At 40.8% G+C, this 103,161-nt stretch overlaps 1 protein-coding gene and 1 long non-coding RNA gene across 5 annotated transcripts; both read right to left on the bottom strand.

Annotated features, from left to right (window-relative positions):
• Positions 1-6,312: 6,312 nt before the first annotated feature.
• Positions 6,313-33,915, bottom strand: LOC114014894 (uncharacterized). The gene is made up of 3 exons (XR_003558587.2): positions 33,734-33,915; positions 25,002-25,209; positions 6,313-6,762 (listed from the first exon to the last, which is right to left on the bottom strand). It is a non-coding gene; the product is annotated as an uncharacterized LOC114014894 (long non-coding RNA).
• Positions 33,916-46,440: 12,525 nt separating this feature from the next.
• MAPKAPK3 (MAPK activated protein kinase 3) lies at positions 46,441-97,047 on the bottom strand. 4 transcript variants are annotated; one of them, XM_055708149.1, is made up of 12 exons: positions 96,795-97,040; positions 95,421-95,771; positions 61,473-61,612; positions 60,564-60,628; positions 58,346-58,425; positions 56,395-56,521; positions 54,856-54,931; positions 54,553-54,677; positions 52,439-52,524; positions 49,738-49,818; positions 48,182-48,229; positions 46,441-47,227 (listed from the first exon to the last, which is right to left on the bottom strand). In XM_055708149.1, the coding sequence occupies exons 2-12, from the start codon at positions 95,643-95,645 to the stop codon at positions 47,075-47,077; spliced, it is 1,206 nt and encodes a 401-aa protein (XP_055564124.1). In that variant the 5' UTR covers positions 95,646-95,771; positions 96,795-97,040; the 3' UTR covers positions 46,441-47,074. The 4 variants fall into 4 exon arrangements, 3 of the variants coding, with proteins under 3 accessions (XP_055564124.1, XP_055564126.1, XP_055564127.1); XR_008731912.1 differs by having other exon boundaries at positions 47,175-47,227; positions 49,738-49,837; positions 96,795-97,047; XM_055708151.1 differs by lacking the exon at positions 46,441-47,227 and having other exon boundaries at positions 47,442-48,229; positions 96,795-97,035.
• Between the last annotated feature and the right edge of the window lie 6,114 nt (positions 97,048-103,161).

Below are 103,161 nucleotides of genomic sequence, written 5' to 3'. Positions count from 1 at the left end.
AGCAGTTTATCCCTCTGAGGCATTGCAGTGTTTGTGTCCCACAACTTCATTCACCTAATTATTCTTTCATCAGGATGGTTTCTGATTAGCGCTCTGGATTGGGGTAGGGTTATAAAGGCCATCATCTTTAAAGTCCTTTTTAAAAGTCAGAATGAGCTTCTTATAAGCAGCTCTGCTCCCAGCCCTCAACATTTCTCAGAGTGGCAGGAAAGGAAAGCAGACCCCTATACACCACGCAGCATTTCTAGCTTGCAGTTGTCACCCCGTCATCTTTTCCTTACTGAGTGCATGAAGTGGGAGCTCATGAAGGACAGCAACCAACACATCTAACTTCATATGTGAGATGCAGCAAACATAACTTTCTGGTAATCCTCGGAGCATCATCTCAATTACAGTAGTTCATCCTCAGAGCATCATCTCAATTACAGTAGTTCTATTGTTCCATTCCTTTTGTACCACAATTTTTCTTCCATGCAAAATGGAAGTCAGCATGAAATATTCCAGTAATCTTCTTAGAAGCAAAGGTTACCTAAAGTCATCGGGGGCAGAGAAAGAGGTACTTTCAAATCCCTCCAGAACATTAGACATCTGGAGTTCAGTCTCATCTAAACAAACCCCCACAAAAACATCAACTAAGAACAAATAACACAATTTGTCGTTGCAAACATAATGTTAATAGTTACTTTTATTCTATTTTTAATATTGCTTGAAAGCAAATTATAAAACCAGAAAAGACCAGGACTTGCATAAGGACAAGTATGGATCAATCTTGTTATGCCAACATATTTCAGTTTGTCAGTTGCTTGCCTAGAAAATATCTGGATTAAGTCAGGACAATAATTTTTAATTATTTTTTTTAGCACTAAAGCAGAGAATGAACTGACTAATGCTTTAATACCAATACCTCAAGTACAATTACCAAAAATCCACAGTGCAGACAGCAATTATTTAGTCAGCTGGACCTTTATTTGAAATAGATCACAAATTATGCTGAACAAATATTTTCCTGATACTAAAGAAATAGAGTATTTTGTTCTTCAATTAGTAAAAAAAGCAAAAGATTCATTTGAATTTTCACGTTTCATAAATAATTAAGAAATTGGAGAAAAATACTATTGCAACCTCATTCTCACTTATCCCTAATGTTCTCTACAGCAAATTACCTATTAAGAGAGTGAAAAATCATAGAATGTTAATTAGCACTGTTGTGACAAATTGATACCTTTGCCTATTAATTCTCTTTTAATGTTCAGGATATAAGAAACCCTACCAAAGTAATAATTAGCTCCTGTCTTATTTTTTGAAATGAGAGTTCAGAAACATTTGTGAACTCTTCTTGGGAGCATGCTTTTCTTTGGTCTTTTTTCATTTCTGACCTTACGTATTTCTTATCATATATTTATTTATTGCCTTAAAAGAGATCTCTTTCATGCTAATAGATTTATACTATTGAGAGAAAACATCATCACTCTTGGGAATGCAGGTGGCTGCCCAGGGGCTGCCCTAACCCACCTCAGCTGTCGCATCGCCAGCCCCGGGCCGAGTCTCCGCGAGCGCAGAGGTTTGGTGGGGTTTTGGGGCGCTCGCGCTGACGTTACCGCTATTCAGGGGCACCCGGGCCCGGTTAGCGAGGGACGGCCCGGCACGCCTCCGGGGAGCGGCAGTTGAGGGCTCAGAGCTCGGTACCCTGGTTTGCAGACACGGTGCGGCTCGGTGGAAGGAGCCGGTGCCGGTGCGTTTCGGTCCGCAGGGTGGGGGCGGGGACACGCTGGGGGCGCCCCCGCCGTAGCCCGGCTGGCGGAGCTCGTCTCACGAGCGTCTCATGTCTCCAGAACCTCCCCGTGCAGCGCCCGGTGCTGTACTGGGTCATCCACGTGGTGACGGACCGGCACCGAGCCGTGCCCCGCCCCCCGCCCCGCCGGGCGCTGTCCGTGGTGCTGCCCGCCGCTCCGCGCCGCGCCCCGCACGCCCCGCTCTCCCCGCCCGCCGCGCCCCGCCCCGCCCCGCCTGCCGCGCCCCGCCCCGCCCCGCCCCGCCCTCCCCGGCTGCTACAGCGAGCGAGCGCACCGAGCGCCCGAGTACCCATTCCGTGATGGAGCCCGGCTGCCCTGGGGATGGCCCAACACCCGCCTGCCCGTGGGAGTGGGGAATGTTCCCGGCTTTGCTTTGCTTGTGTGTGCGGCTTTTGCTTTACCTATTAAATTGTTCTTATCTCAACCCCCGAGTTTTACATTCCTTTCCGATCCTCCTCCCCATCCCTCTGGGTGAGGGGCAGCGAGCGAGCGGCTGCGTGAGGCTGGGTTGTCGGCCGGGGTCAAAACACGACAGCTACTCTGGCAAAGGACGTGAAACCTCCCGCTTCCAAACCTCTGCGTTTTTATGAAGGGAGCGCTAGCTGGTCATGTTGGTCAACCCATAAACTCAAGGACCAGCTTTATATCTGGCCATTACCTTTTGACTTGTACAGAGAATATATTGTTACCAGAAAATAAAACTAGCACTAACATAAACAATTGGAAAAAAATGGAATTTAGAAGTACTGAGATGGATAATTCAAAGTCATGCTGGACCTAGACCATGATCACTATTCATCCTCTTTTTTCTTATAGGAATGCTAGGGCACACGGTTCAGCTGTGGGCATACTGTTCCACTTCAGCTGCTCAGAAGAATTATTATGGAAATATAAAGTCATGACAAGATGCTCAATACCCAAGAAACGCTGTTTAAAAATTCCTACTATTGTATCATCTGCATTATTTAGATATTTATATTTTAAAAATATAAACTTCCTATATGTTTAACTGTAAAATGATTATGATTATTTTTATCTAGATAAATTCAGTATTGTATATATGAATATTCAAAATGAATAAAGAATGTATTTTGATAGTATGTAAATATTAGAAGCTTAAAAAATGTAATATTGTTAAGATTGGGTCAATTCAAATGCAATTAGTTCAATAGATGGCCAAATTAAATTTCTAACTGCTATTATCATGTGCCCAAAGTTAGATTCTCCACTTAAAAAGCAGACACTACTTAAGTCTTCACATGATCTTCAGATTCCAAAATGAATTTGAGATATAATCCCTGTGAAAGACACTGTAACAGTCTTATGTTCAAGAGAAAGAGATGTCTTCTACTTGTGTTCTCAGCATGCCAAGACTATTCCAGTTTTCTATAGAGCAAAATTCTGAGACTGTCCCATGCATGCCCAAATCACAACCACATCCGAATACACTCACGTGTGTCAGGGTAACTGGGGGCAGGCAAGGGGGGTGGGGGAAGTAGAATATTTTGTTACCTCACACAGCAGAACAATTAGTCAAGTGCAAAATTACGCAGACTGGCATGTCTCTGAGTAAAAAGGATGAAGCTACCGTAAATCCATCCAAATACTTTTATCCAGCTCTGAGAGTGAATCAGCACAAAGTGACCAGCAGCTGATTCATCTAAATAACAAAAGCATGAACACCTCATCAGCTGTCACCACAAGGAAGGAATCAATAATTACACAAATACGCTCTCCTGCCGTACTGGCAAAGAGCTCTTAGTATATCCATCCATCCACCTTCCACTCGGAAGGTAAGAAAGGCTTAGATGACATCCAGACATCTTGTCAAGGGTGGTGAATACTCACTTTTCCTTAGTGGTGTTCTTGACACTTTAGCAACAAAGTACATTTCTGATAGTTGTTCACCAAATGCAAAAGACATGGATTTAACTCATCCCCCTCCCCCCCAGCTCAGCGAACAACCCTTGGGTAAACTCAAGCAGCAAAGACTAAGCCTAGAGCTCCTCAAGATGCTGTCTAGCTATTACAGACATGCAGACAGCTCAGTCTGTATCAGAGGCACTTTCCTGAAAACCAGAAAGAAACGTCCTCGTATCATGAAGTGACTGAATCAGGTGATTGAATCGATCAGCAGAAGAAAGAGCCTGGACTGAGCAGGCTGCCTTCCACAAGGAGAAAAATTGCCACCTGAGATTGTGCAGGTGTTATGTCAAGGCAAACAACATGTTCTTTATCTCCTGTAAAGCTATGCAAGAAAATGCTAATTCTTTATGTTACCATTAACATACTAAATAATCAGTAACATAAATCAACATAATTGTCTGTCGGAAGTAGAGGTGCAGAGTTCCCCGCCAAAGTTCTGACGGAAACATCCCACCCAAAGGCAGGCCACAGAAAGAGGGAAGTGGACCCATAGTATAAAGTGGTCAATGGCAGGCAGGAAATCTCACGCACAGGAAAAATAACAAGGAAAGAAGTTTCAAATGATCACTCGGAAACCAGCTGTGACCCCAGCAGCGTTTCAGCCACAAAAGTGTAAGTCTGAAGACTCTATAAACCCCTTTCATTCCTTCAAAGGGAAGGGAAGACCTGGAGAAGGGCTTGCAAAAGCTATTTTTTTTATAGGCATACTTTTACCTACAACACATGACAGAGTAAAGGACAGATTCAGTCAGAATATTTATTCTTCATTTATGATTCATAAAATATACACCCTCAGGTGGACTACCACCAGTTTTGGCTTGGCTTGGCCACTGCAACCTTCCTACACAGGATAAACCAACCTACATATCTGTTCAGCAGTCCTAAACCCATATAACTGATATAAAAATATAACATGCCTGCCAAGCAAAGCGCAAATGCACACTGCAAACAGATTGCTTGACTAATTGAACCTGTTAGGATTATGAAGATAAAATTCAGATTATTTTAATCACTCCTTTTCTCTTCCTATTGGTAGCAGAGAAGGATCTCCAGGAACTTAGACTCAACATACACCACTACAAATATTTTACTGTTTAGAATTAGAAGAGTGCAAATGTTGATGCAATTATTACATTTTCCTATTAATACGAAATCTTTTCTTTTGGTGTCTGTTACATCTCTCATTCATATTATTTAGTTCTCAAAATACTTGACTGTGTTAGCTTGAGCTAACCACACCAGCTGCTCCCTGTCACCCCCCAGACAGGATGCCTTCAGCAGAGATTTGAGATGTCACGCCACTGTCTGGAGGAGCTCACGGCAGGATTTCTAGGGGACAGGTGATCTTGCACTAATACTAATTCTACTGCAACCTGGTAAAATCTGTTGTTCACCCACTAAAATAAATTTACTCTTCCTTACTCATTAGTCTGGAATTCATATTAATCGTTGGTGTTTGCAAACTGCTCGTTCTATTACAAATAATGAAGTCAGCGTAAGTATCTTTTATTAGACCAACTCAAGTAACTTCAAGGGGAGAAACAGACACATTTTTGGGTGCACAAGCCACTGAAGGAATAATGTTATTAAAAATCACTACCAGTGGGTGTAGAGACAAGGACTGGAATTTATTACACGAACATAATATTTTACAGTTGGAATTATGAAATACATCTTATCCCTAAAGGAATAAAATATAAAAAATATAACTAAGAAAAAGAAAGGAATATATAGCAATATGATGTAAGTGAAATACTTTACCATTGTGTATGAGATTGCTGTCTGAATACCTAATAATTAACCCACATGTCTAATGCATCGTTTAAAAGAAACTGATAAAAACATCTAAGGAGAATGATAATGAAAATTGATAAAAATAAATTACAGGAATAAAATGCAGAAATGCAGATATACTTGTGTTATGAAACAGGGAGACAACAGGTTAAAGAAATGTAAGTAGCATGGACAAAACAAATTTGTTTGAACTGAAATAACTTTGAGGAAATATGAACAAATGAGTTTGCTCAAGATTTTCAAGAACATTCTAGGACTGGATTTGATTGGAAAACTTCTTAATATTATTGCTCCTAGAAAGTGTATCAATATAGGAACTAACTTTCCTGACAGAGATGGGAAAATAAACGTTCCTGTTTGTGGTAGCATTCATATACTCATTAGTGTGAGGGCTGACAGATTTCTTTCCCAAATGTTTAGCCAATTCACATGAAGTGATGCTATTGTGAATGTGATTTTGATTTGCAACAAGGACATTACAAAAGAGTTGATCAAACAACATTGGAGTGAATGCATATAAGATGATTAAATGTAAATTAAATGGAATGATAAACAAACATTGGGCTTAATCTTGATTTTAGAGAATCTTTGAGCAACAGTAAAAACAGGCTCCAAAGGAATAACCACCCCTAAAAAAGTTAATAGTGTAAATGAAAAACCTAAAAGGGCATTAAAAAGGTATGAAGCTGGAAAAGATAGGTACAACTTACAGGTGTAAAATGTGAAGAGATAAAAGTCAGAACTTCCAGAAATCAATTTGAACTAAGTCATGGAAAGGATGATAAAATAAAAGATTTTTCAGACCTGATTTTTTAAAAAAGGCAAAAAGTGGGACTACATTGCAGTGAAAATGAGACAGATATTAAAGGTAATGTAGAAAACCCCCACCCTTTCTTTTCCAGTTTTCAGTGAGGGTGTGTGGCAGGTTCACGTGCTAACTGGCAAACCCACGGCAGCCACTGGTGCACGGGTGTGCAGAGAACCGTGTGCAGGAGGCAGAAGGTAAAGAGTTTCACAACCTGCTGGGAACCCCACAGTGTACGGCTCCAAATTCCAAAGTATCTCAATACCTTAGTGTCCTGTTCTGAAAACAGAAATTTGTAATATGTGTCATCTTTTGCTTCTAGTCTTAAAATGAGGCAGGTTGGTCATTTGCATTTAGAAGGCAGAACTGGTCATCCAAGCAACTATTTCCCTGTTAGTCAAACATCTGCAGCATGCAAAGTTCTCAAATGTTTTGAATGAAATGCTAAAAGGAAAACAGAAAACGTGACAAAATGTAAGTTTTATTTAAATAAATATTTAAAATTAAACAAATAAAAAAACTTTTCTAGATATAAAAATAATTATATATATGATAATCTACAGGAAATCTACCTAGGATACAATAAGACTGAGCAGTACACAAGGCAGAGAAGAAAGACCTTGGTAAGGGAGCTGACTACTTTAGACATGCCGGTAGGTATGGGGTCCTCCAAGGGTTCTTTCTGAGAACATATTTTCACATAGAATTTATGTTAACAGCATTTCCACAAAACCTAGAAAGTATATTAATATAAACTGACTGCAGTACAATGTGGAAGATCAGTAGAAGATCTGAGTATTTTGGGCAGAAATGGATAATTTTAGTGCCAGAGCAATCTGTATGGGATAAATATTAATAGCACAAAATGGAAAATCATGAGCTCAGAAATTACGTCTGCTATAAACTTAAGATTCACTGGTTGAAGGTGACCAAGGAGGGAAAAAGTTTGTGCGTGGCCAATCACGGGGTGGCTACCAGCCCGATCTGTGGTGCAACCAAGGGGGAAAAAAGCAAGTATGATACTAGGATGAAACAGGACAAATCTCTTCATTGAAAACAGACCACTCGACTAAGCCTTGGTAAAAACTGTAAGTAAAAACCTGGGAGTACTTTATGTATTAATATCACCCATCTTCCAGCAAGATGAATGTGAATACACAGAAAGGCTATTAGAACAATTAAGGAAATGGAAGATATATCACATGATAAGAGATGAAGAGAAAAGACTTTGTTTGCCTAGCCAAGAAAAACAATGAGAAGACACAGTTGCTGTTAGGAGATCATTGCCAGTCCAATGTTCATTAGAAAGACCTTGTTACACATTAAAAAGCTTTATCTTGTATTAGATTGCTATTGTAATAAAACAACTATTTTATTCAGAGCATTCCCCCCCATTTGTTGATTAAATACACATCACCATTTTCTTTTGGAGGTAGGAAAAGTTACATATCATGTAACCACGATAAAACCAGACAAGAAGCATCAACCTGCCTGGCTTTTTGCTGCTGTAACCAGATAGAGATTAGGTTCAGGAGCCAAAACATGTACCCAAGATATAACTAAGCAGTCTGTATGGAAACCAGCTTGTCCTTCCCAAACACAGAACAATGACTGATGCGAAGAATAACTTCTTACAGACACTTCAGGAGAAATTTAGCACAATATTACAAAATAATTGTGAAGCCAATATACCATTTACTGATCACAGCCAAGCGCAGTTGTGAACTTTTCATATTACAAATATTCCACTAGAAGTGATCCTATAAAAATAGTGAACTGCAAGAAGTACATAGTAAGTTAGCTGCTTACAACAGACAGGTTGAACTATTTGAAGTTACGAAGTCACATTTTTACATTTTACTCTAAATACATGTTTATGGGGATTGCAGCCTAGGAAATATTTGATTCAGAGGCCAACCAAGGCCATATAATTTACTCAAGCAACCTATAAAACAGTGATGAGTCCTACACATGGAACTTTGCATTTTGAAGCTGATACTCTTCTGATATACTTCCAGAAATTACTTTCACTAATTCAGATCTTCACAATCCACAGATGCCTAATTTCTCTAGGATTACTTGCTGAAAGATTAATTTATTTTTTTTTATTTACAATGAACATGAATCATATGAGGCTTCCCACTTCGTGCCATATAAATGTGTTATCTAAAATGCTTTTGGGACAGAAGTATTACAATATTGAAAAATATAATGGTAATTGTCATTCCTAAAATACCATTGCTGTACACCCTAGGCATTGCAGATCTATTAAAGATTAATAAAACACACTGAAGATTTTACTACTGTTACTAGCAGTAGCTCAGGCCAAACAACTGGAATGAAGCAATCAGACCCTAATCAGCTATATAACTAATCATAATCATAACAAACCGCATACTGTTTCAAGTCTCAGTGAGAGCAACAGGGAGCTTGGATGGATTTAGATGAAAAGGGAAACAATTATTTCTAACTAATTTGCATGAATCTAATCTTACCACAAAATTTTACCTTCCTTTCATACTGTAACATACTGTGCCAACTTCTGATATCCACCCGTCCCCAAAAAGAAAACAGAAAAGGTTCAGGAAAAAACAGCCAAGAGAATAATTTGAGGTCTTTTAAAAAAACTATCTTCCTAATACAGAAATTTAAAGAGATTAATCTCTTTATCTCTATCAAAGAGAAGTGTAAGATATGATATGATCAGTGTCTATAAGTATATACACAAGGGGATTTCTCACAGCTCTTTAAATCTAGGAGACAAAGGCATTGCCAGATGAAAAGGCTCGATGCTGATGGCCTGTGCAGACTGGAATAGGTGCATATTTTTAATCATGGGAGGAAATTGGTACAACTTATGAGAAGAAGTAAAAGATTCTTTGTTGCTTCAACTTTTTACTCTAGGTTGGCTGTCACTGGAAGAAACATTCATTAGCAGAACCAAAAAGGATGCTCTTGAGGAAATTCTTAGGGGAAATTCTTGAACTCATGTATTTCAAGGTAGGTTATTGCTACCATTTTCTATAGAATGACTTATTAAGTAGGTGATCCTAACTCAAATTAATTTTCATTATTCAAAATTAGAATATATTTATATGAATCTAGTAGCACATACAGGTCTTATTTTAAAATTACAGCACTAGACGCTACCTGTGGGGGTTTATGATGTCTATTTTATGGAAACAAACCTTTCTAAAGATTAAATAAATTTTTGTATTCCTTTCCATAGAGAATTTCATATGTGCATGAGGCAAAGGATAGAAGCCTGATTATATATTGACTGAAACAATCTAAAGATAAAAAAGATCACCACAAAACATGGCTTCTTTGGAATTTTCACAGCCAGGAAAAAAATGTTTTCATTGTTAGGATCTTGTGAATTTTCTTATTTTTGTAGTTCAAAATTTCCTTTGAGACTTAATAAACAAGAAGATGCCCCAAACATGACAGCTCCTACTGGCATGTTGACAGACTATGCTTGGTCTCAGTGGGCAGCACCATCTACATGGGTATGAAAGACAGAACTACAGGTTTATCTGTCCGTTTAAGAAATGCAGCTGACTGAATCTGCTCAGAGATTTGGAATGACTGAATAAATCCTGGGAATGATGGCTTAATGAGCAAGGTGTCAGTAAAATGGTCAATACTGACTAGTGAAATTCACAGATATTAGCAGTTTTTAAAAAAATGCAACTCTAATGATATCTACTTAACTGTTACTTTCATTTGCTTTGGTATCTGGCTGCCCATACATTTGCTCTTTTCTCTCTATCATCAGCCCTCAGTTTTAATTCCCATGCCGAGGGGTGTGAGGCTGAGGGGGCCCTCACACCCCTGATACACTGTTTGTAGCCACATTGCTGTATCCCTGTCACAGCAGAGTGCTGGGCAGGGGTAGCACCCAAGGACTCGCAGCCCAAGACGCACTTCCAAGCAAATTAAATTGCAAAACAACCCACTAGCTTCTGCTCCGGCCTTCACACTCACCTGCTCTTTGCTAAGCTGACCAGCCTTCCGTAGTGTCCTCAAGCTTCTCTTTGCTCAGAGAAAAGGAAAAGAACTTCTTAATACTGTATAATCTCTAACAGCTTTCCTAACCATGCACTGCTTTTGAATCACACAATCCTCAAATCACTTGTCAAGTGGCTAAAACGCACATGTTCAGAAGGTATAGAATGAATTTCCAATAAAACCATGATTTTGTGCACAGTTCCCAATAAAAACACTTTCTTTGTGATGCTAAAAGCAGTCACAGTATTTTCACACCTGCAGACTGGTTCCTGTTGCCAAAGGGATACTCACAAGCAGGCTGGGGGGGTCTACATGTGGCAGCTCGCATGGGACAGCATGGAAAACACCCCACTCAAGCAGCCTTTTTTGCTGATGCCCTTCTGAAACAATCCAGGCATATTTCCACTTGCTGCAGCCAACATTCAGATTATGCTTTGCTTTTTTGATGATTCATTGGGTCAGCTAATGCAGGAAATGTTTTAAGGGACTTTTTTCAGATTAGGCTGAACTACCACAGTGTTAGCAGGTCAGCAGTCTTTACCAATTACTTACAGTGCAAAACATTTACTGTAGCAAAGGCCTTGATTAAAGCGCTAATGGAAACAGCATCATCTCAGTGGTTTGGAGCACAAAGTTCACTTTTATGTAAGACTTTCCAGTACGTGAATCCATGAACTCAACTGCCTGTGGAAGAGGATTGCTTGCTTGAACGACCGCGCTGGAGTTACATGAAAACCTCAGATGCAGATGATTAAATCTGGATAGCTGAACCTTGCATTTTGTTTCAGCAGTTATATGGAGCAAGGTAGCTAAGATTTGTAGGGAAGCAGCAGACTTGGGAAATACTTCTGATTGCCCACGCATTCCATCCTTCCTCAGAGGTCTTTCCAGCTAAGCGTGAGTCTAATGGTTCCTGCCAGCTGTAGCTAGACAGATGCTGTTACTTAGGCACATGCTAAAAAGTCAGACTGCAAACTGTTCTTCTGCTTCTCCTGTCGGTGGCCTGTACAACACACTCTTGGGATCCAGGTAATTTATTTAAGACAGTAAGAGGAGCATGCCTGCTTAGGAGATGTAACCAAAACAGTTGGCAAGATCTTCAGTTCCCTGAGCGTGGAGCAGGAACAGAAATGGAGAGGAGGACAGACAGTAACGAGCAGAGCTATTTAGCTATTTACTTCTCTGATCCTACTTCTCTGTCTCCAATGAACTTCCCAAAACTGGGGCAAACAAGAGCCTTCTCAGACCACAGCACTACTTTCTGTTCCAGATTCACATGCACACTGTCACCCCAGCGCTCCCAGCCTGGGAAGCGAGACAGAACACCTGCGTGCTCGGTGCTGAGAACCCAGCATCTATAACACACGTCACTTTGGGTAACCTCTGGTGTGGACCCAGGAACGAGTGTTCTCCAGCTGCCTAAGGGGCATTCAGGGGTGTTCCCAGAGCGCGTCTTCTAGTCTAGCTTTAACCAGAAGGAACCCAGCTTGGGTGCTCTGACACCACTCAGTGATGTGAGACAAAGTGCAGTAAATGGGAACGATGGAGAGATTTACTTCAAAACCACACCAGAGGTAGATGTACTCCGTGGTAAAAAACGCACCCAGGCTTCAAAATAAATGTTATCTCATGGTAGACCCTAAGATCAAAAAAAATAATAAAATCAAATAAAAAGCAGAGAACACTGAGTTGGAGTAAAACATGAACCAGCTCCAACATTCTTAATTTAGTGCAGAGAATTAGGCTTTGCTTTGAAGGCAACTTGACAGATATTAAATGACTGACGTGAACCTTCGTACAGAAAAGTACTGTCCCCACAGTGAAGGGTGTGCTAGAAAATCCTGCGCTGCCTCGAAGAGTGAGTGCACGCCCCTTCTCTGGGCTAGGATGAAGAATCAGTGAAGTAGGGTGAGAGGTTCCTTCTGCATCCTCCTTAGATTGCGGAGCCACAAAGGCAGGGCATAGATAAAACATTCAGCTGTCCTAGGAGCAGATCTAATAATAATTGAGTAGGGCATTTACCATGGAAAACAGAATGCTAAAACAGTAATTTACCATTAATTCCAAATCAAGTTAGAGATAAAAATATCAAGCTAATTGGCTTGCCAGGCAATATTGAGTGGGAGGACCCTACAGGATTTCTGGAGCCTTAGTTTCCTGTGACTCTGCTGCTTGACAAAGCAAAGCTGATTTATATGAAAAATGGCCTTCAAGAACCTCATAGGAAGGAACAGATAGAAAGGAATTCCTCAAGTAAAAAAACCGCAGCTCTGCTATTACAGGGACGATCATTCACACGGCTAAAAGGAAGCGCAGTCTATTGAAGGATGACTCTGTGTTTCCAGACTAGCTAGTAACAGGAGGCATTTCAGCCAGAAGTTCCTATGAGAAGGTGATTTTCAGACACTCTAGTTCTGCTTTCTCAATTTTACTCCTGCTGTGAAAACTGATGTTAAATATATATATATATATATAAGAATAATACTGAACTTGTATAACTGCATTTCAAAATACATGCACAAGTATGTAGCTGACTAGCAAAACAACCTGATATTTAACCTTAACAGCTTAAAATAAGCCTAATTTTTGTAATTTAACCTCAGAATTTGCTTAAAAATTGATTTCTATTTTTCTCATTGTTCCAATTCTAGCTTTGCCACTGCTTGCAATCCACATTGGCAAGACACCCCCCAACAGAGATTTTCAGAAAGATTCGCTTCACTTCTGAGCTATCTAGAGTCTAGCTACATATTTCAAAGGGATTCCTCATTCCTCAACTTTGGGAGAAATTGAGAAAATAAAACCCTAGAATTTTCTGAGACAGACTGTATGGCTCAGCACCAGCAACTATGGCCAAGTTTTCCAAAACGCTTAGCTACTCTGCTGAATATCCACTGTGCTGAATGCTTAGAGAAATAAGCATTTATAGTGCTTGCATAGCAAACAAGCTTTTCAGAAAACCTGGTCTGTGACTACACAAAACTAATCAAATCAGTGAAGACTGTGTCAGAATCGAGGCATATCTGTTCTGTTACCAGAGGCTGTTGTAGGAATTAATTTACTTAAATGGCAATAGTAGTATATAAATGAGATGTGAATCACATTTTGGGGAGTATCTAAATGGGAACCTAAATAATTGCGGTTTGTATGTAGATGGGTAGAAGAAAATGTAAATTACACTGATTTAGATACAATACTGAGTTCAGCCTGATTAAAAAAGTTTTAGAGATAAAAAGACTTTTAAGGTGCAACTTTAATTAATGCCTAAATCTCATTTAAAGTCAAGGGAATTGTATGAACGTGTAGCTGTTTAAATATTTTGTCATTAATTCAAGTCAGCCTATCTGAAATACTTAAAAAATATACTAAGTAGATGGTGTATACTTGGGCTCCCTTTGGCTCTCAACAGACAGGAGAGGAGTTGCTGTTCCAGGCACAATACAAGCACACACACACGTGCAGCAACAGTTCCTACCCCAAGGCACTTACAATCTAAAAAAATATTCAGACATAAGCTCGAGGTAGTGCTGTCTTATATAAACAACCACATATAGTGGTGGAAAATACCACATCGATTCCATTGTGTATAAGGGTTCATTGAAGTATGAATAGAAAGAAAAGTGAAAAGGGCTTGGGATACTGACAGAAGTGGATGAAGGGTACTGTAAGGAAGAAATGCATTTGAGCCACAGTAGTTGCTACGGCCATCCAGAAGAAAAAGATCCCAATCCAGAGCTACAATTAGAAGCAGAGTGGTGACAGAGGGACAGCAGGAAAGGACAGGACGCAAGATATGGAGAGTTGCTCCGAGGTGTCAAAAAAGCCTCACCATAGCTCAGGAAACAGAGAGGGTGAGAAGGGAACAAAAGGACCTATTATGATATAAGCCTCAGCTGAAGAGAATTTAAGGGATAAAAAAAGATGAGATCCCTCTGAAAGCTTGTGACAGTAGTCCCCATACTGTCCCAGTGAGACAGAGCAATCCATCTCCTGTGCGCATCTGTATGTGTATATGGGGGAATAAAAAAAATAATAACCTATGGTTTCATCAGTGGGTATTCACACTTCAGTTTGCACAAACCCAGAGTCTGATGACACACATGCAGCATGGTTTTGAAACTTTCAGAAGTAAACAGAGGAATTTTTTGGAAGAGATGTTTCAGCACTATACCTAGAGAACATAATTAAAATTCCACATAACTATAAAAAATGACTGAAACAGAGCAGTCTTACTCCATCAGTATAAATGTGTGTATAGGCAGGGTTGTAGGACTTCCCTGCTTTTGTTTTCTCTTTTAATAGCTGTGGTCAGAAGCTTCCCTGTATTGTGTATGTCTAGACCCTGACCGATTGCTTCTTTGAGCAGCCAGCTACCATGTGATTCAAATTCCAAATGTAGGATGAACATGCTGCTGCAATAAAAAGAAAACTAAAACATGTCATTAGTGGCCTTTCACCGATCTAATTTAATCAATTTGCGGCTTTGGAAGAAATTAATATAATCCCAGGGACATTGCCAGAAAGCCTGAGCTATGTGCAGCCTTTGGAAACAAAAGGTCCATCATCTTCCCCTGGCGATGTACTAATGCATTGATTTCCATGCTGAGGATTAAAACTCCTTAAATTTCCCCAGGTAACCATGTTCTGCACACATCATGTTTATTTGTTAAATATAATATAATATATAAAAATCAGCTTAGGAAAAATTGCTGATAGCTGTTTCTCTACATCTAGAAACTCCTCTAAAACCATAATCACTTCATGCCCTTTGCACTAGAGCTGCACTGTGCCCTGAGCGATCAGAGCCCCAAGAGACGGGTCCTTCCCACTTGCTGGAGCTCCCGCGTACGTGCAAGTACGATGTGCGCCAGCGCAGGAGCACCAACACAGCTCAGATCTGTTTCTGAGAGGGTTCCTCCGTGGGCCCTGGAGTAGTAGCTGTACTGTGAGAAGGTGCAGAAAAAGGAGGTGAATGTCTTGGTGCATGAAGTTAGAGAGATTTAAGAGAGTTAGAGATCCCAAAGTCAATCTTTGAAGACCGGCCCAAACACTGTTAACTGGCAGATGGCCCAGTTTACAGCAGGGCTATGCAAACTTCAAAAGAACACCATTCCCAAGAGGCACCACAGCTGAATGTGACGTGCATATGACAAGGGTTTTGATCCAAGAAATTTCACGAAACTCCAGGTTTGAAAACAGTATGTAAACAAGGATGCAAGGTCTTCAGCCCTGGAAAGTTTCAAAGTATAAGCATGTTGGTTCTTTCTATTCCTTCCTCATCCCATGGTTTTGTTGAGAAAGAACCAAACATTTCACAATCACCATCCTTTTGCATGCATTTCCCTGTTGTGTTTTTTTTTTCTTGATGAATATACTTTTTTAAAGTCATAGTCCATGCATATTTGCCATGAAACAAGAAAACATTCAGTAAGGCATAAAGGAATGGAAAAAACCCAACTATAGTTGTCCTTCTTTTTGAAAAAAAAAAAAAAAAAAGAAAAAGAAAATAAAGGCCACTTTGCTATTAATTGCAATTATTCCCAATGGAGGTTTTTTTTTAACTGTATATACAGCATGACAGGGCCATTTTGTGGGACACTTTCCTTTAATCACTTAAGTTGTTATTCACACATCTTGATTCTCCTGCCCTGAAAGATCCTTTCCATATGGAAATATGTAAAAACAACATCATCGCATTTCTGAACAAGGCTTCTCCAGCATATCCAATTCTTGTTCTATCAAGGTCTCAGTCAGCACATTTCCAGCTCATCAGTTTCCTTCAGACAGCAGCAACACATACATTTTTGGTGTAAATTAGTTTAACTCCACCCAAATAATTACCAGCAGAGGATCTGGCCTAATACATTCAGTAGATAAATTTTCTTCTATCAGACAACAGTATCTTCAAAGCTATAATTTATCTGCATATTCCACAGTACAAGATAAGTCTCGTTACATTGAGCCTGAAATTACATTAAGCTCACCTAGGTCCAAGACACTTATCAAAGAATCACATCCCCAACCAAAAAAAGAAAAAAAAACCAACAAAAAAAGACATAAACATCCAAATTTCCTTTGCTGTGCAGAATATTAAAGACTTACTGAAGACTTCATGTGGCATGTGTGGGATAACAGTCTGTTTCATTGCAGAACTGCAGCAATTGAGAGAATAAAAATGGAAGACTGGAATTGCAGAACTGTTAGAAAACTACATAATTTATTTACTCGAGACTACTGGAGAAAACTTCTGGAAATCACACATGGAAAATAATTAATCCATATTGAAGAAACAGATGAAACTTACGTATTTCACCAGACATTACTGAATTTTTCTCAAAGTAATATTTCTCCTCCTGCCATTTTTGTGTAATGTGAAAACAGTTTTGAATACAAACCAGTCTGTTCATAAAGGGAATTTAAATATAGACAAAAATCTTATAGCTGGCACTATCATCTGCTAAGTACAGCCACTTGCCTGTACTTGAAACCTTCCTGTACGCCATACCTACTATCATCCCCAGCAATTTGTCCAGCTTCTGGGACAAAAATAAAAATAGAACAAAAATACAACCAGTATCAGCCCCCAGCACTCCTGGCCCCAGATCCAAGCGCCGTCTTTCCCATACCCTTAGAAGTGGCCCACTTGGAATCAGGCAGCCAGTGGGTTTCTGTGGCTGCAGACGTTCTCAAAAACCATGATGAAACACAGATCATGCTCAACTGTATTCACACCAGAGTCTTGTTATGTTACCTTATCGTGATGGATTGGAAAGTAAAAAAAATGATTATTCAACTAAAATGAGAAATTGCAATGACAGAAACATAACATGCGCTTTCCTGTTAAGGAAAAATCTGGGACTTAGATCAGCAGAAGAACAGAAGGAGAAGAGGCAGACTCCTAGCAGAGATAAAACAAAATGGTGCCAGCAGCATGTCCTCAGACACACACACGACTGAAGTAGATGACGACAGTTTGGTAGCCGGAACTGTGAAAGATATTACACACAATCTTACCCTAGTAATGGGGGGGGGGGGCGGGGGGAGGGTGAGTTTCAGGGTTTCTAATCCTAACAGAAAACTCTTACATGCAAAATTCAAGCAGAAACATGAAAATGATAATCAAGGAAATGCTATGCAGTTTAGAGTATTACACAACCATAGCAGGTATGTGAAGATAAATTTCTGCCACTGCTAAAAGAGCTACAAGAGCTTAGAGATTCACCAGAATATGGCAAAAGGGCTACAGAGAAAATATTTGCATTTGTGCATTCCTTTCAGCACTGAACTGCCGTTATAGATTCTGTGTTGTCCTAGCTTCCAATTTCATATTAAGTGGCAGAAGAAGCAGGTTCAAAACTGCAAAGGCACAACATCCAACCAGCCATAAAGCTATCATGATCTGGATTCATAACCAGAGAGGCTGACAAAGCTACTCTGGCTGCTGAAATAAATAAATGAGACTCCCACTGCAAACAATTGCAAGAAACACTGATACCTCTGCCTAACAAACCTAACAAACCTAGCCTCTGCCCTAGGAAAGACCTCCCAGAGCACGGCACACAGACACAGCTCCAGTGCTGCAGCTGCCTTCGGAGTGTTTTAGCAGAGAACATAAGATCTTTATGACGCTAGTCAAAGGCTTACTCTGAAACTGCTTAAAGCACTGGCACAGATAGACATTTTCTAAACATATATTACTGGAGAGAAATGCTTGCATATCACCATATGGATTTGTAGGATATATATACAAATTTTGCTGTTGGCTTGTAAACTGTAATGAATTAGAGCATGCTTAATCACCTTCAGTTACAGCTTCTGTCCTGAAAGTAAATTTTAGGTTTGTCTTTAGCTGAGGAGGATTAATTCTTCTTGTAAAATTCTGCCCAAAGCTTGTAAATGAAATCTGAAAATAACATTTAGGGATGTGTTTGGTTTATAATTATATATTTTCCTCTAGTAGACAAGAATCTTCATATACAGCTACCTTTAAGGTTTCATCACTTTTTGATACAGTCAACGTGGTTGCACTGAGTCTAACCTTCACTCTTGCCAGGTAAGAATGAAAGTGCTCTTGTTCCTAAAGAGAAAAAGAGAAAGCAAGAATTCTGGGGAGAGAGAGGGACAGGGTCCTACATACCTTTCAAAAGATTTATGTTTGTAAAGAAGAATTGCCCACTATAAGTAGCAAGCTCTTTCACTGTCAAACCTCTTTTATGCCCTAGCCTCAAGGAACAGCTTTTTATTCAAAACAAACAAATCCAAAACTTCTCTTAGCAAAGCAAACAGCCAGAAACTCAGAAGCCTCTCCTTTTGCACCTTTTTCTAACCAGAAAGAGGGAGAGGAACTGGTTGGAGAAACACAAAGCAATACCCCTGCCTCTAAAAGGCTGCCAAATCATGCAGTAGGCAGACAGCTCTTCATTTTTATCTTTTGTGCAGCCAGATCTGAATTCAGCAAGAACGTCATAAGGTACTAAGATCAATATTGCTGGTATATTTTCACCTCCAGAAAAGCAATGTATTTTCCACAGTTTTTATTTCAAATTTGACTTAATTATAGTTATTCCTGTAAGTTACCATCTTCTCATAGCAGCAGAGCTGGCAATGGTGCTTCCGGAGCTGTGGGATATTACACACTGTTTTACTTTGTTAGCTGAGGAAATCCGTTCAGACTTTTATGCTGAGCAGTGCAACACTAACACAAGGAGACATTTAAACAGTACAAGAACTAAACTTCAGGTTTCACTTTCACAGACATTAAACAGACTCTATTTCCTTCTAGGACTCACTGAGGATTCTGCTATCAATGTGCAAAAGCAGAACTAATATTATTCACTAAAGCTGTTCTGACACTTGACATCAGGAGACTCAGTTTTCAATTAGTTAATAATTTTGCCAAACTCTATGCATTTAGCCTGAACATTTTGGTGCTGAACATCACCTGCAGGGTAATTTGTTTTCTTCCCTTATAGACAGATGGTTTAGCTGGTTTGAAACAACAAAGCTAGAGCAGGGAAAATCCATTATTTTTGCTAACATAAAAAATAAGTTCTGGCAACTTTTGAAAAGCAACTGACGTAATTTTCATCAAAGTTTCAGTGCTAGGCAATGACCGTGCTGCTACTGAAATTCCCATTCTAAGTCCATCCACTTTCTAACTTCATCTTATCTTTCAGAAGACAGACCCCACAGGCTTCTCTCTGCTTAAAAGAAAACAATGCCCGCCTTGGCACACATTTAGTGAGCAGTCTTAAGAGAACTGGAGAAAAAAGGACCAAGAAAACTGGCCTTCAGTGAGCTCCAAGGGAATAAGCTAAAAACCCCTCCTGTTAGTTTTGGAAGAATATAAAGGCTCCAGAGCAAACGTAAAGGAATGGTCTCATAGCCAAAGCAGCCTTAAGCTGGAGTTGCAGTAATTTTTGATGCATAAAAAACCTGCATAAAACAGAACTCAAGAAACTGGTCACTCAAGCTATTCCAGTAACCTTAACCATAAAAATTTGCCTCTTTATTGCACTTTTCTGCAGGAATATTTTTATGGATTTTTTACAGAATAAATTAATTTCTCATTGAAAGATGCCTTTTCTGTTTTCTCCATGCCTTAAGCAAAACCAAACAAAAAAACCCTGCAGGTTCTTTACTCTTTCTTTACATTATTAGTGTACTTCCTTCACACTGAGATTAAAATCTAATCAAGTTCAAGCTGGGAAAGAGCATGAAGGAAGAGTTCCTCTGGAGTCCTGTGAGAGGAGGGAAGTCCCAGCCGCCCATCATGAGAAGGGGTGGGAAGGTGCCAGCAGAGCCAGGTGAAGGTGGCACCTCACTGGGACATCACCCCATGGACAAGAAAGTTCGGTCTGCCTGGTCAGTGATGGCACAGAGCCGGTGCTGGTGGGGTGGAGAAAGCCCCAGTCGGGAACAACTACTCAGGGGGCAGGGCTCGGGTGGACGGGGGCGAGTGGGGTGGAGCTGGGGTGACACCCCCCAGGAAGTCAGAACTTTCAAGTAAAGTGGCCTGTCCCTTAACACACCAAGAGGGCTGTTCTCCCGGGCTAGCAGGGTCCTCAGACACGTGTACACAACAGGAAGAACTTACTACAAAGGCCTTCAGGTATCTGCATTTTAGACTCCTGGAGTCAGAATTTAAGGGGAGATCAATCGTGCAGCTAGAAGCCAATGTTTCGTTAATACTCAAAAGGAACTTTGATGTCATATCACACCCACGTAATGGCCATCACTCGTGGCAGAAGGGTTAGATATGCCTCTGTGAAATAAAGCAGGGAATGTCACTACTGTCGCCTCTTGCCTGGTGCTGGATACGCTTTATTCTGAAAATAGCATGCAGCTACCTGGCAGCACTTGCCAGCACAGCTGAATTAGTCAGAAAAGCTGCCAGGGAAGTGGGAAATCTCCAGGTCTCTTTGCTTGCTCCAGGGCTTGTTCCACTGTGGCACAAATACAAATACACGACTGTAGAACCTGATGTGCTGCTGTTTGGGAAAACAGTAATAGTTCAGGGCCTATTTTCTTTATGAATTTCACTCAGTGCTCCAATTAATGCTGACAGGCACTGCATACATACTGAGAGCAGCACAGACTCGTTTTTCTCCCAGGTAAAAAGATTTTGTTCAGACAGCCCGTGCTTAAAGATAGAATAAGTTCTTCAAGCATGCAAGTTTCAGACTTACTCCAGCTGCCTGATTCTTTGAAGTCACTGCTCTTCTTTATTGTTTAGTGATAGTAATCAATTTATTATTGCATTATAGATTAATAGATAGACAAAATGTAAATCATCAGAATATTCACAGAAAGGATGGGTAATTATAGCTGAGAAGCCTATTATCTTGTCCGCGGTCCTGTCATAAAGGTGGCAACGTTAGGGCAATCAGTAATTCATAGCAAGAAATTCAAAGATCAGGAATCGAGCAATGGAAAAAAGGATTTAGCTGATGGGAGCCATGAAGTTTGATTTAAGCTGGCCCTCTGAAACCTTTAATCACATATGCATAGTTTCTTCTTACATAAATTATTCTGCATATTCTTTACACAGTTTCTGCATAAAATATAAGAAGAGTTTGTGCATTAAGATGTGGTAGCTCCCAGATTTTTATTTAGCAAGGGGTCCTGGGGAACTGCTTAACAGAGAGAAAGGGAGAGCACACGGAAATAGCTACATGCACACAGAAAGAATATGCTGATTAGATTATTAGAAATTAGAAACCGTAAGAAATTATGGTTACTGATTGTAGCGGAATGAAGCTGGGTTAATTAGCATTGATAATATACCACTGTGGGTCGGCTTCAGGGTTGGTCGATGTAGGTAAGGTGCAGCTGTGGCTGGTTAAGTGGTTGAGAGCCAAGGAAGAGGGAGCAGCTGAGGAAGAAGGAGAGAGAAGAAGAAGAAGCAAGAGGAGAGAGAGCACATGCCCTGGATGACACGAGGAGAAGGCAGCAGAGGGACTGTATGAAGAGTATGCTGGTATGAGCTGGTAAAAGACCTTGTTGCAGCTTCATAGTTTGAAGAGTGCTATGACAACTGACCACGGGTATTCTTCTCCCTACCTCTGTCAAAAGTCTGATGTTGTAACGTTACCAGCAGAAACAACTGCTTTCTTCACAGTTCTGGAATTACATCTTTTCTGATTCACCCTTAGGATTTGGCTCTCTGAGAAGCAGACCAGGAGGGCTCTGGTAGATCTTTCAGTCGTGAGCATAGTTCCTGAAGCAAATGCCACTTATGAAATGCAGAGGTAGTATGAAGGTAAAATGCATCTAGAATGACCCAACAATTTTGGATGCTACATATATTCCTTTCTTCTCTTCATAAGCCATCCAGAAGAGGAAGGTGAAATACCCGAGTCATGGCCAGGCTGACTAGTCTATTTGGACATGAGATCACACATGCTTTACTATACTTAACTAAGCTTCCAGCACCTGATTCCAGATAACAAAAGCAATCCTACAAAAATTGAAACCCCAAGTTGCCATAAGGCAATCCAAATCAACCTTTACAGTGGGGGTTAACGCTTTCTCTTTGAGAGGGTCTAACACCAGAACAAATACGTATGTTGAGGGACTCACAATTTATGCCTACCAACAGCTGAAACATTAGACTTAATTGACTAGAGCAGTGGATGGGGTACCTGACTAAAATCTGGCTTCTTACATTCCCTCCATGTTAGACCATGTCTTATTAAATGAGACTAGAAAATTCTAATATTGTTTACACTTTGCCTTCATTACTAGTGTATTAATTTGTAGATACATTCACCGGAATTATTTCATTGTTTCAGTCTCAGTTGAGTAAATTCAGTTACTGCATTTTTCTCTTTTGAGTAACTTACTCTGTTTTCACTAAAACTATTAAAAGCATGGAAAACATCATATTTCCTAGTTTTTATGATGGCCTATGAACATGTTGGCATAGGCAACCTCAGGTAAGAAATCTCTAAGGCACTTGGCTTTGCTTGCAGTTTGAAAGTTATTTATGTCTACGGAATGTTATGACCTGACAGCCACACAGTCTGTGCCTTTGTAAAACAGACAACCTAGAATCATTTGAGAAACAATGAAATTATGAAAATGGAGAGGAGACCAGTATAAAAAAACATGAGCCAGTTTAAAAAAAAATGGCTAAAAAACTGACAGTAATCTGTTCTGAATGGGAAAACGCTGTGCATGAAGATGGCCACTACTGGTGTTCCTCAGCTTTGCACTTGGGACCATTTTTATTTAGTATTTTAATTAATAGTGTTGGTACAAAAAGTAGGAGAGCACTTGCAGGAGTTCCTGACTGCATAAGGGAGGCGTAGTCAGCATATGCAGAGGCTAGGTTTTACACAGGAATTTTATTTGTGGATGATCTTGTTTAAGAAAATAATCAAAGCATGAAATTTTAATAATGCATAGCTACTAGTAGTAAAATAAGATTACTCTAAGCCTTAGCCTTACCTGTTGCCAGTGACAGAGGAAAAAAACCACCTTTGTTAGTAGATCTAAAGCTGGTGCCAAGTCACCTGTGTAACATAGTCATGACCACGGCAGTGCAATGCCAGGATTTAAAAAGAAAGGCCAAGAGGATGCAGAGAACTACCAGTGCCATGGGGTCAGTTACCTCCTTCAGCACTCTGGCTTTGCAGCAGCTTCCTGCACCGGTACTGGTTCGAGGGACTGTTACAGATCTGCTAATAAGTTAGAATTAATTGACTTTACTAGATTTTATAAAATCATTTGGAATAAGAAATATATTTTAATGAAACTTGTAGTTGCACAGCAAAAGCTGCTATGAAATCCTTTGTACAGCCCTATACCGAGGCCAGAAGAATGGGCTAGAATCATTGTTTAAAACTTAGGTAACAAATCTGGGATTTTACAGATTTCTTTGTATTTGGCAAGTCTTCTGTACGTAGAAAGTGTATTGAAATGTCAGAATATAGAATTAATGGGAAATGGGGAGAGTCGACTGGAACAACTTGTAGTTACCTGCCAAGAAACTGTGAACTTTAGTAAAAGGTAATTCCGGCAGGGGGAGATTGCGACCACCGAGCCATATACCACCTACCCAAATCGTACCCCAGACCCATTTCTGGACCTTTCTAACTTTTACTGCGCAAAATCAGATATGGGAGGAAAGTATGTTAATGATTTTTGGGAAGCACTATATTTATGCGTGAATACTTAATGAATATGCATGAATAAGTTCTATATATGGTGTATGATTTTGAAATTTGGTGTGCGTTGATCGTGAGAGGACTCACTCACGCACCCAGCCGTTAATAAAGAAGTGTCTGCTTATCTACATCACATTGGTGATGTGGTGAGGTGATGAAAAAGTTCTTCATTCGGAGATTTCAGTAACAGGACCACTATGGACACATGAGGAACCGAACATTTGCCTTTTGTAAGGGCAGTAGAAAGGTTGGCTTGCCTACACAAAGGCTAAGAAAGGAATTACTAAGTAATTTAGGAGAACAAATACTCAGAGAAATGAGGAGGAAAGAAGAAAACAATCATCTAACATCCAAGCTGGAATAAGATTCTGTTACAGTCTTCCAAGAGGAGTTTCAGGGACAGCTTACTTTTTGGAGAATAAGCCTAATCCATTTGTCAAGGGGATTTATACTGATATGATTGCTTATAATAGAAATGGCTTGGACTCTTGACCCAGGCAGTCCCTTTTCTCTTTATTTCCTTGGAGATCTAACAGATAGTGGATTTCCTCAGGGCTAGCACGGTATCAGTGCATGTTATCAGACAGAAGACAACGTGCCACTTCAAATCTGATGGCACATGGCTGGAATTCTAATTGTAGACTGCTATTTTAGAAGGCTCTTAAACTCCTAAAATTCAGGCTGCAGTTTTTAAAATGGATTTGAAAAAGATTTGTCTGACGTGGAACATTTCAAAATAACTGTCTACTCAGAATTCTTTAATTTTTACCATAAGATCACCCTAATGCCAGTTAGTTGGTAAATCCAGTGAAGATTTTTCTGGCATTTTGGTTCTCCTTTAAGCAATGGTAGGCAAGGTTACATTCTGTCTCATTAAATTCACTTATGGTTTTATCCAAATACAGTATTGGTCATGGTGTCCTCCTAATATAAGACCCTGAGCTGATAAATGCCAATTCACCTTACAGGTGTTTGCATTTGAGGTAGTAATGAAAATCTCACCCGGCAAACCCTCTGGGGTTCTTCAGATAAAAGCTATATAAAATGTGATCTGTCGCATGATTTCTGTATCTTGATATGGGGTGCAAAAAGTGAGTTATGTGCCACTTGCATTTTCTCTGGTGTACCAAGCCATCTTTCTGCATTTTCATATCAAGGGACTTGCAAGGTTACAGGTCCTCAATGGTTTGAGGTTGATTTTTCATGGTAACTGTAAGAAAAATAAATAATAAATAAAAATAATAAAATATGCATCTTCTGAAATAAGAAATTTATGAAAGAATATTACAATTGTTAAGCTCTAATCATCATACATGTCTGTACTCTGAGAAACTGCACAAACCATTTTGCTGTACAGCTCTCAGCAGGCTACATTAATGAACAAAAAAAACCCAAAGACCCTTTCTGTATCTGTACCTTAGGAACTTGGCTGGTGTTGTATATTCACATTCATTCAGATAATAAAACAATTTCCAGAGGAGATAAACAAGTCAGATGATTACCAATGTCATTACAAAGATAAAACCACATTTTAAGCTTGAAAAACATAATTTCAAATGGAGGTTTTGCAAAGGAAAAAAAACGTAGTTTCCTACTAGGCATGGTTTACTTGTCCTAAGTTCAGAGCTTCCTAAGCATTAAAACCAATAAAATTGCCTTTCTGTGTTTTCACTGAAACAGAGCAACAAACACACAAAAAAAACCCCAAACACAAACACCGTTGAAATCTCAAGTTACGGAAACATAAATGAACAGGCATTTTTAGCCTGTTTCCCCATTGAAACAATGAACCATGAAAACAGATTTTGCTTGAAACAGTACCCTATCTCTTGTCTTTTCATTTTGTTTCTCCCACAACCTGTTGGTTGATTTAAGAACTCATCTACATCCTATGAATTCACAAAATAGGCAGTTAGAGGGGAAAACACTGGTGTACACAGCTTCTCAGCAACAGCGGAGCAACTCCTGATAAAGAGATAAACACCACATGGAAAAGAAAAATTGTATTTTGAACCTGCAACATATTAGATACTGTGGTCACTCAAGTGAGATGTGAATGCATAGGAAGATTATATTTTTATTAATACCAGTGCTTACAGAACTACTCTGATGTCTCAGTATCAATTAGATTTTCAGTAAAATATTTTTTTTTATATATATATATATATATTCTTTTTTTCTTAGGCAACTGCAAAACCCCATACCCCACTGTGTAATATACAATGCTGCCACAATTTAATTCCTGCAGAAATAATTTACTGATTTTAATCTACAAAAAGGAGAGATGCTAATAAGAGTACCCAGTGGACTGGTGGATCTAGTGCTGGAACTGGGAACAGTTAGTTATGTAAGTCAAGGGCTGAACGAACACTAATTAGCTCTGATGGTGGAAAAGTGGTTATATATTTTATCCAATAAAGGCAGCACCAAATATCAACAGCCCAGGGAAGCGAAATGGAAACCCTACATGAATGGAATCCTTGCTACTTCAAAACTTTTTCCTCCTCTTATTCATTCTCTCCAGCTACTCTAGATCTTGATTTATTTATTTCTAGCCACTGGTAAATTTCTAATCTCATGGCGAGAGCACTTCCCCGGCAACTGAGTGACAAAGGTTCGAAGTCCGTGGAGCCCGTAAGAGATGAAGAACCTAGATCTGCCTCTGCCACCCGGGGCACTCATCGCCGCTGCTCTCCCCTTTCTGCTTTGGTACTTCTTCGTGCTGATCTTAACGGTGTCTCTGTGTGCACCCCACTAAGGTCAGAGAGCTCAGAGGGCACAAAGACACCTGGGTTTAATAATCCCAAAGGGGGACAAGTATGTACCAGGGCAATAGGCAATTAATTCTCTCCAGAAGTGAGAGGTCAGCCCGTAATTACAATACCGTTCCCCTACTCCTATCCTTCTTTTGTAAGCAGTGGTGTCTCAGGAACATGGGTAAGTGACATTTTTATATGCATTTACATTCTGAATGTGCCATGCAGGAAACCAGGAAATCAGTAAAAAATACATTCTAGAAGTTATCAACTTTTTTCTGGAATGTCCAAAAAGGAAACAGTAGCTTATAGCAGAAGCTTGTGTTGGTATTAACTTTCTGAAGTTGTACTATATAATATTCTTCGATAAGAGCTCAAAGAATACTCAATGTCATCTTCTAAACAATGATGGAATTTGGGCAGATTTCTTTATCCAGATAACGCATGTAAGATTCACGTTTTCTTTAAAAAAAGACACAGAAGATTTACACGTACAGAGTGCAACAACACATAACATGCCACAAGAAGTGCCCAAAGAATCCTATTTAACAATCAAATGGTAGTTCTGGAGGAAGGAACAAAAGCTTTCTTTCCTTCCACAGGCCCCAGGACACCCCTGAAGCCGGTTCTGCCCCGGGGTGTGCCGCCTCACCCGCCTGGTGCCAGGCAGAGGCCCAGGTCGGTGGGATGAGCTCAGACGGAGGAAAGGGAAACTGGTTTGTTCTCCTGGTCAGGAACCGAGTGCCCTTTGAGTACATCTCCGGCACTTAACTGATGGGGCTCCCATTTCTCACTGAGCATGCACAGTCTCAACACTCTCCTACATGCTGTTTGCAAAAAAATTTTGCAGTGGAAATACAAATAGCCTTGGATTTAGGCCTACAAGAGCCAACGTTTTTTTTAGTAGGGCCCTTAAAAGCAGTCCTTAAGTCTTCCTGGAAGCTGATAACTGCTCTGAGTCAGAAAATGTGGTGTCTTCTCTATCTCTAGAAATTGCAGGCTAGAGACATGAAACTGAGGCCAAATTATTTCCTTCCTCCTCACAGAGCCCTTCCACCTACTCATTAATTTTAACAGTGAGTAGTTGCTTTGTTGCTGGACTAACTTCCACAAAACACTTAGACTGGCCACTGTATTAATCCTTCACAGCGCACTTTGAACAGAAGGTTAAGGGCAAATAATATCTATAATTTTACTATCAAATAAGGGATTTTCTTACTTAAAACCTTCTGTTAAAAAAATAATAAACACAAACAAGATGGGTTCTTGTTCTGCTCAGCCATTCTTCTGATGTCTGGTTTTATGCAGCTCTTCCAGCGTTTTTTGCCTTATGTCAGGTCAGGCTGCACCTCAGAAGAGCTGGATTTGGTTCCAGCGCTCTTTCGGGTTCGGGGCCCCCAGACTGCCACCTCCACACTTCTTGTCTCAGTTGCATTTCCATTTTTAAATCACCCCCTGTCCCTGCTGACCAGGAGTTGAGACCTAGCAGTTCTAGCCATAAAGCTGTAGCGAGCTCTACATTCCTACACCATTTGGCATATTTTTTGCCTTACAGTAGGAGAGACAGAATATGTGGTACTTAATAGGCTTTTTCCCTTGCCATATAGACTTTAGTTAATAACACAGAACTTGGAACATAAAATGCATTTAAAAGTTCTCCCTCCCCGCTCTGATTTACAAGAATGGAACTGTCTGCCTATATGTAGAAGAAACACAGATAAACAAAGTTCAACGATATTTGATTTTTTTTTTTCTCTTTTTACGCTACTTAACTGGAAGATAGCTTATACTGTTTTCCAGGAACTACTTGGGGGAAGCTACTTTTCATCAGGAGCCTCTATTTTAGATTTGTGAAACTGCAATGAAATCAACATGAATAAAGGAATTCTGAATACCCCAAAAGCTTACTTTCCCTGACATAAGTAAAAAAAATCTTAAGGTTTCAAGAGGAAATTAAACCAGAGGGGACCTCTTTAACCATAATCTTAATTTCTTATTGGAAAGAAAGGAAAAGCAGATACATCACCAGCCGATTTCAATAGGTAATAGAATCATAAACTTTGAAGTAACAATGTTATCTGCTGAAGTTAAAAAAAAAAAAATAGCCAAAACCTGATTGTAAAAACTCCATGTAGTGCACAGTGGGCAGAATATGGGCTGAAGATCTGTCACTGGACACATGACTGAACTCCAAGGTTAAGTACAGGCTGATCAGGTTTTTAGTCCTTAGCATCCTGTTTCTGAGAGCCCTTTGCAGCAGGGATGGGCGAAGTGGCAGTTCTGCGGGGTCTGAGTTCATCATAAACATGCAACGGCAGCTGCAGGAAACATCCCCATCTAAGGGTAATGCCCTCATTAAGCAGAGCTTCTGGAAAGGCTCATCAGCTAGTTAAGAGCTGCGGCTGTGTCCAGCTCCAGCATATTTTCCAAGAGTTTTCACTGAACATTGTCGCTGCCACAAAGCTATCTTTTCCTGTGCTGAGTCAGCGCTTCCAGAACAGACTTGTGTTTGGCATATAAAGCCATCTGGCAAAGGTCCTGGTCAGAGGTGCTGCTTTTTGAATGAATGCAAAAGCAATTTCTGCAGGAAGGAAAGAAAAAAAAATACAGGTCAGAAAAATGAAGACAAGAAGACAGGAAAGAAAGATGAAAGTGCCACCCGAATCACAGAATAGAAGGTTAGGAACAGATTTCTAATCCTGATCTGCACCCTAAATCTCCCCCAAGGCAAATAATTTAATTCTTCTAGTTTCATTTTCCTTATTGGTGTACAACTTGCCTAATAGGAGCTCTATAAACAACTTACTGTTCCTCAAAGTACTTTGAAGCTACAAAATGCTTATTAATAAAGATGAGACTGAGACACTGAAAGAGGACAGAAAAGAGCAAGAGAACAGAAACTTAGAAGAATAATTAGAATAATGTGGAAAAGATTTTCAGATTATCGGACCTATGGTGTAGCAAGAAGAGAAAAGCCCAATAAAATAGATTTAAAAAAATGTAACAGCAGAATCTTTCCAGCTAAAACTGTCTACAAGAAATAACCACAAAGTAGTTTGTAGGTAACATACTTGTGACATTTTGGTCTTTTTTATTTATGATAAAGAGCTGCTTTCCTAATCCTAATTCATTTTCAAGAACAGCAGATTAACAAGAAGGGATCATTATCAAGCTGAATCTTCCCGATAATAATCTCCCAGCTCTAAATAATCACTGAAAGAGGAGCAGAAAAGGAACCATAGTAATTTCCTTTTAGCGCTTCGTGAATGGGGATGGGGAATATGCAGAAAGCTAACACAAAAAGGTGTCAGAATGCTGTATTTTCATAACAATTGGGGTTTTATCCTAAAATAAAACAAGTCAAAAAAGTAATCTTATTTAGTTTACCCTACAGTGTTATCCACATACAGAATTATTCAAGATAAGGGGAAAATTATTGGTTGTCTATCTAACAAGTTAAAACAGATTAAAACACTGTATTAATTTTAAGCAGAACTGTTCCTACACACACTTATTTCAGGGAAATTTAATTCAGTCAGAGAGAATTATGCTAAAAGAACAAGGCTTACTGAATTCTCGGTAATGGGGTCCCCAAATTTAGCTATGCTGTGGTTTAGGACTGCTTCTCAAAGTTGCTTAGGCCCTAGACATCACCTTCTTTCACCAAACACTGAACACACCACGTTTACTTGCTGTGGCTGCTTCTGTGGCTGTTAACTCAGCTCCCGCCAGGGCTCATACAGGCACAGCAAGTATTCCAGTCCCCAAATTTAAATATGTGTAAATATATATGCAAACATGCAAACACACAGTTTCCTGTATTTTACTGAGAAAAATACAAGACAATCTAAAACCTACACTCCCAAATTCTTAGAGAATTAAGATTTAAACCACAAAACAAAAAGGAAAACTGAGCAAATATTTTACCTCATAATATCAGAGCAATTTATAAAGTAAGAGATGTTAAGAGGAACAACACTGCTCATGTTACACAAAGAAACACCTGAAAGCTGTGAAAAACAACACAAAAATATACTGGTCGTTATCTAAATCTATGCACGTGTTGGCAACAGACATCATTATCTCTCAGTCCAACATCAAGATCTCCTGTATCATGTTTGTACAAATTTCATTAGCTACCTCTCATGCCTGTCTGGTTATATAGATATATATAAATAATTTTTTAAGGAATAGTGCTGGTTCTAGAGAATTTAGAGGACTTGGGATGTTATCTTTCTATTGCTCACAACATAAGTCTCATTCATCAGCGCAAGTTTTCTTCCCTGCAAGTAGGAACACAGTCTACCAGACTGCAATGCAACTCTCCGTTTGATTCACTGGTTAAACAAGCTTGAGGAGGAGGAACTGGCAATATCTTCCATTTCTAGGTGATGCTGTAAGATCACTGCTTGGTGTTTGTTAGGTATGCAGATAAATCTCTCTCTGACACAGAGGGAAAAGAGTGAACTAAGCAGTGACGATCCTTCCAACTTCACATGTCTGCAAGACAAACTCCGCACATCTTGCTTGCTCTCTTAGATTTATTTGATATTATTTACTTTTGTGAGCTACCCCTGCCTGTCCTATGATGTTTTATCCTTGGCTGGTCATCACTGCCTTGCCTGTAACACAGAACTCTAGTCTATTAGCAGGCCAGGGAAGAAAAGCCATTCTAATCAGATAAAACAACAGAGGCATGACAGACTTGTGTATTTTCAAGTGTGGCATAAGAACTAACTTTAAAATATTATTTCCATGAGAAATTTTACTGCCAAATCAAATGAAACCTAAAAGCAAACTAAAATGAAAAGCACAATAAATAAAATGACAAAAAAGTAATTTTGAGCTTGAATACAATGATACTGTAAAAATAGCAGTGCATTATGCATGAATCAAAAGCAAGTGACTGACATAGGAGTTGGCCCTTGCAAATGAATTGCTATCAGAGTCACCAGCACAGACAATGTGCCTGGTGCTTCCCCTCAATGCTTACTGTCAGTGTCATCACATCCCCGCCTCCCTCCCCCTCTTACAAGCATGTTTCTAATCCATTAGTGAGGAATACGTATATATACTTTCTTCCTGGTAATGACAGTCTGCTGCTACACACGCCACTCATGACGACAGGATTTGCGACGTTAGAAGTGGTGCATGCCTCTCTGCCAGAAACTGCTCTGCACAACTTCCCATAGATGATCCCTGAAATGTTTGCTGTGTTGTCATGCTCCCAAGGTCAATGTTCATAACTGAACACAGACCTTTTGGGTTTTTTTTCCCCGATGCACACCATGAAATCACTTTACATATAAATATTATTCCCTGAACAAAAGTCAGTGTGGTACTTTATCCAAACAACCAGCTAGCCAGTCAGTTTAGGATTAAATCAAATCCCCCCTCTTTTTTTTTTCCCCTTTTCCTTCTAACATCTAAAGATGGTACCTTGTCCTACTTTTGCAATCTCTTCCTTTTAAGATTGATTTATGGTAGCAATTTTCTTCCATCTGCATATCCATGAAACTTTGGGACCCCGCAGCAGAGCATAAGCTTATTCTAAAAATAAGAAGGCTTCACGAAAAATGAAGCCATATAAGAATACCCATGGTGAGCTATGAGTACATTACACAAAGCACAATGGGGACCCTATGGAACACAGCAGCTCTAAAATGTTCGAGGCACATTTTTACCCTTAGCAAGCAGATAAAAGATGACTCTTAGTTTTTAAATCTCTAAAGGATAAAAAGAAATTCACCTTGGATTAGGGTAAATACCATGTATGAAAAGAGATAGACAACAGCTTTCCCTATGGGAATATTTTTTCTTGTGAACTTATTCTGATTTTTCTGTGGGTTCCAGTTAACCCAAATTAACAATTCATGTTTGCTTTAAACATTTGCACTATTGACTTACTGGATCAGTAACAAGGAATTTGTAACTTCTTTTTGGAAAAGCAGAAAAAAAGATCACCCATCACCATCTACATGGAGGCTTTATGGGTTTTATATTTTGGTTTGGTTTTTTGGGCACGTCCTATGGGTAAAGCACAAATAATTATCCAGACAAATTTTTAAACAACATACCAAATAACAAGGTACTGATGATAAAGTGAACATAAAAATGCTAATCTAAAAGCTATTAATACCACTTTTTTAATGGAACTGGACTGCAAACTCCCTGTATATTATTGCCTATGAATAAGGGAAAAAGTTACTTAGAATATGCGCATTCCCTGCACTGCAAAATGAAAGTGACCCAAACCTACTATTCCTACAGCTGCCACCCCACTATGAGGTAGTTTTACACGCCACTGTAGAGAGCTCATGGTACAGGTCCTGTATCACTGATGCCATGACTACAGCTGCCAACGTTGGATGTGGGGTTCAGACACATTTTACACCAGAAGTGAGTTTTTAAGGGTATTATGAAAATCTCATGTAGGGCTGATCCAGACAGAAGGAAGCTTTTACAATAGCTGTTTTACAGCTAAGCAAAGGACTCGCCACTGAAACTATCAAGTTTGCCTCTTTCACAAGTACTAAATTCACATGGATTAAGGTATTTTAAAAATTATTTGTAACACAGGAAAAATGTTCCTGAACTCACATTACAGGGTACTGCTAAAACCCTTCAGAGGGATGTGTATCTGATAGCACTGCATGCACAGGCCAATAGTCAAAAAAACCTCCAGCAATAACCACCGTTAAAAAGTTTCCTCATCTCAGAAAGTTCACCGGTGTCATTTTAAGTTCATGATTAGACATGGCAGAGGTTAAGTAAGCATCTACCATGAAAGGAATGCAAAGCCTGGAAGGAGGGTTTTCTGTTTGTTTTTAATGTATTGTGTTAGATTACTAGCTAATGAAAAGTACAAAATTCAACTATCTGCAGAGAAGCTGCAGTACAAAGAATTTGAGAACAGTGATGACCTTGGAAAAATTGTGTTGGCCAGTCTATTTTAATGCTAAGAAATTATGATTTTACCTTTTGCCATCTCCATGAGTAACTCTTGGCGAACTTCTGAGGAAGGACAAACTGCTGCAAATACCACAGCTGTGATCCCACTGTACCTCTTCCCTTTTTTTTTTTTAACCTGGACCTAAACATGCATCTTGATCAAATCCACAGGGACAGAGGGAACAGTGAAGACAGTCTGCCTTGCTCAGCTTGCATGCAGAGTAACTTCTTCAGCTCTCAGTCCTGACCAGTCTCTGCTAGCATTTCCTCTAATTAAAACAAACAAAAAAGCAACCCCCAAAAAAGTTTTTTTTAAAAAAAAAACTTCCAAAAAAGGAAAGAAAAAAAAAAAAGGCTGAGAATTGCTGCAACAACTCTGGTAGTTTCCTTCCTCTGCAGCTAAAACAGAAAAGTTCTGTTAACTTTCTTTCCTACATACATAGAACAAAGTCTTTGATTCCTCATGCAAAAAGCTAGCTTATGATTATTGGAACACTCTGAGAAACTAGTAAGCCAAATACTTTTACAAATAAAAATTTTGTGCAAGGAGAGGGACACCAAGAGGGCCACCTTAGGCCTCTGCCTTCATCTTTGTGGGAACAGCAAATCAAACTATTAAACTGCAATTACAAACCACTTGACATTTACTTGGCTCAAAAGACATCGTTTTGTAATTTAGTGTCAGCTCAAACTTCATAGTGAAGGCATAACTTCAATCAAATGAAAAGGAGAAATGATCTGAATGAGTGCTCTGAATCCACTTCTCTGTAGCCCACCCTCCCAAGAGGGCCCGATCCACACATCTCTGTTTCTACTCTAATGCTCTGGGTATACTCAGGTGGTATTTCAGACAGTTATTACTAACGAACCTTATTCCTCTGTCCACACTTCTTCAGCTGTGCTGTTGTTACACCATTACAGTTAGCATTTCCTAGTCAATTTGGTCAGAAGAAAGACCAGCTGCAAGAAAAGAAGTGGGCATTCACATTAGTCTTGGCAGACTAACCACAGATAATCAGCTCAGGTGTGCCATCACCTGAGATGATCCCATTTGCAAATCTGTAGGATCATGGTGTTTGGATCCCTCAGGTTTCCTTTCTTCCTGCTGCTTCCTATTCATTCCAAATTACTCCTCCAATTTTTTTCCTTTCGGTCATCTAAGAAAGCCAACCCTTTTGATCTGCTCTGCAAACCCTCTGTAGGTGCTCATCCCTTCCCAGTCTTCTATAGCCTCCAGGGAACAACAAAACGGTGTGGTGAGGAGAACACATCAGTACTGCCCTGAGAAGGGAAAAGGTGCAGACAGGACCTGGAAAGTCTGAATGTAGCAACGGGCTCCTCAGCATTCCTGTGTAGGAACTGCAGAGAAAACGGAATCAGAGAGCGTTTCCCTTCTATCTCAAAACTGTACATGGTACCAACTGCTTCTTTTTGCAAAAGCAGTGAATGAATTTCCATTTCTCATGGTCTTTGGGGTTGTCAGCCACACACTTGCTCCCTGGAGAAGTAGGTGGCACTACTTTGCTGCACAGAGAAATGGGAGGACTGACCTTAGCCTGTCTGCTTTGATATAAACCTTAACTACTCAGTTTGACTTCAGTTTATATATCATATTTTTTGCCTCCTGTACTGACCTAAATACTGCAATATTTGGTTTCCAAACATGCCAAGGGAAAACTGGTTTTGCCCTTGCCCTACACGTCCTTTTCTCTTCCCAGTTTAGCATCTCTAATGTACTTCTTTTACTCATATTATAGAAAATATTTTTTCATATAAAATATTTTAGTCATTTACTAGAATTCATAATCTCATGAGTGAGCTTCATATCCCACTGTCTAAATGGTCAACATCGAATCAATTTATTTATATTACATTAAAAAACTGCAATTAAAAACCATATAAAATGCTGGTGCCTTGATTACTGTTTGTAAGGCTATTTTTTCAAAAAATAAGAATCCAGGCTGACAAGAAAAACTTGTTCCTACAGATTATAATTTATAAAATAGAGAAAAACCCACCTCTTCTGACATTCTTTCCATTCTACTGCCTTTTGCTCCAGCAGGCTATTTCCTCTGCACACCTGCTCTCTATCTCCATTTGTCTGATTAATTATCCTCACCTCTTCTCTACAGGCTTTGACAAGTTCCTCTGCCTTCTCCAGCTTAATCTTTTGCTTTGTGTGGTTTAAATCTCCACCACAGATATACTGGCTCCTCTCAAACTGAAATAACATAGAAACTACCAATAAACAGTTTTAAATAAAGTAAAATAAATAGCAGAACATGTTGGCTATATTCCAATTTCTGGAGAATTTATAAATTAAGTATTTTTCAGAGTAGAAGCTAGCTGAGGTGTTTAGGTTTCCGTGTGATACGTACTCCCATGGAGAAAAAGGCCATATTCAAAGAGATCTTTATGACAGCATTATACATATTACTTCCCTTAGACAACACAGAAACTATTACAAATTCAGAATCTAATATAAATGCTGAGCAGTACTTTCTATATGTGAAACTATCACATAGGTGCATCTCAGTTTATATTTTTCAACATCAGAGTTGCCTGGTAGTACATGCTATAATTAATTCTTCTCAGGATTTCCCCAGTTGTTATTCCTCTCTTGTCCTGCTTTCAGTTTGTTGACCCTTGGTGAAAAATCCCACTTTTAAGCTAAAACATACCTATGCTTCATCACTCCTGTAGTTTGTAATATGAAAACTTTGTAGAATTTTATTAGTAAACAGTTCAAAAGCAGATATATAATCTTCACAAAGATGGGTCTGAGTGTTCCTTGGGATGTTACAGTAGGAGGACCAAGAGGGGCTGGCACTGGAAGTGCACTTGTGCTCTGTGTTCAGCTTCCTTCTCTGCCCAAAACTCATGTAACCTTTCCGAGTCTTTCAGTTCCAGATTCTCAAAGGCCACTAAGTCCTTCACTGCCTTTGAAATCAGAGTAGTCTCACTATTCTACTTCCACTATTTCCTAAGACTGGTAAGGATTTGCACATGATTATGAGATGGGCATTTTAGAAAAAACACAGAGAGTATGTTTGGCAGCACAGAGGCAGAAATAGAACAGGTATTACACACCTGTGTGAAGCACACCATTCATCCTCCGTGTCTCAGAGGCAGAGAAGGTATGAATACTTAAAAGTAGTTTTGCACAGAAACATTTACAAGCAATGCATAGTCTTACCAGCAACCCTTTTCTTTCACACGTATCTAAACCAGCCTGCACTTGTTAGATGCCCGTTTGATTTATTTGCCCATCTTTAAAACTGATCCATTATTTACATTTAACAAAGAGAATCAAATCACATATGTAGGTATGGCGAGATGTGGGTGTCCTGACAGGAAGATTTGGCCTCAGATGTCCCACCTCCAGGTTTTTTGTTGGGTTTTTTTTTCCCCTCCAATCATATTATTACTGTCTATGAGTCATTTCATTAATCCAGAGAGAAGGCTAGAAAACAAGTGAATAAACACCCTGCTCCACAACCTTCTGTCTGCATTGTTTACTTCTCTGCTAATGAATGAACAGCTAAAAACCAGAATTATCCTAATTGGGGACATTCAAAGGGCCATTATGTCCTCTTTGTCAATAACTGCTGCCTGGGTCTGCCAGTGATTACAGTACATGATCAGAGGATGATCTCTGAATGTTCACTCCAGGGCAGTGTAAATCATGGAATCACAGGATTGTTTGGGTCAGAAGAGACCTTAGTCCAGGAAAACAGTGGAAAGGAACACACATGCAAATCAAAAAGTGCACAGGAGTCTCTTATGTGGCCACACTTTTCCCATTAAAAAATGATTAAAAAAAGGTGTGAGAAACACAACAGTTGTGATGCTAGACACAGGACCCTGCCTCCAGCAGCACACGGTCAGGTCTCTGGAAGTCAGCACATGCTCCAAGCTCTGCAGTTCGCCCTGTGTGCATGGATAGGGCTCTTCATTTATCACGAATGTGGCAGGCAACTGTCAGAGTGATCCTATCTCTAGTGACTTGAATAAAGATAGAAGATGAAGGACTAAATGAGAAACAAATTACTGTAGACTCAGTTTAGCCCTCCAACACAGGAATTACAGGAATTCAAAGTCTAACTTCTGCTATCCTGGAGGCCTGGGTTTCACTCTCCCTTGCAGTCCCACAGCTGCAGAGGCAGATACAGGTGAACTGATGCTCAGTGCAGCCCACACTTCATCCCAGCTCCTTTTGGATGCACAGAATCAACTTTTTCTTGCCTCGCTCGAAAGCACAGACAGAGTTAAACCCTGGGACTATTAGTTCAGACACTGTAAGGTGTTTGACAAATCCCTTTCAACTTTCAAGGATAGGAATATCGCAGAGTTTCTTCATAAAACAAGTATTTAATGCCCACAGATAGCATTCTAAATAATGTTTGGATTACTATGAATTATTTCCAAAATAAGGCATGATGCTAGGTCTGCTTGTGCACTTTATATACTCTTTCTCCTTTGTTGCCACATACGCTCAATTTTGGAATTTAGCCTAGCATTTATATTTCTGCATTTTGGTGCATAGTCAAACATGCTCTGATCTGCTTTCAAAGAGAATCTATTAATTTCTATATCAAGGGCTGATGTTCAAGCCCTGAGCTAAACATACAGCCCAACAGAACACGAAATTCAGCATTTGGCCATCCCCTGATGATTTCTTTTCCTGTTCCTATTGTATAATGTCTCCATCACGTGAGCGGTATTTTTCCATTTTTGTGACAACTGGTTGCATACGAGGGTTTGTCCCTGCCAATCGCCACACAAGCAGAGGTGCCTGCTTAAAATATGTTCAAACACTTGCAGAAATTACCATCTACTGCCCTGCATCCTTCTAGATGAGAATGCGCAGCTGTCTGGGGCAGACACAAATATCGGACATCACTGGTCTCTGACATTGCCACAACACATCAGCTTGTGTCACCTGGGCTTCTCAGGACTTAGATGGGCAGACCACCTCCAAACCTGGTCTGAGCCCTGTCAACAAATATGCTGACATCTTTGTGCCTGGCAGCATTTCAGATCAAAAGTTAATATTTTACCAGGCTCCTTGATAGCTTGTGACACACAAATCAACACAAAGCTAGCGTTCAGCAAATAAAATAGCCCTTCCCTAACTCTCTGTGAGACTGTTTCAACAGAACATCGTTTTCTTCTTATAATCCAATTATTTCAGGAGAAACAGAACAAAAACCTGAGTATGATTTAAAAGCGGTCAGCCAAGGGCTAACCACCACTCCATCACAGGGTATTTTCCCCCACATCTGCCACACAGTGCAGCAGACCAGAAGTGGGGAGGGCTGCTGGTATCCCCGGCTGGGGGACTATGTTCCTGCATCCAGATGCCCCAGGTACGAGAGGTCCAGCCCTCAGAGCAAACGTGCTGCTCACTCCTGCTCACCGTTCATATTACAGGACAGGTTCTCATTCCGTGCCAATCTCCTCTGACATACACCTACTATGAGTGGGCCTGCCGTCAGGGACAGGGTGACAGGGTGACAGGCCATGATCTGCCAGGCAGCTTCCCACAAAACTGAAATTTCCTATAGAGCTGAGGTACAGCTACTGAGCAGTATGTACAGACAACTAACTCAACGTCCTTTTACCTGACCTGCCAGGCCCCATCTGCGCATGTAGAATAAAGGCAATTCCAGCCAGAGCTCCTCCTCACCACCCCTCTCCTCCTCCTCTTTGGACTAAGCAATGTCCAGTGGCAGACAGAAAAGAGATGACAAAAGACATGAATCCAGACATTTACTGGCAGTGAGAACCTTACTTTAATGATGCTGTGGGAAGAAAAAAAAGTGAACGTGACAACAAAAGCTCAGACTGAACTTTTTGAGGTTTTGTGCCAGCATATATATCTCTCCATATGTAAATATATATTTGATTTGTACTTCTGAATTGAAAGCATTTGGGCCACAACATTTGCAATACTTTCACATATACTAAACTTTACGATATATGACTTCAGAGATGTAAGCACACAGAATCACTTTTGACATGGAAATCATCATCATACAAAGAGAAAGCTACCAGGTCTGTCTTTAAATAAATAATTTTTGTTATGATGGTATTTCTGATTAACAGAAATTCGAATTAAATTTCTGCTTTCACATATACAGGAGTTAATTCTAATTAAGCAAGCTCAAGGTTTTCAGTTGCCTGGATAGTCCTAATTAGATTCTTCCACATTATTACTTCAACATATGCGATCATACATGCATACAAATATCAATGTTCTTTTTATCAAATATGAACTTCCTTTTCATATTTTCACTGGAAATAAATACCTGAGGTTGGGAACTAAATCTGCTCCAAAGGGAAATACACAACCTCAGGAATCCTACCCAGAAAAGTTTCAGGCTTAAACGAAATGCTTTAAAATTTATTTGCTTTAGTACAGAATAGCACCACCATTTAGGTTTCATATAGAAATAAAACTTTTTATATTAGACTGTAGTTGTGGGAAGAAAGTTTGACGTGTATGTGTGTGCACACAAATGACTGTAGATAAGCTATGAAAGTAAACAATATTAACAAAGTAATCACTTATTATTACTGAGTTCCTGTTAGCCAGCCATATAATTGTTGTAACTTGAGATGACGGAAGCTTCAAGTGACAAGCACCAGATGCCTTATGACACAGTTGTGTACTTCTCAATCTAATGATTTCTTACTAGACAGTTGTTCCAGGATCCTCGAGGAACAGCTTAAAACCTGACTTTGTGCAGGCATGACAAATTAATCAAGAAAACATCTGATAGCTCTCCTGAGTGCCAGCCAAGGTCTGAGCTGGATGCAGAGAATCCGTTATGAAACAAGGAGGCAGACCTAGCTGAGTCACTTTAAACCAGGAAATTCAACTCCTTCCTACTCCTTAGATTTAAAATATCCTATAGCAAAAAGCTTCAATAGGATTTTTTTTTTTTTTTAATGTTTTGGGAAGAAACTGAAATTGCAGTCAAATCTCTTTAAAGCAAATACTCATAACTTCCAAGCAGTATAAAATACATCAAACTAACAAAATTAAGAAGAAAAAAATAAAAGGATTTGAAGGGAAGAGAACTAGACCACTTCATTTCACTCTTTGTAGTTAAGTAAGTATTCCACATAAAGACGTAAAAGTCAGGAGGAGGAAATAGAAGTATTTCTGCTCTAATTGGCTACTTGTCAGTGAGATAATGTACAACCACCACCAAGAAATTCTGGAATAACAGTTCTATGATGCAGGACACGAGCACCGTGCTTTACACAGCTGATTGAAAAAAAGCTTAAATCCCATGGGAAATAGGACTTTAAAGCAAGATAATTTCCTAAGAAATTTAAAAATGTTTTGTTCTGTATAAAACTGAGAAAAAGCAAAGGTTAAAACACCCATGCAGGAGCTGAAAGAGCTGATGACTCCACTTACACCCCTCCATTTACTGCAGCACGTTGGGTAGGAGAGATGATGATGGAAGAAGTGCATCAGCCTCTGGGAGGAGTCTCAGTGAGGCAAGCATGGCAGAGCAGCTCATCACACCATCAAGCAGGGGACTTCTGTGATGCTGAAGGGAGACCAGCATCCTTTTGGGTTATCTCTAAAGGAGGCACCCATAAATATTGGACAGTAAACCCACAGCCCATTCTCAAACAGGAAGAAAAAGTATTAAGTTCCAGCTGGGTTAATTTCTTTGTGGAGGTCTTCTATTACCCTCAGAGGGATATTGTTCCTGCTATTACTCATTGCTCGGAACTTTCCTCCTTATCATTTTACATACAACGTAGTTTCTTGTTTCTTGCCACGTAGTGGGATTCCTTGAAAATCTTCCAATACTGTACACCACAAGAAGTTCAGAAATAAAAGAAGAGGTGGTACAACTGTAACTGAGCCAAAAGAACCCAAACACAAACATTGCACCATGGAACATGGGCCTTGAGACAAATAATTAGATTTTTACTCAAGACAAGGGTCAAACACACAGTGATAAAGTGCAAGATAGAAATGCAAAATGTCTGAAAGCAAAAAAGAAAGTTAACCTCATCTTGACAAGGTTTCTGCAAGCAGAAAGGGAGTTCACTCAAGCAGCTTTGGGGGAGCAGAATTTAATCTGCAAAGCATATTTGTTCAGTTATTAGTTGCTCTAAAAACTGGGCCACTTATTTGGTATACTAAGAGCATTTACTCAAAAGTCTCATTTATAAACATCAAGCTGAGCCTTGCTTTAGACTACCTCAGGAAAAAAAAAAAAATGGAGCCTGTAATGTATATCCATCTTTAGGGAAACATAATTATTTCTGAATTCAGGAACTGCTCTGGGCTGGAGCAGCAGCTAATATCCCAACCAGAATTTCCTTGATCATTACTCAAGCAGCAGCATTTTTGTTTTAAAAAACCTTCCTCCTCCTCCCCCACCAGTATTCCTCTTCTAACACATTCCATTCTAATTTTAGTCTTTTGAGAAGTTTCTTTTCCAGATCAACCCACTCTTTTCCACATTTAAATAATTTTCATTTTTTTTAAAGAGCTCAGCTTTAGCAGATGTTTCAGTAGCTAAGCAATAAGAAATCTCTTGAGAACATCTTCCAAGTTTCCCAAATGGATTAGCCTGGAAGTTTTGGGAGAACAGTATTAGGCAAAATAGACAGGCCATTTAATTTCAAAACTGGAATAAAACTCTCAAGATAAAAAAAGACAAAAAGAAGCTCTGAAAAAGAAGCACTTAGCTCACTGTTAACAGATAAAGTAGGTGCAGCAAGAGACACTTGTTACACCAGCAATACTGGTAATTAACCTGAATGCACTAAAATTCAACAGAAATAAATCTGGAAGCTTAACATGGAAGAAAATGATGCAACACCTCCATATTTTTTTTTTTTTTTTAATTTTCAGCTTCATTGCAGCCCCATGACCAAGAATACTAAGTGGTTTGCAACCACGGACTAAATAAGTACATTGCAGTGGCTAACGGTGGACAAACCCCAGCATGCTGTCAAAGCGGCAGAGACTTCACTAGTAACTTGGGCCAGCAGTCCCACACAGCTAAAACATATTTATTATCAGATCTGGAAGCTGAACTGAAGCAAGGTCAAGATATCTGTACACTACAAGTACCACCCCTCCCCAGACAGAAGATAGCCTGGCCCTTCCATGTCACCTCCAGCTATTTGAAAGCTGCACTTTTTCTCTTTTGGCTTCTGGAAGCTAAAACCACCGCAGTACCTTTTTGCAGTCTCAAGTATTATGAGTAAACTTGTATGACGATGCCTCTGTGCCTTTATGCAGTTAGAGCAGACCTGTGACAGCTTGGCACCTGGTAGATTCATGAGGCAGGAAATTTTGAAGTGAATTTAATGCCAGGCATCATTTACAGATTTACCAATATAGATGTTCATCTACAGCCACAGGGTTATCTTCCACATTTCCCTAGAGTGCAGCAAGATCCTCCTTCTCTAGCAGTGAAAAAGTCTAATAATAAGTTGAATCTATCCTGCTACATCTGCACAGAGGTAGCACTTGCAGTAAAAAATAAGTTGGAGCAGAATACAGCAGCAAACTTTCTTATCTTATTCTTCAACATGACATATCATCCCCCATTTCTACTCACTTTGCCTCATCAAATACATCTAACCACACAAGACTAAAAAAAAAAATATTACCCCCCCCTATTTTAAAGTTGTATCTAATACTCAAAAAGCATTTTCTTACCCAGTGCAAAGATTTCAGGGAAACATTTCTTCAGCAAATGTTATTACCTAGGAGTGCTCTAACTTCAGTTTTCTAGATGTGAGATGCATTAAGGATGTACCTGTAGTAAACTTACTTCTTGTTAGCTTGCAAGAATTTTTGACTATTTTTGTTTTCTTTGAGGTTTCAAGTATGTGTTCTCTGCCTTCCAAATTTGCTCCCTTGTCTTCATCCTGTTTAGGCTCTCTAAAAGAGAATTAACTATGTTCACTCTCAGCCATGCCAGCTCCACTACTGAGAACAGCCAGGTGAAGAGGGGAAATACTGAAACAGGAAAAAGAGAATCCGGTATTTCCACAAAAAACTCTCTAAAACATGTACTCTTGGAAGAAAGGAGTTCTCCCACATATAAATTAATTCTCTGCTTGCCTTCACTCCCTTTGTCCCTGTGGTTTGTTAGTGAGTGTGAAAGGGCACTGGTGAATGAGCTGGGGTGCATCCTCAAGGGCAAGTTTTCCTCCCATTAAGTACAGCGGAGCTGCCTCCCAGGGCTGACTTCATGCTTGGGCTAAGCGTGCAAATAGACCAGAGCAGCTGGACAAAGGTAGAGCAGAGGTGTTAATCTGTAACACAGGTTTCAAACAGTACATGTAGTCATGATTACATGCAAGTAATTAAAAGCTTTGGCTCTCTCCTCCTCACTAAATCTTCCTTTTCTCAAAAGCGCCTTTGCCAAATAAAGACTGAATTGAAAAGAGGACGGGAAATTAGATCAAACTGAGTACGTAGCATTCCCATTATCCCTCACGTCAGCCAAGTCAGAAGCGGTTACATAATTGGGCCTCTAGACTCTAGGCAGTGAAGTGTTAAGAGAGAAAAAGCAATCCCAGGACTGCATGCTGGGTTTGACAAATAGAAAAACACAGAAGTAGGACAAGAGCTTACCATTAATGTTAGTTTTTAATTGTACCATGTCAAAAAAAGGGTCATCATATGGCACACGTGGTCAAAGAGGTAAGAAAGTGTGCAGTGCAAGAAATGGAAAAGTGAGGGAGGGAATTTTATCTGCACTCGTGTACGCGATTGTGTGTGAATCAGAGAAAGTGCACTTGAGTGAGCAAGAACGCATGTGTATGAGAGGAGTACAGTGCAGGGAAATACAAGGGGAGGCAGCGGCCCATAAGCAATTGCTATGAAAAGGAATGGGGGCGGGGAATTGTGCACAGTCCTTTTATAGCTTCTGCTGTAAAAAATAAATAGACCTTTTAATCTGTGTTCTCCTTGAAGCCTTCTCTATTGACCATTCATTTCTTCTTTCCCTTCCCAGCTCTTTAACTCTTCTATATATGGTTGAAGAATATGCAAATGCATAATCAGTTCTGTAATAGCCTATCCTTTCTAAAAACAGGCTATAAATTTGGATTCTAAGCAGCAGATTCTAAAAAGACTATTATACTGTATGGCTGGGGGGAAAAGGCAAGGCTCAAACACCACCACTAGCACACCTGGGTTCTTTGTACCGCAGCGGGGCCGCAGCCCGGCAGGAAACACCCTCGGCACAACGCGCGCACCTACCGCGCCGCGGGGCCCGAAGGGCGCAGCGCCCGTGCTGGCACCGGGCAGTGCTCCCTGCGGGCGCTGGCGACAGCACCGACGTGCCACAGGCCCCAAGACCCCGCAGCTTTCAGCTGACGCCAGCTACCAGGGCTGGGGAGCTCTCGGGGAGGCCGGGGACCTCGGGGCTGGTGGCGATGCTCAGGCCGGTCCCCCGCGGCCCCCAGCACTGCAGGGGGGCGCTGCGGCCAGCAGGGGGCGCCGCGGGGCCGGGGGACGCCGGGCGGCGCAGGGGCCGGTACGCACCGCCGGGGGGGCCGGTACGCACTGTCGAGGGGGGGCGACGAGCAGAGCTCCCTGCGCAGGTCCCCGCAGTTCGCACAGCTCCGGCTGAGCCGGCCACGCTTAGCACAGGCCCAGAGCCCGCCCCTGCCCCGCCGCGCTGCGGGAGGCTGCGGGGTCCGAGCGGGCGCGGGTCAGCAGCTGCGCAGCTCCCGCGGCGCCGCCTCCCTCGGCTGCAGCGGGCACGAGGGCTGCCGGGCAACACCCGCGTACACCCCCACGTCTGCCGTTCTGAGGCCCTCAGTCTCCCGCCGGGCTTTACAGAATTCCTGGACGCTGTCTGTGCAGGGCGGGCCGCCAGCACTCTTAAGTCCGAACCCGAGGAGATGGTGCTGTCCTGCCTGAAGGGACCGAAAGCTGAAGGTGCTGTGCCCGCATGCATCACCCATCACTCCAGCTTCTGAACTGCTGCCCGGTTAAGACTGGAAACCCACAGGAAGGAATCGGGCCCAGATGGGCTTTACAGTTCCCCATGGAAAACTACTCAGGAAGAGATACCATGTCTCAGAGCTCCAGACCAAACTGACAAGCAAGGCAGCACCAGCTGGAAACCAAAAGCTCCTGCTCAAACTTTGGGCAAGACAGAAGCAAACACATGGGTTGTGACAGTTTCAATACCATGCTACCCCCAAGGCAGCCAGGACATAACCACATCATACACAGGTTGCTGTGTTAACTGGGTTAGTGGGAGCATGTATCACCCCGATGGGCACAGAGATGGGAAGGTAGCAGTGATGTACATAGCACCCTCAAAAATTTGGATAGCATGGGACAGAAACTTGGATCTGGCTCTAATCCCAGCTGCTGCACCCTGAACACATCACAACTATTCATTTGTTGTATTATCATTTACAGGTAGTGAATAACACTTGCATAATTTCTAGGAGTAACACGATAAAATATACTGGATGTGCTATAATCATAGAGATGCTAGATAAACATGAAATAATTTTAAAACACATCTTTGCAGAGACTGATACTTAAAACAAAACCCTTAAAAAAAATCTTGAAGTTGGGTAGCCTTTGAATGTGGACATCACTGAACACTCACTCCCCTTCTCCCCTTTTCCATCACCTTCGACACAGATGTACTTGCAAGGCAGTACAAACTCTGCAACATCTCAACAAAACCAGGGGTGACAGGAGGAAGGAATGTTGTAACATGATTTATTAAAATCAGTTTATAAAACCCTAGGACCATTTCACAAAGGAGAATGGAGGTCTCATCCAACACTGTGAAGATGGGAACAGAGCTCCCCAGACACGGTCCAAAGCCTCATATTGATCCTTGTTGGAGGTAACAAGATCTAGGTGGCAGTCAGATTTGACGATTCAGATCCTGTCTGGAGCCTTGTTTTCCTTTTTGTCTTTTAACATTCTTCCGAGCCTATTAACACACCAGTACTCTGTGCGCCTACCTCAAAGCAGTTTTTGTCTGCATCACTGGAAGCACATAATTTTCAGCCTAGACTAATAATACTTTCACAAATATTTGTGTCACCTCAACTTAAAAAAAAAATAATCAAAACACAGCGAGAGGAAATATTTTGATCACAAAGTAAAATAAACTAGCAAACCAAGGCTAGAATCTCATAAACCAAGAATTAGAATAGGAAAAAACCAATGGGTGGATATCCTTGTAGGTAATGTCCCTTAGGTGGTGAAAATCTTTGGATCCAGAAACACTGACAAAAACACCGCAAATGAAGTAGCATCCTCCCCCTCTCTGACCCCAGGAAACAAATCAACCCCAGCACCCCAAAATTTGCTACGATCAGCACATCTTAGGCACAGAATCTGGAGATAATTACCAGAAGGAATGCTGGCAGACACCAGGGTCCATTCAGAGAACATGCATTTGCCACTTCTTCCTGAATTTCAGAAGTGCCTCTTCCAGAGCAGTCTCTTGTATACAATTGCATGTCCAGTTGCACGCCCTAGAGGTTGTGGATCCAAAAGGAACAGTAATATTCTCTGCAGGATACTTTCAACTAATTAAATCCTTATTAAAAATCTTCACATAAAGTACCATTTAAATGAAAAACATTACAAGAGAGGGCCCGACAGTGGCATTGACGTGACACAATGGTTACAGTTTAGAAAACGTACATGTTTTCAAATGAGATTACATGACAAACTCAAACCTTCAAATGAGACCACATGAAGACTTTATGAAAATGGAAATGTATGGATGCCTTTTCCTGTAACAGGAATACAGGTGACATTCTGTAACTATAGGAGCTAAGTTTGGAAATATTGACTATTACCAATTCTAACACGAAATACTGTCCAGATGCATACATAATAGAACTGCACCTGTGCTACTCATATAAAGAGCAGTGACATTTTTCTTCTTTCTCAGTACTCATGTTTGAACTACCAAAACACTCCTAGCAGAACACTTGGCATTTTCTCTATTCCCAAGTTTTAAACACTAGCAGAAGTTACTTTTGTAGATGGCTGTTAAAGCTTCAGTGCATTAGTATGCTGAGACTGACTCCTGCTCTCTCCTCTTGTCTGACACATTTAAAGCCAAAACAAAACCCCATAACCTTTCTGGTATTACTGCACCTGCAACAGAGTCATGTCATATACATTAGCCTTTAAAAGCAAAGCCCTGATTCAAGTTATAAAAATGTAATCTTTCACACTGCTCACTCTTTGCAGGATAGCTTCTTCATGGTCTCATTGCCTTGTGGTACAGACTGAGTTGATCGCACTTATTTTAAATTGTTCCTTTTAACGTTTACCCTCCACCTACAGGTCCCTGGCTTCTCTTCTCATTGGTTATTGCACCCTGGGGCTGCAGAAGAGGCACCTGACTGCTTCTGCTTCTTACGGCGTTTGTTCAGGAGACGGTTGTTGGATGTTTTCAAGTCTTTGATTTTCACCTGATCATAGTCCACCCTCATGGTAGCCAAAGCACTGGTCATCTCCTCCTGAAACCAAGGAAGAAATTTATTGAAAACCCTGAAGCAAAAAGCACACTACTACTCCAACACTACTGCAGGAGATGAACGTACAGAAAGGAACCCTCTGTTACACTACAGCCAGAAATAGCTGAGCCCTTTCTGCTGCATTGGACTATGACTAAAGGCTTCATTCTAGTGATGGGCTCATTCAGGAGGAACTATTCAGACAGTGTTTCATATGTGAGCATGCAAGACCACACTCCACTGGCCTAAATTCCACCATGTCCCTATGCCCAGCATTTCTTACTGGCTGGCTCTGGGCCTTCACCAGCTACTGAGCCTGGGCTTCTTATACTAGACTCAAACCACTGCTTTCCTTGCTCTGTCACCAAACTAGGCTAGCAGGAACTAGAATAAAGAGTCCATACAAAGTTGCTTAAAATTAGGAGCTTCGAATTCACACGCTTCCTTAGCTGGGATTAATGTTTAAATGCAGGCAAATTTAAAACTTTTAAAGAAGGTTGTGAACAAAAATCTGCTTAAGTAAATGTCTAGGCATTTAGTTCAGGAACAGAAAACCGATTAAATGTTACGGGAATGTTGGTGGCCCAAGGGAATACCTCTGCGACCTATACATAAACATAGCACAAACATAAGAAGTTCTCAGAAACATGGAGATGAAGAAGGCTAAGTGAAAATTTGACCTCTTTTGACTTGGGAGGAAAATGTTGCCTAGGTCCTATGAAATTTTACTATTACATAGCTCAACATCTGAGACTATACATCAGTAATTTAAACAGAATCAGTAATCTGTAAAATACACTATAGAAATGTTGCAATTATCAAAACACAAAGCACTAAGTGCAGAAAATTCATCATTAATTGTAAATGCATGCCCGTGTCATAAAGGCCAGCAGGAAAGAGTTAAGGCTTGCATACAACTTTTAGTCTGCCCTATAATTTCACTGTGCAGGGAGCATTCAGCTGCCATTACTACAAACAGGAGGTGAGGCACCTGGTTAGATTAAGGGAAAGACAGATATGTTTATCCCCACTCTCACCAAATGTCATAACAAGACAAGGCTAAGGTGTTTCATGGTGTTTTACAATACAAGAACAGAGTAGAAAACCACAATGCAGCTTAATCCCTCCTGCCCTGTCCCCCTAGATTTTCATCATATTCTTCACTTCACTATAATGAACCTGAAACTTCCTCAACACTGTCCCTTCTCCTCTGTGGTTACATACAGTGGCTCAGCAGGTAGCATCATTAATACCTTTGATCATAAATATAATCTTTGTTGATACTTGGCACAGCTGTAAGGCTGTCAGATGAAGCTCAAATAGCTTTTTTTTTTTAAACAGTTACCATGTACACTACTGTTGTAACCAAGACTGTTAATGCTTCCCTTGTTTAACACAGTTGTATTCAAAATAGCCACAATCTTCAAGGAAATAAGCAAACGCAGAGAAACCAGCCCATCTAATCTCTTATCAGACTTGACTTCAAGAAATCTGAACTACAATTGACTCACTTTAACTTCATCCCAGTGGTCTTTATCCTCTTGCAGGACCCGTGCAGTATGAAGAGGAGTTGGTGGCACTGCCATTGATCTCTGAGAAAAGGGAAAAATTCTGAAAGAAGTGTTCTGCAAAATCAGGTTTGGGAAGTGACTGCTTGCTCTTTTATGTGTATGCAGGGCATAAAACTTTATCTAATGTCCTTTGGTGGCCCTCATTATTCATGCTTCCAATCACCCCACAAGCCAATTCATGTGTGAGGTAGAAGAGGACTTTAGTCCCCACATGACAGTATCTTTAAAGAACAAAAGGAGAGAAAAATCAGTGCTGAGTTTCTTTCACTCTGCCCCCTTCCAGTCCAACCAATAACCATGTGCTAGGTAAATTTTTATGTACATTTTAGATTTTAACTGTCATTTCACTATTCATTACTCAATGTTTTAAAGTGGTTAATCTGACCTTTATTTTGTGGGACCTTTTCTCGTACATATACATTAACTGAGATTACCAGTTTATCAGATCAGAAGTGTGCCCAAAAGAGGAAATTATACTATTATTCAGACTACGGGACAGTTCAGAACACGGTGCATTGTCTGAGATGCTCTTACACACAAAATTGAGATCTATGCTCACCTGCCACAAAAGATCAGTAAATACTTTAAATTAGAATAAGGTACAATTTCTAAAGCACAAGGCATAGTTCCCTAGCTAAATTCAGCAAGAATCATGGTATTTCTTGCCGGTCCATAACCCAAACTATAATTTCATTTGGATATTCTACCTTCCTTATGCTTTCTACCCAAACTTGCTGTCTGCTGCTGTGGGATCCTACACCAGACACAGCTGCATGCCAACAAAATCTAGGGAGATCCCTCCACATATCACTGTAAAAGAAGCATTACGTTGGAAGCAGTGCTTACACTACCAGGCTAACAGAAGCACTGCAGTAGTTACAGAAGTGGAAGCAGAAATCATGACTTGTGCAGCCTCTGGAAAAGGACCCTAGCTGGCCAGGGTATAGTTTTATTAAGTACAGCTGGGATAAGAGAAACGGAAAACCAGCAGAATGGCTTTAGTGATGTGCCTTAGCAGGTGTTGAAGATGCCCTCCTATCTGCTGTGAGCTGCTACTTGTTAAAAAAAAACTCCTTATTTACAAGCTAACTGGAGGATTATGTGCTACACCTAAACTGACAATTTTTGCATAGTTCACAATAATACTTCTGCTATCCATTTATCAAAAACAATAAAAAAAGAAAGGAAGAAAAAGGAGAGACAAGCACCCTGCTCTGCTGTTTGTGCAAGGAAGAACACAGACATTCACTATGTTGGTCTTTCCCTCTCCCTCCCTCTGCCTCATGGGAAAAATACATTCAGCAGAAAAAAAATGCCAATCTGCAGCTCCTAGAGCATTCTTCCAGGAACATTATCTAGCACAGCTCTTTGGTGCAGTGGAGTCTATAGACCTTGTCTCTAATCTCCTCCTTATTAATTGGTTATATGCATATTTCAAGTGACATGTGTCGCTGTAGGTGGTAGCTTCCTTAGCTATTAGGCACTCATTCTGTGAAATTCATCGCCTGCTGACTTCTGAAATACCTCCTTCTTGGGTGTTCAAACACTTAAAGCTGGAGGTATTTATTCCAAACATGATTACATTTTTGTTTGGTTAAAAAAGACTTAGAAACATTGTCTAGGTTCTGTTCTAGTTCTACAGAATCTCTGTAACCCCAATTTCTCAGCTTTCACAACTCTAAATGAACACATCCATTTACTTCATCAGGATGCTACACAGCTATTTTTATATGATTGTAAGGGCTTTCTGATCTTCAAACAGGCATTAAAGAAATGCTTTAGTCATGCCTCTGTTTCTGCCCCTTCCTCTGAGGATCAGCATAGACAGAGAAAGCACTATGGGAGAAAAGCGCATTCTACAGTACAAGTGATTCTGTTCCTGGCTGATGATTTTTTGGGCAGTGAGAACAAGACTGGTGTCTTGACAAGACAAGACTTTCAGGCCAGAAATGTGAGAAGTATAATCTGCTATTTTGAGTGACACCTACAGAGCAGAGATGATATCCTGAAACTCAGTCTGGTAACTCCTGAGATTCTCGTCTCGTTTGAAATATTAATATTATAGAGTATTTTTTCCCCCCCCAAAGAAATATTTTTAAAGGAAAAGTAAATTCAACCAAGTCACAGAATGAAACCTGAACTGGGACCATTAACAGCTCTGTGTACCACCCTATCTGGCAATCTCCTACTGGGTACTAAGCTGAGACCCTTGCTCCTCCCACACACATTTCCAAACAAGGATAAGAATTCCCACTAAGCACAGGACTGTGTTCACACTAACACAGCTATGCACAATGGTGGCTGGGACCACTAATAATAGCTCTTTTTAAATCCTGCACTGATGAAGTAAGTACATACAGTTTATTTTTATATTTTTAAAGAGAGTAACACATGCATATGCTGCAGAGTCAACAGTGACTGACTGCTCAGAGAAGATACAGATACATTCAGCTTTTGCTTCCAAGGACACTGTTGTGGGTGTCTTTCTTTATGTGTCCTCTGGTAACACCAAGAAGAATTGTGGTTCTACAGGCAGATGAACTTCTGTTAACAGTAATCATCATCCTTCTTTTGCCGTGCTATGTGGAGCTACATTAAGATCTGCATGTAAGAATTCATGTTGTAAATATATGTAACTCACATTAATCCAAGGGTGATTCATAAACTGAGAAACTGTCATCCTCTCTGTCGGGTCTGTCTTCAGTAAATGGCGAATCAGTTGTTTGGCTGAAAAACAACATGGCATGTTGTAGTCTACTACTGTGTTCCCAAGTCACCTTGAGAAGAAAGACCTGCTGAATGAAAAAAGATAATTTTGCAGAACTCAAAATACCTACCTATTGCTGTTATCATGTTAAGAAGCCATGTACAGTGAGGTAGGTTACGATGTTTAACGAGTCAAAACATGAAAACATCCAGAACAAGAGGTAAGAAGGAAAGATGAAGGCCTGGGGATTCCAGCTACGCTATCTACACCACCAAACCATTTTGAGAGCAAGAACCTGAGAAAAATAGAAACGTGGGAACAGAAAGCTGCCAAGCTGCCTGTCTGAAAGATGGCAACAGGCTTGGCATTATGGGCTGAATGAATGCATAAGCTGATGTTTTAGGAAATGACAGAAGACAAAAACTAGCACAGGCTGTGGAAAAAAAAGGACAATAAACTTTTATTTGACAACTGAGAGGCCACTAGAAGGACAACAAAGTCAAAGAAATAGATTGTACAAATAGGCTTTGTAGCAGTTTCTGAGAACATGGTATCTGCCAAAGCAAGAGTACTAAGTAACGGAGATATGATGAGAGTCTAGACAAGAGTTTCATTAATGCAGGTGACAGACCAGGAACACTGCATCCAAGGGATGATATTTAGAAAGATGTTCACATAACTTCCTTGGGGGAACCTAGAAAAACTTCTGAGTAAAAGTTCTCTTTTAGAAACATCAAATGCAAGACAACTAAATGCTTCTAAGAAGCTGCCAGAGATATAAGCTGAGACTTTAGTTTGTTGAGAGAGGCTGCAAAGGAGTTTTACAGTAGAGATTACTTGAAGTCTAAAATGCACAAGGGAACAAAAGCAGGGGACAACAGAGCCTGTTAAGGTGGTTACAAGAAGCTGGAGGGGAATTTAGAGGAAGTCTCCATAGATGATGCAATGATGCAATAATTAGATAAAGAAAATCATGACAAGAACAGTACAAAGGAGAGCAAAAAAGCAGTCTGCTACGGTGCCTGATCAGCCTAAAAGAGCACATGTAAACTAGGTGACCTTAATAGGTTTAAAGGTAGAAGGCACCTATCTTCATTCAGGCAAGCATACAGAAACCCTACAGATTTTCCAAGTGCATGTCCTCTCGCCAAGCTCTCCTGGTGTTTTGATAACTGCTGTAAGATGAACAAGACCCAAGGCAGACAAAATATTAAACCAGAAACACATAAGCAAAACACCTTCCTCATTAATGTTCAGTAGTCTATGCTGCACAAGCAGCCATGAGATCCAATGAGGGGTTAAAATGCCACAGATGACAGTATTATCCAACTATAACTTGTTATTGCTAAACAGGAGACAACAGCATGCTAGCAACAGCAAGATAAAGGGCTTGTTAGAAAAAAAGATGTGCCCAGAGGTTGCTGACCTTTCCCTCTAATATGACAGGCAGGTGAGACTTCCAGCTTATGGAGACTCTCAGAATAAGAGGGAACCAAAAACACCCACTTTCAGGACACTGGTTTGAACCCATCCAGGCCACAGCTGAACAGCAGCAGCTTTTGGTCAATGACTTATACAAAATGAATTGTTGACCTTGATTTAAGTGGTGGCTGGCAAGTTCACACATCACAAAAAACTAGCATGAAAAGTTGCCATCCTTGGCTGTATCACCAAGGAGGGAAAAGACTGAATGAGTTCTTCAGACAGTTTGCCTTTCTTCCAACTCAGCCTGCATTGCAGCTGTCCTGGCAGTCTCCTTTCTCAGGATTAAAGACTTGTTTCCAGAGGGTTTAATCTCAGCATTCACTAGTGCTAGCTGGAATTTGAAAGAAAGTTTTCATCAGTCCTTTACTTTCTGTAGTACCTAGGTTGCTGGCTAGTATCTGAGTTCCCAGTCATCCTCTGTAACACTTTACAAAAAATTAATTTAAATTCTAAAAGAAAGGGAAACAAAAACTAAGACAGGCTTTTAGAAATAGTCTCTTGTAAGCACTCCATCACTGCACAACACCATGCACACACTCATCAGTAGCAGTGAGCATTGTTACCTTCGTCTGACACTTCAGCCCACTCTGGATTGGGAAACCCATACTGTCCCATCCGAATTCTTCTCTTCATCCCTGGAGAAATGGCTTGACCAGTGTTTGAGTAGAATGGAGGGAACCCACAGAGGCTGTTAGAGTGGACAAAAGAACTCTTTAACTAGGAAAGTCCTTTCATCTCTTAAAAAGCCCCATACAAGCTCATATTCCTGAGCAGGTTGCATGATCCTAGTGACTAATTACTTGTAAGAGCAGATTTAACAAGATATGTCTGTTTTCTATTAATCAAGCCTCCTTCCAAATACTTACAGAATATATGTGATGACACCCAACGACCACATGTCACACGATTTGTCATACTTCTCAGGGCCAAGGACTTCTGGAGCTGAAGAAGATTAAACCCAGAAATTAACAGAGTACCAGATATTTTCTTTCCTCTCCATCACCTTATAAGTAGCAGCACACTTCATCAACAAATATCAGAGGCATTAAAAAAATGCAACTCACTGTAGGAACTGGGTACTATTTTCTATTGACAAGTTCCTAAACACATCTAATGTAGCTTTAAAGAGAAGGAATGAAGCTGGCAAAATGCCCTACTCTTCACCCTAGTGTCTCTCTGCTCAAGAGAGTACTAAGATTACAGAGAAGCAGAAGGAGCTATAGCTAAATGTGTACAGGGAGACACTGTGTTGAAAGAGGCAGAAGCATATGTTCCAGAAATCAGAACAGAAAGGACCTACTTTAGCTGTGATAAAATTTTGAACGATACTTAGATGGAGTGTGTTTATCTCCAGCAGCTACAGAGCACTGTATTTTAATTTGGCTTCCATAGCATTATATTTCATTTTTTTCCCCTGAGGCAGGTGAACTGGCAGGGAGCTTGATTTTGTGAGGAAAATGATTCTCTAAACTTATGAGCAATCATGCTGGTTTATAAGAAGGTGTTGAGAAGGGAAATGTCAGCTTGTTTAGATACAAATATAAGGCATAAAACGATGTATGTGTAAATTACTTAATATTTTATCACTAATCCCGGCTTACAAAAATATAAAGAAAGCATCAGAAAAAACCCCATGGCTAACGTATGATCTGCTAACAATGAATAACAGTATCTTTCAATACAAAAAAATATAAAAAACTTACATTGTAGAAATGAACCAATTCTTTCAAAAAATTAAACCCTTTCCTCCAAAGAAATTCCAAGCATGGACTGCCTCAGTTATACCATATGGTGAATGGCTATTAACTCAAAGACCAAAAGAGATGTACTCTAAAATGAGTGCATAAAGGACAGTCTACTGTGACATTCATTACACGGTGCTCTGTCTCTGGACCAGATACAAAATACAGGCAAAAATTCAGCTGTGATTAAGTCATGTTGGTCTTTTATTACTAATTCCTCCATTTGCCAGCTTTAAGAAGCTTTACAGATGAGGCAATACTCTCCTGTTATCTTTTATTGCATTAGTTAAGCTAAGGGACGTTTCGCAAAGAAACACCCAAATAATCATGAAGCTGAGTTAAAATTATGGCTTTTATTGCATCATTCAAAGGAAACATCTGGATTACTTCAAGTGCAATCAGAAGCAACATGTACTTTCTCCTTGTTCCTCATTTGCATCCCCTGTTAAGGTTGTTTCCTTTGCAGCCGAGGAAGAGAGCAGAACTGAGCTGTACTGGAAGCAGACTATGTTTGGGTTGGATCCCAGTTAAATTCTGCAGGCTACCTCTCTGCATTACATTCACAATAGAAAATTTCCCATCTATTCCTACAGTTCACTGTCCTACTAGAAGGGCGAAGGTGACAGACTGAAATAGAAAAGAAATGCATCTTGGATAACTTACCCACATAATAAGGAGTATAACAGGGTGTCTGCAGCGCGTTTAATACAGTGGTTTCTTTGGCAAAGCCGAAGTCTGTGAGTTTGAGTACAGTATCCTTCTCTTTAGAGGTGTAAAGCAAGTTTTCAGGCTGAAAGGCCACCAAGAGAAAGGATAAACTGGACAATGAAGAGATGTCTCTACTGAATTGAAAGGTCAAACGATTCCTGCTTGCCTGGATCACCACCAGCACCTGGGTCTTCTTATTTCTCTCACATCTCCACCACAGCATGCTGAAAGTTCCCTCCCAACATGTAGCATTTTTGCTCAGACTAAGGATCAACATCCTTCTCAATATGGTATTTAGGAGAGCCATCACAAGACTCTCATCATGTCCGATTAGCATCAAGTCTGGCTTCTTGAACCTCTCTCTAGTTCACTGCACTTACTAGGACTGTTCTGTCTAATCAACACCAGTTGATGTGACAGCACTCTGTACTGCACTCAGGTAGCTCAGGTAGAAGACGAGAGAAGTCATCAGCCAAACTCTCAATGAGCAACTGACATAACGCCATCAGAATTAACGGACACAGACACAGGTCCCTTCCTGTCCATCCCCATCCCCAACCCCCACCCTGAAACCCAAGTTAATTCCACTCTTGCTCTACACTCCATAAAGGCTCCCCAAAACCAGAATTGGCAAAGGAGGAATCACAGAATCACACAGCTCTTGTGCACAAGAACAGGGACAATAGAACATCTTCAGAATCTGCAACTGTTTGAACTTGTTTTCTAGCTTCTCAGTCATAAGGAAGCTATGCCTTCTCACATGCTAGTGTTTAGGGACATAAAGAACAAAGGGCTTGAAAGCAAACAGGATTTAGGATCTATTAAGTAATTTGTACCATTTCTATGTTAGTTCTCTGAGTGTGTGTAAGGGGTGTTTGGGGCTAAGCACTTCAGGTTTTGCACTGGTGATAGGCAATGGCACATAGCTCCACAAAAGGGAATAGATTTTTAGTCTCAGAACTGTTAAGTCATTCTCCAGTTCCTACGTAAAGAACCCTCAACCCACCCCTCAGTGACACCAAGCAATGGCAGCTCCCCTCCAGCTAAACACACAGAAGCATCTGTAGAAAATTCACAAACACTGAACTGCAGAAGCAATCAGATGCCTTGGTCTATCATTATGTGACCTGCTCTCCAGCACATTCCATCACACTGCTGTACCGCTGCACTAGAAATGCCTTGGCGCAGCTACCTTGTCTTTGCTTATACTGTGCACTTTACAGAATGAACACAAAATACAATACTACAAACCCTGTCAAATCTCTACAAGATCTGGGTACAAACTTTAGCTAATAAAACACTGTTCCACATAGTAATAACTGAGACCTTCCCATCTTCCCAAATATTTACATATACTAGTAAAGTGGGTTGGATGCATGGAATTGGTATTATTCCTCCCATATATGCACTGCTCCTGTTTCTGAAGGGGGTGGTGGTGTTTGTTTTTGGGGTGGGTTTTTGGTTTGTTTGGTTGTTGGTTTGGGTGTGGGTTTTTTGATTTTGGGGGTTTTTTTGGTCTTTTTAGGCAAGTATAAATCTGAAAACAACTAATAACTGGCAAAGACTGTACATAGAGGTATAGCATCTAATATAAGTTCATTTCAGGCAGTGTTATTTTCTTGTTAATTAACTGGATTGCAAGTTGGTAGTACCTCTTTAATTAACCATCTGACTATCACGAGATTCTTCTGCATTCTGTACACACCTAGGAGGCATTAGCATACATAAAATTCTGACCTTTGACTAGTTGCAAACTAGTTGTGAACAGATCCATTCTCACACTGGCAAAGGTACAGGAACACTCTGACCATCTGATTGTACTCCTAGATCTATTTAAACCACCACTGCCCATTTATTTTTCTGCCTTATGCTCTTTTCTCCCTGCCCACACACTTTCAAGACTCACCTTGACGTCTCTATGGGCGATGTTCATTGAATGCAGATACTGGATGGCTGTTCCAATGTCTCTCATTATTTCAGAGGCCTCTATAAATACAATTTTAGAGAAAGGTCACATTAACATTCCCACTGTAACTCAGGGACATGCTTGGGAATGCTTATGACTTACAAACAGCTTGCTGGAATACAGGGCTAGCATCAAGACTAGAGAACCTAAAATTAGCCCCAACAGCTGTGTTTTGGTTTTGCAGGCAGCCATAGCCCCCAGTTCCCTGGCTGTTCAGCCCTCCTGTGCAGGCACTGCAACTGAACCATTGAGTCTCCTGCTCTTTATGAGCTTGTAAAATTGTGTTTTAACCTGCTCACCGGAAAAGCAGCAAGAGCAGAGCAGGTACACAAGTAACATGCAAGACTACGGAGAAAGGAGCCCCAACGAGGACATAACCCTGATTGTCCAGGACATGTCCTCAGTTGTCTGAGAGAGAAGTTTAACTTTCAGCTTCTAGTTCAGGGGTAACAGAAGGATCTAAAAGATTTTCTAAAAACAGAGCAACATAACAATATAGTAATTTTAGGATAGGTTACATCTTCATTCCTCACAATCTTTAGTTTTTCCTCAGGAGAAACAAAATCAACAGTTCTATTCTGCAAAGCCCAAACTGCCACCTTTGAAATAATATGTTTCTAAAATTTAACATAACTCCAGTGGGAAATTCTAGTGGTTGGTGAGCTGCCTTGCAACAGCAGTACTCTTGAAGTCTGGAAGAGTTCAGTTACATAGGCAGAGGTTTCAGAGCAGGGAGGAGTGACATTCCCATTGTACTAAGTGAGCATTATGTTACATCACCATTGTCAGGGAAACAACAACTTCAACCTGGTCCTCTTTTTTCTGCATAGGTAGAAACCTTGGCTGCAGCAGTGAGAGAAGGTAGAAATCCTTGTACTATAACAACCTGGAATCCTTTCTGACATGGCTTGAGACTGAAATTACGCAATCTCAAGCAAGGCCAATCAGAAGGCAGGAACACTCATCTTCTTCAGGGAAAACCTTGGCTCCTAATGGGAAGTTGTAGCTGATATATAAACAGCTAGCGAACCTCGGGAATGCGGTGGAACAAGACTCATTTATCTCAGGAAAGAATTAAGGTGTTTTTTTTTGTTTAACACTCCCAGACGATTTTGAGTAAGTGTTTAAGATATTATACAATGCTATTTAATCTAGAAAAATCACGTTTTTAGCACAGTGGAGTCACTAATGATCAGAGTCTTTCCCCTGGAATCTTTTATTTTAGCGAGGAAGAAATAAATTTCCTGAAAATGCTCATTTTCCCTACATGAGTCTTTCATAACACTTAAAGGATTCATCCCAGGCTAGGAAACACAGGAGCACAGGATCAAAAAAAGCCTGGGCTCTATAAGAGACTTGCAAAACAGTCACAGTAATTTACAAGCTCGGGTGTAAATGTTTCTTCTTCTAATCATTCTGTCACAGCACTAGCTACAAACACTAACATTTTATTCCTGAGCAGCAACAGGAGTTGTGAATGGACAAGAAGAACCACAGTCAACCACACCTGTGGTGCTCCGCATATAATAAATAGCAAAGACAATAAAAATGGCAAGACTATTCTACTGCAAGCTCTGTCACCAACTCACACCAGGTCTTTAACTTGTGCATATTCCCTATCATAGATAAGCAGGCTTGTTTACAGTGAGGCTAATAATACTTCCCTTCAAGTAGTACTTTAAAACCCTTGAATAAGAGATGTTTCATCTGATGCGATTTCCTTGTGATATTAATCACCTAACAGTATAGCTGTGCACAGTGATGCTGCTTGAGGGACCACCAGAAAAGAAATCATAGTAGCAGCTGCACTAATCATGTCAGAGGTGGTCTAGCAGAAGACCAGGGACTAGAGTAACACAGGCTGCGGTGGTACAGAAATGAAGCTGAGCAGGTTTGTATGAAGAGTTTTCCTCTAAACCTTCCACACTGTGCCTGAACTTAGCCAATTCTGGTAATTCCTGATTTTCTGTAACTTGTAAAAATAACTGTTTAATACAATGTTAGATGGAAAATTTTAAAAATAAAAACTTTAAAAAATTAAAAATTACTAACAAAAATCAAATTAAAGAAAAATTCCTGTAAGGTAACTAAGCAAGGGGACAGAGAAAGGGAGAAGCAATCTTTAACAAACTTTAAAATTAAACTTCTGATCTTTCACCTCTCTCAGTGAAAGCTTGATCTCCTCTCTCCTGGATCCTGCTAAACAGCTCTCCTCCTTCCATGCTGAAACGAAGAACACAAAAAAAACCCCACTTTACACGAGCAGAAAAGATCAAATTAACATCTGATTGTGCTTCCATATAATGGCACAGAACCATGGCAGGAACAGGTTAGAAAAGATTACAGGGTGCCTCCTATGCCAATGCTTCCTAAACATCACACTCATCTGAATCAGTGCAAAAAGCCATTCTGATATGGAATAAACAGAAAACAAAACAAGACCAAGAGATTTTGATGCTTTCAATGTACCCTGTCACAAGGAACATGACACAAGTAGTTGGGAAGTTAGATACACTAGCACTGGGAGGCTGACCAGTAATCTTGTTTTAAGTGCTGAAGATGGGAAAAAAAAAAAAAAAAAAGAAAGAAGGAAGCAAATATACTGAAAAGGATTAATTTGTCCCCAGTGAAGACAACAGTAACTGTGGTATTACAGATAAAGGAGAGAACACAAAAAGTTAAAGTCAAAATAGTAGCAAAAAGGATCATGTCAGATCACTGGATTTACATCTGAAGTTGGAAACCAATCAAAGTGCATCATATTTGTAGAGACATATCTTTCAAGATGGTCTTAATTAGTCAATGTTTTAATGAGGGCAATTGTCACAGGGTACAAGAAAAATTATTTACTGGTTAAGATTCCTCATTCTTCCATCATACAAGACAGCTGGAGCAGCTATACATTTCCCTACCAGTACCATAAAGACAACGAAAGGTTTGCTGTGCAAACCAAAATCATGCTGCTGAGAAAGCTCACCTAACTCTCATCTAACATCCAACACATTCTACCACTCCCTCCACCCTCTCAAAGTCCGCTGTTTGATGGGAAGCCGCTGCTGGTCCATACCATTCCATGACAATGAGGAGGCATCTCTTTCCATGATGTATATTCTCATAAACATCCAGGACATGGACAATGTGGGGACACCCTGATGCTCGCCAATGATACTCTACTTCCTGACGGGCTTTTGGGTTGTCATACAGGAGCTGTAAAGAAATAGGAGAGAGCAATGTCAGTGAGCCAGCATCATTCTGCTTCAAATCGGCACCTACATGCATTGAGCTCAAAGATAGTGGCACAGGCTCCTCTTAGCACTTTCTCCAGCCAAAGGATGCCAAGCCATCACAAGACTTGCACCATCTCTGGGCTGCCCAGCTTCTTAGAAATACAGAAACAACTGGTCCCTTGGAACTGGAAAGACCTCAAATGACAGTAAGGAGAGACTTTGAATCTGAGATGGAGACAAACCTATCTCACCCACCTCTGGGTGGGAAACAGCAATTTTTTTCCTATTTGTTTGCAGTACTTGCAAACAGAAGAGAACCCCTCTGCTAAGGACAATAACCCTCCCACCTGCTCCTCAGCTGCTGGGAGAAGAGACTTCCGGGTGCAATGCAAATCCTTTAAGTTCAATGAGATTTAAAGCAATGAGGAATTTCACACTGACTCTGAATGGGCTTCTTAAATACTACACAAATTTCTGGCCCTATCAGGGTTGGGAAAGGGACTTTTCACTATATAGATGTTTCAACTTCTTTCACTGTCACATGCAGGGCCAGTTTATTTTAAAGGCACTAATCTCTACAAGAGAGGTAAGAGCTCATCTTTCCTGATCCTGCAAATTTGTACACAAGAAATGCGTCCCTTATTATTTGAAGAACTGGTCTGTATCAGACTCTGCAACTGAGCTTTTGTGCAACAGGGGCACATTGCTGAATCATGCCTTTTCTTCTCTGCCTCATCTCTCTAGACACCACTAACACTTTGTGACACAGACTTTCTCTTTACAGCACATTTATACAGTTCCTACACAATGCGGCTGTGATCAGATTTTGATACTTTATGCCCTATAGTAATAATCATTGCAATGAAGGAGCAGCAACAAAACTGATGCTATATAAAGCATTGTTATATGCATTAAAACAGAAGAGAAAACAAGCAAAACCAATCACCTCTGATCTATTTGCCTTAGAAAAGGACTACAACAACTGTGGGGAAACTGTTTTCAAGTAGGCAAACAAAAAGTATCATTGCTGCACTATTAGGCTTTATTTAGCCTGAAGCTCTTCTCACTCATGTTTGCTATCAGGTCCCAGTCACAACACAACTGCATGTTAACTGCTGAAAACAAGTATTAACATGTAACCTGTCATTAGGGACCTATGAATCAGACCAGGAAAGCAAGATCGCTTTTCCATCCAGTTGCCAAGCTAAGGCATGAATGAAGTCACAGGCACCTCTCAATATAGGGAAATGCATCATTTAAAGGTCACAGGAAGGAAATCAAAAGTTCTGTTTTCTTTATTGACTCCAATACAGACAATCTGCATCACTAGGGAAAAAACAGCCTGCACTTCTTTGCTGCTTTGACATCCCTTTAAGCAAAACAGACACAGTAACATGGCAGGAAATGCTCATAACACTTTATGAAATGCTGGGGAAGCCCTTGGGATCTACTGGACAAGGTAAGAGGCTTCTTTTCCAGGCTGGGAACAGGAAACGGGTGACAAGCACTCCTCTGCTGAGTGCACTTTCTAGTGTTTTTGTGAAGCACAGAGAGGCTGCAGGAGGGGACAGACAAGCTGCTGCAGGAGGGCTGCTGGCTCCTTAATTGAATGGGCAGGGAACCCCACCACCATGACCTCCAGGCTTCCTCAGCTCCGACCCAAAGGCTCCAGTGGGACACCAGATTTTCAGAGCACACAGAGCTGAAGAAGCTTTCTTGCCAAGTTAAATGCCCTTGCAGCCAACCTACTTCTTCCACAGCTCTTGTTCTGCACCCAGAGCACACCTTTTGAGATCACTAACTACCCGCCTCCTCCTTCCTGCTCCAGCCTAGCTGTGGCCTTATTTCCAACACAAATAACTTCCTAGAGAAAGAGATGGCTCCAGTTCGGACAAAAAGCCCATTAATGAGTGCAAGTGCAGTAGCTTTACTTTTTTCAGCCATCAGCCCATTCAGTAACTTTTCCTTCACAGCCACTGCGTTCTAGCTCAGTAGGACTGTCTATCAGCATTTTCCTCTCTGCCCTTCTGAGTTTGGGCTGCTGCCTAGAGGTCTCTTTAAAAGTTCATTAAATTACATGTGCAACAATAAAGCCTAAACACCCTCAGGACTAGCCAGGCCATTTAGAAAAGCATTAGAGGGTTTACTGCTTGGATATTACTGGATTAATGCCACTTCTGAGAAGGACGCTTTAAAAACCTTCTCACCTATCCTATGCTGCTAATTAGACATAACCGTTCTCTTTACTAATGTTAACTGCACTATAACCTGTACATCTTGTGCCTGCACAGTGTGCAGAGATGTTCTTTTTCCTGTTTGTATCAAGTGCTTATGAAAATTGTTTCACAGAATTGAATTCTCACTGTCTAAAGAGCTTTTACAAGGCGTTTTGATATACACAAGGATGCTGCATTTTCTTTTCTCCACCCCTACCAGCAAGTTTCATATACTCCTTTAGTGCCAAGCTTGAAAGTACTCAAGTCAAGATGACACCTGGAGAAGCAGAGAAAAGGAAATGTAAAAATAAAGAGCAGATACACATACCAAGCAACATCTGATATATCAACCAACTGTTAACCTTCAGATTTCTCCTTCTGAGCCTCAAAAATAAATTAAATCTTTTCCTTATGTCTAAAACTGGAAGCCATAACTACAACTTTTAAGACACTTTATAGATGCAGACACCTGTAAAATGAAAGTCAGGCAGGGTTTAAAGCACCAATTTCTACAACATTTAGGTGATGACTTCCAAATAGACTGAAATTCTAGCCCTGTGGTTAAATGCTACAAACTTGCAAAAAACATAAATGGACATTCTGGCATCTTCCTGAGCCTGAACAGTCTGTGCTTCTATTGTTGCAACAGCTTTCATAAGACTGCAACCAGCTTCCCCTGACATTCTACAAAAGTGTAGAGGTTGTTGTGAACAAACTCAGAGTTTCAGATAAGTTTTCCAGCACTTCGGGTTCACGTTGGTTTGAGGAAAGGGCAGCTTTGTCCAACAGTATCAGTTCAAGGAGCTGCCAGTCATCCCCCTAGAATTCCCACATAGTTCAGGTGAGTCACAGATTGTCATGATGGGCTGTGGGCAGGATCATGAACCAACCTAACTTCAAAACAAGACAAACCCAAGAAACATGCTATATCTCCCAATTTTTCATGAAGCCAGATCAGTGATCCAATGTACAATGCACAGCAGCCTTTGCATAACAGCGAGGGGATGCCCATGTGTGTGGTCAGACAACACAATTTGGAACAGGAGCTACGCGGTAGAAAGCTGTATTTTTGCTGGAGCTCAGCATTACTGAACCACTGCCTAAAAGAAGCAGATGAAGCAAGTATTAACAATTATTCACTGGGAGATCACCAAAAACACAGGTGATGGATGGCAAGAAAGTACAAGAACTCCAGAGCACTAACCCCTAGTGATTCACATAACTCTTCCTCGTATCTGCAAAAGCTGGAGGCAAGAAAGCTGCACATAGGGTTCGCTCAGCCTGTTTCTGAGGAACAACAGGGCAGACACCAACAGATGCTCCAGGATGCCCTGCTAATTCAGGGCTTGGGCAGTGGAGGGAGGCCTGAACTCTTTCAGTTCTGAGGTAATGGCCTAATTCTAAACTGCAGCCTGGAAGGCCAGCTCTGCAAAATTTCCCCCTGTGCAGAATTTCTTCGTAATAAAAAAAAAAAGTAGACTAAAAAGAACACACTATCATCTACTTGCTTTTCCATCGATTCAGTGTTTTGTAAGCAAGGAAGGATAGCAAGAACCCTCATACCTTAATGGTCTGATCTATACAGGAAATAGCCTTCTAAGGACTCCAGGGAGCAGCAAGTGATTTTCTGGACTCTGAAATCGTAACAACAGAGAGAGAAAACATGCATAGGCACAGGTATGAAACAGGCTGAGGACAGGAAGCAATGACTTCTCTGTGACTCTCTCTTTAATATGCACCAGCAGATAACACAGATTACTATTACACCTGCTATCCATTCCCTACATAGGTGATTAAGACCCCCATATATGCTTTTTTATTTATTTTGAACTTCAGTAATCCTTCCTAGTTCCAAACAGTTGCAGTGCTTGGATTAGAACTGTTACAGGCTCAGTTCTCACCTACTGCACATGCCACATTAAAGCAGCATCTGACACTGCAAGCATCTTTTACTTGCACCGCTTCCAGGTTCTGAACTCTCCTTCAACTGACAATCAGTTCTATAATCTTTACACTATTTTCCTCACAGGAAGGCTTCCCATTATTAAAACAGCAATGGGACCAGTAGAGACTTTCAGTCCTAGGGGTCGTCAGCATATAATACTGATATATAGGCACTTAAATATAGCTTTTGTTTATTTTTCTAGCTGGGAAAAGAAAAGGCACAAGCGGGTAAATGTCTAACTTCTTTTGCTTTCTTTCCTCTTTGCTTGTAGCTGTTAGAAAAAATGCTGAATCCCACAAATAAGCCTTGCAATCTAAATTCACACTGATACACGGAAACTAACACCATTTGCTGCAGAGCAGCTCTTCCAGTCTTTCTTTATTCAAGAGGAGTTGATGGCAAAAGGAGGCTTGGATAATGTTTCTTTCATCTCCTCCATCCTCTATGCTACAAAAAGAAGCAAGGGGGGGTGGGGGTGGGAAGAGCTATCACTATGGTTTTGGACATTTTGTCTTTTATTACATCCTGATTATTTGCCCTACATCTATTAATTTAATGTTAATAATCTTTATCTGTTTTCAGATCTCTTCATAAGGGATAAAGCCATCCTTTGTGTTAGAACACTAAAGGAATTGAAATTATTCAGGTTTTCTTCTTCACGCATCAGCACTGCCAGTCAGTCAAGCTGCAGCAAGAAGCATGTGCCTTTTTGCAATAGCAGCCCAACAAGAAGGAAAATCTACACATGCAAATCTCAAAGAAAGCACTGAATTTTTTCTTAAAATAAAAAAATAGAACACATTTCTGCTCAAATTATTTAGTACTGAAGCATCAGTCTCTAGACAAGGGATAAAGCCAGGGCTGGGCAGGCACAGACAGTGGGTCATCACAAAGTCTTTCACTTCTCTGCTTTTATTTCAAACCTGTCTTAGACAATTACAAATTAAATCTGCTTGGAGGTTTCCTTGAAACAAACCATCATCCTGATTCCCACAGAGCTGTCCAAGCTGCTGCCACAGTTGGCATTAACTGGCATCTCCATCAGTGCTCAGGTAGACAGCCAGTCCCAGAGGTGGGCTTCTACAAGTTAACAAATAGTCAGTAATAACACTCAAGTAGCACAATTTTGCAATACTCCAGCTCCTGGTATCCAATCCTTTCATTCAGCCTACTGAGTATCAGGGTTTTACCATCTCCACTGGGGGGCCTTCTCTATACACCTCTTCTCTCCAGTTTTCCAATCTCAGCTTATACTTCGAAATGGCAACAGCTACAACAGATCTTTGGTATCTTGCCAGCATAAATGAGAATGAAGTGGACTCGGAGAGGACTGCTTGCATGTGGTGTCAGAGTCACACTCTGAAACCAATTTCTTGTTAACATACAAGGCTTCAAATTCCTTAAGCACATGTTTTAAGGGGAAAACAGGAGGAAAGTGTAGAATGGACAAAAATAAAAAGAATAGGTTAGCAGAGATATGTGATCTTTTGTAAGAGTGTGCATACTGGACGTACAGCAAATCTGCCAAAGAATTTAGCTCTCCAAGCATTCCTGCTTCTTCATCCCCAGAGAGCACACACCACATAAATATTATTTCACTCCACGCCCCTCTCCTGCAGTGAATCAACTAGGTGTCTCAAAAATACCTTTGGTGTGGTTCTGAATTTTATTTATTGTAGCAGTATTCAAATCACCACCAGGCACCCAATATGACTATACCACCTGAGGTAAATAAATGAGACATACCACTATTAATTATCTAATTACATATGCATCTAGTCATTCACTCTGCAAAGGTCAACTGTTTTTGTTCATAAATATTAGTGGTGATATGGCAAATACAACTGAAATGGCAAAGCAGTGGGCCAGTATATATTTCAAAGTTATCCCCTTGCATTGCATATATGAGGTTAGAAAAGACAGGCACAAAAACGAGCAAAAAATGCCCATGAAGAAAAGCTACTGTCCTGATAAATACTCTGATAATATTACATTAATCTATTTGAACTGCAGTGCCAAGGTATGTGACTGTACATTCAATACTATGGGGTATATATAAATAAAAAGCATGCTATGCATTTTGCTACAACTGCAAGATTACTTTGCATTTTAATACTATGCTGTGTGGATGGAAAAATAACTCTTGCTGGCACCTTAAGATTCCAGTTGTACTCAGTTGTGACAAGCTACAAACCAGCTACATGTGGCTTCTATTTTATTCAAAATATCACAACTGTATTTTAAAAGAAAAATAAATCACCAACAGCTACTAACATGCTGTTACCAGACACGAACATCTTCAAATGATTGTTTATACAAGAAGGCCTAGAGATCAGCTCCTCTCTACCTTCCTTATGACAACTTCTGCCACAAAACACTGCCATTTCGCCATCACTGACAACTGCATTCAGTATCTGCTGTCAATACTCAGCATCTGGGGAGAGCTGCTGTAAAGCCCTTTCCAAAACTCAGACACACTACAAAACACCCTTTCTTTCCTTGATTCTTTAATACGCATATTATGACCATCTGAGACAAGACAAAACCGGGAGGTGCTCTAAAGGTCTTTCCACCCCTCACTTTAAAACCTGCTCTTTCTCTGGGAATAGGCAGACACGCAGGACAGACAGGCGAGCTACAGATTTTGGGTTCCCACTCTTTCAATGTCTGATCTTTGGTGTGTAGTATCTTGACAGGGCTTTGCTCCATACTGAGATGCTCTTCACCACCAAAACTATCACCTCCTTCCTCAAAGCAGGATTTTGACTGTAGTGCTTGCACGCACACAGCACGGGACACCCAGTAACTGCAGCACCCAAAATGCAGGATGTTCAGCCAGATGTGCCAGCATTGCTCTACCTATAGCATACTCAGGTTACTAGCATAATGCAAAATTTTCCAAAACTTCATATGGCATAAATACCTACAGGAAATTGGGACTGTGATAAAAATAAAGTAACCTGTAGCTCTACCATTATTTTTACTTTTTCTGCATTTCTGAGTTGAGGAAATCTAAAATCCCAGCTGAAAATGATGACTTTTTACTTTGCAGTTTCACTCTAGTGCCTAATATGAAGTTTGCTTTTGAAAAGGAGGGGAAAAAAAAAAAAGAGTGGGGGAGGACCTTAACAAAAACTTCACTCCTGCCAGCTAAGAGTACATAAACTCTGTTAACAAGGATTCAGGTGACTTGGCTTCAGTACATCTCAATCCTTGGCTTGTCAAAAGTAATACAGCTCATTTGTAAACTTTGCTGTTCAAGAAAATTCCAGCAGTACAAAATGACATGGCACCTCCTCAGATCATAAGTCCATCAAAACCGTCCCTCTGCTTTGTCTTTAGGTACTCATAGAACACTAAAACAAATTAAAGACCATAATCTTGATCTTCTAGGTGTCTAACACCTTTATATGCTTGAATCACAGCATATAAAAGGTGACTTAAAACTTTGAGACGTACACCACGGCCAACAGTTTTGCTACCCTGCCATAGTGAAATTTCCCATGAGGATACATCTTGCCTGTACAGGAGTCAGAGCTGTCTTGGGGGTAACCTGAGACTGAGACACAGATTTCCACAAGAAGTATGGCCATCACAAAAAACTCTCTCCTTTGTGTTTTTTTTAAATTTTATTTCCTTACCTTTGCTTTTCCCCTGTGCAGTGACTCTGATCCAGCAACACCTCCAAAAAAACATACTAGCACTTTTCATGGTCATGAAATGGGATGGAATGTGTGTCTGCCAGGATGTGACCCTCTCACACACTTTCCAATATTGACAGCCACAGTTGCTATATCGCATTTTAGCACAGTTGCTATATCCCATTTTAACAACCCCTAACACCCACCCAGCCCAACGATATGACTTTTTTTATACATATATATAGTTTTACGCTTTTTTCTTTTTAAAAAAACCCATGCAACCCCCCCAACAACATATCTAATTAGTAACAACAGCCATTGCACTCTACACACATTTTCCACAGAAAGAAGGGGAAAGAGCAAATACCATAGATGTTACTCAGAATGCTTAATGCTCATTTCAGTGCTAACCACCATGAAACCCACCTGTACAGTTGTGTGGGACAGCAGGACACTGATACCAAGATGAGTGAGGCATGGCACATCTTTGTTGGAGCAGGATGTGGCAGAAGGCACAGACCAGAAACAGTAGTACTGAGAAGATCTAAATCTAATCTTCCCTTTCCCAGTCTTCATGCTAATAAATGTATCAAAATTAACACAGAAGTAGTAATACTGAACAAGGTAGAAGCAAAAATTAGAAACATATTGCATCTCATTAATCACAGGCAACAGTAGCTCCAAGAGGAACCAGTGCTGCCCGCCAGCCTTCCTCTGTATTTTTTCCATGTGTGACTAAAGATATGAAGATTAAATCACTCAAGAACTCCCAGGAAGGATTTGACATCCATCCCCAATACACGGAGGCTCTTCGAGGTGCGTGCTGAATTCATGGAGACACCTGCCATGCATCTGTCTTTTTATTCTGCTCTGCACCCTAGCCCCACTTTTTGACAGTGCATACCTTAATGAGCCTGTAGGGAACCCTTCAACTGCAGCTATGTTCTCCTCTATGGCCCCACCACTTGGTAGTGGGATTCAAAATGAGGATACCATCCTCTCATATCACTGCTCACACACCTAAACTCCCTTTTAGCTGACTTCCCTTTCCCTTCCACATGAATTTAAGATTGTCATCCATGCATGCAAAGCTTGGCAATATGCCACCACAGGCCAGTTCTTTCTCATATATTGCTGTTCTTTCTCTTTTTTTCACATTTCCTTTCTCGACACCCACATTTGTGCTTTCTGTCACATGACCAAACAGGCCAAGCAGTGTCTCTCTCTTCTGTTGCACCATCTATCTCAAGTATTACTAAATCATCCAAACACAAGGACCCAGAAGTAAACAAAGAACTCTCAAATCTTCCTTCTCCCATTCTGCAGGGCTCATCTACTTCTTTTAAGCATTACCTTAAGGGGAGACTTGCTAAATCCTAGACATCAGTGGCACTGACAGCAACTTTACCCCACACCCCTCAAAGAGATACTGAGATTTCACACAGTTCTTGGGAATCTGAGCGAATCTGACCAGCATGTCAAAAACTCATTCCTGAAAGCTGTCACCTGTGGGAACTTGACTTATCTTCAAAAATAAAACAAAACCCTAAAATCTTCAGCAAGGATATCTAGGATTTCTCTTCGCTTCAAATCACTGCTGCATATGTTTTCACACTCACATTTGTGCAAGCTCTGCTGTTGGCATTTTCAAGCAAATATCTCTTATCTGTATCTAAGTCACAACTCGGTAGATAGCTCAGTGGTTGATGGTTTAAAGGTCCATCAGGCATGAAGATCCCTGGAACTGTTTATTGTGTACAGCAAAGACATGATAGAGAATGGTATGACTGTGAATGGAAACAAAACCATGCAGCATTCAGCAGAGGCTAGAAATGCAAAGGAAGCCATTAAGAGAAAAAGGAAAGTAAATTGCTCTCCCAAGACTACTTGTGCTTATTTTGTCTGAATATATATTCTAAAGACATGTAAGCTATTACATAGGAAAGGAAAGAAAAGAAATAAACTGGGGGAAGAGGGAATTCAACAGATGGAGTCAACATAAGCAAGTGACAGTGCAGTAAAACTGTTATTTATGTTGCAATTCTCATTGATTCATTTTGCGCTGTGCACTAGCTTAGCCACCTGGGGTTACAGCTCTGCTTCACGAGAACAGCATCAGAATCCAGCAATCAAAAACATTACTTTTCTCCCAAGCCCCACAGCACACTCCTGGAGCAGCTAATGCCTTACAGCACTCACTACTTGATTAAGTGCTCTTTAATATCCAGGACGTTGGAAAACACACACTTCCTAGAACACAACTGGGAGCTGCCAGTTCATACACAGCATAACAGTCCTTCCCAGTTCCTTTCAGAAACCTTCAAGAAACACCATGCAAACTACCTTTAAGGAAGATCTCCTCATCACATAAACGTCCCATCCTTCCAATTTAAACCCTTCCTGAGCCATAGCTCCTCTTCTTCATACAAAAATAACCATCTGAGTTACTTGCTCAGCCCATCCAGACTCCCACCCTGCCTGGTCAAGCAATAAAACCCTGGAGGCTCTCCTTCATCAGCCAAGAACTTCTGCAAGCTCCTGATGAGTCACTGCTCCTGGCTGCTCCGGGCAAGCAGACTTTATTTCCCCTGAACTTCAGAGGGCAAGGAGCACCTTTCCGTTTTGCTGCCCACTTTTTAGTCACCTTGGTCCCCCCTCTAAAGATCTTCCCCATACCAGGATATGCTGTGGCATGAGGTGGGAGCAGAGGGCTCCCTCCCCATCATCCATGTTCCATTTCTTTGACAGACGTTAGAGAGAACTGCTCCACATTCCCTGCAACCAGATGGCAGAAAGCAGTCAGACACCACAAAGGTAGAACAGAGTAGCTTAAATGGAAGGGTCTCTCCTTGCCAAAATCAAGAGCATTTCCTTCACATTCCTGAATTGATTTCCTCTCTGCTTTCTGCATTATGTTGGCTGCCTCATGACTACACATGCAAAAGGAAGAGGAGGAGGATCCCAAGAATATTTGGAAACCTAATGTTTTGATGTCTCAGCTAAAGCAGCACCATGCTAAGGACTGCACAGGGGTCAGAAAAACAAGATGTAGCAAAAGCACTGCCAAACAAAAATCATTCCAGGAATGTCAATCCTTTTAATCTTTCTGAGCTGAAACATACATCCATTTCCCTCCCTTAAGACACTGTCCTTTCCCCCGCTCTGCCTGCAGCAGTATCTGCTTGTGGTACACTGCAACACTGGCTCATTTCCACAAGTCAGCATGCCTGAGAGAGAAGTCTGGGCTTGGGGAAGGGGAGGAGGGAGTGAGAAAGCTGGGGCAATGGAGAAAAGGGATTCAGAAGATCTTTCTGGCCTGAGGTCCCCTGCCTGATTCCAACTAACATTAGTACTGTGGAAACAACTGCCCCACAAAAGTGTTAATGACTTCGGAGGTGATGATTTCACAGAAGCAATGTGCCATCCAGTATCATTCTCCTAGACATGACACATCAGGGAATCAGGAAAACATATCCGCACTAAAGCCATGTTAACAGAGAAACAGATTGTCTGAGCTGTGCAGCTGCTGGTCTCTCAACAAAGCTGATTCAACACTTCACAGCAGGCAGTAGCAAGGGGAAAAGGCACTCAGCCATGATGCTCTGTCCATCAGTCGGGAAGATGGATCCCTAAGTGGAGACAGGAAGGGTAAGGGAAACATGCAGATTTTGAACACCATGCAGCACTGCGTAAGACCTGGATGATACCTGCTTAATATGCAGGATTTTGTCCAACACCTGCCAGGTGGTGGTAATTTCAGCTTTCAGGGATTAATACTTCTATAACCAAAAATGCTTGTGTATTTATTTATATGTGGCCATATAACACTTTTACACACAGTAGTAACTTGATAACCTTTAGAAACTGTCTCTTGGTTTGTCTTCACCATATGATTATCATGTGTCATAAGATGGAGGGGGTTATTTGCCCAAATTCAGAGGCGCACTTGTGATCCTCCTGCCCCCATTAGTTACTAATGGAAGTTATAAAGGCTACTCACAACCAGCAAGAGACTAGCTCTGAAGAGCACCCCAGCATCTCTACCACTGCAAGCTTCCCGACTCTCATTGCTCTGTTTCGGGTGAGGGAGGAGAATCCCTGAGATCCAGGGAAAGAACATCAAGACAGTGATATATTGTTCTCATCATACAACTATGCAGTACAAGCTCAACCAGGTCAAATGCAATCACTTTCAAAACACTGCTTAATTCTAAATGATGATACCAACTATTGCAGAATCTGAAGACATTTTTCAAACCTTAATGTATTAAACCTTAAAGCTCCTGAAGTCTCAGCTTCTTCCTAGCAGTTGACTATTCTAAACTAAGAAGCTGTGATATTTTGAACAGGGGGGGTGCTTTGCCAGAATTCATAATTATCCATCACTAGCTGTATCTCCAACTGCAAGATTATAACTATTTTAGTCAAAACTAAAAGTTTCCACACAAAAATATACAACAGATGGATAGAAAAGAATTCTTAGGTCCTGGACAGAACAGACATTCAAAACCACCGAGACCTTGTATTTACATATCAGATAATCAAAATCTGATTTCTCTATTGAGTCTGAGTACAGAAACTCACTTCAAGATCCTTCCTTTGCCTGAATTTGATCAGGGTCTTCACAGCTCTTACAGAGAACTCTCTGCTTGTCCACAGTGTGCTATGTCTCCCAGTTTCCACTACTGAAACACAAGCTGGCAAAGCAGGGACATAGCCCTGAATTTCTCAGACCCCAGCTGAGTGGGAACCACTGTCTATTTTGAGATGGGTATGGCTATTCTCATTTCTCATGAGGAGTTTTAAAGGCTCATGAGTGTTTCTAAATGTGGGGAATACAAATTTTTGTATTTGATAAAGTTTTCACGCAGTCAAAATACTATTTCCTGTTCACTTTTAAGGGAGATACTTATAAAGACAATTGCCATAAAAGAAGGGAAAAGGTGAGCCTTGGCAAGAAAACCTCCTTGGGTGTACACGCACTCGTTAAATGCAGCATGAGGGAGATTCAGAAGAGAGTCAGAGAAAACAAGACACCCCTAAGACAAGTTTCATGAATGCTGGCAGAACTGGAGAACACCAGGACTCTCATAGGGTCTCTGGGAGATGCTATGCGATAGCTGCACTTTAGTTTCTAGAACATACAGTGACATTGGAAGCACTACCGGAAAAATGTTTTTGCTCATTTCCCAAAGGACTGTTACATAAATACCTATGCCTGTTTTGCTTATCCCTGTGAGCCTTAGGTGAGAATACCACAAGAACTTGGGACTTGGAATATGAAAGTGAAGCCTTTTCATAACTCTGCAACATGCTCACCAAGGCAATTTCTAATAAAGGGTGTTTTAGCCTCTGTATCAGAAATAAAAATTATCTTGCTTTTTGAGAAAGATGGAGTAAGGCTTGGCTGCAGAAACATGACTATAATCTGGATGCTTACTCAAATGACTAAGCATGCATTTTTCATGACCCAAATTCTGGCTACACCACAATAGCACCAAAAAAACCCCAACCCACCAAACCGATGTTATAAAGCATAGAGCTTCAGATTTGAATAAGGCAATTATTTAGGGAAGCTAAATCAAACAAAAAACAATCTAAGACTGTGCCATCAAATGAAGTGAGCAGCAGAGCTCACCATCCTCCTTTAGAGACACACCTGGAAACTTGGAATTGTGACATTTAGCCACTACCCATAATCCCACCTCTTGGTCTGCCCCAAAAAGGCCTGACTGCAACTTTTAAAGCTGCACAGCCTCTATGTCTTTGGAAGCTTGTAAATAAATGCTACTCCTCTTTAAGCTCTGTTCCCCTTGACAAGTCTGCAGGCCTTGGCCATGAATCCCCTGCTGTTTTGCAATACATGCAACAGCTTTGTTCTCTTGCATATACAGCCACACAGTTGCCTTATATACTTTGCAAAAAGTACAAAAACTAACAAATAATCTGGCAGAAGCCAAAGAGAGAAAGACAGTTAAAATGCAGAATCCAGCAAGTGTTCTCTGGCACTTTAAAGGTAAAATTTAAAGGTACCATACTGCAAAGATACTATCAAATTTAAAGATTACAGATTTACAGATTATAAATATGCCATGGTGTTGCAGATTCTTGAAGTAGTCAGTTCAGATTTCATCTAGGCCATGTTGGATAAAATCTCCTTCGACTATGCAAAGCTTCCAAAAAACATTTGTTGTTGCCTGTCCCAAAATTCAAGACGCCCAGTCAACAGTCACATTCCTCTTCTTATCTTTGCTGATCTCCATGCCATTAGGCTGTAAACACTGCTACCTCAGATTTCCTCATCACCAATAACCTATAGTGTTCAGTGTGTGTGTTATTTATTGTACCTTTAGCTCAGACATCCTTTCTAAGTTTTTATTATTTGGGTAAAGTTAACATAGAAGCTCACTGTCGTAGCCCTACCAGTTTAACACATGAAGAAAAGCAGACACAACATGCACAATCCTGTGTCCTCCCTCCATCTCTTCCGCAATACCCTAATATGGACTCTTTTCACTGCTCAGAACATGCAAGGCTCTGGGTTCTAAAAACTCCAAGTGATGTTTGGATTTTTCAGATACATTAATATTCTTTTACATAGCTAAGCTGTCAAAAACATGGCACTAAAATTTAAACCACCACCCATACAGCTTATTTTCCTACCAGGACCATTTGCAGTGTTTGTTGTAACCACTACACACACCTAAAAGCACCTTTAAAAGAAACTGCATAGCAGTCAAAAACCTGAGCTTCTGATCCAATGTAGACAAATGAAAAGAAAAAGAAATGAAAGTTGAATTCTTTTCTTTGCATATTCCTGACCAAAAAACCCCCACAAAACAAACAAAAAAAAAAAACAGTAAAGCAGGCAAGGCCCAGGTTGCAGATTTCACTGGAAAGGTTTAACTGAAAGAAAGGAAGAATAGTGATGCTTATTGGAAGTACTGATAGTAGAAGTAAAAATAACCCTACCAGCAACTGAATTTCTGAGAAGCATTTATTGAAAGCTGTTGTGCAATATAGTCTTTACATGTTGCATGGACTGCAAGTTTTCTGCGGCTCAGGGTGCTGGAAAGTGCCTGTAAGATTACACTGTGGACTTGTCTAACAGAAAATTTTACATACATATAGCCAACATGTGAACTGCTATGGCATAGTTAAGAGGTGTCCTGGTTTCAGCTGGGATGGAGTTAATTATCTTTTTAGGAGCTAGTACAGTGCTGTGTTTTGGCTTTGATGTGAGACTTCAGTTTCTCAGACCTCATTAGTGAAAAGGCTAGAGGAGCACAAGGAATTGGGAGGGGACACAGACAGGCAAGCTGACCTGAAGTAGCCAAAGAGGTATTCCATACCATGGGACAGCACGCATGGCATATATACTGGCAGTTGGCCAGGGCGAGCAGGTCATTGCTTGGGCATCAGTTGGCAGGTGGTGAGCAGCTGCACTGTGCACCACGTGTTTCTTTCTTCCTTTCCCTCTGGATTTTATTCTTTCCCTCACGCTTTTCATTATAACTGTTATTGTCATTATTGTTGTTATTGTTCTTTCATTTTTATTCTATTTCAATTATTAAATTGTTCTTACCTTAACCCCAAGTTTTACATTCCTTTCCAACTCTCCTCCCCATCCCCCTGGGTGAGGGGGGAGTGAACATTTTGGCAATTGAGGGTGCAGTTCAGGCTTCTAAGAAATGAGATATAGGCAATTAGTGACTACCTGTTTGGTTCAGTTGACTTCCAGAGCATTGCATAAGGTATCAGAAAGGGACAAGAGTAGAATCCAGATTTTTGAGAGTAGCATTCAGCTGTGGTAACCACAAGACCCTTCTTATGTTACACTTTCTAGTTTCTCTGTAAAATGAAGAGGAGGTGGGAGAGGCTACAGATAGCAGTTCCTATCACTCTGCATCCTGACTTGCATCCCGATTAGGTTCAGGTTGTACTCTCTTGTAAGGATGAAGTTGAAGAGGGAGGAATGGTGTATAATAATACTGTGTTTAATACGTACTTACAAAGGGAGCAATATTCAAGTTACTCAAGCAACTTAATCCTGAAATTCACTAATGTTAGAAGGTCTAAAAGGGCAGTTTGAGTCATATTATGAAATCTGTATATTTTTGTATTTGATTTTTTTGTTAATCAACACAGAGGCCTGTTGATAGCAGGAACAAGACAGACTAATGGTGTTTTTTTTCATCTGCAACATGTTATAATATCAGTTATAATGAAATAAAAAATGTTAGAGCTGGGCACTCCCAGCTCTAACAGAGCTCGGGTCTAAAAAGTTTGGCTTGAGTTAAATTGCAATCCACTACTCAGTACACTGAGGAGGAACGGGGAGGGGGATGATCCCAAAACCAAGCCACCCTCATGCAAGATATTTCAAATGGAGCTCCCAAAATTCAGTGGATACTTTTACTCTTAGAAGTACTCCTCTGCTCCCCATATGTGAAATAGGGACAATACAGACCTATCTTAAAGCAATGCTGTGAAAGTAACAGTGATCCAGCCAATATAGTGAAGCACAATCAGAAAGAAATTAAAAAAAAGTTTTCAGAGTAGGTCTGAAATAACCTGAAGTAAAGAAGCCTTGTGCGTATGCTGAACAATGACAATGAAACCAGCTGCTGAAACCAATCATTTAACAATCTAATATCTGTGCACTGAAAAAGGCTGAAATGTGGTAGAAAATACAGAGTGCAAGATAGTCGAAGTATATACATAGCATGGATCCTGACATTACTACAGCTGAATGCTCCATTTTCTCAACCCAAAGCTGCTACTTTAGGAAGGAGTTCTGCATACATGCAAGAGATTGTCTAGGTTTTTTTGTGGTGTGGTTTTTATTTTAGCAACAACAAAACCACCCTGAAAATAACAAATCCCCTTACATATCTTCATACCACTATCCCTCATGACTTAGCTGCAGCGCTAAAGCTCACACATTTACTGCACAGACCTCTATCAGTTAGCTTAAAAGTAACTAATAATAACAGAATGTAACAACTGTGGATAAACAAGAGGGTGTAAAACATTTTACACCAATGAGTTTTACAGCTACTTGATGACTTGACTGGAGAGAAACCAGGAAACTGAGATTCTGGGATGCAGTCCTACCTGGAGGGGTAAGCACTATGCTAGGCAGTTTTCTATTTATCTTAAAAAAAAAAAAAGGCAAAACCCAAACAAACCCAACCCTCTCCCATCCTCACCTCTGACCCCTTGCCTTAATCCCATCTTCCTCTCCTACCAAGCCTCATCACCCAACGAGCTCTTTTCCCACCCCTTGAAACTAGTACCAGAGCCCCTACCTGGTCAGCTCTTCCCCTGGTTCCTGTGGTCTGTTCCTCTACCTCCAAATCCCAGATTCCATCTACTTTTCTTCCCCTTCCCCATTCTCCACCCCTTGGCTCTGTCTCTGCTTCTGTCGAGGCCCCTCAACCGAACTCAGCCTTGACCCTCTGCTCCCCATCCATCATTTTATTGCTCCTGTCTCTGCTCCCCATCCATCATCTTATTGCTCCTGCCTCTGTCCTGGGTGCTCCTTCAGCAACGTCTCCTCAGCAGATCTCATTCTCTTACCATCTCCAGGTCCCCGTTTCTCTGCACCCCACTCTCTCTGCTGGTACCCAGCAAATCCCTGTTCCTCTGCTTTTGGGGACAAGTGGTAGAGTTGAAGGCCAGACTAGAGATTGCTTCTCTTAGTACCTGCATCCAGAGCCAAGATAAATTTCAGGAGCACAAGGATTCAACCCCTGTGAATATACCTGTTCTGCTGTAGTCTGTGGCACGCCAGTGCAAATGCACCTTTGGGGAAGTCAACTGTTAAAACTGAACACATCTCTACTGACCATTAAAGATTTAGAATCTGGCTGAACTTGGGATGATTTTAATGGTGACAGGACAAGGTGCTCCTAGAACAAAATTCATCCCTCAATGAACTTCAAATCCAAATGAAAGGCAAATCACTAGAAAGTTAATTTGTATTTTATGTAGGCAAAACAATTTTTTCCTCCAGTCTTATTACTGGAAACGGCTGGAAAAATTCTGCCAAAACAACTGTCACAAAACTATTCCTGTTCAGCACAAGAAACACCATCCTTCAAGTCTGTCAGAATATTAAGATGAGAGAGAGAGGCCATGCAGATCAAGGCAATCCCACCAGGAAGCTAAGCTATGAACCTTGCCTACAGGCAAGTGCTTTGTGCAGCCCAATTCTGCGTCCTTCCAGAGGCACAGTAGAGTTCCCTGGTAAGAGCACTCATAATACCATCATTTTTCCTGATGTCTATTTTTTTCTTTTTTACATGAGATTTATCACATTAGTCACAGTTCTGATGTCTTCAACAAGATAAACCCCTCTTAGCAGATATTTCACCTGAACAAGGACAATGACTTTGGCAGTTATTTTTGTTTCTTTTCACAATCAACTCTAATACTGCCTGAGAAGATAATTACATAGAAAAGTAATCAGTATTTTTATCTGACATTACTTTTCCTGACGTTGTCTTCAAACCATATATATATTCAGCTTTCATCATTGCTTACCCTTGCAAGCACCCATTATCCAGAACGATCTACTCTTGGAACAATTCAGATAGTTGATGTTTCCCCATCTTTCCTGATAGGCAGTATCTGTCACTTGATGCTGAAATTTGCAGGGTGCAGATGGTAGTTCCATCCACACATTACGTAGTTCCAACACCAGCACTATTGTAGTGAATCAGATGAACGCTAAGGCACCAAATATAACAGGGTCCCCAAGTGCAGCTGCATAGGAAAGTTCTTTAATTTTTTTAATGTTGCTTTGCTGTCATTCATTAATCCCCAAAGGGAATAAACTTGTACTCAAATATCAGTCTGCATCATTCTCAGTATTTTACTTCTGCCTATTCCTCCCATCTTCTGGAGAGCTAAGTCTTCCATTTTGTTTTGATTTTGTAACATCATATTGATTACTGTGTTATTATTCTGCACCTCTTGCTTCTGCTTGAAAATCATTTACAAAAACAGAAGAATCAAGAACTTAACACAACCCTCAGCATCTTTTACTGTAACTTCATTTGCTTTGTTCAAAGTCTGCCTCATTCCTCTAGAAAGAGATGAGGTGTAGTAAAGAACCAAAAACTGGAATAAAAGACTTTCTAACTTTATTAACGCCTGCTCAATCCAATAATCAAAACTAGGCATTATCTTTATTTTGGCATTATACTACACATAATTGTGCCACTACATTGCTTTTAAAAACATATGTAATTTTTCTACCACTCCAATTTTGGTTTATTTTAATTGAAATAATGAAAATCAATAATTCTTAGACTCATTTATCTGATTGCTTTCCTCTTTCAACAATGGTCATTATCTGTCTTTCAATCCCAGTATACTTACTAGTTGTTTTTATTTTCCTCAGTTCTACTGGGTAACACATCATTTGCATGCCATATTTCTTTGTTGTACAAAGTTTACAGATAAGTAATTTGCTGTTGCCTATTCTCCCATTTCAAACTAACAACAAAATGGTTGAAGTTGGAAGATATTTATATTTCATGCTTCCTTAATTTTGAGGCAATTAGCAATAAATTAACATTTTAAGAATAGAAGATACTTTAAACATAGTCAAGCTAAAGAAGTCTAAGAGAGTATTTGGCCAATTCTGTGCTGGGCTTTTTACAGTACTTAGGTTTCTTGCTTCAGCAGACAGACCCCAATTCAATAGCAACAGCAAGAAAGGGGACGCAGGCTGATGTACAATGAATAGAAGCAGCTCTTGGAGCAGCCAAGCTTCCTGGAAGGCAGTGCTGACAGTTGGCTCATGTTTTCAATCAGCTAGCTACAGACACTACATAAATTCTTACTGCTAGCACAGAACGAGATGCTGTAACTTCAGGTTACAGGAGACTACCTATGGTCTTTGATACTGTGTTGAGTTCCAGGTTACAGCCCTCATGCTAAGAGCTTGAGCTGGGCACATCCTCATCATCTGATCGCGTATCAACCTTATCAACTTACGTGCTGTTGCCCTTGTACCTGGGTCCTCTCAACCAGAGAAGCCATTTGGGAAGTGGTAAGGGAGATGCTATCCTGGAAGCCTTACCTGACTATGTATTATGGAAAACTCAGATTAGTGGAAAGCATGGGCATTGGAAGAACAGATATACTCATCCCAGAATACTCCCTTGATCTTGGGCAACCAAAGCTTGTCCTTTACAGAGAGTCGTTCTTGGACAGTGATTGTGCTGTTCACCCCAGAACACCTCTGTAGGTAGACACCCATGCTGCGCAGTGCAACACACATACTTGTAATGCAGCCCAGCAGGAAGCGGGCACAGGGAACGGTTCCCCAGTACTCTCCAACGCTTTTGAAATTGCACGTAAAAGTAACAACTTCATGTAAAAAGTACTTTGGCCAAACAGTAGATGTACTGGGTAAACATGACTTCTAAGTCCTGCAAGTCTCCCATGGGAACACTTAAATCAAACAAAGTAGCTAGGTAAACTCTGGAATATTCTGCTGAGTAAAATCCTCATATATCCAGATTTTACTCCTCACACACTTAGCAGATTTTAAGATGTAAATTATAATCCTGTGTGGACAAACAGGAAAATGTAAGTGTTGAAACCTGAACATAGACCTCCTGGGCCTGGTGTTAAATTACAGAAACTTGGGTTACTGTAGGGCCATCAGAAGCACAAAGGCAGTGCAGTTATGTCAAACTGCAGAAGTAGCATGCCATTTATTTTGGGACTACTTTTTCCTACATCCTTGATTTATATTAAGCATGGAAGCCTGAGTATTTCCTGAAAATGGCAATGCTTACTGACTTTTATTTTCACTGTTGTGAGAAAACAAATAAAGCCAAAACTGAATTACTATTTCAAGCCAAACTCCAACAGACTTCAGGAAAAAGGCAGAAAAGGAATCTAACATTTTTGTTTTAGTTACTCATCCTACAAGTTTGATTTTGTTGTGTATTTGTGGTTGCTAACAAGGCTCTAGTGGGCTACAGTTCCCAGTAATTAATGTTTATTTGTTCTCCTTTTTCTAAAAAATACAAATTTTGGCTCTCATGTTGTCACACAAGGGTTATATATATATACACATGCAAAAAAAGTGCAGAACAATGTATTTTATTTTGTTTTGAGCTAACAAGCTCTAAGATTTTATAGAACAGTAAACATGCAAATAATATAACAGAACTTACATTTCTATACAACTAGTAAAAAAATTAGGAATAATTAAAAAGTAACTAGTTCGGGAACATATCATCTGTAAAGAAAAAGCTGAGTGGAGAGATAATACACTTTTACCTGGCCTCAGAAAAAGTTCAAATGCAAATGCTAGTTTTATTTTTAAAGCAAATTTACTTTTTTCTTCTTTAATGTATGCCTTATTAGGTACTGAAAACTCCAAATGTAATAGTTTGGAAAAAGATTAACAGCAAATTTAATCATACTTTGGAAGTACAGTTTCTATTTATTCAATGTTAAATGGATCTGAGAGAAGAAAAAGGGGTAAACTGCAAAGAGTGATGTCTCACAGATTACTTTCCCCTCCTATAATTTTTAATAATAAAATGGAAGTTTTGAGGTGGAAGGAAAAATTGACATTTACTGACATTTAGCAGTTAAAATTTAATCCTTCCAGAGGATGAATAGCAGAAAAAGTTGGGGGTGGAAGAGAAGGGAATCAATTTCTGCCCTGATTGCACTGAAGAAAAAAGTTTAAAAGCATGGAATAAACTGAGTGAAAGCACAAAACAATGAGTATTTGCAGATTAAGTTCTCCCAGGCATGGAGGGGGATGCCAGCAGTCCCAGGAACACTGATTTTGGACTCCCTAGAAATATCTCCTACAAAACAAGCAGTCAGCTACAAACCATTGATGGTAATCAGTCGTAGGAAACTGGAAAAAGAGATCACTGGTCCTGATGTCTCAGTGGCAGTAATTAGTGACCAATACACACTAACATATAGGTCAAAATCCACATAGGAGTCTATTATTTGTTTAGGAAAATGCTTTATAAATGTAATTAACTCATTTTTTAAAAGCGAATAGAAAAGAGTAAAATTTCCATGAGTTTTGTACCAGGGACACCAATCACTCTATGCAGATGCAAGCTGAAATGCAAAACATCAGCCCAGATTTCTGCACGATCATGCAACAAAATGTGCATAGGAATCTAAAAATTGACTACAGTCCAAAGGTATAAGGTATAAGGTATGAATAATTTGCAGATTTAGATCAAATGTAGTTTGGAAGTGTAAATTATCTTGATTACAGTTAATTTATTTTTTAATTAATGTTTAAGTATTATTTGAAGGCTTGAACAGACATCTTAAGACAACTCAATGCAACCTGATTTCTCAGTAGGGTCAGCACATTTGAAAAGACATCCCTCCTTTGAATCATTTCAAATTAAGTAGTTGAAATTGAGGCAGCTCTACTCTGGTGAACTCTTATAAAAAAAAACTCTGATGTACTAGGGCGCTTTGAAAGATACCATCCTTCAGAGAAGGTGAGGAACCTTTGGGTAATACGAAGCAATCATAAAACAGGACCTTGATTCATATTAATAATATATTAACAGCACTAATCTCAACCAAAGAGCATTTAATGCACTTGTGCATATAAAGGAGTAATGTCATGCAGTTGTCTACTGGTAATCCCTTTCACAGCAGGAAATCAAATGAAGATGGAACACATTAATGTTATTCATTTTTAATATAAAACAGTGCAATATTCCTCAGTGATGTAGGTAGTATGTTGTGCACATGAGAAGTTGATGACTAGCAGTGATATTAACAATACCTTCCCCTACCAAGTCATCCCTATTTTAACTTGCTCAAATGCAGGTCTGTAGATGAATTTTAAAAGACAGAAATGACCACTTTGGTCTGCTGAGTCAGAGCATTCTCAAAAAAACAAAGATGAAGAAATCTCATCTGGAACAAGCACAACTTGTGTTAGAAAATGATTGTTCAGCACTTAACACAGTCATAGCACAGTGAGTGGGCTCAGGTGTTCACATTTAGAAGGTTTACATAAACAAAACCTGAGAATACAAATCTCCTCATGACCTTTGATGCTTGGGATAGATGGGAAAGATGACATGTAAGAAACTCCACATTCAGCAGTAGCATGGATCCTTTCCATCCTGTCCTTAGAGGACTGCCACACATACCTTTCTCACACTGACTGTATCCAGGCTCCAAGCTCAACCATTCTCCTCCAAAACTGCCCTCCTGTGAAACATGCTCCTTTGCTTGTAGAATGCTGGCAAACTCCTGCTTTAGTCTTTAAACTGTCTTACAGAGTTATTAACTCATATTGCCAAAAATCAAGACTGTCACTGATACCAAGAACCAGCCTGGAGTATTTTGATTTAACAAAAAATTATTAATGCTGTGTTGGATGTTTTATTGAACCAACACTTGTGAGAACTTTCTCCGTACTTCCCCTGTGAGACTTAGCTGTTGTGCACTAACACACAACACTGCATTCACCCTCCCTCACACCCCCACAACAGTGATTCAGACAGCAGAGAGGTGGGAAAGACTCAGAATTAATTGCTCTTGTATAAAGTCTTTTACCAATAATGCATATCACTGTTTTCTCCTCCTCCGTACTGCAGTAAGAGATTAGTTTTTGTAGATCTTGAGTGTCACTTCCCATTTTTCAATGATAACACAGGCATATAGGCCCAGCCCAAGTTAAGTCACACTTGCCTGCCAAAACAGAGGCACCTGGCAATCACGGTTTCTTAAACGCAACTGGAACTGCAAGTCACTCTCACACTCCCTCTGCTTTCACGAGGCCTTTAATCACAGCGTCTCAGCAACAGGAAGAAGTTATTACAGAGCTGAGACTGGAGGAAAATTCCACTTGATACTAATCCACAGGAACTGAGACTGTTTCTAAATTAATTGACCTTTCCTCATCTACCACTCTCACTTTGTCAGCCTGCTTCCTTGCACTCTGGTGCCAGAAATCCTTTGAGATGCTACTTTGTACGTTTCCAAACATAAAGAATATCAACCACCTAACTAAATGTAATAAACCTGGCAAAACACCTAATTCTGGTAGACAAGACAGCTATCCAGAGATTTTGCCCTTTGTAAGAATGACTTGCATACCACAAACTCCAATGCAGAACCAGATACTTGTTAAGAAAGTGACAGAAATAAACAATAAGAATACAACCAGCTATCAAAAGTGGGCTGCAATTCTATTCTAAGTTGCAGATACAAAATTTAGTCTTTAGAAGTCATTAATAGGCATCCAAAAGATTGAATTAAAACTGTGCGTGCACTTGGGTCCATGATTTCATTATGTATTTGAGCCAGCTGAAAGCATGAACTTCCCATTTCTCTAAAGTTTCAGCTTCTAGTTTTAACTGTCTTCAGCAGTTGCTTTTTACCATAATTTCTATTAAAGGTGAAAATAAGCAGTAGAATGTGCCAAAAAAGAAATTTCACCAACATTACACTCTTTGCACTTCCATGAGCCAGGTCTTATGAAGTGCCTTCCTGTCCTGCCCTTCATAAGACGAAAAAAAGAATAAAAAAAAACAACTAAGTATGAATAGCCCTTATGAAAAATCCATTTCACTTTATGTTTATACTCTAATTTAGACAAGAACAACTCACCCAGGAAGACACACCCTGACATGAAACTATTATGCAAGTGACAGACATTACCCAGAGCTACAGCCGTCCATGAAGCTAAGATGGAAGTTCCACCTCCCTATGGAGGGTATTTTACACCTGCAGCACCAATACAATTTACACAAGAGACACAATAAGGTGCCTTCTGATGCTCTAAGTTTCATTACTTATCCTGACAGTCTTGTAATTATAAATTGTAATAACACGATCTAGAAAACCACAGCTAGATTTGTACAGTATATTGAAACAATGGGGGTTTTCCTTTGCATTTGCAATAGTCAGAAGAGCACTGCTTTTTCTCTCCAGATCTTCACAGCATCACTACCACTCAGCTCCTGAGGCAATGAATTTCACAGGTTAACTACGTATTAGAAAATACTTTTTAACAATGCAATTTTCCAAGGTCAATAGGAGTGAGGCTTAGTTCCCACCCTAAGGGGATGGGTTCCTCAGAAAATCCATCTGAGCAGGTTTAATTGGAGCAGGGTTCACATTACTGGGCAAGGTAAAAGGACTGATCATTTTTCATGTTATCATTCATAAGCAGACATTGAATATGGGTCAGAAAGAATAGTGCTCTACTCACTGCTACAGGTTTTGCATGTATGCAAGTACTATTTTCTTCAAAGAAAGAAAAACTATTTAAAAAGCAGAGGACAGAGCAGTGCCCTTCAGAACAGAGGGCTTGAAAGAACAGGAAGCTTCTAAGGATCAAGGAACCATCAAGCCCCGTCACCCTCCCAAGTGTCGAATTTTGACTGTAAATTGATTGGAAAGGGAAGAGTAGAACAAAATGAAAGGCTTTTACTCTTCACAAAGACAATGGAGATGTTGTACTGTAGCATGGCTGCAGCAAGGGCCTCTACCGCGGCAAGGCAGCTGAGCCAGAAAATGCAGCCTCCTCCCCTCCCTACCTTCAAGCGCTGACATCTTTGGTGTTAACAGCTCGGTTGCTGTGGAAACCAGACTGCTTTTGACAAAGCCACATTGACTAAAAGCAACATGTGGGAAAATGGAATAAGGCCCCAAGAGAAATTAATCCTTTACAAGAAAACTAATAAATACATTTTTCGTTAAAAATGAAGCAAGTGAACAGTATATTTCTCACCATTACAATTACAAGCAGGAAGAACACTAGCAGCTATAGCAGTACCAAACACCAGGCCTTGTGGCACTGCAAATGGAATTTTAAGGACTCATCATCCCTGAAATATATGGTAGATGTGGTGCTAAGGAATACACAGGAGTCCCACGCAGAACCAGATGCACAAGGCGGCTGCTCCCTATCCAGTTTTCAACTCTTCTCCTTTGAAAACAAAAATAAAAACCAAATCCACTCCACAGTGTAACAGAAACCAATGGCAGCTACAAATCACTAGTCAAGTGCTTTCATCAGGCTTACACCTGATTCACACCTAGGCAAACTATGCACCTCAGCCAAAATTTCACCACACAGGAAAGTTCAGTGGATGAAGAGCATGAGTCACTCCACATCCTGCCATTTCCTAAGAGTTTATATATTTCAGAAGTGCTGTCCAAAAAACCAAATAAGAAAGGTTTTCTGAGCTCCCCCCTTACAATGGGCTTAATAAATTTGTCCTCAGCCCTAGCTGACACAGACCCCAGGAGCTGCCTTAGGGCCTGTTACTTGGAATGCCAGCATACTTAAGAGAGTATTCAAGAAAAAAAAAAAAAAATCCTGGGGAAAAAACCCATGGGAAGAGCCAGAGTTTCAACTGGCAAGACTTTAAGATCTGTGAACAGTGCAACTTTAGTAAGACTGGCTCCTTAGCCATCTGAAATGTCTTGTAAAAATGGCACATTTGGGGTAGTTTGTTTGGGTTTAAGTTCAGCAAGCAAACTTTTCTGGATGAAAAACCAATTTTACATAAATATTTGCTTTTTCTCTTAAAACAGGCCATGAAAGCTTCGATGCAAAATGCCATACATTACAAAGATTCAGGAACTAGAAGACCATGCGTGATTTACATGCTGAGCAAGAATTCTCTTCCCCTTCACTCTGATGTATTAAAATGCTGGAGCGTTATAGCTTAATCTCATTTACAGAGCTTTGAATCATCTTAAGTACTTAGGAAGTCTGTGTAAAATACCACAATCCACACAGTTTATACACTAATCCAGACAGACCACACCACCAGCTTTCACTGGTGCTGATGGAAAGAAGTTCTCACGGTTTTCCAATTAAGTAAACAGGTCATCTACTCTCCACCTCCAACACTGGCCCCATCTCTGCACTTTCCTTTTCATGAATGTCGCCACATCTTCCTACAGTGTAAGAGCCACAATGCAAACAGTTCAGACAACTCCACTGTACCCAAAGAAATGAGGATAGCTATGCAGACAGCTATACTGTTACTACTAGAATATCACACATGATCCTGAAGTCTGGCATTCTAAAGACACACTTAACATTGAAAAATTCCATAACCAGGAAACATACACACTTCACAGGAGAAACGGCAACTTTTTCAGTCAGGCAAATAGTAACTGCAAAAACATTTAGGGATGCAAAATGTTGCATATGATTGTGTAAATAAATCAACAATTGTATCTTTTTTTTTAATAATGACTGTATACAGTTAAGATTAACACAAAACAGTCTTTATATGCAAGAGACTAGTATATTAAGTTTCTCAAAAGCACACTGGCTTTTGCTCCCAGCAAGAGTGACATGCTCCTTCTTCGTGTTTCCCATGAATTTATAACAACATGAAGATAATATCTTTTTTCTGTTGAGACTTAACTGGCAGCAAGCTATCATGAGAAGTCATTTATTTGCAGACCAGGCTGTTACCATACACAGAAAAAAATATACTAAGGAAAAAATGATGCATGTGAGCTGTGATATTCAGGTGTGGCCCTGATCTTCCCAAATTAGATGCTATCAGGTTTTTCCAGTCTGGGCATCTCTGTAGATTGTATTACTGTAAGTAAATGAGGTTGAAGTACACTTGTCTTGTAAATGAACTTTAAAATTCTTGCTTACTGTTCCCTTGCACCAAAGCTGATTTGCAAAATCCAGTTATCTGTAATGAGACTCCCAGCTACCATGAATCAGTGAGGTTTTACTTCAGTTAAATGGAATAGGAAGTTTTAGACTCTAAAGGGAGGAGGGGAGACAGAAGGGTCTTCCAGTCCAAAGGGGGCATCAAGTGACCAGTTGTGTCTGACCAGTACACACACGTGCTCTCTCTTTAAGCACCTTCCTCGCAATTGAAATAAGATACGTATCTATAATACTTCCTCAGATCTTGGAACCTGGGTGATGGCAGGGGAACACACCTTGATCTTCCCAAGCTTTGCTGGTACCCAGAAGTCAGGGTATAACTTGTGCCAGCTTGCTAGCACACTAGAAAAAAGCACAGAAACTGCAAAGCATAGTTTTGTTTTTTTCAAGATGACCTAATGGTTCACAGCATTTGCCTTTCTGTTTGCACTTTTTAGGCTTAATGAACTGCCATTGAACCTAGTAAGAATTTACTACACATGGTTCTATTATTTCAGACCAAGCCCTGTTTTGTTTTGGTTTTTTAATTATTTGCTGTATTTAAAATAATGACAAAACCAGTCAATAACGTCAGATTTTAAGTAAATTGATAAAATCCACCTTTTTAAATTAACTAGTCCAACTGACACTCCAGAATGTACATATTTGGGCCAGAATGGCACCAAGTGCTCAAAGACTCAGGTCTTGAATGACTCACTGGTTTAAAAACAATTCTTGTAGCAGTAGAAATGACCCACTTTTTAATCAACTGAAAGTTATTTTAGGTATTTTATGCATATTTACGTAATACTTACCAAGATTGGCACTGAAGGATAAAATTCAAGGACCTATGCTATCTGTATTTTAGGTACTCCTCCATACACTGGGGGCTGCCATTTAAGTAGAACTTTTTTGAACTCACATTCATTCTACACTGTATCTGGCTTTGATCTACAACACACAGCTCCTGAAGTTTATTACTCATACTCAGCTGTGGTACTGATACTGAATTTCCTGTAGCATGAGATAAACCAGTATAAATAGGCTGCAGGAAACATGGTAGGTAAGAGTGAACTACAGAATAAAAGTGCCAGTTTCCTCAAGAAACATACAACTGCTCCTGTAAAGCAAGAGCTCCTTCATTCTGCACAAAACCCAACCAACACTTGGTTCCCCTGAATTCCCACCACAGTTCTGGCTTAGTATAATGTTATTTTTCTAAAACATTATTTTCTAAATAACATTCTAAAAACGCTGAAATGTTTAATTCCTAACCTGGCATAATTTTCTTGTCTTCTAAAAATCCAACGTACAGCACGTAAGAAGATAGTTAATATTTCCTATTCCACAATCAATCATCAGACCTTCACTTTCACTGTATGCATTGCCTTCTCCACTGCTACATTCTTTTCCTTGATCATAATCTTATTTCAGGCAATAAACAGGGTATTTTACAAGTACCAGCTATTTAGATAACTTGCAAAACAAATACTTTGGACTCTACAGTCTCCTGTTTGTGAGCAATCATGACCCAACTTCACGGTATACTAACTGAAAACAGACTACCCAGCAATTAGCTTACGTGATACAGTATTATTTAACATAATCAGAAACATTAAAATTGAATGAGAGACAGAAACATAGCTCAAGACTAAAGGAAATTAAGGTGTTGCAGAATGACTATCTTTCTCCACAGTGACTCCACTTAACATTCTCTATATAGTTTGTCCAATGCATGGTTTCCAAGATCCACGAAACATTCCTTAAATCTAAGCAAGGAGCCTGTTAATTTTTGTGTTTGCTTTTTGCTTTATTTAACATTTGGGCTTCACTTATTCGTCTTCAAATCAGCAAGTTGCATACACTGCATTGTTGGCACTTAGCAGCAAAGGACATTTTCCATGAGGCAGGCCATGGCTTATCTCACTCTTTATTCCAGAGAACAAGATCTATGTGTAGATGTGGCACTTAGGGACACAGTTAGGGGTGGACTTGGCAGTATTAGGTTAACGGTTGGACTCTATGATCTTAAAAGCCTTTTGCAATCTAAATTATTCTGTGAGCTAGCAGGTCCATTCATATATACCCCGCCTTAACCCAGAGGTCTCAGATGACTGGAAGGCAGCTGCAGTATACAGCACACGCACAGCACTGCAGAGGAGAAGCACTTTACCCACTGCCATACTGTTTTTCAGGAGAGCTTTCATACCAAAAGTACCAGTACACTCATAACCTATGTACTTTGTTTTCCTTGAAGTTCCAAGGGTCTTTTTTTGCTGCTATGCCTAAATTTTCCTTCCTTTTCTTCTCCTGGAAAGAAGCAACATCTGTTTACTGAAAAGTGAATAGTATGCCAACGACATGTAGCACTGTTTTTACAGCCTGAAACATCCACCAAAATCCTGAAGCTGCAGATGCAGAGAATCCCAATACCCCAGAAGAACACTCTAAAACTCTCTTTTCTTAATCCCAACTCTGTCTGAGCCCTTTCTACCATCTTTCACAAAAATTAAGTAGGTCATCAAATGCATTGAAATATTATTTTGACACCGTTTAGCAGGAATTTGTGCCCCCCCAAAAAAGAAAAAGTAGTGAGCGAAAAAGAAAGAACAATGTAGGCTGGGGATTTTTTTAATGGAAGGCAAATCCCAAGAGTTCACATTTATCCTCACAGGTAGTCAGCTATATCAGTCTCCTCCCCTCCCTAAAAACAGGGAGGAGTGTGAAAAACAGCGGAGAACACTCAGGCTGATGACAGTGTTAAATGAGAGGAGGTTAAGTTTTAGCCCCGCAAGGTAAAGTGAACAGAAGGGGGCAGGCTGGCAAAGAAGAGATAAAAATAGAAGAGTGACTAGACTTCACTTGACTGCTATTTCTGGACCAACTACAGAAAGAGATCTGAGAAGGTTTTATATTTGTAAGGGAGAGAGAGACTAAACCATAGTTGCCTTCTAGAAGGCCATAGTCCTGCACAGCACTTTTGTTTATGCTTCTACTTTTCTAAATCCCTGCATTCTCACTATTTGGGAACAGTGCTGTTCAGCCAAAATGCCATTATGTATCTAAGTGAGTAACCAGATGAGATTTTCTGGAGCAGGACAGCAATGCATGTGGCATTTCAATCTAACAGAAACAAAGCTGACAGCACATTGTAAAAGTGTGTAGCAAATCACAATGCCAAGCAAGAGCAAACTAAGCCACATAATACTTTACGAAAATAACCAAAGCCCTGCAGCATCTCTGAGAGGATGTCTGGTGTTTTCCGACTCCAAAATGATGAGTGAAATCCTAACTAGTTCCCATTATGGACGTAGACTGAAGATGTCAACAGGGACCTCCCAAATACAGTATGTAGTACTTGACTGACATGTGGCTCCAGGGATGAATGTTTCTGCTTGTTGGAGCCCTTTTCTCTTGAGTACCTCAGTTAAAATTCCTTCAACTGAGTAATTTCTATCCAGACCCTGGCTGTGCTGGCTTTGTTCCCATATAAAAGAAAACCTGCAGGCAGAAAGCAGCGCCATCTGCCAAGTCAGAAGCTGCTTTAATGGGCAAGTTTGGTGTGAAGGGGAATAGACTATTATGCTTTATCTTCAGCAGCAGGAGTGATGTTTTTCCTTTGCCAGGAGTAGGTTACAGTGAGCACACTCACACCTGAGGTATTTGTCCACAAATATACATAGATCTCAATGGATACTGCACAAGCAACCTCCAGGGGAAAAAAAAAAAAAGAAAAAAAAAAAAGATATCCATCCAGCATCCCTTTTTTCCTGTTCAACTTGCAATTCAATCTTTACATTTCTCTTTACCTGTCAGACCAGTAGGGGTTTTTCTTCTGTGACATCTTCATCAGCCTCCACTTTCTATTCCTGTAAGTGAATGATAACCTTGCCATCACACCTAGGAAGAATAAGCAGTGGCAAGGCTGAAAAGTCAAGGCCCTATTGTCCCTACGCAGAGAATTATGCACCGAAGCTGTTTCTGAACATTTTTTTCCTCAAGTTTCTTGTCCCTTTTCCATAACTGTTTTGACTGGATGGTTTGCTCTGAAGTCTCATCTGGAGCAGGACTGGAGACTTGCGTGGCCCAGTTCAGGTTTCATAAGAAACAATGGAAAAGCTTCCTCTGAATATCTTCATCCTTGCAAATATCTTCAGGGCTCAGAAAAAAAAATATCTTTCCATTCTTGCCAATTAACTAAGCTCAGCTTTTATCTCTCCTTGTTGGGTTATCTTCTCATTAGACCATATTTGGAGAGAACAGTGGATTCTCTCTGGGCTGCTGGCAGTTTTACTTAATTGCATATTTAACTTTTTATTCAGCACTTAAACTCATAACGATGAGAAATACATACACGCAAGCAGCAAACTATTATCTGCCATTTAAACTCCCTAAAGAACTCGAACATCTTAATATATCTGTCCCTTTCAGAAGAAAAGTGCACCTATTCCACAGCTGGTGGGGTGGGGGCTGGGGAACATAAAAAACACATATATAACAATTTCAGTGATATATTAGTCGTAACTGACAAACCGCCATTTTGGGAAGGGGGGATGGGGCGGTACTTTTGTCCTTAATATATTTTAAAAGTTCTGAAAAAAATCAACCAATTCAATGACTGCTGAACAGACACTGGTATTACAAGGATCTACTATAGATTTATCCTCCCCATCAGGCAGAGCACATTGTCAGGGCACAGCAACTTTACTTCTCTTTTCCCCCTCCACAACTCTGAGCACTGAATTTAAAAAATATAGTTTACAGATGCTAATATTATCCATAGGAATGTTTGTCCAATTTGATTCCAGAGCTACAGAATTTTCTGTGGAACACACTTGTTGCCACTGGACCGTGCTCTGGAATGGCAACTTTATTTTAAAATGCTTCCAGCCCTTATGACTGCAAAACCTTTGAAGTATGAATGGTCTACAATCAGGAACAAAGCCTCTGAACTCTTCAGAAACAGCAAACAGTTTCAGTATTAACTATTATCCTTCATTTCAATATGCTAAGTATAGAAATTAATGTTGATAGCCCTTCAGAAGGTTCTAATTAATGGATCACCTCAGAGCTGTAAAAACCTGACACTCCCCTATGCAGGCGCAAAACCCCAGTACTTCCAGTCTGTTTGCCAAAACCTCCACTTTCCCCATGATACAACTTCTGTGAGTCAGCTACATGAAGCTAATACAAAAAAACAGTGTGATAATGAAAATGAGTGTGTTGGAAACATGTGAATTAATCAGCATGTTATTGTATTATAAGCTTTTCTAGTTCCTCTATTAAAAATCTTTTCAATACACAAGGCTACCAGATGTTTCCAGTTTGCTCTGTCAAAGTGCAAAGGCTTTGCTGGGGACAGCAGTTCCAGCTCAGTGAAGGTAACACCATACCCAGACCTTGGCAAGCCCTCCAGCTGACCACTAGCAGATTTGTCCTGCTGTTAGCAAACATGGAGCGTGAGGTTTAAGAAAAGGAAGGGTACCTGCAAGCCTTCTAGACATCCCAGCTAGTAAGATTAACACCAGCAAGGACTCAGTAACACTCTTAAGTAATTCTCATGACAATTACTTCAGCTGGTTTTCCATCTTGCTATACAGAACCATCCTTGTTCTCATTTGAGGTGCTTTTTTCTGACAGTGTGGTTTAAAAGCATCAGGGAAATCTTCAAGTTTAAAAGCTGCAGAGCAAAAGGCAGGTAAGCTTTATGTTCTCTTAATGAATGGTTATTGCTCCATTTATTTAAGTGGTACTTATCACCATAAATATCTACTAAACCTACTTGCTATACTGGTGTAATCAGTGCTTTCCCAGGTAATACCCTTCTTTAAATGGATTGCAAGAATAAACAGGAGAATAAGTGAGTAAACAACTAGGAATACCCCTTAAGAAAACTCTTCAAAGGGAAGAAAGCCTGAAGACCAATGAACACTCAAAAACTTCCCAGTTTAGGCCTATTTAATTGCACAAGATCCAAAATAGTTTCCTTCCCAAGTACTGCATAATATGTTCATTCAAAATCACAGAACACACTAAGACACTGTTCTCTCTCCTATTTTTTGTCTTTTAAATATGAACATGTGAATTTTACAGCTGATAACATTCATCTGAAAACTCACACAGAATATTCTGGAAAAGACTCAAGTTTGGACTACAGTGTTGTAAGTAACAGAAAACAGCTCCACATATTAAAATTCTTTAAGCAGCACCCTTTGTGAAATGTAAGCAGCAGAACAAGTAGCTTTCACAGGGCTTTTGAAGTGAACTCTGGCCTCCAAACCATAAATAAAGAAAAAAAGAAAAAGCCTACATACCTTCAAAGCACATTTCTGGCCCGTCTCCTTGTTGAAACACTCCAGTACTTTGCCATTGACTCCTAACCCTAGCACCCGTTTGGAGAGTTTGTAGTCATCTGTAACTGCGTGTTTTTTTATCTCTAGTTTGACATGGGCTGGTCCCCCAGGCAAGGATTTCACGCTGCTCTTGCTATCCACGTGACTTTCTGGCTGGGATTCCTGTTCACCTTCACTTTGTTCCATATCAAGGAAGAGTCTGAGATGACAGAGATACCCAGCAGATTCCCTGTGGGGTACACTCGGCCGAGTCCCTCTTCTTAGGCAATCAAGCCCTGTGCATCAAACAGTCCATTTGCTCGCCATTTAGTCCTGAGTAAAAATGTAAATGAATATTAATAATTAACATCAGCTAACTGTTCTCTCACCTGACCACTTCTCTCTCTTCCTTTCTTAACAAGATGATCAGGCACTAGAGAGACCAAAAGTGGAGGTTCAGCACAGGAAAGTACATTTAATTTAGCTTTACAGACCAGTCACCCCAGTTCCAATATATACTATCTATCAGTCTGCAGTTATAAATTACTGCTTTTACTGCAACAAGTGCTTGTGCTGAGTTTTGGAGTGAAGTCTTACTCAGCTAAGCTCTGTACAACTGAACAGAGGTAGCTTCTGCTTCAGGGAGCTTACAAACCTGCATCAACAACCTGTTGCCTCAATGTTTTACGTAGAGATCTCCACAACTGTCCCCCACCTCATCCCAATATTCCAAGTTACGCAAGTGAACCACAAATACCTGGATTAAACCCCTGGGCAGGCATCAAACCTGATGCTGGCCAGCATTTACTGAATTGTCCCGGTCCACAGAGCAAGGGGCATGTCTGATTACTTCGGGGACCATCAAACCACCCAAAAACATGGGTACACGGAGATGCAACAGCGTGGCTCCCAAAGCTGAGGGGCTGCCTGACGCTGCTGGGCACCAGAGAGCCCCAGGCCTTTCAGGAGTGCGGCCCCGGGGGAGGTCCCAGTCCTAGGGCCTCCAAGCCCCCCCCCCCCTTAACACGGCTGAACCACGAGCAGGCAAAGCCCCCCAGGGAGGCTGCAGACCGTTCCTCACGCAGGGGAGCTGCCGGGCCCGAGGCCTGGCCCTCACACAGGCGCCCCGGGCGAAGGAGCGGCTCCCTCAGCGCCGACCGGCGGCGGGGCCGCTCCCTCTGCCCCTCACACTGCGGGGCGGAGGGCGGGAAAACCCTGAGGTGAGATGAAGCAAGGTGAGGCAGGCCCCATGGCACGCAGCGGGGGTTAGCGGCGACGGGGAACCGCCGGGGTATTAACGGCGGAGGTGGAAGGAGGAGGGGGCTCCACCGCTGGGCCCCACCGGAAGACGGTTACCTGCCCGTGGCGGCTCAGCGCGGCCCCAGCCGAGGCTTCCCGGTGCGGAGTCCCGGAAGGCGGGGTCTGCCTGGGCCCGCCCCGACGCCCTGGGCAGGTGCGCGCCGCCTCCCCCCAGCCAGCGCTGAGGGGAGGCCGCCGCCGGCGGGGCCCGAACCGCCCCGACCCCGGGGGAACCTGCAGGTTCCCCCCGCGGTCGGGCCGGGCCCCGCGCGGGCTGAGGGGGGAGCGGGAGGCCGGAGCTGCCTCATTCCCCGCCCCCCCGCACCACCCCCGCAGGGCGGGCGGTGCCCGGCGGCAGGTTCCCCGTGGAAGGTGGGGAACAGCCCCTGCAACAGGGTGGTGTTTGCCAGGCATCGGCCACGTTAGTTAGCTATTGGGATGAAATGGCCCTGCTGGGGGGGAACACGAAGGCGGGGGCGAAGCTGCCTCGGCGGCTCCGAGCTTGTGCGGCAGCGCGCCCGCGCGGTGGCGGGGCCGGCACGGCACGGCACGGCTCGGCTCGGCCAGGGGCACCGCCGGCCGCCCCCGCCACCCCCGGCTCGCTTTAGGAAGGGGGAATGCATTGCCCCTTCACTCCACACCCTGTTTGCAACAGTGGGGGTACGGCTGCGGAGCAAAGCGCTCGGTACTGGGCAGGCTGTGATCCTTCAGACGCTGCGGCCGCCGAAATAGCCGGTGCTGTTACAAAAGGCGACCTTATCTGCCAAATAAGCGGTCGGTATTTCCTTGCGTTTTGGTATGTACAGTCAGGATATTAAAATATTAAAAGCGACGGTTCCCACAGCAACTGTCACTCATCGCTGGTGCGCAGCGTGTAGTTATAGGGATGTGAAATGCTGAGTTTTTTCCTACATGCAAAGATGAGTCATGCATTGAAATGGTGCTGTGTTTGTATCACTGGAAAGAGCTTAAAGTTCACATGCCTTACGAGTTAAAAATACATTTGTCATTTTACATAACGTAATGGCATCTGGAGTTCTAGCGGTTAGGAAAATAATTAAAAGGGCTAATGAGTCCTTTCTCCAAGGGATAAAAAGTAGTTCAGCTCAGCAGGATGCAGATCTGCAGTGTATCGCCACGTGATGTGACACTACAGCTATTCTGCCTCAGGTTTCCCTTCCAGGCTTTCAGCAGTTCAGTGACTGGAGGGCCCAGTTCCCCTGATTCAGTTTGCCTATTCTGGGCTAATCAAATCCCAGAGGAAAACAGCTGTTTCCCACCTTTCCTTCTTAGGTTTGGCTTCCAGACTTCGTAGGCTTTGCACCACCTCCCGCTGTGGCAATCTCAGGGAAACATACACATCACTGTAAGCTCTCAGGTTGCAAACCTCCAATAACACTGCTCTGCAGTCAGCAGCTCACTCTTATTTTTCCTTCCCACAGCTTCTGCCTGTATTTCCTGTTCTGTTTGTCCTGGATGGTAATTTCCTTCTCTTTGCAACAGTTAACTATAATCCTCTTCCCAGCTCACAGTGACCGGGGGCCAGACCCTTCAGAAAATTTCTATATACCTCTGCTGTCCTCTGTATTGTAGAATTTGAGAAATATACCCATTCACACCGATTTGTAGTTCCCATTCCCGACCCTGCTTCTGATCTTTCCATGTAACTTACACAAAAGTCTATGGCTGACCAAAGAAAGAGAAGTTACAATGGCTAGCACACTGAAGACTGCAGAAAGAAATTTATGGCTCTATTCTGGGAAATATTAAATGCTGCAAAAATTCCAAACAGATGTCTACTTAAGGGCTTGCTATTTTTTACGGAGTGTGTCAGAAGCAAGGAATTTCATTAAGAAATTATGACTCTCACTATTACAAGAATGAGTTTCTACAAAGTAAGCTTTGTGTGGAAATAAAGGAGGAAAAATGAGGGAATAAGACAGGATTCTTCTGTGTGAACTTAGTTGGTTCTACATGTCTCTGTTACAGTCTCCCACTGAGAGAAGTTCAGCTGGTAGGATACAAAACACATTTTACAAGTCACTGCTTGAAATGATACCTTACTGAAACCTATGCTTGTTTGGGTTTATGACTCCATATTGTCTATGTACGCTTTTAGCAAAGTTCATCATTTTACCAGCAACCAGTAGTAAGTCTAAACAGGGCAAAGACCTTAAAAATCCAGTGTGAATCATGACTAATAAGGCCTTACACCAACCCTCTGCTAATTTCACCCACCATAAACTCTGAAAAAGCTTTTCCTGCACCAGTCCAAGTATCAAATAACCTGACTGTACACAAAGATGACCACAGCTGAGGAACAAAAAGCAAATATATTTCCTTGCTTTTTGTGTTCATTCTTTGCCTTAGATAGATAGGCTGTCCAAGCACAAAGCATATCTCTACCCCATGTGAAACATGAATATCATATGCAGAAAATTTTTAAAACCAGTGACAAAGACAGTATTTCTCAATATCTAAAAGTCTTTGCAGCAGATTTTTTTCACAAGGAACAAGGTAGCATCTTGATACTGTAACAGCCAAAACTGTCCTGTACATCTCTCTTGATTTTGCTTAGCAGGTGCTTTTTATTCAAAGTTATTCTGACCACGCTGAGCAGCCCCAAAGCAGTCTGGTTCGTTTCCATACTAGTGAAATGACTCTGCTACAGTGACCTGGTGTGGTGTCTTAGGTGGCTGTGCCTGCAAACCCGTGCTGGGTACCCACTCTGAAGTTCCTGCACTTGTAAATCATGGCCTTTGCAATCCACATGCAGTTTGTACAGAGCCAAGAGCATTCATTTGTGCAATAACCTTCTCTTAAGCCACTTAAGGTTTTTTAATTTCTCTGACAAGCTCTGGGGGAAGGACAAGCATACTGGGTCCAGGAACACATGTTGCAATTAACAAGTGGGTTAACCATTTAACCCCAATGCCTCTGACATCCTAAAGGCAAGCAAGCACAGTGCGGTCACCTTGGCTGTAGCTGTCCCCCTGTCTGGCTCTGGGAGTAGTTCCCACAATGTCTGCGTTCAAATGCCAGTTTTAGATCTCCCTGGGAATTACGTCTCATATGATCAGAAACTCACACTGCAGATCCTGCAGTTCCTCTTTGTGCTCGTGGCAGGTCAAGCCACGTTAGCATCCTTTGGAGATACTGATGGAGGACATGCTGACAGGCCCACAGCGGCTTATGGAGCTGGGGGACATTTTTCATTGAAAAAGGTGTTTTTATTTATTTATTGATGTCTGCTTTTCGAAGTTTTAAAAAGCCCCAGTACTATTACAGGATAAAAGCCCACTATGGCGAAAGTTCTTTAATCCACAAAAAAATCCCTAAACCTGTAAATTAAATATTAATTTTGTTTTTACCAAAAATACCCAACAGCAACAACACAAACCAACTTATTTCAAGAGAGATTTTAGTAGCTCAGCTGTACCTGCCTTGCCCCAAACTAGAATGGTAGCTTATAGGAAAAAATAACCAAACAGTAAGGCCCTAATCTTGCAATAAGCTTTGGGGCAGCAGCCCCTTTTCTCTAAGCTAGTGTGTTAACCCTGTGAGGCTTCATATTTTAGCCAGCAGGCAGTTTGGATACACCGTTCCTGATTTTTTCATGTCTTGGATATCACAGAGAGACCACTACTGTTTAACTAAAGAAGGTTAATTTTGGCTATCCCACTGGGTATTTTCACTGCCTTTTTGCCATGCTGTAGCAATTCAGTAACAGTAATATCTGGGATCAAAGACATTTCAGACTTTCTGATTTGTCATTTCTTAACAAAAATGAAATGAAATTATCTGAGTTTGCTCTCATCAGGACAGCTAGGAAAGCTGACATCATCAAATGTTCTTTGAGGGGTGGCCCATTTTGGAGGAGTGAGACCTGAATGCTACAGGGACCTGAGTTCATTTATATACAAAAGTGATTTGCATGGAGGTTAGTCCTTTGATAAGCAATATCTTGTGGAAATTGCTACAATATCAACTACAATGAAGAAATTATCACCATCAGCTGAAAATGTAGTGACTTGTTTTTCGGAAACGTTGCTTCCTCTGAGTAACAGCTATATATTTTTTCTGGTGTTTTGAGAAATCTACTCTCCGGGGTGCATTATACAGATGTCACCAAAGACAAAATCTGCTATCTTGTCAGGTTGAAGTGAGGACACAGCTTTGTCTGATTGGGTGGTAGCAACAACCTTATTAAATCTCTCAGGAAGTTCTTCAGAAACTGCATCTGTGATATTAAAAGAAACAAAGGACAGCTCTATGGAACAATACTGCGATATGAAGAAGAAAAGAAGCTTCTTGTAGGATATTTAGTTCAGTCTGTCATGTGCACAGTGGTCTGAAACAGAGACTATATACATGTTTTTTCACCTGTGTGTGTCTGTCTCAGACTTATGAAAAAAAAGGGGGGGGGGGAAGGGGGGGGGGAAGCGGGGGGGGAAAGAAGAAAAGCCCAACAACAAGCCAGAAATTGAACACACAACTAGGAAAGCTCCTCAGCAAACAGCCTAGCTCTTTTCTCTCCATGGGTGAGGTAAAAACAGGTTTATAGAGCTCTTTCATAGGCAATGATGTTCACCTGATGCTTTGTGATCACAAAACTAGAAAAACTTCTCTTTTATTCTCAACGCCCTTTGCCCTGACTTGGGATTATAACACGATTTCTAGGAGGAATTACAAATTCTAGCTACAAAGCAGCTGCAAGTGAAGGAAAATCTCAAGAGCACCAGTTCTCACAATCTGGAGAGCATGTCCTAATACCTGACTTAGTTCCTCAAGATTACTTCCTCCCTGTTAGCAGATACTCAGCAGGCATTCTTCTATAGAAATACAGAAGAGGGTAGAACAGTTGTTTTTATAGCCCTGCATTCAGACACTGTATTACAGATACACTGTCTTGGTCATCAGGAAGATTTTGGGAGGCTCCATCCTGGCTCCTCCACTAAGGGTTGCTATCCAGGGATCTTAGAGCAGCAGGAACTCTGGGACACAGCTTATTTACAGAGGAAGTCAGAGAGATACCGGTTGGACATTGCCATTTCAGCAGAGAGGAAAAAAAAGACAAGTTTTTTTCATAGAAGTATCATAAATCGAAAGCATTCTAAATCTCCCAATCTGGCTACAGAAGATGGTGCTTCATTTTATGCTGCAGTGGAGCACAAGAAATTGATCTCTTTCATTGAAAGAGATCCTGCAATTAATGGGCATGGCAGTATTGTGTGAAAGTCCTGGGGTGGCCTTCCAGGCCACTCAGGAATACAGTTTTTGCAGAAACACAGCATCTGATACAAGCAGAAAAGTTCCTAACAGATACCACACTGCCATCATCTTCTAGGTCACTACATGCCAGCAAGCCTAGGAGCAACTGATATGGTGAGATCCTTAAAGGAACACAGAGGTAGCCAGCAATTTCTGTAGCCAGCAATGAAGCCCGTTGCTGTCCTGCACACCCTGCTCCTCGGGGAGCTAGCACGGGTGTCCCTGCATCCATGGCACTGCTCACCCACACCCTGGAGGCCCCTCCATTGCTCCACACCAAGTTGGCAAATCAAAACCACGACAGTGAGTCCATTACCCTCCTGTGTCATGTTGATTACATAAACTGGTGTGCCCTGCTCAAATAATGAGGTGGCCCATCTAAACGAGGAATAGATGCTTATTACTGTTAATGTCTGTTCAGTCGCATGATATTCCTTACCTTACAACACAAGGTGGAGGTCAGAGATGGCCTTACGGCCACACAGCAGCCTGAGGGGCAGCTTTCTTTCAGTCTTTCCTATACAAGTTCATAGCGAAGGTAAACCTAGCCTCCAGGCACAGAGACCTCTCGCAGGAGTTACGATTTCGGATGTCATTTTTCATTGACGCCAACTCTACAAGATTATGGAGATGTCCAGCTGTGCAGCTGGAGCAGTGTAACCTGCCCTGGGTGGAAAGGGGACCCTGCCCGCCCGTCTCCTCAAACACACGTTTATCAGTAGATGGTGCTGTTGTCTTGGTGAACTTTCCGAAGGGACTAACTGGCTCACGATTTCTGGATTTTCTAACCTCCTGACTTCATTGTGAGCTTTCTTTGATACCTTTCATAACTAAAGCCTATCACTCAATGGTAATGCTCAACAATATTTTGTGCTACTGCCTCTGCAATGTCCTAATTCCTCAACACTGAACCCTGAGGACCATTTGTATCACTATAAATTGGGTTTAAACAAATAATTTGTTGGAATGGCAGCATTTTATATTGACTGTGTACAGGTAACCAACTGCATGAGGCCTGGGGCACTGGCTATCGGGCACACTGTTCTGTTTCCTGCCTAGGGCATTGCCATGTGCATGGGGAATGCCAGTGACGGGCAAAACGTTCAGGAAGAGTGATGAAGTAGTACTGGACACTGCTGACAAAACCAATCCC

Source organism: Falco cherrug, chromosome 4 (assembly GCF_023634085.1).
Source record: "Falco cherrug isolate bFalChe1 chromosome 4, bFalChe1.pri, whole genome shotgun sequence".
NCBI lineage: Eukaryota > Metazoa > Chordata > Aves > Falconiformes > Falconidae > Falco > Falco cherrug.
This window is presented reverse-complemented; position numbering and strand designations above follow the sequence as displayed.

Excerpts from the sequence above, each read along its gene's own strand:
- MAPKAPK3 (XM_055708149.1), bottom strand. The coding sequence starts at position 95,645 with ATGGAACAAAGTGAAGGTGAACAGGAATCCCAGCCAGAAAGTCACGTG. Across the intron at positions 61,613-95,420 it reads GCCAGAAATGTGCTTTGAAG|CTCCTGTATGACAACCCAAA; the intron begins GTATGTAGGCTT and ends ATTTCTTTACAG. Across the intron at positions 60,629-61,472 it reads CTCCTCATTGTCATGGAATG|CATGGAAGGAGGAGAGCTGT; the intron begins GTATGGACCAGC and ends TCTTCGTTTCAG.